The sequence below is a fragment of the Heterodontus francisci genome, chromosome 47, assembly GCF_036365525.1.
Source record: "Heterodontus francisci isolate sHetFra1 chromosome 47, sHetFra1.hap1, whole genome shotgun sequence".
In the NCBI taxonomy this organism is placed as follows: Eukaryota; Metazoa; Chordata; class Chondrichthyes; order Heterodontiformes; family Heterodontidae; genus Heterodontus; species Heterodontus francisci.
Window position 1 is genome coordinate 14,779,802 of NC_090417.1, and position 136,670 is coordinate 14,916,471.

General features: G+C 46.3%; 4 protein-coding genes across 7 annotated transcripts; 2 read left to right on the top strand and 2 right to left on the bottom strand.

Moving 5' to 3' along the window:
• The first annotated feature begins 2,025 nt into the window (after nt 1-2,025).
• Nucleotides 2,026-11,655, top strand: star (steroidogenic acute regulatory protein). Its single transcript, XM_068023371.1, has 7 exons — nt 2,026-2,108; nt 3,510-3,623; nt 5,116-5,243; nt 6,213-6,371; nt 8,074-8,258; nt 9,900-9,993; nt 11,545-11,655. Exons 1-7 carry the CDS (start codon nt 2,045-2,047, stop codon nt 11,653-11,655), a joined length of 855 nt encoding a protein of 284 aa, XP_067879472.1. The 5' UTR covers nt 2,026-2,044.
• Nucleotides 11,656-13,457: 1,802 nt separating this feature from the next.
• ash2l (ash2 like, histone lysine methyltransferase complex subunit) lies at nt 13,458-59,825 on the bottom strand. 4 transcript variants are annotated; one of them, XM_068023274.1, is made up of 18 exons: nt 59,739-59,825; nt 59,067-59,130; nt 57,417-57,565; nt 55,734-55,822; nt 52,866-52,960; nt 49,506-49,601; nt 46,916-47,011; nt 44,594-44,669; nt 42,671-42,688; nt 41,335-41,397; nt 35,463-35,550; nt 34,152-34,369; nt 29,547-29,714; nt 20,775-20,968; nt 19,611-19,703; nt 18,194-18,292; nt 17,296-17,355; nt 13,458-16,428 (listed from the first exon to the last, which is right to left on the bottom strand). In XM_068023274.1, exons 1-18 carry the CDS (start codon nt 59,819-59,821, stop codon nt 16,321-16,323), a joined length of 1,857 nt encoding a protein of 618 aa, XP_067879375.1. In that variant the 5' UTR covers nt 59,822-59,825; the 3' UTR covers nt 13,458-16,320. The 4 variants fall into 4 exon arrangements, with proteins under 4 accessions (XP_067879375.1, XP_067879376.1, XP_067879377.1 ...); XM_068023275.1 differs by lacking the exon at nt 42,671-42,688; XM_068023276.1 differs by lacking the exon at nt 41,335-41,397.
• An 8,432-nt stretch (nt 59,826-68,257) lies between these two features.
• Nucleotides 68,258-74,271, top strand: LOC137357058 (nodal homolog). Its single transcript, XM_068023034.1, has 3 exons — nt 68,258-68,544; nt 70,417-71,213; nt 74,119-74,271. Exons 1-3 carry the CDS (start codon nt 68,298-68,300, stop codon nt 74,269-74,271), a joined length of 1,197 nt encoding a protein of 398 aa, XP_067879135.1. The 5' UTR covers nt 68,258-68,297.
• A 33,382-nt stretch (nt 74,272-107,653) lies between these two features.
• On the bottom strand, nt 107,654-128,814 carry LOC137357192 (eukaryotic translation initiation factor 4E-binding protein 2-like). The gene is made up of 3 exons (XM_068023333.1): nt 128,455-128,814; nt 109,483-109,656; nt 107,654-108,128 (listed from the first exon to the last, which is right to left on the bottom strand). The coding sequence occupies exons 1-3, from the start codon at nt 128,585-128,587 to the stop codon at nt 108,097-108,099; spliced, it is 339 nt and encodes a 112-aa protein (XP_067879434.1). The 5' UTR covers nt 128,588-128,814; the 3' UTR covers nt 107,654-108,096.
• Between the last annotated feature and the right edge of the window lie 7,856 nt (nt 128,815-136,670).

Here is a 136,670-nt window from a genome sequence, read left to right on the forward strand (position 1 = left end):
TTTTGCTTGGATAAGTCAAGGACACGAGTGGAGTAAGATCATGCATCACCTTGTCACATGGCTTCACATTAAGATGTGGAAGATTTACACAGCGATAGGAGCCACGACAGGCCAAGCAAGGGTTATGCAATGTGATTTGTCGCCAGGTTTCTGAAATGTAAAGAGCTGCATTTCCATAGCACCTTTTTCAAACTCAGGACATCCCAAAGCACTTTACATCGAGGCGACAGGACAGAAACAGGCCATTCAGCCCAACAGTTATGCTGCAGGCAGGACTCCTCCTGTCTAACCCTAACTTCATCTCAACCTATCAGCATATCCTTCGTTTCCTTTCTTCCTCATGTGCTGATCTCGCTTCCCCTTAAAGGTTTCAATGCTATTTGTCTCAAGTGTTTCCTGTGGCAGCAAGTTCCATATTCTTGCCACTCTCTGGGTCAAGCCGATGAAATACTCTTTGAAATGTGGTCACTGTTGCTATGTTGGAAACGCTGCAGCCAATTTGCATGCAGCAAGATCCCACAAACTGCGATGTGATCATCAGTTTTTGTGATGTTGATTGAGGAATTAATATTGAACAGGACACTGGGGAGAATTCCCCAGCTCTTCTTCGAATTGGTCCATGGGATCTTTTACGTCCACCTGAGAGGGCAGACAGGACCTCGGTTTAATTTCTCATCCAAGAGTTGTAGATACTGTTTTGTGATCATTATCACTTGCACGTTGGAGAACACGTTGTCAATCCAGTGCCATGACAACTAAATCCAATTAATTGTAGTGCAGGGAATGTCAATCTCCACAGCTGAAGACTCATTTTGCAGGAGTTGAAATTTGCTTTGACGTGAAACTGGGATCTGATCAGAAGTTGAACTATTCCGAACCTATTCCAGTGAGTTTGATTTCTCCTGCCCCACATTCCCCTGTTCCATGGTTTGAAAGAATATTCATACCAGTCGGAGTGAAGATCACATTAAAGCAGTGATCGGTTTCATTGTGTTATCAGCCCAATGCCTTGACACCACATGAGAATCGATATTATAAGGAAAGCCGTTTACACTGTTAAAATAAGGGATGCAGAGTCAACCGGCAAGGGGCATATTTATTCATGATTGGCGATACTACTTTTGGCTGAACAATTTAAGGGACAGCCCTTTGGTTCAGCATTGTCGCATGGACAGGGACCAGTGGAATTGGGCAATGTTCCAAACCACTTCTTTGGTGGCACATATTACGTCCAAGAGCCATCTTACAAGCTGCTCAGAAGAACTTTACAACACTTAGCAATCTTTCTGGGAGCTGCTCTAACTGGATAGTGACAAAGCATGGATTGGCTGGTCTGGCCCATTGGGGATTCGGCAAAAGTCACAATGCTTTAAATTGTAAATTGTCATCTTGGAAAATCCCATAGCTGCACTGACCTGCTTTCCCCTGGAGTTGTAGGTCGTTGTTGGGTTCCTTGCCATTCTCCAGGCTTTCGATGAAGCGACACAACTGCACAATTTGTCCGAAGATTACCAAATGCTGTGGGGAGATTTGAGAGTAGGTGCTTCCCATCTTGGGTTTACCATGAGAACCTATTCAAGAGGGAACTTCCTTGAAATGGAACACCAGGGTGCAAATGAACCAGAGTGTGAAATGTTGAATGCCACAATGTTTGACTGAAGGGTTGTCGATTGCATTGTTCAGCCAGAAGGAGTCTCTAAAGCCATTAGAGCATTGCACCTGTCAGCCTTAGTCTGGGTGGCAAATTGAGGAGGAGGAGGACCAGCTGAATTGCTTATCTTTAATGCTCAACTTACTTAAAAATATGGTTATGTATTCTTTAAGGACTGGCATGAAAATTTGATTGCAGTTTGATGCATTACGCAAGTTAATCTGATGACTATGCCTGGAATTTGAGTGTAGCCGTCAAGGGTGTACTTGACAATGTTCTGGTGACAACCATAAATTTTGGACCTGACATCAATGTGTCCTTCACAGAGTGTATAAAACAGGATAACTGACAGAGGACAGAAGATTCGAGTGGAAAAAGTGATCAAGACACAAGATGATTCCAGCAACTTTCAAGCTCTGTGCAGCAATCTCTTACCAGCATTTCCGAACTCTGACAGGTAATTGGGAACAGTAACTATATCTATTTGTTTAATGGTAGCTGACGAGTAAAACTCTTATGTCTCACTCAATGATGGTCAACCAGTCTGGAAGCAAACAGCAGAATGTGAAAGGAGCTGGGAGGAATGGAGACTTTGAACTGGCTTTTGTGTTTGGATGTTTGAGGAACTCAAAAAACAAGGGATTCTGAAAAATTGTCCTTGCTTTTAAAAACAATGTACATGAATAATAAGAAAGCAGAAGCAGTGGTTGCTGCCCAATTAATTTGACAACTGGATTTACCCATAATTTTCCGCACACCATAGACTGTCTGTGGTATAGAACATTTAGCCTGAACACTGGGAAACCTTCCTGCATTTTAGAAAGTGGGTGTAAGGAGTTCAAGAAGTTTGGACTCTCCCACATCATTTCTTCAAACTGTTTCACTATTTTAATCACTCAAGAACCTCATTCTCCAACCTATTCAAATGTCACTTGGTCGGATCCAGATCCAGGGAGTGAACCGGCAGAAGTGTGTGTCTGCAATTCTCCAAACTCTTGGCCTCAATCATTCCAGTGTGGACATTTGGCAAGTGGAAACTAGGCATTTCCCCCATTGCAAAATAACATTAACTTGCCTTGTGCTGCCTTTAACTTAGACAGTTGAGAGGTGATCAAATCGAGGTCTTTAAAACAATAAAGAGATTCAATAACCGAGAGTGTATTTCCTGGTGGGGGAATTCAGAACGAGGGGGGCACAATCTTACACTTAGATTTAGGCCCTTCAAGAGTGAAATTAGAAAGCACTGCTTTACACAAAGGGTTGTGGAAATCTGGAAGTCTCTCCCTCTAAAGGGGGGCTCAACTGAAATGTTCACAGTTGACAAAGATACTTTTTTTAACGAGGTAATATGGATCAAACTCATATGGAGTTGAGGTACAGATCAGCCCTTTTCAAATAGAATAGTGGAATGGGATTGAGGGGCTGAATGGCCTCCTCCTATACAGAACCAACAGGTTCTGTTATGGTATATTTCGTTCGGTTTTGATTGAACTGTATCAAAGCCGGAAGGGCCAGCATCAAACCTCACCTCACTGGACCACGGACAGGCACATCCTGATTTGGATGTCGAGACATGTGCTGGTTCACCAAAGCAATCCCCAAAATGTTCCCCAGGCTGTATTACAAATATCACAACTTCAAAAAGGATGCTCAAAGTGACGAGAGGAAGCAGCATAACGTTAGCAGGCAGCTATGTTTCTGAGTTTGGATAAGGAGGATGGGCTGTTTGCATACACTGTTGGACAGTGTATGAGAGTATCAGGAGTGGCTGGATGTGTTGCAGTGGTAGTTCTTTTAGACTGTTGGAAGTTCCAAGCTCTGAGCTTAACAATTTAACACTTCTTCTTTTGGTCTCTAGGGTTGAGGCATACAGCAGTGGCAGCTCTGGGACACAAGCTGAATCATCTCAGGCTTCAGAATCAAGGGCTCAGCACATGGGTCAATCAGGTTCGCAGGAGGAGCTCCTTAATCAGTGAGTGTTTTTATATTTTCATATTTTTAATTCATTTGAAGTGTTTAACCGACGAAAACGTTCATAAACATGCAGAAAAACTAGGCAACATGAATAAATTTTTGCAGAATGAACAAGTAAGTGGTAAGTTAATCTCGAGTGTAAGGTCAGAACATAAACATCTTTGATAATGAGTCAATGGGACAGAGGTACAAAGGAATCAAGGGGGCCAGAGACACAAATCATTCAAAATAACAACACAACTTTAGAAGGTCATTGAAAAAAAACAAAGCTCTCAGCTTCATTTCTCGTGAGACAGAATTGAGAAGCAGAGAAGTCATGCTAAGCGCCTCGAAGCTTGGCTCGACCACTCTTGGAGCACTGTAAATAATTCTGGTCTGCATATTATTAAAAAGGTATAGAGGTACTGGAGAAGGAGCAAAAAAAGATTGACAAAGGATGATAACAGAACTGAGGGGTGATGCCTATCAGGAAAGACTGAACAGGCTGAGGTTCTTTTCTCCAGAAAAGAGAAAGCTGAGGGGTGACCTGAAAATGATGAAAGGGTTTGATAGGGTAGATGGAGAGGAGATGTTTCCACCTGCAGGGAAGATCAAAACCAGGGGCCATAACTGTGAGTTTCTCACGAATAAATCCAATAAAGATTCAGCAGAAAGTCCTTTACTCAGGGAGTGATGAGAATGTGAAACTTGTTGTCACAAGTAGTTCTGTTGAATAGTATAGATGCATGCAACGAGAAGCTGGATAGACACATGAAGGAGACAGGAATTGATGGCTATGTTGATAAGGTGAGATGAAGGGGATGGGAGGAAGCTCATGTGAAACATAAGTATATTTTATAGTTGGACCGAATTGTACGTTCTATGTAAATAATCAGAGTGATTTAGCCTACAATCTGGAGTAGAAAAGCTTGCACAATGTTGTAATTTGAGTCATAATCTGGAATGTGTAGATTCAACAGTAATATTTAAAAAGAAAAAAAATGTCGGAGCGTAGGAAAGGAGAAGGGGAGTGGGATGAATTGGATCGCTCTTTCACGATGGGCCTCATGGCCTTCTCCCATGCTCGAAGATTTCCCAGTCACTGTTGCACTCCCATCCCATCTGTTCATTTAGGAAGTTGAGCTGATTAAAATTAGTTCGATCGGTGCCACAAACACTCTCTGGTGCATAATCAGTTCAGGAATCTTTGGAGCTGTGTTTCGTAGTTAGTACTGAACAATAGAGGGAAACGTTTGTAAAGCTTAATGAGCGCTACTGGGGCAATTGCCACTTTGCTGCCCCAATCTTTCATCAGACACTCAGATCTGTCACTAATACCGAGCATTCTTGGACAATCCAAATGACACATTCACTCAGGGTCCCCCAGAGCAGGAAAATGAGGACGGACCATTCTTTTTTTGATTGGGATTCTCAAAGTAAAGGCTGGCCATCTGTTTTGCATCATTTTGTTTCGTTTTTCATCTCTCCTCCCGACCTCACCCCAAAATTAGGTTGTCGGCTTGAAGAGAAGCCGTATTCTGAGGCTGAGATGAGCTACGTGAAGCAAGGTGAGGAAGCACTGCACAAGTCCATCTCCATTCTTCAAGATTCAAGTGGATGGAAGACAGAGATTGAGGCAGTGAGTTCTGTTGTAATATTCTGATTCTGCGAATGTTGAAGACATTATCATGAAAGGAAGAATCAGTCAGAGCACACGTGAGATGTGACCTCTTTTAACTTAGTGAAGTGATACTGAAGTCACCACAAATCAAGGCCCCCCTTGTCTGTAATAAAAAAAAATTGGACAGAATTGTGAAATGCAATAAAAATCCTGACAGCCGAGTTCATAAAAACAAACTTAACTCGGGCAGTGATCATAAGCCAGAGCGGAGATGCTAATGAACTGAAATTCTTCACTCTATTCCACTCTGAATAGTGACAGCCCTGGCTGAAAGGAGTGGAATGTTAAGCTGATAGCTTTAGATGAAGAGTGCTGGGCGGCTCAAGTGGATCCATTAACTCCACCACAAAACAGTTGGGCTGAATGGCCTCATTCTTTGTGCTCTGGATTCAACATAATTTGAGACGACACTGCACTGGTCGTCAGCAAGTCTCCATGCCTAATGGTTTTCAACATGCTAAGCAGTTTCCTCCGGTAACCCCCTGAATCATCACCAAGTAAGCAGAGAGTCGAGTCAAGAGCTATTGCTGTCTGGGTCACTGGCACTCAAAATTCCAAAGTCAGCGTCAAGTATATCAGCAACAATCGTGCATGGTGAACAAGTTACCATGAAGCCATCCCAGCTCTCACAATGAAGGTTAGAGGTGAAGGTCTTAACTTCTTTTTCACACAAAGGGTAGTGGTGATCTGGAACTCTGGCCCAAAAGGTTATGGCTGCCGAAACAACTGCAGCTTCCAAGACTGAGAGAGATTTTTGGGGGGGGGGGGGGGGCGGGGGAAGGGCATCTAAGGATGTGGAACAAAGGCGGGTAAATCGAGTTAAAGGAGTAATTGAATGGTAGAGTCGGCGAGAGGAGATGAATGCCCTCTTCTTGTTGCTATTGTTGTTAATTGTGTGAAGAATTTACCATGTTGCATTTTTAACAGGCGAATGGTGATAAAGTGGTCAGTAAAATGTTTCCAGATATTGGCAAAGTGTTCAAGCTCGAAGTTGTGATGGACAAGCCGTCAGATTTACTCTACAGTGAACTGTTTGACAACGTCGAACAGATGGGAGAGTGGAACCCTAATCTTAAACAAGTGAAGGTATGACACGGCAGGGGCACATTCATCAAACATTTTAAACCAGATTTCCAAACTAGAATTGCACTGAAATAAATATCGCCTTTCATGGCTGTGGGAATACAATTAATTCTCCAATCACCTCCAAAGCAGTCATCCATACAAAGTTTCAAGGCAGTTCAACCCAGGTACCAGAATCAGCAGATGATCTGTGCGTATGATCAGATCTGTGTCCAAGTGGCAAAAATTGAATCACTCGCGCCCAAGTCAAAAATATATAATGGAAATACAAGTGGAATTCATATTCAGGTCATCATTGGAGAAAGTCTTTTCTATCCATCAGTTACGAATGCAGCACAGGTTAAAATTTGGGAGTAAAGAAATAAATGCACACTTGGGTATTGGCCACATTTTAGAGAATGGAGGAACCAGACCTCATGTCCTTTGGAGAAAGAAAGTTGTCATCCTTGCCCAGTCTGGCCTATGTGTGACTGCAGTTCCACACCCATGCAGTTGTCTCTTTGTGCCCTTTGTAGTGGCTTAGCTGGCCACTCAGTTGTGTCAAACCGCGACAAAGAGTTAGGGATGGGTAATGTAGCTTTGCCAGCAATGCCCAGGTCGAGAATGAATGAGAAAAAAAAGGTGGTTTGGCTCATTTGCATTTGGGATTTTTTCTCCTCTCTTTTGACCTTGCTCGGCCTCCCCCGACTGCCTCATCCCAGAAAGAATATTTTGTTAGTGACACCTTTGGACATTGTATTGGGCAATGTTGAAAGCTTCCAGCAAACTGTTTATCCATCGGGTCTTCTGCAAACACTGTAATACAGAACAAGTCCCAGTTTGTCGGCTTCCCCTCAAAGCTGCAGCACTGAGGTCTGGACTGCAAGTTCGTTTGCACAGGAACTGGGTAACTGCACTACAGTAAGGGCACCTTCAGAAAGAATTAAGGGATTTCAGTCAGATGGAGTGACGAGAAAAGCTGGAATTGTTCTCCTTAGACAGAGAAGGATATGGAGAGATTTAATCATGGCATTCAATATCATGAGGGGTTTTAAAAGTAAAATACTGCGGATGCTGGAAATCTGAAATAAAAACAAGAAATGCTGGAAATACTCAGCAGGTCTGGCAGCATCTGTGGAGAGAGAGAAACAGAGTTAACGTTTCGGGTCAGTGACCCTTCTTCAGAACAAGGGTTCTGATAAAGGGTTAACTCTGCTTCTCTCTCCACAGATGCTGCCAGACCTGCTGAGTATTTCCAGCATTTCTTGTTTTTATTTCATGATGGGTTTTGTCAGAGCAGCTCAGGAGAAACTGTTTCCACTGGTCAGAGGTCACAGATTCAGGTAATTGACAAAAGAACAGTGGGGGTAGGGAAAGGGAGATGAGCAGAATTTTTTGTTTTACACAGCAAGTTATTGTGATCTGGAACGCGCTGCCTGAAAGGGCAGTGGAAGCAAATTCATGAGTAACTTTCAAAAGGGAGTCGGATGAACACTTGAAGGGAAAAGTTTGCAGAGCTGCAGGGAAATTGTGGAGCTAATTGGACGGCTCTTTCAAAGAGCTGACACACAGACGATGCATGATTCAATGATTCCAACGATTCTCTCAGGCTGCAGCTTAGCTTTGCTCAAACAAGGCCTGTGACTGAAATCCAAGCTTAATTTTATCCTCTTCGACTCTCCCGAAACATCGTTTAGTGAAAAAAAAAATCATTTGAAATTTTCAGATCCTGAAAAAGATCAACAATGAAACAATGGTTACCCACGAGGTTTCCGCAGATACTGCAGGCAACATTGTCAGCCCAAGGGACTTTGTGACTGTGCGCTACTCCAAGAGACGTGGGTCCACTTGCTTCCTTGCAGGGATGTCCACCCACTGTGACATGATGCCCGAGCAGAATGGTTTTATAAGGTAAGACACTTTTCGAGACTAAAACATCTATCAACTGAGTGATCCCAGGAGATGGGAAAAGGTCGTGAAGAGTTAAAATAATTTTTGATAAATATATTAGACAGACATTAAATATTCCACATCCAGATGCTCATTTACACATCTGGATATTGGGAGCATGTTGTGGTCCCTCCCCTTTCCAATTCAGAATTAAAGGATACAGATATCCCCGCCATCTGCTATTCTGGTCTCCTGCTTTCAATTTGAGGAAGCGTTGCTGTCAGCTCGCTGTATTTATTATTTTGAAGTTGAATTTGCAGCCCCAGAACCCTCTGAGATATCGGCACTCCCGTAGTTCTGGCCTCTTGAGCAAACTGGATTTTAATGGCTCCACCATTGCTCGCTATGCGTTCAGTCGTCTCGGCCCCAAGCTCTGGAATACTCTCCCTACACCACTTCACTTTCCTCCTTTGAAAGCACGCCCTAAAATCTACCTCTTGACCAAGATTTTGGTCATCTGACCTAATACTTCTTTATGTGACTCAGTGTCGTATTTTGTTTTATAATGTCCCTGTGAAGCACTTTGGGTCATTTTATGATGTTAAAGGTGCAATATAAATATAAGTTGTTGTCAGAACCAGTCATTACATTGAGTTGTCACAGGGCTAATCCTTTCCGGAATTTCAGCATCACGCCTTGAAGAGTTCTTCGTAAGGGGCAATTTCATATTTGTGGCCCTTCATTTCATGGATTGTATTTGCAAGCATCTTGTCCCATGAGACACAGGTCACGTCGTGTTATACTCCCGTCATCGCACTGTCAATCTGCTTCTCGTTTCTCCTCCCACTAGACTGGCTGGTAGTACCAGCTTCGGACATGGGTACTGCTTTTATTAGTTTGCCCCATTGCTTACACAATCCAGCCCCCAACTCAGCTTACACCGTGTTACCTACCCTGAGTCACTGTCGTTTCAGCTGACTACCTCCTAATTTGCTCCAAATTCTTTTCACCCATCACCCCTGTGCCTGTTGTCCTATATTAACTCTCCGTCGGGCAAATTCTCAATTTTAACATTCTCATGCTTGTTTTCAAACCCCTGATTGGCCCTTGCCTCCTCCCTCTGGCTGTAATCACCTCCAGCCCCACAACCCTCTCACATCTCTGCACTCCTCCAATTATGACCTTATACATTCCCAGTTACCAATGCTCCACCATTGACAGCCGTGCCTTCTGGTGCCTGGGCCCGAAGCTCTGGATTTTCCTCCCTAAACCTCTCCACCTCACTTTCCTCCTTAAAACCTTACCCCTTCCACCAAGCTCTTGGTCACCCCTCCTAATATCTTCTGATGTGGTTCATGGCCACATTGAGTTTCATAATGCTCCTTTGAAACGCATTGATGTGTTTCACTCCGTTAATGGGACGAATTAAAAGCATTTAGTCAGCTTCAGGCTAGAGAAAGGACAAATACTGATCAGGACACCCGAGCCAAGAAACAATACAGAAGGAAAGCTAACGTCCAAGTTTGTCTTCTCAATGCAGCAATTAGGGATAACGACATGCCTTACACAATCACCACATATTCTGTTGCCACGTGGCTTACATATGCACTTTTGTTACTTTACAACATCCAGTTCAAATTTATTGACTTGTTCTACTTGCAGGGCTGAGAATGGACCTACTTGCATTGTGCTCCGTCCCTCAGCAGATGACCCAAATAAGACCAAGTTCACCTGGCTTCTGAGCGTGGATCTGAAGGCAAGTCAGCTTAGCATAAGAGGTTAACTGCTCTGTGTTTTGATTTAAGTACACATGTGCAAAACTTTGACCTCCCCAAGAATTGAAAAATGGACAGGAGCAAGAGCCAGGCAGCAGGCCGATGGAAAAGAAACTATTTTCTGTGTGACTGCTTAATTAGTCAAGGCAGCCAGACAATTTGCAGCCTCCATCCAGGCTTTTGCGGTTAATAGGCTGACATCTTTAACTGCACGTGAAGTGTTCAGCATTGAACGGTGCATGTGAGGAGGCTCGACTGATGAGTTTAACTTGAAGTGGGGCAAGAGGAGATGCAGGGAAGTAACAATACCAACTTGGAGGATTACATCACAAGGAAAGGTGTTAGCTTGTATTCCCTTGAATATTTGAAGATGAAAGGGTAATCTAATCCAAGTACTATTAAAAGGATTTGCTCAGATATGCACAGAGAAACTGTGGCGGAACAGTGGCGCAGTGGTTAGCACCGCAGCCTCACAGCTCCAGGGACCCGGGTTCGATTCTGGGTACTGCCTGTGCGGAGTTTGCAAGTTCTCCCTGTGACCGCGTGGGTTTTCGCCGGGTGCTCCGGTTTCCTCCCACAGCCAAAGACTTGCAGATGATCGGTAAATTGGCCATTGTAAATGGCCCCTCGTGTAATTCGGTGGTGAGGAATATGGGATTACTGTAGGGTTAGTATAAATGGGTGGTTCTTGGTTGGCACAGACTCGGCGGGCCGAAGGGCCTGTTTCAGTGCTGTATCTCTTTAAAAAAAAAACTATTTACTTAAGAGCAAGGAGACATAATCTTAAAATTACAGCCACAATATGGGGGAAGCAAAAGCAAGACCCTTTTTTCCCCAACAAAGCAAAGTAGAAATCTGGAGCTCCCTATGCAAAAAAATGCTTGGGCAATTGGTGCTTATAAAAGTGTCTGTCAGCTCCCCCTCTTTGCTGAAAATTCTTGGGAACACAGCTTCAAGCATGGTCCAGTGAAGTCGCCCATTCAGACCAAAAGTGTCAAACACTCTTGCTGCAATGGATTTAAAGTTAAAGGCTCTGATCTCATCTTCCTCATTCTGGCACGAGCCGTGGCCAACATTTGCCCATCCCTCATTGCCGAGAAGATAATGGCGATTGACCTTTGTGAACCGCTGCATTCCACGGGGTGAAGGTACAGCCACAGTACTGTTACATCAGGGGTTCCAGTAATTTCACCTTGCGATGAGGAAGGAACGGAGATATAACTCCACGTCCGGATGCTTGGAGGTGATGATGCTCCCATGCACTGGCCCATGGGGTGGTGGAAAAAGTGTCAATTGTAACTTTAGGCAGGGAATTGGCGAAATACTTGAAGGGGAGACATTTGCAGGGCTGTGAGAAAGAGTAGTGGAGTGGAATTAATTGGAAGATTTAGCCCCCTTCTGCACTGTCACATTTTAAAACAACAGGGAAACACTCATACACATACCATCCATTCATCCTGTCTTTTGTCAGTGCGAAGAGCTTTTTCTTCAATAGCTAACCGATTCAATAATATTTTCCTTTGCTATTTTAGGGCTGGTTGCCTAAGTCTCTCATCGACCAAGTTCTTTCCCAAACCCAAGCAGACTTTGCTCAACACCTGCGTTGTCACATGGATTCTAACAGTGCTGCACCTACTTTCTGAAACAGGCGACGTTCATCAATGTTCAAGATTCCAGCTCAAAAGAAACTTTTTTAATGATAAATGTCATCCGGCTCCAAGAAAATTTTGAAATTTGCGACCAGTTGCAACTATCCTCTCGGGCACAGAAAGCAACTTTTAACTTCTGAAATCTTGCACTTTCAAAAATCATTGGTGTTTGATCTGAGACAATATTTAAAGCAGTTGCATATATTATTTTTGTACTGATCCCAAGGGAAGATTGTTAGTGAAATTAAAAGAAATATTTTGGCCCTCCCCGCCAGCTTTCCCAGGTCAGATGCATAAATAGGTTAGAGACAGAATGTTAGCCTCCACCCACCCCGCTTGAGATAAAACTCAAAGCACAGATTCCCCAAAACGTATTTTCCATTAGCCATGTCATCCCCTTGTGGATTGAGTTCAGGTGAGATTGCTCTTTTTCTGGACCCCCATTTGATGCGGACTTGGATCTCATTGGTAACCAAGTTCACACTGACCCAAGCAGTTAAAAACTAGTACAAGTTTTGATCCTTGTGGTCAAGGGAGCATTGAAGGTTCCATCCCGAAGAGGTGAAATGATCCTCTTTTCACACTCTGCCCTGCTGCATTTGTTTATGCAGAATTCCCTTGAATCGAGAGAAATGGTGGCCCCATCATTATCAAGCAAGCCTTGGCAGATCAGCCAAGTCCCTGTGTCCCTGACACAGCCAGACCTTTGTTTGATTAGAGCTGGCTCCTCAGAACCTGGAGACAAACTCTTGTGCTTAATGCATTAGGGTGGGGAGGGGGGAAGCTAAATATTTTAATTTTTTCTCTTTTGCCTCTTTGCCCTTGATCATTACAGGCTGTGCTTCACAAAGGCTGCTGAGGCATCCAGACAGCACTGGGCCAATCGGAGCACAGAAACAAACGTTCTTGGGCTTTGCGCCTCCTCGTTCGCCCTGCAGTGAAGACAAAACTCAAAACGCAAGCTGACTTGTGTGACCAAGAGCAGGTGCAAACCCAGAACAACAGAACTGGTATCTGAGAATGCAATGACTTGCCTCAATTCGACTTGCTCCTTCATTTCTCAGTGCTTGATCTTGCACCAGATGCTGACTGATACACAGCACCTGCCAACAACTTGGTTTTTGCTTTACATCTCCAGTGTTGAAAGGTTCTCTTTTGACTCCTTAATCAGCTATTACAGAAACAACAAGCAAAGACAGGTCAACTGAGTCGAGGTACAGATCAGCCACAATCTAATGAACAGCAGAGCAGGCTTTGGGGACTCAAAGTCTACTCCTGTTCCGAAAAGATTGATGCCCATTATATACTGACTTTAAGAAGCAACGTTTGCAGAGCTATCTCCAGCTGCCTGCAAAGACAGTAGTCCAGATGCAATCCCAATCTCTCTGTTCCACAAGTAGTACAAATCTGGGATGCACAGGTTAACCACTACATTAACAGCTCAAGCAGCCCATTCGGCTCAAGTGGTGTGTGCTTGTGTTCCGACTTGACACTATCCTCTTCCCATCCAGCTTCATCTCACCCGAACAAACAGCGGTTTAAGCTTTATATCAATCCTGTACTTAAGGTATGAAAAATTCCCAATGACAAACAGCACAGCTATGAAATTGATAGGTTACTTGGCCAAAAAGACTTTCTCAGATGGAAGTATGGTACCATTGAGACTTTGCACCATTTGTGTGTATATACATATATATATTTTCCAGTTCGTGTATTTAAAATTAAGTATTTATCACATTCACGTTGCTATTTATTGATGTTAAAGATGTCCAGCAAAAAGTACACTGCAGAGAAAGTGCAGTTCAATTTGTATTTATTACTCATTTTCAATAAATTTCCACATTTAGCACCATGAAAATCCTTCTCAAAACTAGAAACTTTGTTAAGTGTTGCAGAGAAATGTTTACCCACAGGTAGTCTAACAAATGGTGCAAGTTTTCAGCCTGATGGCAGTCTTGCTGAGATGGGGTGTTGCAGAGATGTACAAGACAGTTAAACGGCTAAGTCACAGAAAGACAGCACCAACAGGCTCAAACATGGGAAAGGCAAGTTCAGGGCAACAAGTGTTGTCTCACATGGACGATGCAGCTTACCAAGGGGAGTGGAGGAGATCAGAACACTGGATCAAGATCAAACAGGTTTCAGGTTCATCCAGCAGAATCTTTGACATTTGTTTTCCCAAATGTTCTTCCCTTTCTTTCCTAATGACACTGTAGATTGCTGGGGTTGGGTTCCACAAACAGCCCTCTGCTGCCTTTGCCTTATCCATTCTTCATGTCAGTCTCCCTGCTAAGAGGCTGTGCGCTATTTGGCAATGAGTAATTACTTCTCAGTTGGCTTCAAAGCACAGCCATCCAGCAGATCTCATTTTCCCCCTCTCTATCCCCAACTGTGTCCCAATTACCCAGTAGGCCAAGATCAGCTAATTGAGAGCAGTGCACGAATTAAACCTGGCGATTTCTGTTCTACACCAGGCAATTTAGCTCACCAACTCAACCTCACCAACTCACTCACTTGACTTGCAGCTCCAATTGCAGCACTCCCCGTCTCCTGAACCTCAATGCATCTGTTAGTCATGCCTCATTCAAGCTGCCCTCTCCCCTTCAGCCGACATTTAGCTTGACTGAACGTCAGCTCCCCCATTAAGTCTCCCCTTAACACCTCCAATTCCCCTGGACATGAACCATACCATGAATTTTACCCACCACCACCACCCCCCCATATACCCGGCAAACTGCTTGTTCTCATCAACAAGACACAAACACCTCCGACCTTAAACTGGCTACAGCCTGGACATTCTAGGTTGGACCCAAACAAGGTTACTGACAGCAGCACCATTAACTCGTTCAATCTGATTCGGGCACCTCTTTCTCTTGATTTATAGAACCTTGCCCCAGATTGAAATCAGTCATTATTCTGGGAGATTTGTGTGAAGCATCGATCAGGTCCAACACTGAAATTAGCAAATTGCTAACTGCAAAATGTCACGGTTCTCAGAGCAAGACTGCACCGGTCTGATTTGTTCACAAATTTAAAAAATACATCAATGGGAACACACAAAGTTACTATTCAAGCTTTGGGTCTGAGCATCCTCACTTAATGCCAAAAGACTTGCAGGTTGATAGGTAAATTGGCCATTAGCAATTGCCCCTAGTATAGGTAGGTGGTCGGGAAATATAGGGACAGGTGGGGATGTGGTAGGAATATGGGATTAGTGTAGGATTAGTATAAATGGGTGGTTGATGGTCGGCAGACACGGTAGGCCGAAGGGCCTGTTTCAGTGCTGTATCTGTAAACTAAACTAAACTAATATTGGTCAGGAGAGTTGTGCTGCCAATTTCTCTGCCCCTTTGCACCATCATTCTTCTCAACTCCAATTCATTGATCTTTCCCCCAAACTTTTATTTGGCAAGTATGAAGAATGGATTAGCTGACAGAAAAGCATGGACAACTCCCACACATCTGGGAAACGGCAAGCGGACAGATCCAATTTCAACACAAACTGACATCAAAACAGTTTATTACAACCAGAAAAGAAACTACTTTCCTCAGCAGGACGGAATAAACGGAATTCTACAAATATCCATCCCCAGCCCAATTTAAAAAGTGGGGGCTGCCTTTTGTAGCAAGCAGTAACTCAGCTTCATTGGGCAAATGTCTGTGACAGAAGACACAAAGCCAAACAAGAAAGAGATTTGAAAAAAAAACTTAAATATGGAAATGGTCAGGGAGATGAGTGAAAACCTACAAGCGCATTGATGAACCCAAGAGAAATTGCGGTGACAATTAACAGAGTGAAAGCAGAAACTTGCCAATCTCATGCCTCTTCTCCAAAAATGAGAGCAAATACACAGCACAATTTCATTCACGCATGTAAAATACAGACATCAATTCCAACTTTTATTACAGGAGAATGACATCAAAATACAAAACTTCTTTGAGCACACCCAAATTTGTCCCATGGGGCTTTGTCAGGCTGCTGTCCTGCGACTGTGAATCCACCTTTCTTGCGTAAGCATCCAGTTACATTTGCGGGCCACGGAGACAGACAATGCTTTTGCAGCACACAGTTCTATCGAACGTTGTGCAGCTTCTCAATCACTTGTTGTTTGTTCTGATACAGAATTGAGCTGAAGTTTAGAATTCTCCTTTATTGAGCAGTGAGTGAAGTGGCGTATGCTGGTTAGGATTCCGAGAAGCAGCAACTTCTGTGCCAGTGAGATGCCAAGGTGATCAATTCAAGGCACTTAAAAGCACAGGACCCATTCAATACAGAGAATATGCCACTGGTACTTAACTAGCGTTCAACTTCACAATATGGGAAATGCAACGTCACAAGATGGAAATCATGTGTTACGAGACTTGGGTTGTTGGTAGGAGTAGAGATCAAGTAAAAGAACTGAACTTGGCAACTGTACACCATATGACTTACATGTGTATGGAGATAACTGGCAATGGCAGCAGGTCGTACATTAATGGCCGACTTCCGGGGTTGGCTCACCTCAACCCAAGTCGAGTGAAATTGTTCTGACATGACTCCAAGGTTGGATGAGCCCACATGACAGTCCACGGTTCAAGTATCACTTCAATTAAACATAGCTGCCCACAATCTTTTGAGCTACTTCTCAGGTTCCAGGGTTTGTTTCAGTTAAAAGGGAGTTAGGGCTCCCATGGAGGGCTTCGCCTCCCATCGACTTCTCCTTCGGCGTGGTAAAGTATGTCTGCCAGTGTGTGTTCCACCACAGCATACCAGCCCATGTCACTTATCTGCACATTAAACAAAGACAAAACAGGATACAGTTAAGTGCTGGAAGCTCTGGAAAACTGCAACAGGAGCTTGCAACGTCTTGATGGGTTTTTGGTTCCATTTTAGGGGATGGACTTCCATACACAGTCTACCATAAAAAGTTAGAAGCTGATACCAGCAATAATGTTAAAAGGGAGTATGATAGGTACTTGAGGATAAGGAACTTCGAGGGTTCGTGATGAAGAGAGGGGATTTGGGATGAAGTATGACTCTTATCGAGAGCCAACACACGCACAATGGGCTGAATGGCCTCCTACTCTTCTATAAGTTTATATTGCACAGCTGGTCAAGAGGAGAAAATAACTTGCATGAATACAGTACCTTGCACGATCTCGAAGCATTCCAAAATAAATGGCCAATGACTGTTCAAGTGCAGGTACTGTTGCAATGTCGGAAACATGGCAGCCAAGTTGCACACAGCAAGATCCCACAAACACCAATGAGAGAAATGACCAGATAATCTGCTCCAGTGCTGTGGGTTGAGGGGTAAATATTGGCCTCGATACTGTGAGAGTTCCCCTCCTCCTCTTATCACACCAGAGGATCTTCCACGCCCACCTCGTGGGCAGATGCATCCTCAGTGTTCCATCAGCAGACAATGTAAAGCACTGTTCGAATCTTATTAAAAATTGCTGAGGCTGAAAATCCAAAAACCCTCCCGCAAAACGCTGCAAATCCACAGGGCTGTCAGTGTTGGCGAAGAGAAAAGGCGTGCAGCCCAGGTCACAGAAGTTCATCAATTTCAGCATTCATTCCTGGTTTTAAAACACGTAGTAAACAAAATATTACAAGAACTGAGCAGGTTTACCTTCATTTGCATTACTTACAGGTTTGAATGGAATGTCTTTTGGAGGATACTTGAAATTTGGCCCAAAGTTGATTGATACCTGAAAAAGATCAGACCCAAAAGTGAACTGTAAGCTTCACCTGAAGATGTCTCAATTAGCGGAGTGCCTGCTAAACATTACAGTAGATTCAACAGTCCCTCAGCACAGATTCAGAGCGAGAACTAAATCAAAATTCATTCCAATTCCCCCTTTCTAACATACAGGGTTAATGTTGCTCAAATTCAGCAACTGATTCAACTGAAATTCTTAAACATTGAAACTCAAATCTAACAGCTGGCACAAAAACCTGTTAACCTGCCTACTGAAAACCTATTAATTCCATGTTGCTTTCTTTATGAGTATATTATGTTTCCCTATCACCACTCCCTCCATCTCTTCCAATTTTTCTTCATTGCCCACATCACCAAGCTAGAAATCGGTGACAGACTCCCAAAGGAAGTGTCTATCATACCTCTCATCTTTCATTTAATCCTCTATTTCCAAGCTTCAGAATGAGGTCCTCCCATCCTGCCCAACAGCAATGCAGAGTATAGGTACTGTGCAATACTGCGTCCCCACAGCCTTCCAGCAGCTTTCAACCCAGAGACAATACAAGAGACAGAGGAAACATGAAACAGGTGAAAAAGAACGGAGGACTTCAATCGAAGACAGACACATCAGGCTCCATGCTGGTGAGGACAGAAACTGCAAGGAACTGCCTTGTGCACATGGCTGGTTCCCTGGGTTTTTTGATCACGGTGACTTATCTCACGAACAGATGAAGGAGTGGTGGGACAGAGAAATTGGACCATTATAGATGATCAATGCTAAAATACATTGGTGGGAGAAAGTGGGAAAAATCAGCAACACCTTGTTGAGCTTCCACAGCTGTACTTACTGTGCAGTTCTTGTACAAAGAAATTGCAGGATGATACACACCAGCATACACATCTTCATAGGCAGTTCCCTCACTATCTCCGTTCTTATAAAATATCATCTGATCAATAAAAGAAAAGATGTTTTCGCGAGTTTGCCAAGGCATCAGTTATTCAAAGACCAATGTCTAAGAACTGGACAGAAACCAAGAGTCAATGAAACTCAAGTTCTTGCAATGATCTAGACAGTGAACAATGTATAAACCTTTATTTCTAATGGCACCTTGCACAGTCTCTGGACGTCTCGACAGCCCAGCAAGTACTTTCTTTGAAGTACAGGTTAAATGCCTGCGACCCGACCCGAACCGAACCTGACTGGACCCAACGGGCTCGGGTCAGGTCAGGTCGGGTCGGGCCGGGTCCGGGTTGGACACACAAACTAAGAATTGCATTTTGCTCTGCAACTAAGTGTTATAAGTAAAAGAAAAACCGACCTGAGCTGGGAGTCCAAGACATCAAGGAGGGAAACTCAAGAGTGCGCAGTGAGCGTCTGTATGACGTCATCGTGCTCATGTTGCAGCTTCCTGCAGTTGCAAGGTAAGTAACGGGAACATTCCGATGGTTGGGTCGGGTGTGGGAAAAAAATGGAGGGGCTTGGGCCGGGTCAGGCTCGGGTCCGGGTCGGGTTTTTTTCCCCTGACCTGAGCAGGCCTTTAGTACAGGCGATGTTCCAACATGTGAAATGCGGCAGCCAACATAGGCATAGCAAGATCCCACAAACAGCAATGAAATAATGGCTTTTAATCTGCTTTTAGTGATCTTGGTTGAAGAAGAAATATTGACCGAAGGCACCAGGAGAACTCTATCATATTACAGTAATACCATGGGATCTTTTGTGCGCGCCTGAGGGAGCAGGCATGGCCTCGGTTTAAATTCTCGTCCAAAAGGCAGTGTAGTACCCGTTCAGTACTGAAGTGAGGTGTGAGCCTGATTCTGCATTCCAGTCTCTGGAGTAGGATTTGAACCCATGACCTTCTGACTCAAGAAGCCAGACGACTCCTGACTGAGCCACGACTGACACCTGATCAGAAGTTGCAGCTTTCAGGCTTTGTTCACTCTGAGCCAAAGCCAGGGTGTGACATTACAGTTGGCTTGTGCACAGTTCCAACTCCCAATTTCACTCCTATTGTGGTGCATATGCACGTCCTTGATGAGGACTGGATCATGAGGATTATGGATTAACTTGCTTTTACACCCTCCAGTCCTCAAAAAACAAGGTCACGTGGTCTGCTGACACTGTTCAGGATCTTCTGAGCAACGTGGCAGAACCCGTATCTCAGCACGTGTCTGCGGGAATTGAAGTGAACTGAAACTATGGAAACTGCAGGCCGACTGTAACTGCAGACAGGCAAAGAGAGCACAACCAACTGGAACACTCACCTTGCTACCTGTAGCTGGCTTCAGGCTCTTCTCTGCCTTGTCCACAAAATCTTTCTCCTCAAAGTACAAGTAACTCTTGAATTTAATCAGAGCCTGTTAAAAAAAAAAAAATGACATTAACAGCACATTACCCAAATTCAATCACTTTCTCCCAGGCTCAAGCTCACTTGGACCAGCTCCACACAGTGTACTTGTAAGAAAAGCTGCAAGCATTTAAGGATCTGTTCTCAACAGATAATACAGAGGGCAGACATTTCCACTCATGTGAATACAGTCTGGGTACCACCGAACAGTAGGTTTATAATGAGTATGTGCTCCACTGGTTGTACCATGCTTTGGGGGTACACCAAGATTGTTGTAATGTGGAAACGCAGCAGGCAATTTGCACACAGCAAGCTCCCACAAACGACAAAATGTTCATGACCAAATAATCTGTCGTAGGTTGAAGGATCATATTGACCAGGACACCTGGGCTAACTCCCCTGCTCTTCTTCATAATATTACCATGGGATCTCAAACATCCATGTGACAGGGCAGACGGATCCTCATCTGAAAACTGCACGCCCGCCAGTGCAGCACTCCCTCCGGACTGAGCAGTCAAGACGAGATTTTGTGCTCAAGACTCAGGAGTGGGTTTGAACCCATGACCTTCTGAAGTCAGTGGAGAGTGTTGCCACTGAGCCACAGCTGACACCGAGGCTCCAATAGCACTGGTAGATGCTTGGGAGCAATTCATTGGCTCAGCCTTCAGTGCATAACATACCATCTGGACAGACCAGGTGACTAAACAAACCTGGGGGAAGGCCAATTACAACGGAAAATTGGCGCACTGGAATAAGTTGCGTGCAAGGTGAGAATTCCACCCACAAAATGGTCTTCACAACAGCAGAAACACATAGGACTGGTGAGGCAGTGATCACATTTATGAAACCGTCAAGGAACCAGAACATTTTCTGCTCCAATTTTTCTCCTGTTCATAACCAAAGGCCCTTTTGTTGTCAATTTCCCATCACAACATAGTCAAATAGGGAATGCCCTTAAGATCACAGTTAAATTTCTTGACTACATTGGCAATTTTAATTAATGTACAGATGTTAAAAAACAAAGAGGGATTTTTGTGCCATTTGATATTTTGATCCATCTGCATCAAGTCCTTTCATTTACCTTGTCTTTGTAAGTATCTGGCAGTGCCCGGGCAGCCTCAGTATCCTCTGGAAGGTAGAGGTAAAACCCAAGGACGTCTCCTTGCCCGTAGCCTTTGGCGTAGTGTTTGCCTATCGACTGATGGAACTTGGTCCCTTTCTTACTGCGCCACGAGTAACTGAACTTATCGTAGCCCAAGGGTGCCTGGAGATTGCCTGCAGGTACCCAAGTTTGAAAAGGTTACAATTTGATCACTGAACTTTGCTCTTGACCTCTCCAGCTCCAAATATACCACCTGACAGTTTGCTAAAATCCAAATTCTTGCATTGGCATGAAGACTCAGCATCACATTAATCTCTTCCCAGAAATTCAAAAACTCCAACTTTTTCCAAACCTTTACTCCAAGCTACAAGTTTAACTAAGCACTGCTCACCACTTCTCACGTGAAATCTTGTGTTTGAGGGCTAGGCCCTTTGTGTGTGCTCCTTAATTAAACAGAAAGCACTGACTGTACCAGAGTTAAGCTGGAAGCAGTGTACATTTTGTCAAGAGACGACCACTGCCAAAAACACATGCTGCAGTACCAGTTATCATGGCTTGAGTGAGCAAACTTACTCCAAGACAAAGTACAATACAGATTTAAATTTTATTCAATAAATTTAGCACAGAGTTTAATGAATTCTGCTCACTGGAAAAAAACCTATTGAAGTCCTAGAGTTAGACAGCACAGAAACAGGCCCTTCGGCCCATCGTATCTGTGCCGGCCATCAAGCACCTCTCTATTTTAATCCCATTTTCCAGCACTTGGCACATAGCCTTGTATGTTATGGCATTTTCAGTGCTCATCGAAATACTTCTTAAATGTTGTGAGGGTTCCTGCCTCCACCACCTCTTCAGGTAGTGCATTTCAGATTCCAACCACCCTCTGGGTGAAAAAATGTTTTCTCAAATCCCCTCTAAACCTCCTGCCCCTTACCTTAAATCTATGCCCCCTGGTCATTGACCCCTCCACTAAGGGAAAAAGATTCTTCCAATCTATCCTATCAATGCCCCTCATAATGTTGTAAACCTCAATCAGGTCCACCCTCAGCCTTCTCTGCTCTAAGGAAAACAACCCCAGCCTATCCAGTCTCTCTTCATAACTGAAACGCACCAGCCCAGGCAACATCCTGGTGAATCGCCTCTGCACCCTCTCCAGTGCAATCACATCCTTCCTATTGTGTTGCGACCAGAACTGTACACAGTACTCCAGCTGCGGCCTAACTAGCATTTTATAGAGCTCCATCATAACCTCCCTGTTCTTATATTCTATGCTTCGGCTAATAAAGGCAAGCATCCCATGTGCCTTCCTAACCACCTTATCTACCTGTGCTGCTGCCTTTTGATCTATGGACAAGTACACCAAGGTCCCTCTGACCCTCTGTACTTCCTAAGGTCCTACCATCCATTGTATATTCCCTTGCCTTGTTCTTTCTTTCTTTTGGGCCTCCTTATCTCGAGAGACAATGGATACGCGCCTGGAGGTGGTCAGTGGTTTGTGAAGCAGCGCCTGGAGTGGCTATAAAGGCCAATTCTGGAGTGACAGGCTCTTCCACAGGTGCTGCAGAGAAATTTGTTTGTTGGGGCTGTTGCACAGTTGGCTCTCCCCTTGCGCCTCTGTCTTTTTTCCTGCCAACTACTAAGTCTCTTCGACTCGCCACAATTTAGCCCTGTCTTTATGGCTGCCCGCCAGCTCTGGCGAATGCTGGCAACTGACTCCCACGACTTGTGATCAATGTCACACGATTTCATGTCGCGTTTGCAGACGTCTTTATAACGGAGACATGGACGGCCGGTGGGTCTGATACCAGTGGCGAGCTCGCTGTACAATGTGTCTTTGGGGATCCTGCCATCTTCCATGCGGCTCACATGGCCAAGCCATCTCAAGCGCCGCTGACTCAGTAGTGTGTATAAGCTGGGGGTGTTGGCCGCTTCAAGGACTTCTGTGTTGGAGATATAGTCCTGCCACCTGATGCCAAGTATTCTCCGAAGGCAGCGAAGATGGAATGAATTGAGACGTCGCTCTTGGCTGGCATACGTTGTCCAGGCCTCGCTGCCGTAGAGCAAGGTACTGAGGACACAGGCCTGATACACTCGGACTTTTGTGTTCCGTGTCAGTGCGCCATTTTCCCACACTCTCTTGGCCAGTCTGGACATAGCAGTGGAAGCCTTACCCATGCGCTTGTTGATTTCTGCATCTAGAGACAGGTTACTGGTGATAGTTGAGCCTAGGTAGGTGAACTCTTGAACCACTTCCAGAGCGTGGTCGCCAATATTGATGGATGGAGAATTTCTGACATCCTGCCCCATGATGTTTGTTTTCTTGAGGCTGATGGTTAGGCCAAATTCATTGCAGGCAGACGCAAACCTGTCGATGAGACTCTGCAGGCATTCTTCAGTGTGAGATGTTAAAGCAGCATCGTCAGCAAAGAGGAGTTCTCTGATGAGGACTTTCCGTACTTTGGACTTCGCTCTTAGACGGGCAAGGTTGAACAACCTGCCCCCTGATCTTGTGTGGAGGAAAATTCCTTCTTCAGAGGATTTGAACGCATGTGAAAGCAGCAGGGAGAAGAAAATCCCAAAAAGTGTGGGTGCGAGAACACAGCCCTGTTTCACACCACTCAGGATAGGAAAGGGCTCTGATGAGGAGCCACCATGTTGAATTGTGCCTTTCATATTGTCATGGAATGAGGTGATGATACTTAGTAGCTTTGGTGGACATCCGATCTTTTCTAGTAGTCTGAAGAGACCACGTCTGCTGACGAGGTCAAAGGCTTTGGTGAGATCAATGAAAGCAATGTAGAGGGGCATCTGTTGTTCACGGCATTTCTCCTGTATCTGACGAAGGGAGAACAGCATGTCAATAGTCGATCTCTCTGCACGAAAGCCACACTGTGCCTCAGGGTAGGCGCGCTCGGCCAGCTTCTGGAGCCTGTTCAGAGCGACTCGAGCAAAGACTTTCCCCACTATGCTGAGCAGGGAGATTCCACGGTAGTTGTTGCAGTCACCGCGGTCACCTTTGTTTTTATAGAGGGTGATGATATTGGCATCGCGCATGTCCTGGGGTACTGCTCCCTCGTCCCAGCACAGGCATAGCAGTTCATGTAGTGCTGAGAGTATAGCAGGCTTGGCACTCTTGATTATTTCAGGGGTAATGCTGTCCTTCCCAGGGGCTTTACCGCTGGCTAGGGAATCAATGGCATCACTGAGTTCCGATTTGGTTGGCTGTATGTCCAGCTCATCCATGACTGGTAGAGGCTGGGCTGCATTGAGGGCAGTCTCAGTGACAGCATTCTCCCTGGAGTACAGTTCTAGGTAGTGCTCAACCCAGCGGTCCATCTGTTTGCGTTGGTCAGTGATTATGTCCCCCGATTTAGATTTGAGGGGGGTGATCTTCTTGATGGTTGGCCCAAGAGCTCTCTTCATGCCATCATACATTCCTCTGATGTTTCCGGTGTCTGAGGCCAGCTGAATATGACTGCATAGGTGTTGCCAGTAGTCGTTTGCGCAACGCCTAGCTGTTCTTTGTGCAGTACTTCTGGCTGCTTTAAGTGCTGCGGATGTTAAATCGCTGGGGGCTTTCTTGTAGTTCAAAAGTGCAATGCGCTTAGCGGCTATGACAGGTTCCAGCTCTTCATTATGAGATTGAAACCAGTCTGCATTTCTCTTCGCACTTTTGCCGTAGGTGGTCAAAGCTGACTCATAGATGGCGTCTCTGATGTGGGCCCACTTGGTCTCAGCATCCCCTGTGGGAGTGTTTTGAAGGGCTGTTACAAGTGAATTTAGAAATTTTTGTAACAGCTGTGGGTGAGAAATTCTGCTCGTGTTGATGCGCGGGTGGCCCTTCTGCTTGGAATGATGCAACTTCTTTGGTCTGAGTCTAACCTTGCTGCACACCAGGGAGTGGTCGGTGTCGCAGTCCGCACTGTGGAAGCGGCGTGTGATTTGAACACTGTTTAAGGCGGCTCGCCTTGTGACAATGAGGTCTAGCTGGTGCCAACGACGTGATCTTGGGTGCCTCCATGAAACCTGGTGACAGGGTTTAGTGTGAAAGAACGAGTTGGTGATGCAGAGGTTATGATAGGTACACAACTCAAGCAGTCTCTGCCCGTTCTCATTCATCCTTCCAACGCCATAGCGCCCAAGGCAGGAGGGCCATGAGTCATGGTCGGCCCCAACCCTGGTCCCTCTGACCTTCTGTACTTCCTAAGGTCCTACCATCCATTGTATATTCCCTTGCCTTGTTAGTCCTCCCAAAATGCATCACCTCACACTTCTCAGGATTAAATTCCATTTGACACTGCTCTGCCCATCTTACCAGCCCATCTAAATCGTTCTGTAAGGCTTTCCTCCTCACTATTCACAACACCACCAATTTTCGTATCATCTGCAAACTTACTCATCATATTCCTATATTCACATCTAAATCATTAATGTACAATATACAGGCTTGGGCTGATAAGTTAAAAGTAACATTTGCCCACACAAGTGCCAGGCAATGACCATCTCCAACAAGAGAGAATCTAACCATCTCCCCTTGACATTCAATGGCATTCCCATCGCTGAATCCCCCACTATCAACATCCTCGGGGTTACCATTGACCAGCAACTGAACTGGAGTCGCCATATAAATACTGTGGCTACAAGAGCAGGTCAGAGGCTAGGAATCCCGCAGCGGGTAACTCATCTCCCAACTCCCCAAAGCCTGTCCACCACCTACAAGGCTCAAGTCAGGAGGGTGATGGAATACCCTCCACTTGCCTGGATGGGTGCAGCTCCAACACTCAAAAAGCTCGACACCATCCAGGACAAAACAGCCCGCTCGTTTGGCACCCCATCCTCAAACATTCACTCCCTCCACCACCAACGCACAGTGGCAGCAGTGTTTACCATCTACAAGATGCACTGCAGCAATGCACCAAGGCTCCTCAGACAGCACCTTCCAAACCTGCGACCCCGACCAACTAGAAGGGCAAGGGCAGCAAATGCATGTGAACACCACCACCTGCAAGTTCCCCCCCAAGTCACACACCATCCTGACTTGGAACTATATCGCCACTCCTTCACTGTCGCTGGGTCAAAATCCTGGAACTCCCCTCCCAACAGCACTGTGGGTGTACCTACCCCACATGGACTGCAGCGGTTCAAGAAGGCAGCTTACCACCACCTTCTCAAGGGCAATTCGGGATGGGCAATAAATGCTGGCCTAGCCAGCGACACCCACATCCCATTAATGAATAAAAAAAAATCTACCAACAGCAAGGGTTCCAGCACCCCTGCCTACAGTACACCACTGGTCACAGGCTTCCACTTACAAACACAAACCTCGACCATCACCCTCTGCCTCCTGCCACTCAGCCAATTTTGGATTCAATTTGCCCTCCACCCTGTGGACTCTGACCTTGTAAACCAATCTCCCATGCGGGACCTTATCAAAAGCCTTACTGAAGTCCATGTAGACTACATCAACTGAGTTACCCTCATCCAGACATCTAATCACCTCTTCGAAAAATTCAATCAAGTTTGTTCGACACAATCTCCCCCTGACAAAGCCATGCTGACTATCCCTGATTACTCCCTGCCTCTCCAAGTGGAAATTAATCCTGTCCCTCAGAATTGTTTCCAATAGTTTCCCTACCACTGATGTTAGACTCACCAGCCTGTAATTACCTGGTTTATCCCTGCTTCCCTTCTTGAATAATAGTACATTTGCTGTTCTCCAGTCCTCTGGTACCTCTCCTGTGGCCAGAGAGGATTTGAAAATTTATGTCAGAGCCCCTGCTATCTCTTCCCTTGCCTCACATAACAGCCTGGGATACATCTCATCTGGGCCTGGGGATTTATCCACTTTTAAGGCTGCTAAAGCAGCTAATATTTCCTCCCTGCTGATGCTAATTTGTTCAAGTATATCACAATCCCCCTCCCTGATCTCTACACCTCCATCGTCCTTCTCCATACTGAACACAGATGAAAAGTAATCATTTAAAACCTCACCTATATCCTCCAGCTCCACACATCGATTGCCACATAGGTCCCTAATGGGCTTACTCTATCCCTGGTTATCCTCTTGCCCTTAATAAAATGCCTTGGGATTTTCCTTTATCTTGCCCGCCAGTGTTTTTTCATGGCCCCTCTTCGCTCTCCTAATGACTTTTTTAAGTACCCCCCCCCCCCCCCACACTTTCTTTGCTCCTGTAGTGCCTCCGCTGTTGTCAGCACTCTGAATCTGCCTTAAGCCTCATTTTTTTTCCTGATCCAATCCTCTATATCCCTTGACATCCTGGACTTGTTGGTCCTCCCCTTCACCTTAACGGGTACATGTTGGCTCTGAACTCTCACTATTTCCTCTTTGAATGACTCCCACTGGTCTGATGTAGACTTTCCTACAAGTAGCTGCTCCCAGTCCTCTGGCCAGATCCTGTTGTATCATATTGTATTGTATCATATTGAAATCGACCTTACCCTAATTCAGTAACTTTACTTCCGGTCCATCTTTGTCTTTTTCCATAACTAATCTTACAGATTTATGGTCACTATCCCCAAAATACTCCCCCACTGACACTTCTGCCACTTGTCCGGCTTCATTATGGGCGGCACAGTGGCGCAGTGGTTAGCACCGCAGCCTCACAGCTCCAGGGACCCGGGTTCGATTCCGGGTACTGCCTGTGTGGAGTTTACAAGTTCTCCCTGTGTCTGCGTGGGTTTTCTCCGGGTGCTCCGGTTTCCTCCCACAAGCCAAAAGACTTGCAGGTTGATAGGTAAATTGGCCATTATAAATTGTCACTAGTATAGGTAGGTGGTAGGGAAATATAGGGACAGGTGGGGATGTTTGGCAGGAATGTGGGATTAGTGTAGGATTAGAATAAATGGGTGGTTGATGTTCGGCACAGACTCGGTGGGCCGAAGGGCCTGTTTCAGTGCTGTATCTCTAATCTAATCTAATCATAATCATTCCCGAGGATTAGGTTCAGTACCGCCCCTTCTCTTGTAGGACTTTCTACGTACTGGCTCAAAAAGCTCTGCTGTATGCAATTTAAGAATTCCACCCCCTTTAAGTCTTTTTCACTAAGACTATTTCAGTTGATATTGGGGAAGTTGAAATCCCCCAATACCCTATTATTTTTACACCTCTGAGATTTGCCTACATATCTGTTCCTCTATCTCTCCCTGACTGTTTGGAGGCCTGTAGTGCACTCCCAGCCAAGTGATTGCCCCCTTTTTGTTCTACCCGTATAGTCTCATTTGAGGAACCTTCTAATATATCATCCCTCCTTACTGCAGTAATTGGCTCCTTGATCGGCAGTGCACTACCACCTCCTCTTTTAACCCTTCCTGTCACGCCTGAAGATTCTATACCCTGGAATATTGAGCTACCAGTCCTGCCCCTCCCTCAAGCATGTCTGTGATAGCAATATCACATTCCCGTTAAAGGCCTGCTACCTGATCCGAACCAGACGGGACCCGACAACATGGGTCAGGTTCGGGTCGGGTCTGGCCCCTCTTCCGGGTCTGGCTTTCGGGCTCGGCTCCGGTCGAGTCCGGGTCGTGCTCGGGCCGTCACACACTGTCAGTGCTCTGCTGGTAAGTATTAAAAATAAAAAACTTAGCAGAGCTGGGAGTCTGCCACCCCTGCTCCCACCATTGGTGTTAACACCAGGTATCCTTCTCCACTTGAGCTCAGCAAACAGGCAACCCGGCAAACTGGGCAGCAGCTTTGAAGGCTCTCAAAACAAAGGACACCCCACCGCCAGCCAAACAAGACAAGCGGGGCAGTTTAGATTTCCAATTGCAGTTGACAGAAAGAACAGTGCACTTGCCATTGACTGCAGGGTTGTTAAAAATCACGGTATCAACACCACTGTCTCAGCTTCTTAGTTGGACGTAGGACTGAACTTGTGACAGAAATTACAACAGTCTATTGTGAACTACAGCAAGCAGAATTCATGACCCAAACTACAGCAAGGTCTCCTGATAAAGGCAGGATTATTTCTCACGAGAAATGCACTAAGTGGAGGATAGTTCCAGAACACAAATTACCCAGTAACTTAGGAGAGTGACTGAGGGGGGGTGTGGGAAAGTTCACCAATCATGAATCCGGCTGGGAATTTGCAGCCTTGAAATCTCAAGGTGTCTTTCAAGCAGCACCAGTAACAAAGCTGAATAAGTCACTGGAAATTGGGTGTTCCCAATGAGCCTTATTTTAAGATCTGAAGCACTGAGAGCAATTTCATTTTCTTTATTTGAGGCCATAGTTATTTGGTATTATCACTGTCACTCATGCAGGTACCAACAGGAAAAATTTAGGACAGCAAAAGCCCATCGAGCCTGCCGTACTTTCAATAGCCATAGCATCATGATTGGACACTCCCCTCTGTGCCTCCCCCAAACCATGTAGTCTCCTGGCAGAGATTTAAAATAAGGACAAACTCAAGCCAACAGGGGAAAAAATACTCGGGAAAATTCCTATGCAACGCTCTCAAGTAATAGAAACCAATCCAGATCACATGCATCGATTGTTACCTGTCGAACTGCTTTGCTTCTACATGACGATCTATTCCCCATCATCTCTCGCTTGCCTATTAAACTGCTTTATTTCTTTAAAAAATTGCTTGTATTTGTTGTGGTCAACTGGACCCTCAGTCCAGCCCGCTTATTCCAAGAGACTCAAACTGACCAAGTCCAACAGGACCAGACCCAGCACAGTGTGAAGACTCATGCTCGAGCAGCACTGAGCAGATATATGTCATGCCGTACCTAAAGGCTGTGACCAGCCAAGTCTTGCAGCAGTCTCCGCAGGCATTTCGTCCACTGTGATCTCGAAGTACCAGCCTCCTTTCCGGATCCCGTGAGACGCTCGTACCATTGAGTAACCTTTCTCTCCTGTTACTGTCAGCCGGTCGTCTGAGATCTTCAGCTGAGGGGCTAGAAAAGTTGCAGAGCCAAGAAACACTACGTTGCATGCATTTGCCCAACAATCAAGAATATCAAATTCAGTTAGAAGCTCACTATAGCAACAATATTAGGTGTTTCCGACTTATCAAACCCCGGAGTATCTGGCCTCCCCAACCTTAGATGCTGGATCTTGGTGACCATTTTAGAAAAATTATATTTTCGAATATGGATTCTACGCTAAGCCTGTGGTTTGATATAGAATGCTGTGCCTCCCGATTCTGCACTTCGCCTGCAAATGGTTACAAGTGAACAGGCATCCCTCTCCCCAATCTGGCATTAGCAATTAGAATTATGTTAAGTGCATTATCATCAGCTTGAAAGAGGTAAACAGATAGTACTGCAATATTCCATTTTACTGCAAACTACTTAAGGTCTCGTTACCCTAGAAACAAAGCCTGTGGAATGATTACCCTGAGGTGAAAGATATTAAAGACTTTTTTTAACTCATGGTTTGGACAAAGAACTCAACATTTTATAGGGCATTTCAAAATGAAGTAAATCTTTAGAAGGCCCGTCAATGATCCATCCAAGTGAACCCCTGAAAAAGGCAATCAACTAAGAGACTTGGGAGGCCTCAGTGCAGCAGGCAGTGGAGAGAAACTAAGGGTAGATCTGTGCGAACACTTGTGCAGTTTGATAAGTCAGAAAGACATGAGACACCGAGAAGAAAACAAAAAGAAATAAAGAAAAAATAAAAGCAAAATACTGCAGATGCTGGAAATCGGAGATGAAAACAGCCAGTGCTGGAAATGCTCAGCAGGCCTGGCAGCATCTGTGTAGACAGAAACAGATTTCATGTTTCAGATCGATGACCCTTCATCAGGACTGGCAAAGATTCAAAACGTAATCAGGTTTTGAGCAACTGAAGGGGGTGGTGGACGGAGGGAGGAGGTGGTGACAGGGTGGGGAGGGGGCAGGAGAGATTAAATAACCAAGATGTCAGGGAACAAAGGGGCAAGGGAGTGGTAACAGCCATTGTAAAAGACAAAGCATTTGTCCAGGAAGTGTGTTCATGCAGAATAATGAACAGCTTTGTCTGAAAACAATAACATAAGAAACAGTTTGAGACCGGCACAGGGTTTAAAGAGGACACAATCAAATTGGGGTCAGGGTCTGACATTGTTGGACTCAATGTTGAGTCCAGAAGGTTGCAGAGTGCCTAATCGGAAGATGAGGTGCTGTTGCACAACTTTACTTGGAACTTCACTGGAACACTGCAGCAGGCCAAGGTCAGAAATGTGGGAGTGAGAGCAAGGCAGTGAATTAAAACGGCAAGCAACCGGAAGATGGGGGAATCACACTCGCGGACTGAGCGGAGGAGTTCCGCAAAGTCGTCACCCAATCTCCGTTTGGTCGTGCCAGTGTGGAGGCGACTGCATTGTGAGCCGTCAATACAATATACTAATTTGAAAGATGTACAAGTATATCATTGCTTAACCTGGAAGGAGTGTTTGGGGCCTTGGATGGTGAGGAAAGAGGAAGTAAACGGACAGATGTTACACCTCCTGCGATTGTATAGGAAGATGCCATCGTAAGGGACAAGGTGTCGGGGGTGATGGAGGAATGGACCAAGGTGTAACGGAGGGAATGGTCCCTTCGGAATGCTGACAATGAAGATAGGGGAAGATGGGTTTGGTGGTGCTATCATGCTGGAGGTGGCGGAAATGGCGGAGGCTGGTCCTTTTGACATGGAGGCAGGTGGGGTGAAAAGTGAGGATAAGAGGAATCCTAATGAGGTTCTTGGAGGGAAGGGAAGGGGTTAGTGCAGAATTGCGGGAAATGGGTCAAACGGTCAAGGGCCCTGTCAACCACAGTCGGGGGTGGGGGGGATCCTCAGTTGAGAGAAAAGGAAGACATATCAGAAGTGCGGTTTTGGAAGATTGCATCATCAGAACAGATGGAGAAACTGGGAGAACGGAATGGAATCTTTCCAGAAGGCAGGGCATCAGGAAGTGTGGTCGAGTTGGCTGTGGGAGTCGGAAGGCTTCTGATCAATAGCAGTAGACAGCCTACCCCCATCAATGGAGACAGAGAAGCTGAGGAAGGTAAGGGAAGTGTCGGAGATGGAACACGTGAAAGTGAAAGAAGGGTGGAAATTGCAAGCCAAGTTCATGAGGTTTTCCAGTTCCAGGCAACAGCAGGAAACAGCACCGATACAGTGATCCATTGAAGAGGTAAGGGAGGGGGTCTGAGTAGGACTCAAATATCCCCCACAAAAAGACTGGCATAACGAGGACCCATGCGAGTACCCACAGTAACACCTTTTATTTCAAGGAGGTAAGTGGAGTTGATGAAAAAATTCTTCTATGTGAGAACAAGTTCAGCCAGGCGGAGGAGGGTGGTGGAAGATGGGGATTGGTTGGGTCTCTGTCCAAGGAAGAAACCGAGAGCCCTCAAACCTTGCTGGTGAGGATTGGAGGTGTAGATTGGACGTCCATCAGTGAAGAGGCTGCCGTTAGGGTGAGGAAACTGGAAATTGTCGAAATGATGTAGGGTGTCAGAAGAGTCACGCATTGAAGTGGGAAGAGACTGGACAAGGGGAGAAGAAATACTCAAGATAGGAAGAAATACGTTCAGTGGGGTGACAGCAGACTGCAACCATGGGTCTACCAGGACAGACCTGTTTGTGGATTTTGGGAAGGAGGTAGAAGCAGGCTGTTGGGGTCTGTGGGACTATGAGATTGGAATCTGTAGAGGGAAGATCTCCGGAGGAGATGAGGTCAGTGACAGCCCTGGAGACAGTGATATGATGTTTGGTGGTGCAGTCATGGTCCAGGGGAAGGTAGGAACAAGTGTCTCAGAGTAAGCACTCAGCCTTTGCAAGGTCGAGGTCGATACACCAGACGACGAGTTTAATTACGACGTCAGGGTTAGACCTGAGAGAATGGAGTGCAGCAAGTTCAGAGGGATACAGGTTAGAGTGAGCGAGTGGAGCAGAGAAATTAAGACGTCACCGTTGACAGTTCTCAATGAAAAGGTCAAGATGGGTTAAGAGGCCAGATGGAGGGGTCCAGGTGCAGGGAGAATACTGGAAGCAGGTAAAAGGGTCCGCAGATCAGGGAGCGGACTCTTGGCCAAGGAAGCGAGCCCAGAGCTGAAGGCGATGGAAGAAGAGCTCAACGTCATGCTGAGTGCATAATTCATTGAGGTGGGTGTGTGAGGGGATAAAGCTGAGTCCTTCGTTAAATACAGATCTTTCAGTCTCACAGGGAAGTTCAAGGTCAGAGGATATTGTGAATACATGGCAAGGGGTGAGATTAGGAGGAGGGATGGGGTCAGAGGGAAATGAAGGGAAGAAAGATGTGGAGGAGCACTGGTATCCATCAGTTGCTGGAGCTTGCGTTCCTGTACACCTAAAAGGGAGATAATTTTTTTTCTGTTAAAGCGCCGGCTAAGATGAAGGATGAAAGTGCTGAGCAGGACAGCTTTTCGGGAGGGTGAGTCAGTGCTGCTTGAGTGTGTACATGTTGTGTGGATGTCAGGATGCGGTGAGAACAGCAGTCGAAGCAAGATTCTACGTCTCTGAGATACATCTAAGAAGAAAGAGAGCTGTTCATGCATGCCAGCCATCCTGCCCGATTGGGACTGATACTTGCTACTTGTCACGGTCGTAGCTGTATAACTAGTGTGTTATATTCCCTTTCTAATCAACGCGCCCACTATTTTGGTTTCAATCAATTCTGATTGGTTTCGGTCCAAGGTCAGATCATCAGAAGTAAACACCGAGCCTGGCATGAAACAGGTATTGCCTGGCTGGGTCAGTATCTCGGCAAGGAGGAAACCAGTGCTTCCAATAGCTCCCAAGTTCGACTTCTCCAAGGAGGATTCAAGGCACCTCGAAATTGCATACTTCTTCGGGGAGCCAGTAATGCAGGAACCGCTGTGACTCAAGGACTGCACGTCTACACCCCAAAAGGCACCAAGTTATCTCTGTCTTGCACACTGTGCTTTGCTCCCGATCAACATAACTCCCTACGTCCAGAAGCTAGGAACAAGACCTGGGCTACTAATTAACAGAAAGGCAGCAAAAAACTTCTTGTGGAACAAATGTTTGCAAGTGTTAACTGCAGTAATATGGGGGGGTGGGGGGAAAGGGGCTGCCATATAGCAGGTTAGACAGAGCAATAATCTTCCCCAACATGGTTCTTCCATTCCACAAATGATGATTACTGGAAAGGATGTAGGCAGACAGGCACATTCAAGATCCACCCATTTGGGGAGCAATTTGTGGCAGCACAAAGATCATGACCACTGGTGTCCTCTTGGTGCCCCATTCTCCTCAGGAGGAAGTAGCCACTCTCCCATCCCCTTCAGGGGGTTGCCCACTTCCCCATTAACTCAACTGAAAATCTACGTCAAGAACAAGAGAGCCCCCCACCCCCACAACCACCGACCCAATGTACCAACCTCGATCATGCAGTGCCAGAAGAACCTTTTCGTACAAACAAGCCCTGTAGAGGTCTCCGGGGATGGGTTTACCAGCCCAGCAGTCCAGTTCAAGTTTCTCTGGGTCTGGAGCATGGGGATCAGGCTCGGCCAGGATATACCGATAACCATCCTTGTTGAACGGATGTTCCAGGGGATAGCCATGTGGGGGCAGGCGCTGAGCAGCAAACAGTGGGTCACTGAGGGAAATACAACACAAGGCTTTAAGTTTGCATAAAACCACCTCATTTCCTCTCTAGATCTTTCTCACCCATCAAAAACTCACTGGCCAAAATGCAGGCGCTACCATCAGATGGTGAAACCGAGTTGATGCCATCTGATACTTCCCACCTAATATCTTGGGAAGCGCAATCAGATTTACAACGGAACGTAGGCCACTCACAAACAAATGCTACTGTGGTGCAAATTTTCATCTGTTCCAACATCAGGATTAGTCATTCGAAGGTCTTCGCAACTGTTATGTTGTTGCTCTCCATGGCATCTTTCATGCCAGCAGCTAACTCCACACCCAACAGAGCTCATTTCTGCACTTCATTTGTTAAGAAACTGACATGCTAACAGTGTCCCTCGACTTCATGTGATCCACTCTAGTCCCAGCCGAACACCAGACTGCCCTCTCCAATGGCTGAGTGTAGACACTTGAGCGCCACTGTGGCTTAGCCTGGCATTGTAGTGCTTGAAGCAAAACTATTCTATTCATTCCATAAGTCACTCACGACAAAACGAAGGGTACAGACCTTGCTCTAAAGTGTTAGTGACCCAATAGCTCCCCAAACAGCAAAGATCGGAAACGTGCCACGTGGTGGGACCAACACTCTATCCACCTGCAACCAAGTCTCAGGGCAGGCCTGCATTTATTTGGCACCTTTCAAGACCTCAGAATCCCCCAAAGCACTTAACAGCCACTGAAGAACTTGTTTCCAAATTAGTCACTGTTCTAATATCGGAAAGCTGGACAATGGGGTCATTTGAGTTCAAATGCTGGGAAACATTCATTCCAAAGCCCCAAAGTTTATTATCCCCAACCTCTGTCAGGGAGAAATAAGAACCATGAGTGTTTTTCTGTGCTGGTTCCATTTCAGAAGTTACACCCCACTGTCCAGTCCAACGCTGAACCAAGCCTGCCACAGGGGAACTGCAGAAAATATGCTGACAACCTAATCCATGACCAAGTACACTCTGATTTCAGTGCTAAAACACTCTGCTCCCCCACCACCTCCAACAGCCATCTGGGCCTGGACCAATTCCCCCACCATTCCCAAAGACCCTCACCTCCGGGTCCTCTTCGCAGTACCTCCTGAAGTGCCATCCTGTTTACGCTTAGCTCCTCTTCCTTTCCCGCTCCCTCCGACAGTGCCACCTTGAAAAGAAAACTGAAGATTGTGATCTAGGACTAAACTGTCTGCTCCCAACATCCAGAGCTGAAGAACTGTTCAGGAAAGGGCACAGGATGCAACAGCTTGGTAGTCATTGGGAACAGAGCAGCCTGTAAGCTTTAGTCTACTTGACATGCCCAGGACAGGTGAATAAGGACTGGGGACATGACAAAAAAAAGAAGGAATCATCATTGACAACACCAATTTCAGCACAGCAGCACGAGGTTACTCACTTGGCTTTCCTTCAAGGGTGCTACTGCCAGAATCTCACAGAGAACAAGTCAATAAAATTAGATTTTTGCTGAAAGAGTGTTTAATTTGTGTCAAGGTAAAACCACAGGCAAAATTAAGTATTTTCTGTCTGACCATGGATGTCCAACAGGAAACTCGCTTCAAGCAGTTACCAAGCTGCATGTACGATGGGAATCAATGTGCAGTGTTTAGACAGAATCAATGGATTAATCATGTCTGCTGTTAGCTCTGCTCCCTTGCACCATTGAGCTTAATTATACCAAACTAGGTCTCTTCCCACTCAACAAGCACTCTCACTGTTAATCAACCTTTCTGCTCCCTGTTGCACTGTACCTATAAACCTCCATTATTACTCTTCATTTAACTTATCATTGCAGGAGCTGCATTTTAACATGCAAGTTGAATGGTGCATTTCATAAACCAAATCATGGCAGGTTACAAGGAAACACTGAAAGCCTCGTTAGTCGATGAAAGCTTTCTCAGCTAAAATGCAGAGAAACGTTCAGACAGTTGGAGGGTTCAGATCAAAGGCTGGAGGTCTGCTCCACTGTTGACCATTCAACACGTCTACCATTTACGCTTCAGAATTACACCAACAGAAAGACCCCTGACATTATAAACACGACTCAGCAAGTCAAATTCCTCCATGATGCATTGACACGTCCACCAACACGTTTCAAATAAACAGGTGACTATCTGTGCTCGGACAAGGGAGAGGAGCACTTCAGACCAAATCACTGGTCCCTTAACATTAAAAAGATGTAATTTCACAGTCTGATGCTTCACTGCATAAGCAGGTAACCCCGAGAGTGCAGTCAATCCAATAGTTGCTCTGTGGTGGCATATGCATTGGCTTCTCTTCGTGAACCCACTTGCTATCAGTACTTGAACTACCCAAAATATTTTCTTCTGACCTCCCAGCCCAGTTTAATAACTAACAGCTGACTCTGCAGCTGAAATGTCACAAGACCACTGAGCTTTTGCTCCAACCCATATACCTGGTACCTCTCAGAACTGTTGAGACCAGAGAAAGACACATGCAAGGGGAGCTGTGGCTTTCATGCAGAGTGTTTTTAAAATTCATTTTCAGACGCTGCCCAAATGTTTAGTTCATAGTCGATGTGCAAGTCAAGTCAGATTTCCAAATGCCTGTCACAGTAATTTAATGCTTGGGCATTGGCAGCCAGTTGAAGTGGTTGCCTCTTCTTTAAGTCACTCCCAAATTAATCAAGTATCTGCAGTGGAGACAAGGAGCAGCTTTAATATTCCATTGGCATCTGTGGTAAATTCTGGCAGTAACTGTTTTGCAAAGCAATAAGAATGCAAGTCGGGGTGTAATTGCTTTGGAAGAAATTTTTAAAACTACAGGATTTGAGAAGCACGGAAATTCTTGAAAAGCCAGTAGGAATTCTGCTTTGCTACTACTTGCAGGTGTAATTGTCTTTGCAGCTTTTCTCAAGGGGATGCACAAACGCGCAGAAGGTTGCACAGAAACAGAAACTTCAAAGGTTTGGAACATGAACACAGGACACCCACTGCACAGTTGAGGTTCTACCAGTCTTCAATCACTCAGTTCTCGCACTCAAAAGCCATCATCTGCAATCTATCACTTCGTACATACTGACACCGATTCAAACATGTACAGCTGCAATGGTAACTTTCCTCTCCCCATGTTCTATTTTCACAGCTCTATTTGGCTCCCCTTCCACAATAGGTTCGTGCCACCTACAAATTTATAATGCTCGACAAATATCTCATCCCTCACGTTGTTCAATGACGACTTGCAGCTTAGCAATGTGCATATCTCCTATATGGAGATAAACTCCTGGATTACTCTGTTCGAAGAAGTGTCTCTGAAGTATGGGGCAGAACCAGTGCAGTACTGTAATAACCGTTCAATTTATCTTGTATCTTTAACAGAGAGAAATATTGTTGGGAGCTTCATGAGACACGCATTCAATTTTTAAAAAATGGACAATGAGCCAAAGAAGAATATATTGTATGGGATGACCGTAAGTTCAGTCGGACAGTTGGGTTTTCTGGATGGTCTTAAAAGGAGGAGAGGGAGATGGAGAAGTGGAATTCAGAGAAGAAATTCCAGAGGTTTGGGGTCCAGATGCCTGAAGGCACAGACTCCAATGGTAGGGTGAAGTGGGAGGAATGCACAAGATGCCAGAGTTAAAAGAGTTCAGGGGAAGGGATTCTAGTTCAGGAGAAGGTTTGCAACTTTAAACTTTGTGTCGAGAGAACTAGAAGCGAATGAAAGCTAGCAAAAACAGGGGTGCTGGGTGAATGGTACTTGCTAAGAAATAGGATAGTGGCAGCAAGGTTTTGGATGATCTGAAGCTTCGACAGAGTGGAGGACAGCCAGAAAGCTATTTCAGTAACAGAGTCTCGAAATGACAAATGCATGGATGAGTGTTTCAGCAGCAAATGAGCTCAAGTCGGGACAGAGGCAGGCAACATGACAGAGGGAGAAGCAGAGTCTTTTTAACAGATATGGGGGCAGGGCTGAATTGGTTGCCAGTCTCTTTCAGCTTGAGACAATTGCTGGGCAAGAGGATACTATCAAGTACATGGGTACGGAGTTTGCAGTGGTGCCAAAGACATTGGCTTTTGCTTTGCCCAATGTTTAACTGTTCTACCAAGTCTCGATGTTAGACAAGCAGTTGGATAATACAAGGACTGGGGAAGGAGAGGGGCAAGGAGAATATTTGAAGCTGTGAAAATCAGCTTACAGGTGGACGTTGACCTCATGTCTGAAGAAAATACTGTCAAGGGGGCAGGATGTAGATTCAGAAGAAAAGGAGGCTAAGAATAGATCTCTGCAGTTCTCTTGAGGCGACGGTGCAGAGAGACAAACCATTGCTGCAGATGCACCAGATAGGCTAGAGTGGAACCAAGTGAGGGCAGTGCTACTAAACTGGACAACTGAGCAGTGGTGTTGGAGAAGAACAGTGTACATTAACTGTTTTAATGGTTGAGAAGCTCAAGGAGACCATTTCATTTGTGACTGAGGTCGGGGTATTTTCAGTGCTGTGGCAGAACTGGCAACCCAATTGGAGAGATTGAAACATGAAGTTGCAGGATAGATGGGCGCTGATTTGGTAGGTGACTTTGAAGAGAAAAAGGGTAGTTGGATATGGCGTGATCGTTTAAGAACAGATGGGGAGAGGAAACTTTGTTGATGGTGGGGTCGTCCCTGAAGAGAATGAACAATTTCTAAGATCAGGTAACATGGGGCCCAGGAAAGGAAACTGAGTAGTTTGCAGTTCAGTGGAACGGAGGTTAACATAACAGGACATGGGTTTCTACTGGCACAATAAGCTTGCAAGGAGCATGAGGATAGAAGAGAAGCTAGAGATAGACATGGCTTCAGGGATAGGGAGGCTTGACGTGTCAGGATAGCAATGGGGGAAAACATTCAGGCAAGCGGGTAAACAATATTCAAAACCTTCAGTATAAGTTGTCGACATGCTCCTCACACTTGCAGGTGATGGGTTTAAGGAGGCAGTTGGCAGTAAAGATAAGAAGCCAGGGCCAATGGGATGATCCTCAAGTAGTGGGTTCATGAGGTTTAGCAAGATATGGTGATCGATGGCTAAAGCGATGCACACCAAATCTGCAACATGGGCATCAAAGGGGAAGGGAGAATGTAGAGCAGAGTGATGGCTGCAGAAGTATCATGGTGAATGGTGGGCCAAAGGGTAGCCAGTTGGGAGCTTGAAAATACATTTTAAGAAACAAAAAATTGGGAGGGGGAGGGGGCAGGATTTCTGGCCTCTGCCTTGCTGTTCGAAGTGACTTGGGAGCAAAGTTTCTTTTTGAGACAGAGGCAGAAGGAAGTGGGGTTGGAGAGGGGTTCAGAATGCAGTTGGTGAGTGAAAGTAAGCAGTGGCCTTGGGCATGTGACGAAGGTGAAGGGTGTGGCTGTAAATATGGATAGGGGAGTGAAAATGGAGAGTGAGGGTTAGGGAGGACAGGAAAGCAGTACATCTCCGTGTGGGGTCGGGGCCAGTACAAGTATATAACCCACTTTCAAGTAGTACACAGTTAATCAAGCTAAAACTCCCAAGAGAAAATATAAACCAAGACAGAGAAAAATCAACAATTGTTCTTCACTCCAATTTCCTCCTCGCTACTTAGGTTTTGGAATTCCTACCGCCAGTATGAAGCAAATGCACTGGAAATAAAGGGTCCAATGATGGGTCACTGACCTGAAACATTAACTCTGCTTTCTCTCTCCACAGATGCTGCCAGACCTGCTGAGTATTTCCAGCATTTCTTGTTTTTATTACATTGGAAATAGATAATGCTTCAAGAGTAACTTGAAAAAAAGGCTGAAAATATTCAGATCCGTCTTCACAAGACCACGTTGGGGAGATTCTAGTCTGTGAGGTCAAATCCTTCAAGGTAGGCATTTTTCCCAAGTGCTGGCTATCCAGGACAGATATGTACATGCAACAGCTATGCATAAACACTGTGTAACCAGAGTTCGAATCGACTGTTAGCTGAATTGAATTAAGTAATTTTATTTGCACTAAATTAATCGAGCTTGATTAATTTAGGCATCAGTAATGTACTGATTTTAAAAAAAAAACAAACTAACATGTTTAGGTGTTCTGTTACATTGGAAACACATTTCCAATCCAGCCTCTGCACTACCTGCAAACCCTTCGGCTAATATCAGAACTAGTATCCATGAATCACACGTAAATTATACCCTTCATTTGATAAATACAGAAATGCACTCAAAGAGACAGGGCGAGATCATAACTTCATACCAAATGTTACATCAACTGTCACATGGATTTAACTACGTCACCCTTATCAAGCACAGTTTTACAAATGTCAACGTAGAAGACAGACTGCAGAACAAATATTTCAAACAGAAACGTTGACAAGAGGAATCTACCATGAACATACACTGTACTAAATACCCTGTGCAGCAACAACGTGTAGCAAGTCAATCGATGCACAATACTGTACCTACAGTGTCTGCATATGGGAAGATCAGTGCTGAAAAGACTGAAGGAGGGTGCTTTCAATCAGGACGGGTCGAAGAGTTTTTGCTCAACTTTTGAGTTAAATCTGAGACACGTGGTGGATCGAAATCAAGCCTAATGTCGCGAGGATTTGATGCAGGGCTGATACCAACTACATGACTGTACAAGCCCCAGTGGACGATCTCCTCCTGTCAGTCTGACCGCCCAAATCTCCAAGAGCTAAAGATGGTGGTCGAATCATTTTCGATTTGGAAGTTGTTTAGGACACTCAGCTATAAACTTCATCTCATCAGTTGCAACTCTTAACTTCAATTTTGTCCAACAGTGTCTGCAGAACAGGATACTGTCCCCCTTCCAATCTCGGTTACATTTGCAAGTGGAGATGACAAGGCTGTCACCTACACCACATTGCTGAAGCCATCTCCTCCGCAACCCCCCCATCCCCCCCTCCGTCATCCACAGCCACCCCCACCTCTCCCCAGGCAGTTAGAGCGGAAATTGTTAACTCACCTTGCGCGGGGTCACGGGCCCGGCCCCCAGTCCCGTCACTGCATGCTGCACCATTGGGCCGCCCTGCAAACACAAATTGTGAAGCCACTATTCTCACCTGAGAGCCTGTAGTGTTCAGTTCGCAGCACCCAGCCAGTGCCCAAAATACCCTGGGACTTGCTGGCTTCACACGGGAGTGCTTCTATTACAGAGACAACAACCTTTCAATACAGACTCTGTGTGAGTAAATAGCAGGAGCTCCACTGAGGAATCACAGTATGGGTAGGTGCCTTCACACCAACACTTTGTGTCTGCTCTACTCACATCACCAACTCGTGCCAGGCGATAAGCCCGAAAGACAGTGGCTGCCCTCCAGTCCCAACCCAAGAAACCGGGCCTGACTTGAAAGTCTATATGACCAATATCAGCAGCTCTTGGACCACAGCGGGCATCGCTCTTAGTCAATATTTCCACTTTGCTGCTGGGATCAGAAACAAAGACCCTCTTGCAACACGCTAGAGCAGATAATTCAGCAGAACCTGGGGGATGGAAAATCACAATCCCACACCAGATTGCCCACTAACCCACCAAATGGACAGGTAGGAGAAAGAAGCAAGAATCACTGGGGGAAGGGATAAAGTAAAGACTGCCATCCAGAAAGGAAGTGGAATGCACTCAATAGAGGGAGGAAGGATGTTGCACGGAGAAGTGGACAGTTTGAAACTTTAAACATGGCACCAGAGCCTGAATTGGGGGTCGGGTTCGTGTTAACTCAGCTGGGCTATGCTCTACATTGCAGCTGGACGGTGGTCAAAATCATAGCCAAACCAACCTTCCCTCCCTATCACAACCACTGGGTGTAACTTAGATTTTTAATGCACTCGTGTATACAGCTTTCATAATGCTCACAACCTGAAGCTCAACACAGCAAATTTAAGATCATCTCCATCACCACCACCAACCACTCAAAATTGCAGTTTAACTGGATCATCTGATCTGAACTGTTCAATGCTCAAAATGTATAAGAGGAACATGAACAGGAACTTCACGCCCATTTAAACTTTTTGCCGATAAATTGCTGCCCTAATTCCAAACTAAAATGAAAACAGAAGATGGCTTGCTTCATGCCAGCATGTGCAAGCATTTCAATCTTAGTTTGTGTCTTGTGATTCTAGTTAGGCTGAATGTAAATAGTATTCTTCCTCCCCTGCACAAATGCTGTGTTTTTCCCAGTTCAGATCAGAGGAAATAGCAAAATTCTTTTCGAAAAGGCACTGCACATTGCTAGAAGAAGCAGCGTTTTAAGCCAGGTACAAAATACTTAAGTTTCAGAACTTGGTATGACACAAACTTTCACCTCCAAATGAAGGTCCACCTGGAAGAGAGGTCAAAGCATGCATTTGTATAGTCCAAGAACAACACAAGCAACAACTATGCACTCTGATGCATAGCTCTTATTGATCTAGTTTCATGAAGATCACTTAACACATTCAAGTTACACATGCATGTTGCTACTCCACCAGTGGACAGCACTGCCCCGTGTCCCCCCCCCCCCCCTCAACTTTCCACCGCTCGCAAGCATACTGGTAGACCCAGGCACCTAGCACCCCCTTCCCTCTGCATCTTCACAAATTATAGGGTGGGGAAAGTAACTGCAGCTGGTAAAGCCGACCTCGAGCGAGGCATGCAGACAGGCACCTCAGATGCCCAAAGCCTTGCAGTTGGCCCAAAGTACTACTTGGCTCTTGGGAGAGTTCGCTGGGGGAGTGACCTTTCATCACTTGACCACTCCATCCATGGGCAAGGCTGGTTGTACAGCAAAATTTTTGGGACAATATTTACAAAGACATTTCCATTTAAGGAATGTCCAGTTAAATAGACAAAGAGCTAAGTTTTCTCAAGGACATATGACGAACCATTCTAGACTTGAGTCTCAGCAGAAAATACTTGAAATGCCCAACACCACACAGAAAGTGTATTTTTGGAAGCATGCCTGTCCAACTTTGATCGGAACTCTTGAGAACAACAGATGACTTTAGACTTATGGTTCCCAAAGCTCCCCAACAGTGGGAGCTTTCCTCACCTCATGCTGAGTCTGTTGTAGACTAATTGCAATGATCAACAACTCCATTGACATTGCATCGTGAATACAAGAATGATAGAAGAACTCGAAGACCTTGGCCTTTTTTACATTTAACAAAGTTCCCAACTCGCTACATTTTATTTTGAAAACAATAACCAGGAAATAATCTACACTTGCATGAGGAATGGGGCAAAGTTGGACTATGGGGTGGTTTCATGCCTCAGATTTCCATGTAATGGATCTGAACTGGAAGGTAGGGAACTTGGGCGATTGCATGTTATATCGTGGGAATGCATGGCAAGGTGATGGACTGGATGGAATGCTACATCCATTTGGAGCAGACGACTGATGAACAAGGAAATCTTTTCTTAAAAAAACAAAATGCTTGAAAACCAACTGATGGTATGGTGAATCAATCAGCAGGGATCTTGACTGAGCGTACACTGGTTAGCTTCTGTAACTCGCCACACAGAGATACTGCTTCAACCTATGCTCATTCCTCAGGATGCTTCCAGATCCCTGGCATTCTACATCCCACGAGGACTGAATGGAACCGGGAGTTCCACCTTCAACATCGGGACTGACCACTGTGTGCTAACAATCTCCGAACACCTGATCCATTTGAGGACATCTTTGTAAAAACACAGCAACTCATGAAGACATTAAGTACACTGACTACACATTACCAATGCCTATTTAAATTTTATATTTTTTAACCAACTTTTGCTCGTTTGTCCCCTGCTCATTAGTTGTAAAGGCTCTTTCCTCGTATGGGGCGAACACTTGCAGACAGTTAGGGAGTCTTTGACAACACCCAGGACAGCAAATCACACTAACACATAGGGTCTAGATAACAGGTGGCTTCTGTAAATACATGAAAAAAATATCTTTTTTCAAATTGCTTTCTCTATAACTGAGCATAAAGACGATTAGTGCCAGTTACACAAAAGTGCAAACAAATCACCCTCCCATGGGTTTTACACATTCCTCTATCTGATTGGCTATATTTGGTTTACAACCATGTTTTTTAAAAAAAGGTCACACGTACTAAGTGACAGTTGGTTGAAGATTTGTCGCAGTGTAACAAACTGACGGACAAATCTAATTAAACACAACAAAGCCAGAAGATGCATTCATGCCAATGATGGACTAGAAACTCAAATCGAGACCAGCTCTGTACTGAAGTCATCAACATACCATTGAGGTTGCCTCCCGGGGTCAAGGAGCCACCTTGTTTCTGTGTGTCATACGCTGGGCCAATGTTCGAAAGATCCTGCAAGAGAGAGAGTTCCAAGCAGCAAGCCAGTTTCAGTAGAGCAGTGCACATCACTTCAACAGCTAAAGCATCCAACTGTGCTGGCATAGGCATGATGGACTTTATGGTCTCCTGCTGAACTCTAAGACTCTATACAACCGTACTCAGCAGACTGCAAGGCTCAATTTTAAACTGTTTAAAGCACATGGTAAATTTCACTTGGCATAGTTTTAATCCTGCATTGGAAGAATGCTGATGGGACAACAAACCCCTTTTATTAATGTATTTATGTACCAAAGGACAAAACAAATGTTTAACCAAAATTTTATCAAGAGCCTTTAACTTCGAAAAAATTTTGGTCCATAAGGCAGGTTTTAAGGAGCATCTTAAAAGAGGCGGAAAGATTTAGGAAAGGAATTCCAAGCTTAGGGCTGAGATGGCTGAAGTCACAGCCGCCAATGGTGGGACGAAGGGTAGTGGGGGGGATGCAGAGTTTTCAGAGTGTTTTAGGGCTGGAGGAGGTTGCACATTAAGTGAAGAGCGAGGCACTGGAGGGATCTGAACACAAGGATGAGAATTTTAAAATTGAGGGGCAGGTCAGCAAACCTCGGGGTGATGGGCGAGCAGGACTTGGTATGAGTTAGGATATGGACGGCAGAGTTTTGGATGACGTTAATTTTATTGAGGGTAGAAGACAGGAGGAGAGCCTTGGAATGGTCAAAGAAGAGGGAGTCAAGCACAAATGAGGGTTTCAGTAGCAGGTAAGCTGAGACGGGGTGGAGTAAGGCAATATTACAGAGGTGGGAAGAGGCGGTCTTTGATGGGGTCGGAAGCTAATTTCCTGGCGAAATCAGATGCACAGGTTGCAAAATGGTCCGGATCAGCCGGAGACAGTGACTGGGATGGGCGGAGGTGTGGAATCGGTTAGTGGAGAGTGAAGGGTATTCCTAACAGGGAACGAAGACACAAACAATGCTCTGTAACACAACTGCTCACAAAGAAATCATTACTATTACATTGCTCCTTTTATTCCCCAGGCCTCACCCCCCCACCATTAATCTTTACATCTAATACTTGAATGCATAGTGCTTTTTGTCAGAGGAAAGAAGCAACTTAATTATTATAATTTTTAAAGCAACTTCCTTAAGCAGTGCCACTATAGTTCAAGCATTTATCACCTGCACTTCAGAAAATTTCTGACTGCAATAGTTTGAAAAACTATGGGGCAACTAAAGCATACTCCAAGCATATACCAACATGCAAGATACTTATCTATCCATCAACTTAAAAACAAACCCACCAAGCATTCGCACCTGTTGAAGACAAAACATGAAAAAGACATGTCCGAGACTTTGAATCTTACGACAGTCTGTCTAGCTTTTCTCATTAAAAAAAGTCTGTTGATGTTTTAAGCAAATATTTCATGTTGAGGATTATCCTCACAAACTTGCTGCCCAGTATTTAAGTTTAATACCTGTCAACTCCTGCCAGCTATGGCGCCCAGCACTGATTGTGTTATGAAACACAGAGGTGCTTAACAATAGGAGCAGAAGTCGCCCATGCGGCCCCTTGAGGCTGCTCCACCATTTAGATCATGGCTGCAGTTCCATTTAAACTCCATTTTCCCACCCTATCCCTCGGTCCACGTGGTACTCAAAAATCTATTGATCTCAGTCTTGAATATACTCAACAACTGAACATCCACAGCTCTCTGTGGCAGAGAATTCCAAAGATTCACAACTCTGAGTGAAGAAAATTAATTCTTTCAGTCTGAAATGGCCGACCCCTTATCCTGTGACTATTAACACCTAGCTCTAAACTTCTTTCGAGATTGGGTAAACAGCTCTCAGCATTCACCCCATCAAGCCCACTAAGAATTTGATTAGTTTCAAGGAGAAAACCTCTCATTCTTTCAAACTCCAGAGAATATAAACAAATTCCAATCAATCTCTCTTCGGATAAACTTCTCATTCCAGAAACCAAACTAGCAATTCTCGTTACCTGCCACAGTGCTGGATGCCATCAGACATCCATCAGTAATCTCTCGAGTACTAGAAACAATTGTGTATTGCCCCCAAGATAAAAGTTTAAAGCCACTCCAACAAAGAGTAGCTGGGCTCAGCAGTGCAATATCTTAGTTGAGCTCATGTTTGGTGGCCAGTGCACAAACTCTGCTCTGATAACTGGCACTGCTTTGCTGGTGTCTTCACTCTGTCAGCGTGCAATTGCATCTCTTAGCTCCTTGCAGGCAGTAGGATTCTTACCTGGTCCAGCAGTCCAAACTTGGGGTACTCTTCCTGTGGGTCTTTGCTGCCAGGATCTGGGTTCTCCTTCACCAAAAACACATCCCGTTCTTTGGTCTGAAATTTCAGAGACATCCAAAATTGGTCACAGGCTCCACAAGTTAGCCCAAACACAACAACTGAATAATTAAAACAAAAGCTTTTGCACCTCGTCATGACAGCTGCCTTCAAACATACCAACGGTTGCTTGTTCTGCTACTGACAGACTCTGGTTATTCAGTGTGGCTCCTCTCCCCAGATGCTCAGAACCCATGTGGTGAGTCTTTGAAGGTTGTGCCAATCACCACAAAGGGGATTTTAGCACATTGTTAGCACATTGCGAGCAAGGAATTTGCCATGATACGCACTTAGTGCATCCTACACTCCACTATTTGCAGCTGGACCTTCAACCATCTGGATTTTCCGCCCCCACCATCCCCAAACTTGTCCTCCTCTAACACGCTCCTTAAAATTTACTCTGACCAAGTTTTTAGTCACCCCTCCTAACCTCTCTTACTTTGCTTTGGTGTCATCTTTTAGCCTGACTATGCTTCTGTAAAGCACCCTGCAATGTTTTACGGCATTAAAAGTCAAAGATAAATTCAAGCTGTGTATGCACAGGGCAGCAATTCAGTACTAACAGTGTCCATCTCTGCGTACATACAGACAAACATAGTGATGGTTAGCACAATACCAAGAACACTTCTGCCATTGAATTTGCCAGGATAAAAAGGATCTCAAGAGCTCCAGCAAAGACATTACACACCAGGATAACTGACCCATCCACTCATGGCTGAAAACGAGACTCAGCAATGACTTCAGCTGGAGTCTTACAGTTAGGGGATCCAAATAGGATTTCATGCTGTCGGGGAGTAAACGCATACTCCCTCCTTGGACCGGCAATGCTGTACAACGTTTGAGAACTGAAATGTAGCCAGCGCTCAGAAAACGTGGGCAAAAAACGAGCAAGTGCTGAATGAAGAATAGAAATGGTCAGTTCAGCAGGCTTTTCCAAACCAGCGACAGCACACGCCCAAAAGGCTGTGGGGTAAATTTTCAGTTTGATTACCATGACAGAGTGTGCATCACCTGCCCACCAACTGTAGATCCTCCCCATTTCTATTTCACTGAACTCAACGGGGGAGGGGTCAACAGTGTGCAAAGTTACTGTCCAGATGGTGAGGGTGAAAATCACCACTTGTTTGGACACGTGACAAAAAAAGTAACTATTCATTTTAGAAGTCAGCACAGTCTCACTCCATACTTTTGCTACACCTGTTCTTTTATTTATTTTTTATTTTTAGAGATACAGCACTGAAACAGGCCCATCGGCCCACCGAGTGTGTGCCGACCATCAACCATCCATTTATACCAATCCTACATGAATTTCATATTCCCTACCACATCCCCTCCATTCTCCGACCTGCACTAGGGGCAATTTACAATGGCCAATTTACCTATCAACCTGCAAGTCTTCGGCTGTGGGAGGAAACCGGAGCACCCGGCGGAAACCCACGCAGACACAGGGAGGACTTGCAAACTCCGCACAGGCAGTACCCAGAATTGAACCCGGGTCGCTGGAGCTGTGAGGCTGCGGTGCTAACCACTGCGCTATTGTTCCTCAACAATCAATTCAAATCTTAATTTTGAGCTGCAGGGCAGTTAAGTACAACATTTTTTCTCTCTCTCTAGTTTCTGCTCCATCAGTCTCCGAGGGCTATTCGTGGATAACTAGATTCACATCCAGGAACTCCAAGAGGCTTTCCTCTTTGCGTCAGACAGCACACTGCATTGCTGGGATGGGGCAAACAGGGTGGACAGTATGCAAAGGCACACTATTGTACAGCCCAAAGCTCTGGCTTCACTTAAATTGAGTCCATTCCTCGAGCGTATGAAAAGAAATGCATTTCTAAAGCACATTTTACAAGCACACGTCCCAAAGTGATTGACAGCCAATGAAACACTCACGTAATCACTGTTGTAATGTAGGACAGGCAGCAGCCAATTTGCACACAGCAAGCTCCCACGAACAGCAATGTGATAACAACAGGATCATCTGATTTAATGGTGTTAGTTAACAGATAAATATGAACCAGGACAACAGGGACATCTCCCCCATACTTGAAAATCAAGAGGGCAGACGGGGCCTCGGTTTAATACTTCTTCAGAAAGACGCTACCTCCTGTCAGTGCAGCACTCCCTCAGTATGGCACTCGAGCGGAATGCTTTGACAGCCTGTTTTCTGGGACATAATATCATTTCAGCAAAGTGCCCTCTCGGCAGTGCTGAGCTCAGAAGGACAAAGCTATGCTGCTGGGCAGCGTCATGACTCAAATGGAAATAACACGAGAAATTCCGAAGATTCAACACAACTGAGATCGCAGTGGCAACAGACTATGGTTCTCAGGTCAGAAATATGTCTTAACTTTTATTTGCAGCACAGATCAACTGCCCGACAGAAGTAACTTGCAGGAAAAACGGACAGTTTTTCAGTGGAGTGTCACTGTTGCTGTAGTTATAAAAAAAAATAAACTACAGCGGAAATTTTAATCCCATTCCATGGGAGACTCACCATCGTCTTCACAATATTGTTTGGCCAAGTGATTTTGCTCGGTCGTTGTCGAGTAGTCAAACATTCCCAGTATTTGTCAATGAAAGGTATAATATCCTGAAAAGTAATCACAAGGAGAGATGCAAGATCACAGGCTCAAAATGAATCACATACCACTCATCCTACACCATGCAAGAAAGCAAAATGAAAAACATGAAACATTCCATTTCAAAATCCATGCAGATCTGAGGATTTATAGTTTTACTGGCACACAACTCACTTCCCTGCCCGAGTCAGATACTGTGTCCCACATGATCTGGAAGGCAACCTGCCTGTGCAAGTTGATCAGGCCCCATGTGGGCCAAAGGTGCAGTGAGTTAACATGTCACAATGGCAGGCCAGGAAGAGAGCATGCAAGGAGCAGGTCCTGCCCCTTCCTCCCCCTCTGCCACCCCATCAGCCTCTTAAATGAAAGGGGACCATTTTCAATTCGTAGTGGTCATTTTTAGACAATGCGACAGAATGTACTCTGGGTGGGGGACTTCAATCACCAAGAGTGGCTCGGTAGCACCACTCCCGACCGAGCTGGCAGAGTCCCAAATGACATAGCTGCTGGACTGGGTCTGCGGTAGGTGGTGAGGGAACCAACAAGGGGGAAAAATATACTTGACCTCGTCCCCACCAATCTGCCTGCCGCAGATGCATCGGTCCATGACAGTATTGGTAGGAGTGACCACCACACAGTCCTTGTGGAGACAAAGTCCTGCCTTCACACTGAGGATACCGTCCATCATGTTGTGTGGCACTACCAGCGTGCCAAATGGGATAGATTTCAAACAGATCTAGCAACTCAAAACTGGGCATCCATGAGGCACTGTGGGCCATCAGCAGCAGAATTGTACTCAACCACAATCTGTAACCTCATGGCCCGGCACATCCCCCACTCTACCATTACCATCAAGCTGGGGGACCAACACTGGTTCAAAAAAAGACTGCAGGAAGGCATTCCAGGAACAGCACCCAAAATGAGGTGTCAACCTGGTGAAGCTACAACACAGGACAACTTGCATGCTGAACAGGAAAAGCAGTGTGCAACAGGCAAGGCGAAGTGATCCCACAACCAATGGACCAGTTCTAAGCTCTGCAGTCTTGCACATCCAGTGGTGAATGGTGGAGGCTCCACAAATATCCCCATCCTCAGCAAAGGGGGAGTCCAGCACATCAGTACAAAAGACAAGGCTGAAACATTTTAATCCATCTTCAGCCAGAAGTGCCGAGTGGATGATCCATCTCAGCCTCCTCCTGATATCCCCAGGATCAGAGATGCCAGTCTTCAGCCAATTCAATTCGTGCCACATGACATACAGAAACGGCTGAAGGCATTGGATACTGCAAAGGCGATGGGCCCTGACAACATTCCGGCAATAGTAGTGAAGACCTGTGCTCCAGAACTTGCTGTGCCTCTAGCCAAGCTGTTCCAGTACAGCTACAACACTGGCATCTACCTAGCAACGTGAAAAAAGCAGGACAAGTCCAACTTGGCCAATTACAGCCCTATCCGTCTACTCCCGATCACCAGCGTAGTGATGAAGGGAGTCGTCAACAGTGCTATAAAGCAGCACTTTCCCACGAACAGCCTGCTCACCAATGCTCAGTTTGGGTTCCACCAGGGCAACTCTGATCCTGACCTCATTACCGCCTTGGTCCAAACATGGACAAAAGAGCTGAACTCAAGGGGTGAGATGAAAGTGACTGCCCTTGACGTCAAGCCAGCATTTGACCAAGTGTGGCATCAAGGAGCCCTAGCAAAACTGGAGTCAATGGGAATCAGGGGGAAAACTCTCTGTTGGTTGGACTTTCACCTATCACAAAAGAAGACAGTTGTGGTCTTTGGAGGTCAATTATCTCAGTGCCGGGACATCACTGCAGGAGTTCCTCAGGGTTGTGTCCTGGGCCCAAGCATCTACAGCTGCTTCATCAATGACCATCCTTCAATCATAAGGTCAGAAGTTGGGATGTTCGCGGATGAAAGCACAATGTTCAGCACCATTTATGACTCTTCAGATACTGAAGCAGTCCGTGTAGAAATGCAGCAAGACCTGGAGAATATCCAGGCTTGGGCTGATAAGTGGCAAGTAACATTCGTGCCACACAAGTGCCAGGCAATGACCATCTCCAACAAGAGAGAATCTAATCTCCCCTTAACGTTCAATGGCATTATGATTGCTGAATCCCCAACTATCAACATTCTGGGGGTCACCTTTGACCAGAAACTGCACTGGATCAGCCACATAAACGCTGTGTCGACAAGAACAGGTCAGAGACTGGGAATTCTGCGGTGAGTAACTCACCTCCTGACTCCCCAAAGTCTGTCCACCATCTACAAGGCACAAGTCAGGAGTGTGATGGAACACTCTCCACTTGCCTGGATGGGTGCAGCTCCAACACTCAAGAAGCTCGACACCATCCAGGACAAAGCAGCCCGCTTGATTGGCACCCCGTCCACAAACATTCACTCCTTCCACCACCGACACACAGTGGCAGCAGTGTGTACCATCTACAAGATGCACTGCAGCAACGCACCAAGGCTCCTTAGACAGCACCTTCCAAACCCGCGACCTCTACCAACTAGAAGGACAAGGGCAGCAAATGCATGGGAACACCACCACCTGCAAGTTCCCCTCCAAGTCACACATCATCCTGACTTGGAAATATATCGCCGTTCCTTCACTGTAACTGGGTCAAAATCCTGGAACTCCCTTCCTAACAGCACTGTGGGTGTACCTACCCCACACGGACTGCAGCGGTTCAGGAAGGCAGCTCACCACCACCTTCTCAAGGGCAATTAGGGATGGGTAATAAATGTTGGCACAGCCAGCGATCCCCATATCCCCTGAACTAATAAAAAAAGTATCTTCTGTGCCTCAAAAGTTTCATCAGCTTTTAAATTATCAGATACCTGTAATGCTCGACAATACTTCTCTTGCTAGTCCACATTCAGGTCAACACCCCAAATGCTTCGAGATGCAGCCAGAAACACCCAGTCCTCCCATCTCCATGGACAGAGGATTGAAATTAAACCAGCAATCATTTGTAAGGAGGCAGCAAACAGATAACATTGCAACACAATGACTTCATTTCAAAAGCGTCACTCCTTGTCCAACTCCGTGATTTAGATTCTGGCTTTGGGGAGCGTGACCAGGTTCGTTTTGCCCATTAGTGCTGCAGGGGTAGCACACTTGGGAGAAACATGTGTAAATTCTTCCCAGCTGGGCACCTAGATTATTGGAGCATAACAACAGGAGAAGGCCATTTAGCCCCTCGGAGCTGGATATTTGGGATTAACTCTGCAAGCATTGACACAAGGCTTCCACACCGTACCTTATCCTTTGAAAACATGGTTTTGGGATGCTCGTCCTGGGTCCGGGAGCGCCAGGTCAGGTTCGCAAGGCCTGTCAGGCACATTTCCTTCAAATCTGCAGGGCAGGAAAAAAAAAGGGCAATTCTAGATTTTTGATCTCTCAGGAAATCAAGGGATATGGCGAGCAGGCGGGAAAGTGGAGCTGAAGCCCAAGATCAGCCGTGGTCATATTGTATGGCACAGCCGGCTCAACCAGCCGCATGATCTCCACCTGCTCCTATTTCTTTTGTTCTTGTATAGTGCCTTTCCTGACCTTATGATGTCCCTTCACTTCAATGACGTACTTCGAAAGTGTAGCCACGGCTGTAATGCATCAAACAGCAGCCAATTTGTAGACAGCAAGCTCTCACAGACAGATAATCTGGTTCAGTGATGGTGGTTGAGGGGCAAATGGTGGCCAGGACACCACAGAAAACTCCCCTGCACTTCTTGGCAATAGTGATAAGGTATCTTGTACGCCCACAGAACCAGATAGAAGGGACCTCGGTTTAACGTCTCGTCCAAAAGACGACAATGCTGACAGTGCAGCGCACTCTCAGTACTTTCAACTCTGAAATGAGATCCTGGATGGATGAGAGCTTTACTGTGAACAGATATTCTGTGTAGCACATTCTCTGAAGTCATGCATATCCACAGGGCTTTGCTGCATTGATCATTATCCTTGGGTCGTAAAAGTGGCAAGTGAGATAGTTCATGCATTGGTTTTAATTTTCCAAAATTCCCTAAATTCGGGAATTCTGCACTGTCAGCATTGTCGTCTTTTGGACGAGACGTTAAACCGAGGTCCCTTCTATCTGGTTCGGTGGGCGTACAAGATACCTTATCACTATTGCCAAGAAGTGCAGGGGAGTTTTCTGTGGTGTCCTGGCCACTATTTGCCCCTCAACCACCATCACTGAACCAGATTATCTGTCTGTGAGAGCTTGCTGTCTACAAATTGGCTGCTGTTTGATGCATTACAGCCGTGGCTACACTTTCCATTAGATTGGAAAATAGACAATCTAACTCCTTTACTCAAAAGGGAGGGAGACACAGAGCAGGAAAGTACAGGCCAGTTAGCTTAACATGTCTCTGAGGGAAAATGTAAGAAGCTATTATTGAAGATGTTATAGCAGAGCATTTAGAAAAATTCAAGGTAATCAGGCAGAGTTAACATGATTTTGTGAAAGGGAAATTATGTTTAACCATTTTATTGGAGTTCTTTGAAGTAGCAAAATGTGCTGTGTAGAAAAGGGAACTGGTAGATGTACTGTACTTAGGTTTCCAGAAGGCATTTGACAAGGTGCCACATCAAAGGTTATTGCAGAAAATAAAAGCTCATGGTGTAGGGGGTAACATATTGTCATGGATAGAAGATTGGTTAGCTAACAGGAAACAGAAAGCAGGCATAAATGTATCATTTTCTGGTTGGCCAGATGTAACGAGTGGTGTGCCACAGGGGTCTGTGCTGGGGCCTCAACTTTTTACAATTATATAAATGACTTGGATGAAGGGACCAAAGGTATGGTTGCTAAATTTGCTGATGACACAAAGATAAGTAGGAAAGTAAGTTCTGAAATGGACATAAGGAAGCTACAAAGGGATATCGATAGGTTTAGCGAGTGGGCAAAGATCTGACAAATGGAATGCAATGTGGGAAAATGTGAAATTGTCCATTTTGCCAGGAAGAATAAAAAAAGCAGCGTATTATCTAAATGGTGAGAGATTGCAGAACTAGGGGTCACTGTCGAAAAATAAGGGGGCGCCCATTTCAGACAGAGAACAGGAGAATTTTTTTCTCTCAGAGGGTTGAGTCTTTGAAACTGTCTTCCACAAAAGGTGGTGGAAGCAGAATCTTTGAATATTTTTAAGGCAGAGGTAGATAGATTCTTGATAAGCAAGGGGGGGGTCAAAGGTTATCGGGGGTAGGTGGGAAGAGTCATAGAGATACATCACTGAAACAGGCCCTTCGGCCCACCGAGTCTGTGCCGACCAACAGCCACCCATTTATACTAATCCTACATGAATCCCATATCCCCTACCACATCCCCACCATTCTCCTACCACCGACCTACACTCGGGGCAATTTACAATGGCCAATTTACCTATCAACCTCCAAGTCTTTGGCTGCGGGAGGAAACCGGAGCACCCGGTGGAAACCCACACAGTCACAGGGAGAACTTGCAAACTCCACACAGGCAGTACCCAGAAGCGAACCCGGGTCGCTGGAGCTGTGAGGCTGCGGTACTAACTGCTGCCCCAACGTGGAATGAGGTTACAAATCAGATCAGCCATGATCTTGTTGAATGTCAGAGCAGGCTTGAGGGGTCGAGTGGCCTATTCCTGCTCTGACCTCATTTGTTCCTATGTCCTGAGCAAATCCCCGACCTGAAATTTTCACCTCTCTTACTAGTCCTTTCAGAGGAATCACTGGCTGATTAATTCCTCAGTTAGTGCATTCAGCACTCCTTACCTACCAGCAAGCTCTCAGATTCAACCACTGCTGTTCCCTAATGTGTGGAGAGCTGGCACTAAGATCTGTCTCAATTATCCCCTCCAAACTCTCAAGTGGACACAGAAGAGTTTGTCGGGTTCAAAGGGTTAAATTATGAATACAGACTGTATTACTTCCAGTATAATATAGAAGAGGATCCAGTTGAGGTGTTTTCATGTGTAACTGTCCAAGAGAGCTCCAGATGTGACTCCGGGATACACGTTCATCAAATAAAATATAGAATCGCCACTAACCTTCACAATACAAAGTTATGATCTCTCATCACAACGTTTTTACTGAAGACATTCTCATCGACAATTAAATTCAGGGGGCTTTGCATGGTTAGGAATCTTACTTGCTTGTTTTCGGAGAAAGTAGGTGTTCCCGCTGTGGTGACACATGTTGCAGTGAAAAATATAGTTGGTCATAAATGGAAGGCATGAGCTGAAAACAAGAAGGCCAGCGATCAGAACTCGATACATCCCACAAATTCAACCCTACCATTTCCAAATAAACTTGCAGTCCTGACTTCAGTTCAAATGATTAAGAAGCTCTCGAGAGTGCAGAGGTTGTGTGAGTGGAGTGTTCAGCGCACATCCCACTGCAGCAACTCGGAAATTTAATAGTTAATAAAACCGGATCCACAGCAATGTGGTTGACTCTTAACTGCCCTCTGAAAGGGGCACTCAGCTAAATTCAAGAAGGTGGCTCACCACCACTTCCTCAAGGGCAATAAGGAATGGGTAATAAACGCTGGCATTACTGGTGATGGCCACATCCAGTGAACGAACAATAAAACTTGTGAGTCTACAATGCTAGCAACACCCACATCGTGCGAATGAATTGAAAAATATCGAAGCTCCAGAGATAATCTGAGTCACCCTCTCACGCCCGTGATTACAGGCGGAGGGTAGGAACAGAATGTTGTTCTGAAGGAGGAGGAAGAAGAAATGAATTCACCAGTTGGGGTTCCTGTGCTGATCACAACCCAGAGCAAGGCACCAGCCAGGAACAGGAAATGGCACCATCCAGTGGTGAAACAGTTTGCCTCCAAGTGCTGTCAGCAGTCAGGCCTCAACAATGACACCAGCTAAGTGGGGTACCAAAGGTCGTCAGCACTTCCACTCCCTTCGCCAAACCCCCACAACCTTCCTGCAGCAATCAGCACCTTCCAGATAAGGGGGAGAAAGAGCACCTGCCAACTTGAACCACAATGTGAACTCCTGTTCTCCTCTCCCACCCTGCAATTCAAGCATTGAGTTACAGCGTGACCTGGTCCATGCTGGTCTTTGTGCTGCACCAGGGTCTCCTCCCACCGTTCCAGCTTATTTTGCTATTTCTTTCTCCCACCTGTGCTCTGCTGAAATGCATCTACGCTCTTCACCTCAACTTCTCCCTGTGTTAACAAGTTCCACATACTCACCACTGTCTGAAGAAAGAAGCGTCTCCTGAATTCTCTTCTCAATTTATTATTGACTAACTTATATTTATGGCCCCCAAGCTTTCCCTTCTCCACTTGAGGAAGGATTTTCCCCATGTCTACCCTATCAAACCCTTTCAATACTGTGAAGAGATCCATTAAGTCACCCTTCAGCCTTGTCTTTCTGCAGCAGGGAGCCCCAGCCTGTTTGATCTTCCTGGATAAGTATCACCTCAGCTCCTGCATCAACCTTGTGAACCTTTTTTGCAACTTCTGCAATGTCTCTACATCCCTTTTGCAATACAGGAGACCACAAGTGTGTACAGTACCCCAAGCGTGGTCGAACCATGGTTCAATACAAGTTTAAAAATGACTGCCTTGCTTTTCAATTCCAATGCTTTCGGCAAGACATTAAGGAGAAATATTAACCTCACTCACCCAGCTGCAAAGGGTCAGGCTGATGAAGGTTTAGGTTAAAATTGGCCCACAAGTTTCACCATATTTGACGTGAATACTTGAATATAATGTATCGTCTTAAATCCAGCCCTCTCAGACTGAATTCCAGCACGTAAACTAACCGTGGTGACCAATGCACAGCACAAGTTTCAAATGACATACGTTGTATCAAGCCCAAATGTGTCTGCTGAGAACCATTTGACACAGATCCCACACTGGAGCTCCACTCCACCGAGGTGCCTTACAGATTCTTCCTCCATTGCCCCAACCTGCTGAGCATCAGTGGCTTCAGTGCTGTCGCCAGACGCCTCCTGGAAAAACAAGACAATTCAGTGATCGGAGACGGAAAAAAGCAGCAACACGTCATCAACTGATGCACTCGTCCTGTGATGGCAGGTCAGGGAGAGAAATGGTCAAAGCAACAGCAAAAATGCACAGAGTGTACCAGGTTCACATACTTTATCAAACAGATAAATCACAGAGAAGGAGCAGGTTCGATCCCCACGCCATGCCAAGGGCAGCTGCTTATGGTGAGCTCGTGAGGAAGGCAGGAAAGCAAAGCCCAGCCACAGACAGCACACTGCCCTTGTTCTGCCAGATGGTAGAGGTCGTGTATTTGGAAGGTGCTATCAAAGGAGCCTGTGAATAAACACCTTGAACACCCACCTTCCAAGCAGTGTGATACAAAACACACAGGACAGCAAAATGCTGCAATTGGAATAAACCTTCAAGGCAGTAGTATAGCAATGTGACTCAGGATCTCTCACCCGATTTCTGCCCATTCCTCTCCTGCAGGCACTGACTCTCTGCTGAGGTACAGTTCGGAGGATGCCTTGGATCTCCATCAATTGGCTATTGAGTGTGATCCAACAATGAAGTTGCAGCAAAGAAGCGCAGTACCATCCAGGACAAAGCAGCCCGCTTGATTGGCACCCCATCTACAAACATTCACTCCCTTCACCACCGACACACAGTGGCAGCAGTGTGTACCATCTACAAGATGCACTGCAGCAACTCACCAAGGCTCCTCAGACAGCACCTTACAAACCCGCGACCTCTACTCCAGAAAAGGACAAGGGCAGCAGATGCATGAGAACACCACCACCTACAAGTTCCACTCCAAGTCACACATCAAACCAATTTGGCAATGTTTTGCCCTTCCTTCAGCTGGGTGTAAATCCTGGAACTGCCTCCCCAATAGCACTATGAGAGTACCTGGAGCACATGGACTGCAGCCGTTCAAGGAAGCTTATTCCCACCTCTCGAGGGTAATCAGGGACAGACAATAAATGACAGCCTTGCCAGCTACGTCCTTTTACTGAGAATGAAATTAACAACAGCTGAGAGTTAAACCTTCCTTTTAAATCCATCACAGCAGCAGGAGTGTGGAAGCTTTCTGACTGAGTGGGTTACTTTGCATGTCAGCCAAAACAAGGCTGCCCTCACGTGCTGGCCACTCACCAAAATTTTCAACCGGGCTTCAGGAGAGTGAACACGAGCGAGTTCCCCATCCCGACCCAGGATGCAGCAAATCAAAAACCACCTCAGCTGCTGACTCCCAACACAGCAGGGCTTGAACAAAGGGATAAAAACAAAACACTGCGGATGCTCGAAATCTGAAATAAAAACAAGAAATGCTGCAAATACTCAGCAGTTCCGGCAGCATCTGTGGAGAAAGAAGCAGAGTTGATGTTTCAGGTCAGAACTGATGAAGGATCACAGACATGAAACGTTAACTCTGCTTCTCTCTCCACAGATGCTGCTTGAACAAAGGGGCTCCTCCAGTCTCACAACGACCGAAGCAATACTCACAATATCTTTCCCACCAGAGGATTCCGTCTCCATTGTAACAACTAAATCAGGAATTGTGGAGTCACTGAAATAAAACAAAGGGGTCAATATTGAGCACTGTGCACTGATCCCAGGATAGCTGGTAGTCTCCAATTGAAGGAGGGGGGGGGGGGGGGCGCCGAAGGAGAGGGGGGGGAGAAGAGTGGAGGAGTGGGGGGAGGGGTGAGGAGGAAGGGTGGGGTGAGGGGTGGGGAGAGGGGGGGAGAAGAGTGGGGGAGTGGGGGGAGGGGTGAGGAGGAAGGGGAGGGGTGAGGAGGAAGGGGAGGGGTGAGGGGTGGGGAGGGGAGAGTGGGGGGGGGGAGTGGGGTAGGGGAGAGGGGAGGGGGGGGAGGGGAGAGAGGGGAGAGAGGGGGGAGGGGAGAGGGGGGAGGGGGGAGGGGGAGAGGGGGAGAGGGGGGAGGGGGGGAGGGGAGAGGGGAGGAGGGGGGGAGGGGAGAGAGGGGGAGGGGGGGGAGGGGGGGGAGGGGGGGGAGGGGGGGAGGGGGGGAGGGGAGGGGAGGGGGGGGAGGGGGGGAGGGGGGGGAGGGGGAGGGGGAGGGGGAGTGGGGGGGGGGGGAGTGCGGGGGGGAGAGGGGAGACAGAGTTCCCAGCGGCCAGCCGGAGCCTCTCCTCCTGCTCCTCTGTTTGTCCCACCTGCCGCCTCCCGCTCCCTCCGCTCCGGCCGCTCCCGGACTCTCTCCTCCTCCTCCTCCCGCCGCCGCCGCCGCCGCCGCCATCTTGCTGCCCACTGCCGCTCTCGCGAGAACAACGAGCACGCTCCGGTGGCCCCGCCCCGCCCCGCCCCGCCCCTTAAAGTCCCCGCAGAGTCGGCGGACAGAAATCCTGCTCACTAGTGGCTGCAGCTGCAACTACAGCTGCCCTCTCAGTCCTCCATTCAAGCATCAGACCAGGTCCTGGGGGAAATCATTTGCGGAAGTTACCTTCAACATGCCCCTTAAAGACCATAAAAGGTCAACCAAGTGCACAGTCTGATCCCACTGGACATTGGCACTGATGGCTGTTTGTGTGCTGGTTCCTGTTCACAACTTGTTCATTCTGACTTCCCCTGCATGGTGAGGTGGCAGCAGGGGCACCATGCCAGTGACACTGCCCTCATTGAAGCATCTCTCCCTCATGCAACCCACTTAAATTGGGGTTTATTACGAAGGAATTCCACCCCCACACCCCAGCCACATCACTGCTTGCCACCTACACGCCTCTCGACATGCTGCGACTTTATCCTCAAGAATAATTCCAAACAGGAATTTAATGTGCTCCAAAATGTAATGTCCTTCCTCAAATCCAGAAAGTCTTGGGAGTGAAATTTGACTTGGGACAGAAGCACAAAACATGTGGTATCACATTGGACTCCCATTTTATACAATATCCTGCCCAATATTCAGTACCATTAACTCCATTGCAATCGAATGTAAGGCAGGGCTTACAACTTTAATATACTAAACCTGCCAATGTGTTGTCAGGAGCGATTATTAATTAGAAATTCATACTGAGCCATGTAAGGAAATATGAGGACAGGCGACCAAAAGCTTGGCTAAAGAGGTTTTAAGCAGCATCTCAAAGGAGGAGAGAGAGATGGAGAGGTTTAGGAAGAGAATTCTCGAACTTAGGGCCTCAGCAGCTGAAGGCATGGGCACCAATGGTGGATTGATTAAAATCAGGGATGCACAAGAGGTCGATACAACCTCTTTCAGGCATTTTTGGACCACTGGTCAATGTAGGTCAGCGATGGTTAAACAGGGCGCGCTGAGAGTTCGGATCTGGAAGACAAAAAGCATTGGGTGTGGGAATAGTGACCAGAGGATAGAGTCGACAAAGTCCTGTTAAAGAGGAGTTTTCAGCATTAGGATCAGTATAAATGCCCCCTTTGCTGAGACCTGCCAGGCTGTTTGCATGTTAGTTTCTGGGGACATGACTTTGCAGTCTGTACCAAACAGTTTTCTGACAGCACTTTTCATGATTTAAATCTTCCTTGTTGCTGTTAACAGTGTCTGACAAAATGACAAACCGTAGCAGCCATGTCTCTTCAGGATTGCAGTGTGTTTTTTCTGTGTTCAGTTCCGATGACAGCCAAAATCAAATACCCATGCCAGGTGTGAACTGCATCTCTTTCTTGATGGGATTGCTGCTCCCACTGTTTACCAGATGGTGGCAACGTTTCACCAGGATTTAAAGGAAGGACTTGGATTTTTATAGCACCTTTCACCCACTTCAATCTGCCCCAAAGCTGAAGACGTACTTCTGAAGTGGAGTCACTGTGTATTTGTGTGTGTGTGTATGTGTGCACATGTATGTCAGTACGTTCCTGTGTGTGCATATATCAATGTATAGGTTTGTGTGAAAACACAGTAGTAACCATAGAAAAATTACATCACAGAAGGAGGCCATTCAGCCCATCGTGTCTGCGCCGGCAATATGAGGACAGGAATGGACGCTCGGCCACCCCAGCGCAACCCACTGCCTGAGTTCCCACTTGGTCGAGGACCATTGGCCACACACAAACATACCATAATGACGGGAATCAATAACAACAACCCGAATTGCTATATCACCTTTCATGCAATAAAATGTGCCCAGGTGCTTCACAGGAGTGTTAGCAAAGGATATTTAACACCGAGCCACTGACAACAACAACAGCGGAGATGGTGGCTTCGTGGTCAGTTCACTGGACTAGTAATGCAGAGGCCCAGGCTAATGCCCTGGGGACACGGGTTCAAATCCCACCACGGCAGCTGGTGTCATTTAGATTCAATTCATTAAAAATCTGGAATTGAAATGTTCCTCTCAGTAATGACGTCATGAAACGATCATTGATTGTTGTTAAAACCCATCTGGTTCACAAATGTCCTTTCGGGAAGGAAATCTGCCGTCTTTACCTGGTCTGGCCCACATGTGACTCCAGACCCACAGCAATGTGGTTGACTTAAAATTGCCCTCTGAAATGGCCAAGCAAGCCATTCAGTTGTCAGGGGGCAATTAGGGATGGGCAATAAATGCTGGCCTTGCCAGCAATGCCCACATCCCTTGAAAGAATTAAAAAAACAAAGGCAACAACAACTTATGTTTATATAGTGCCTTCAACATAATAAAGCATCCCAAGGTGCTTCACAGTAGCAGAACAAAACAAAACAGAAGGAGATATCAGAGCAGGTGACCAAAAGGTCAAAGAGCTCGGTTCAAACGAGCGTCTTAAAGGAGGAAAGTGAAGTGGAGAAACGGACAGGTTTCGGTAGGGAATTCCCGAGCTTCAAACGCAAGCCATCGTAAGCACGGCTGCCAATTGTGGAACGATTAAAATCAGGGATGTTCAAGAGGCCAGAATCAGAAGAGCGCAGATATGTGGGAGAGTTGTGGGGCTGGAGGAGATTACAGAGATAGGGAGAGGAGAGGCCACGGAGGGATTTGAAAACAAGGATGTGAGTTTTTAAATCAAGACGTTGCTTGACCGGGAGTCAATGTCGGTCAGTGAGCTCAGGGGTGATCGGGGAACCCAACTTGGTTCAAGTTAAGACACAGGCTTCAGAGTTTTGGATGACCTCAGGTTTAGGGAGGGTAGAATGTGGGAGACCAGCCAGGAGTGCATTGGAATAGTCAAGTCTAGAGGTAACTGAGGCAGGAATGAGGGTTCCAGCAGCAGATGAGCTGAGACAGGGTGAAGTCAGGCGATGTTATGGAGGTGGAAATAGGCGGTCTGAATGATGGTACGAATGTGAGGTCGGAAGCTCATCTCGGGGTCAAATATGACACCAAGGTTGCGAACAGACTGACTTCATCTCAGACTGTTGCCAGGGATCAAGCTGATAACTTGGGAATGGAGTATGGAGCAGGGAGTGAAATGCACGGCTTCAGTCTTCCCAATATTTAATTGGAGGAAAGGAGATATTCGGGCAGATGACTAAAAGCATGGTCAAAGAGGTCTGTTTCAACGAGGAGAGGTGGAGAGGCAGAGAGTTTGAGGACTGAATTCCAGAGGTTAGCACCCAGGCAGCTGCAAGCACAGCCACCAACGGTGAGTAAAACCAGGGATGGGCAGGAGGCCAGAAATGGAGGAGCACAGAGATCTGAGAAGGTTGTAAAGGTCAAGGAGATTACAGAGCTAGGGAGGGTTGAGTCAATGGAAAAATGTTAACACAAGGGTGAGATTTTTACATCTGAGGCATTGCTAAAGAGAGGGCCAGTGTCGGTCAGCGAGCACAGGAAGGTGGTGATTTTCGATATGGGCAGCAGAGTTTTGGATGAACTGAAGTTTGTAGAGTGTAGAAGGTGGGATATAGTCAGCAGTGCCTTGGAATAGTCAAGTCTGGCAGTGGCATGGATGAGAGTTTTTCCAGCAGATGAGCTGATGTAGGGGTGCAGACGGACCTATTGCAGAGATGAAAGTAGGGGGTCTTTGTGATGGAGAGGATATGGGGTTGGAAGCTCAGTTCGGGATCAATTAGGATGCCAGGGTTGTGAACAGTCTGGTTCAGCCTCAGACAGTTGATTTGGAGAGGGATGGAGTTGGTAGCTAGGGAACGGAGTCTGGCGGAGATTGAAAACAACTGCTTCAGTTTTCTCAATACTTATTTCTCGGAAACGTCTGTTCACCCAGTACTGGATGTCGGATAAACAGCGTGACATATCAGAGGCAGTGGACAGAGCGGGTGGTGAGGTAGGACTCGGTGCTATCAGCACACATGTGGAAACTGATGCTGTGTTTTTGGATGATGTTGCTGAGTGGCAGCATGGAGTTGAGAAATAGGAGGGGGCCAAGGGTAGATCCTTGGGGGTCTGAGGAAAGGGAGATTGGAGATGAGGCAGGAGTTTGCAAGGACAGAGTGTTGTTTTTTTGAGGAGGGGAATGGTACATTGGAATGGGAGGGGAACGGCACCAGAGCAGAAGGAAACATGAACTATTAGATGGGTGAATAGAGGGCCGAGAGAGCAGTTGTGCTTACGGACACGATGAGATCGGGCAGGGCACGAGGAGGAGATCAGACATTCCCTCCAGCCTGCCCCACATCATGACTGGACATTTCATACCCTACCCCCATTTCCACCCCCACAGCTATGTAATGTCCTGGGAGAAGCAAAGTCCCAGGGTCAATGAGGGAAAAATATTGTGGAAAATTCTTCTCTCACACACTCAACTGATGGAAAGCATTCCCTCCAGGAGATGACAATGGGCAAATATGCTGGTTGTCCGTTCATCCACTTACATGCTATATGACAGGATCCTTACTCCCTCTTCAAGGCACAGAGTCAGCAGTCATCACAAGAGCTGACAATGTATTCTTAGAGGCTTGCTATCCTCTAGGAAAAGGAGAACTGCCGAATATCCCATCATTAAACGCATGGTCTTCTAAGCCCTCCTTTCCCTCTCAACTCCCAGATTTTTTCAAACTAAGGACCAAAACTGTTCAACAAAAATAAACAAAAGTTATAACTTCTTTTACAAAACACCCATGGGTTATTTTCCCCTGACAATAAGGTCTGACAAATTCATCTTTCATTCTTGGAGCCTCCAGGGAAATCAGAACCATGAAAAAAAATCCAATCACAGTGTTAAATGAACTCTGAAAAGGGTCAGTCAAATACATGCTTTTTACTTTGTTCCAAGTGTCACAATCTAACCAATGCAGCAGAACCTCAAAGACATCAGCACTTTGGATCCAGGAGGTAAGCATAGCACTGTCATTTTTCTGACACTGACATTGTCCATTTTCCAATGACTCAATCCTAACTTCAATGTGTTAATGACTGTTGACACATTAAACCACACAGCACACCTTGATTCCTGTGACCACACAACACTTTCAGCTTTAAAATGTGGGCAATGTTACATTTGTGATGTATGTGCCCATACTAGTTTTTAGAATCTAGACTAATTAAACTTCGTTGCCATTGAGTCCAAAACGAGGGGCAATAAACACTGGGTAATTACTTCTTTCCTCAGAGAGTGCTGAGAGTGTGGAACTCACTACCACAGGGAGTGGTTGAGGTGAATAGCATTGATGGATTTAAGGGGAAGCTGGAGAAATACATTAGCAAGTAAGGAATGGAAGGATATCTTGAGATGAAAAACGGTGGGAGGAGGCTCGTGTCATGGGATTAGCATCCTTGAAAGTTGATAAATCACCAGGGCCAGATGAAATATATGCTGGGTTGTTAAAAGAAAGCAAGAGAGGAAATAGCAGAGGGTCTGACCATCATTTTCCAGTCCTCACTGGATACAGGTGTGGTGCCGGAGGATTGGAGAATTGATAATGTTGTACCTCTGTTTAAAAAAGGGAGCGAAGGATAGACTGAATAATTACAGGCCAGTCAGTCTAACCTCAGTTGTGGGCAAATTATTGGAATCTATTCCGAGAGACAGGATAAACTGTCACTCAGAAAGGCACAGGTTCATCAAGGATGGACTTATTAAGGGAAGATCTTGTTTGACCAACTTGATCGAATTGTTTGAAGAAGTAACAAGGAAGATAGTTGAGGGTAGTGCAGTTAATGTGGTCTACATGGATTTTAGCAAGGCTTTTGACAAGTTCCCCCATGACAGACTGGTTAAAAAAATAAAATCCCATGGGATCCAGGGAAATGCAGCAAGGTGGATACAAAATTGGCTCAGTGGCAGGAAACAAAGGGTAATTGTTGACGGCCAGTTTAGCGACTGGAGGGCTGTTTCCAGTGGCGTTCCGCAGGGCTCAGTACTGGGTCCACTGCTTTACATGGTGTATATTAACGTAAATGTAGGGGGCATGATCAAGATGTTTGCTGATGACACAAAGATTGGTTGTGTGGTAGATAGCGAGGAGGATAAGTGTAGGCTGCAGGAAGATATTGATGGTCTGGTCAGATGGGCAGAAAAGTGACAAATGGAATTCAGTTTGGAGAAGTGTGAGGTGATGCATTTGGGGAGGTCAAACAAGGTATAGGAATACATGATTAATGGGAAAATACTGAGAAGTGTCGAGGAAGTGAAGGACCTTGGAGTGAATGTCCACCAATCCTTGAAGGTAGCAGGACAGGTCAACAAGGTGGTTAAGAAGGCATATGGAAGGAATCCTTTCCTTTATTAGCCAAGGTATAGAATATAAGAGCAGGGAGGTTATGCTGGAACTGGAAAACTCATTGGTTAGGCCACAACATGAGTACTGTGTGCACTTCTGGTCACCTCATTACAGAAAGGAGGTAATTGCACTAGAGAGGTTACAGAGGAGATTTATGAGGATGTTGTCAGGACTGGAAAAATGCAGCAATGAGGAAAGATTGGATCGGCTGGGGTTGTTCTCCTTGGAACAGAGAAGGCTGAGGGGAGATCTGATTGAAATGTATAAAATTGTGAGGGGCCTGGATAGAGTGGAGGTGAAGGGCCTGCTCACCTTAGCAGAGAGGTCAGTGACGAGGGGGCATAGATTTAAAGTGATTGGTGGAAAAATTAGAGGGGAGATGAGGAAAAACCTTTTCACCAAGAGGCTGGTGGGGGTCTGGAACTCACTGCCTGAAAAGGGAGTTGAGGCAGAAACCCTCAACTCATTCAAAAGGAGTCTGGATATGCACCTTAAGTGCCAGAATCTACAGGGCTACGGACTAAATGGCCTCTTACTGTGCCTTAAACTTTCTATGATTCTATGGAGCATGCACAGTACGGACCAGTTGGGCCGAATGGCCTGTTTCTGCGCTGTCTGTTGGATGTAATCTTGGCAAGCCCGTGTGGCGCGAGTGGTGAGGGTGTTTTTTTTTGACGAGCACTGACTGCTGAATCAACATCACTGAGGCAGATGAGTGAAGGAAGAGAGAGGGGCCTTGAGCACCTTTCAAACAGAGTCTGAATGAATGGGAGAGTCCACACTCTGTGACTGAGGGAGCAGGGGAATCTGATCACAAGACAATTGGAGAATGCAGCTGACATCAACCAAGTGAAGTGCCTGGTATTTGCGCCATTAGCAGTTCGTTTGAGTTTCAAAGGAACCGGCAGGTCACACCTTACTTAGGTGAAAGGAAGCTCCAATCTTTGTCTGTGTTGGGACATTCAATCCACTCTGGAGACTTTACTAGTTTAACTTCCAATTGTTTTCACCTCTTTCCCCCCTCTGATTGCAGCTTTGGAGCTGGATTCTTCAGATCAAAGTTTCCATTTTCACACCCAGCATCATTCCTTGTCCGTTTTAGTTTTGTGTGTGTTCAACATTCCCTGAAAGTCCCCAGGTCCCCGGGTCAGACAGCAGCATGGGCGGGCAGGTCTTACTTTGGGACAGATCGGGTGTCGGGCGCGGCTTTTTGTTTTTGAAATGGTGATCCGGTCTAGGGGGAAAAGCTGACCTGATCATCGCCAAACATGAGTGACTGTTTGAGAAGGGGATGAGCCTGTTAATTCCCAGATCGCCCCTCCGTCACCCACCCTCTTTCCAGTATTCCGGATGAAAGAGCTAAGATTCCTCAGAGATCGTGCGATCTCAAAGCCTCCACAAAACCTTCCTCAGTTTATCTCCATCCAATTCAAATCAAACTCTTCAATCTGAGTGATTCATGTGACAACTCCCCCCCCCCCCCCCCCCCCCCCCACTCCTCAATCTCACCCAGACTTCACTCTGAAAGTTTATCATCGCAAAGAGAAATCTATCCCTTCAAACCGTTGCTCGCAATGGGGTTTAAGATCGACTTGAAAAGGACTTGATCGACTCAGGAGATTTCGTTGTGCTGTCCTGGTTTCAGAAGAGATTTGGAGAGGAGAAAGAAGCTCCACTCCGTTTTGTTCCTTGCTGATTTGACGTTTCATGTGTGGGGGCAGGACCTCTCCCAGGTTTGATTTCTCCCCCTGATGAGAAAGAGATATTTTGCATATTAATTGGGAGAGAAAGAGGAGGAAGCTGGGAGGTTAAAAGAAGACAAGAGTGCTGATAACAAGCGTGTTATTGCAGGGAGTGAGGGGGCGTCAATGGGAGATTCTTCTCGGGACACTGAACTTGTGTGTATTTGAGGTGAAGGAAATGAGGTCTGTGGGGATGAGGAGGGACTGAAGAGGCGGGGAGATGAAAGCCTTGCGGCTTGTCTATTTAAGTAGCAGCTGCTCTGTGTGCCCATTCAGTTTGTGCACATTACTGCCTCTCGGACAGGACAGGACAGGACAGAGGACAGAGGGCAGAGGACAAGACTCAGGGAGGCAATCCACTGCAGATGGCGGCTGCCTTTCACCTTCGTCTTTCAGCCAGGGTCCCGATGCTGCTGTTCTTGGCCTCGGTCTTCGCTGCAGCCAGTTGCGAGAGGAGCCCCCACGCCCTGCGCCACTCGCTGGGAAGAGCACAGGAAGATCTCAGCAGGCAGAGGGCATGGAGCCCCGGGAACAGGCACGGATACATGATGCAGCTGTACAAGGCGGTGACAGGGAGAGCAGGCAGAGCCATCTCCAGACCAGAGCAGACCGCTGTCCAGCAGGCCGAGGAGGTGGTCAGCCTGCAAGCCAGAGGTAAGAGGAGAGAGAGGCTTCATTCCTCTCCTGCACTCGCTCTTCTCATTCCAAACTTTTCCTTTTGGGCTCCAGTCCCCACTCCATCTCTCTGCTGACAATGTCCTTTCCCCCATTTCTGTGCATCCAGGCTCCCTGTCAAAGCTTTCCCCCAAAAAGACTGCATGCAAAGGTTGCAGGCACAGCGAATCAGAGAGTGGGTCCAGCCATTCGGCCCCTCCCAGCCGAGCTGTGCATAGACTGGCTCGGTGCACGTCATCAGAACTCACCCTCGCCTCAGAGAAAACTGTTGGCATTTATACAGCGCCTTTCACTCCCTCAGACTCCCCCAAAGCACACTACTGCCAATGTAGTACTTCTTGACCATGCGCGAAACTGGCAGCCAAACTGCGCACAGCAAGATCCCACAAAGAACAAAATGTGACAATGAGCAGATATTCTGTTTTTCGTGGGGAGCTGCTTGAGGAGTAAATTTCAGGGAGAATTCCCCTGTTCTTTATCCAATCGTGCCATGGGATCTTTTCTGTCCGCCCCACAGGGTGGACACCACCTTGCTTTAAAGTCTTATCTGAAAGACGGCACCTCCGGCAGTGCAGCACTGCCACCACCCCCGCGCACTGCACCAGATGGTCTGCCGAGATTCTGGAATCGCCAGTATAAACCAGATCCTACCAACTCCTTTCCAAGACTGTTGAGGAAGACTTTTAACTGTCAGAATGACAGCAGTGCTGATGATAGGAATAGAAGGAGACCATTCAGCCCCTCCAGCCTGTTCTATCATTGTATTAGATCATGGCTGATCTGTATCTGGATTCCACCAACCTGCCTTGGTTCTGTAACCCTTGATACCCTCGCCTAACGACAATCTATTGATCTCAGTCTTAAGATCCAATTGTTCCAAAATCCACAGCCTTTTGGGACACAGATACTGGATTCCTCTTCCCCTTTGTGTGAACAAACACTTCCGGATTTCAATGGGAGGTGGCCTGGCTCTAATTTTAGGTTTATGTCCCTTTGATCTTGATTTCCCCACCAGAGGAAATAATTTCTCCGTATCTACCTTCTCGTAACATTTGAAAAACCTCAATTCAATCATCCCTCAGCCTTCTCAACTCAAGGGAGTACAAGCCAACTTTGTGTAAGTTGTCCACACCATTTAAGTCCTGAAACCTCAGGCAGAAGTTTGAAAAATATGACCAATTTCTAGTCCATTGGTGTTTCTCCTGAATGGTTCTCTGCACTTCCTCACCATTTCATTGATTTATATTTGGATGACTGACAGTGGGTGAAAAACCACAGAGGACGTAAAAGAACTGTCCATTTGCCCCTCTGTAAACTCAATTTCAACTTCTTTTCTTCTCTTCCTCCATCATTGGGTTTTGTGCACATCAGGCAAACTTTGATCCCTTGTCCAAGTTCAGACGTGAACTTTGACACTGAATGTTGGCCATCCATATGGCCATCAATTGAGGTGGGGGAGGGGCATCACGGTGGAGGCTGGGAGGAACAGATAACTTTGGAACTAAGGATCCAAAGCTCTCCACCAGTAGGGGGCTGGTGGTGGGGGGGGGGGGGTTTCTGTTGTAGGCAAATTGCTAGAGATTGATTTGTCAATGGCCCCATTTTTGTTGTGTCAATCATGCAACTGGCAGGATAGTAGAAGGTGAACTAAATGGAGTTTTGTCTTTTTTGGACAATCACTATGTTGTCGAGGATATTTGAGGATAAGGAACTTACAGGGTTATGGACAAAAAGCAAGGGTATGGGACTAAGCGCAACTGCTTTTTCAAAGAGCGAGCACATGCATGTAGGGCCGAATAGCCTCCTCCTGCATTGGAAGTATCTCTAACTCCAGAACTCTACTTCTTTCAGGTTGGAATCAGAGTGGAAACAGTTGGATTATTGATTTCGACATGAGCTCCATTGCTGACCGAAATATCGTGCAGTTTGCAGAGATCAGAATCCGACTGCCCCCATTCTCCGCATGTCACAACGCCACGGTTGTCATCAACCATAGCCACAGCTACAAATGCGATGGCAACAGGACGTGTCACGATTGTTTGCCTCTCGGCTCCTTCACCGCAAACCCTTCCACCGCCAGATCGAGCTGGAAGGTCTTCAACATCACCGGCCTCCTAAACAGCTGGCTGAGCCAGGAGTCACCCCTGCGTGAGGTTCCCGGGAGGCAGGACCTTCGGCAACCTCCCTCTGAAGTCTGCCAGGAAAGCGAGGAGCGCCAGCTGCGCCTGCAGGACAAGTTCGCAAAACTGGCAGCAACGGGCAGCCGGAGCCAGCCTTCTCTCGGGAGCACCGAGCAGATGATGATGGTGGTGTTCTTCAAAAAGAACGGGACGAAAGCAGGAGGGACTTCCTCTACACTACTGAGAACTGTGGAACGCTCAAAGTTCCGACCGGCTGCCAGGGGCAGCGAGGATGCCAACAGCAAGAGGCAGAAAAGGAACAGGAAGGAAAGACTGAACATGGGGAACAGCACTTCAGCCAAAGACCAGTCCTTGTGTCGGCGGCTGGACATGGAGGTGAACTTTGAGCACATCGGCTGGGGAGAATGGGTCATTTATCCCAAAACCTTCAATGCCTACAGATGTGGTGGAGAATGCCCATCACCTGTGGATGAGACTTTCATGCCAACCAACCATGCATACATGCAGGTGAGAAGTAAGAGATACCCTCACTTTCCTTTGAAAGCATTTCTTCTGGAATATTTAACAAGGAGGTCTGTTTTAGGGGTCATTGTGACTTCGAACGACAAGGCAAAATAGACACAATCTGATCAGCTGCCTGTTATGTATCTGTCCCAATGTGTCGAATCCAATATCGCCTACAGTGCATTAACACCCAAAGTTAAAATGAACCCTTTTAAATATTCAGTTCAGTCACTGTAAAACTGAAATTGATATCATTGGATTAACACTTCACACATATCAGAAAATAACTTTGAAACGTTTTTAAATGCAAGTTAAAGATGAACTTCTCTGTCTCTCTCTCTCTCTCTCTCCCTCGCTTCCCCGCATTCCCTCTTCTTCATGTTTCTCTTAGTATTTTGATGTTTTACATTAACTTTGCTAATAGCAAATATCCCCCACAGGTACTCATATAATCTATATACTCAAAGCTCTATTTCTGAGGCTCCCACATTCCCTGTAGGGGTGGAATCAACTTTGCAAAATCTCAATTCAAAAGCCATCCAGGTCTAGATCTCTGGAGACTGACAGCCTGGACAAGATCATTCCCATTGCCTCCCAAAGGGTTCCAAACCAAACCTGCCTTATTCTGACTCTCTTAAACTCTCCCCCGAAAACCTTCTGCCTTTTTCTTTCTTTCTTCCTCTCCCCTCATCGTATAATGATGGACCTCTCCAAAGCCAATCTAATTGTCCTTTCACACATGTCACCCTCAGCCCCTCACAATACCATGAGTTCAAACACTTGCTGTGGTTGCAGAGTTTTGACAGGTGAGATTGAGGGGCTATCTCACACTGCTATCACTGAATGTTCCTGCATTCAAAGCATGGTGGTGTGTACAAAGCTAACTGTTTGAGGGACAAGATTTCACCATGTTGGTGAGGACGCAGGCTTGCTGCCAGTGCAGAGTGCAAATTTGGACTAATGCTGCCATAGTCCTCCAACCAAACCTCCAGTAACAACCCACCAATGGGCAAGAGCAGTCTTCACTTTGGTCCTTAGATTGATAATTCATTCAGGTCCTATAGGGAAGGAAACCCTCCACTCTTACCTGGTCTGGCGCCTACGTGACTCCAGTCCAGCAGCAATGTGCTTGACTCTTCACTGACCCCAGGAGTGGCCAAATCACTCGGTTGTATCGAACTGCTACCAGCAGTTCAAGGAGAAGACTCACCACCATCAAGAAGGGCAATAAATGCCAGCCTTGCCAGGGATGCCCGCATCCCGGGAATGAATGATAAAAAAGTTTTGCTCCAATGTGGGAGCTTGTTTTGCTGAGAGTTGCAACTCTGGGCTGTCCTTTTATGATACTTTATCTGCTACCATTTGCTGCCTGATATTGCTTCACTGATTCGCTATCCATTGACTGCAAAGGTTCCAACCGATGCTGCAAGCACCAGAAGAAAAGTCAAGCATGAATGAGGCCATTCAGCCCATTAACGTCCCTAGAGCTCCCATCAGAATATCTGGTCCCATTGCAAACATTCCCAGACTATTCCAAACATTCACCACTCTTCCAATGACAAACTCCTCCCTATTCGGCATATTCAAACATTTCCCCACTGATTTGATTGGAAGTCTGCCAGTCATGTGCTCCAGATGTGTTCACACTCAGACCGTTTTGGCACGGAGGATCGACGATTCTGTTTTTCCAATCTGTGAGCTGAAGTTGTCCGTGTCAATAGCCCAACAGACAGACACTAGTCTCCCAGAATCACAATATCAAAGTAACGTAAATTTGAATGAATATCCTGAGTCTATCCTATCTATCCCATTTCAGATTTTAGCATCTTCATGGAGGTCTGCACAGCAGCAATACTGCCTCTTCCCCAATCTTAGACCCTGCACCACTGAAGCCCTTGTACTGAAAAGCCTTTCTCACCTCTGGACTTGGCTACTCCAATGCTCTCCTGGCTACTGTCCTATCCCTCAACTTCCATCAGCTCACACCTTGTCCAAAACTCGTATCTTGTGCCACATATGATCTTGCTCGCTCTTTGCTTGCTGTCCTACATTGTCCCCCAGTGCATTGAATTTTAAATTATTTTCAAATCTCTCTATGGCCTGGCCCTATCCTGTTTCAACAATCTTCTGTAGCCCGACATTTTTCAAAACACTCTAATCCTCTCGTTCCGCTCTTTTGTACTTCGCTGCCATGCCTTTGCCCCAACATGGGTCTCCAGCTGCTTGGGTCCCTGCACTGGGTTTCCATTCCTGAATCTGTCCCCCAATTCACAGCCCTCTCTCCACCTTTAATGAGCTCCTCAAACCCCGTCTGATTTTGGACACATCTCCCAATCTCCCCTTCCCCTGCTCGCTATCCCCATCACTCATTTACCTGTCAATCATAGAATAGTGCAGAATTGAAGGAGGCCGTTCGGCCTGTCATGCCTGTGCTGGCTCTTTGAAAGAACTATCCAATTATTTCTGCTCCCCTGCTCCTTCCCCAATGCCCTGCTCATGTTTTCCTTTTCAAGTATTGACCTAATACCTTTTCAAAAGTTACGATTGAATCTGCTTCCACCGCCCTTTCAGGCAACGCATTCCAGATCAGAACAACTGGCTGTGTAAACAAATTCTCCTCGCCTTCCCTCTGATTCTTCTGCTAATTTTTTCAAGTCTGTGTTCTCTGGTTACTGATCAATGGAAACAATTTCCCTCTATCTACTCTTCCCAAAACCCTTCACAATTTTGAACATCTCAGTTAAATCTTCCTGTAACCTTCTCTGCTCCAAGGAGTTTCTTTATGGGATTTTCTTTATTTCTTCATTAAAGATGTTGTGAAAAGTTATGTTGTCACTGCTAACTTTTCCTTTCGAGGATCTACCCTCGCTGCTTGAGTAACTTGATCTGATCTCTCTCTCTCTTGCAGAGTTTGCTGAAATCCTTCCATCCCGAACGTGTGCCTTGCACATCCTGTGTGCCAGTCAAGATGAGCCCCTTGTCCATGTTGTACTACAAAGACTGGGAGGTGGTACTGAGCCATCACAAGGACATGATTGTGGAGGAATGTGGGTGTCACTGACCAAAAACCATCAAAGCCCCAGAGAGGAAACACTTTGATGACTTTTCTGTTCAAAAATATTGTGTAAAGTAAATAATTAAATGCAATATATAGAATATAAAATTATATATTTTTGTACAAATGTTGAATAAAGGTGACAAGGAACTGTCTTTACTGTGCTGAGTGAATTGCTGTTCGTCGATAAATCAGGCGATGAGCATGGATCGTAAGGAGCTGTGGGAGGCCATTCAGCCCCTCAGTCCTGTTCCACAATTTGATGAGGTCGTGAATGATCCGTACCTCAACTCCATTAACCTGCCGTTGTTCCCTATCACAGTATAGAATTCGAGCACAGACAGAGTCTCAGGCCATATTTGTAGGGGAAATGTTTGCAAGGCTATGGGAAAAGAGTGAGACTAATTGGATAGCTCTTTCAAAGAGCTGGCACAGGTACGATGGGCCAAATGGCCACCTTCTTTGCTGGACTTCTGTACTTTTTTTCCCCCTGAGCTAATTTAAACCATTCTGCTGCTGGGAATTCTCCTCTTTCAGTTTGTCGATGAACATGTTAAACATCAGATTAAAATCGACTGTGTTTGGATTTGCGTAGGATTTTAACATTGGGTAAAACTGTCCTCTTGGTAAAAAAAAATTCCCTCTGGATTCTCACTCCACGATGGTGCTGAGATTGATGCTAAAACAAATCGAGCTGGAACCCGTCTCACTCCCAGTTTTCTTATTTCTCAATTGGAAGAATACTTAAATGACTGCCTTGGTTGCTTTTAAACAACTTGTGCACTTGCTCAGGAGCTGCTATCTTATCTGTGCTAATGATCCTGTGGCAGTGAGTGTGCGCAAACATACAACTGTCAAATGCAAAACAACTGCCAGCTGAAGATTTCATAAATTGTTCCTTCAAAACACGCACGTTTGCGCTCACACACTCACCTACACCCACAGACACACTCACTTACCACATACAGACTCACAATCAGTCACACACACACACCACACCCATACACACACATGCCACACAACTTACACACACAGAAACACACATACACTCACTCATAAACTCACTACACACAGCACATACACACATACAGACACACTCACTCACACACACACACCACATCCTGATGCACACACACCACATCGACACACAGAAACACTCACACACCACACGTACCGCACACTCACACACACAGACCTTGGACAAGTCATTGAGCAACACCATATTTCGATTCCACAGGTGGTGGGGAGCTCACATCTACTGTGGCCAGAACATTATGGCAGTTGTTGTGCTCAACACACTGGCAGCAAATGGTTTATCTTTGCTGATGGCCCCTTGGCTCTCTGGTGAAGTCAAAGCCTGAACAAGCAGAGCCAGTGAAGCCGTAGGCTAGTGCAGTTTCCTGGCCCATTGGATCCTGCTGGCTCAGTAAGTAGCTGCAAACCATAAGGTGCGATGTCTGTGATCTCAGGCAGGCAGCAGGCAGGGCACCACAGGCTAGTGAGGTGGGGAGGCTGCGAAATCAGCCAAGCTTCCCATCAGGTGAGAATATCATGACGGTGATGCCAACCATGGCTGAACAGCCTGCTGATAGTCACTGCCTGCGCTGGCACATGAAGGGCTCTTGATTGCTGGGCCGAAGGGGTTGGGGAGAGTTGTTCAGTGGGACTCAGTGACTTGAGTAAATGAGAATTTAGAGCAAGTCATTCCTCTGCTATGAAGACCCTCCTCTGTGCACTTGTCACCTCCAGGGTCGACTATTTAAACACTCTCCTGGCCAGCCTCCCAACTTCCACCCTCCATAAACTTCAGCACATCCAAAACTCAGCTGCCGTATCCTGTCTCACACAAAGTCCCAGTCACCAGCATCCGAATGTTCACTGTCCACCTTCAGCTTCTGGCCCCTAATGTCTCAAGTTTAAAATTCTCATTGCAACAGAGACTACACTGCAAGAAAAATATTTGACTGGCTATGAAGTGGTTTGGGACACCAAGGGCTTGTGAAAGGTGTTATATAGATGCAAGTCCTTTCTCACATTGTTTCGCTCCCCACCCCCAACTCTTTATCTCTCTGATTCTGGCTCCAGGTACATCCCTTCTCCTCTTTTCACCCCTCCATTGGTGTCTGTGCATTCAGCTATCAAGACCTCATGCCCTGCAATTCATTCCCGAAACATCTCCACCTCTCCTTTAAAACCCACCTCCATGACTGAGTCACCCCTCTTGACATCTCCTGCCTTGACTTCAATGTTCATTTTTCTTTGTCCACCTCCGAGGAGTAGCCTCGAACTATTATTCCCAACATTTAAGGAGTCTGACGCAAGTTGCTGTTATTTCTGCAAAGGCTTTCGAAGGCAAGCACAAAAGTGCTACTTTTACAGCTCGAAGTTGCTAATCCATGAGTTTACAGGGTGCCCATTGAACGGGAGCTGGTATACGCTCTACAAATAACATTTCCTCAGATGAAACAAGTGGTGACTTGCTTTACGATCAGTGTCTGCTCCTGCCAGTTGCTCGAAGAGGTCAGTGTAATGGTGATGATCCTGACTATTGCTGTTTCAGAGGTCATGCCCTTTTCCTCCCTCTATCTGTCTGGCTGTCTGGGAACACGTGTTTATTTACCTTGCACAACAGGAATCCCAAAAAAATTGACCAAACTGAATGTCTGAAAAAAAAGGCCAAGACAGCAATTCACAGAACTGTGTTGAGATAAATGATGTAGTGGGGAAAATATTTAGTACCATTGTGTCTGTTCAAAAGTGTATTTCTGCAGCACTGTTCATGATCTCCGGATGCCCGAAAGTATTTTCCAACCAATGAAGTAGTTTTTGCAAGTGTCATCACTGTTGTAATGTAGGAAACTGGGCAGTCAATTTGCACTCCGCAATCAGACAATGACTGGATAATCTGTTCCAGTGATGCTGGTTGGGAGATAAATATTGAACAGGACACGTGGGCGGGGGGCAGAACTCCCCTGCTCTTCTTCAAAATACTGCCACGGGATCTTTTACATCCACCTGAGAGGGCTGACGGGGCCTTGAGTTAACGCCCTCATCTGAAAGACGGCACCTCCGATCGTTCAAAGGAGCTCCAATGCAGCAGTAATTGGGAGGTGGTCGGCGCGGAGTGCAATACTCAGCACTGTGTCAGCGAGGCAGTACCAAAGGGGAGACAGCTGTGGGAACAAACGGCCCTGCAGGTGGGTCAAAGATGCTTTTGCATTGCCCTGTTGCCTCCCCAGAACAATGTGCAACGTCAGAGTACTGGGATCCGTTGGGTGTACGCTGTCGTGTTGTGGTGAGTGAATGTGTTGGGGGGAAGGTGTCTCCCTGCACATTTAAGCAGAGTTTTTAATCACTGCATTCTCCTCTTGCAGTTTTGCTGGGTGGTACCTGGAAGTATGTGATGTGCAGATTCCCAGAGGGAAAGAGTGCAAGAGTCCCATGCCATTGTTTCAGGAATGGCAGGACTCAGTGCATCCCAGCTTGGATTTCTCAGCAGTACATGGAATGTAACTACTTCCCCCTATTGCCAGCTAATGCAACTTTGGTCCCACTTACCACTGCAGGCGAGCACACACTCAGAGCTGGACATGACAGTCAGTCAACAACAAAAACAACTTGCATTTATATAGCGCCTTTAATATCATAAAAACATTTCAAGGTGCTTCACAAGATCATAATAACATATCTGATACCAATCCACATAAGGCGATATTAAGACAGGTGACCATAAACTTGGTCAAAGGGGCAGGTTTTAGGGAGCATATCAAAGGAGGAGAGCGAGAGAGAGAGAGAGAGAGAGAGATGGTGGGGTTTAGGGAGGGAATTCCAGAGCTTCGGGCCCAGGCAGCTGAAGGCACGGCCGCCAATGGTGCAGTGATGAAAATTTGGAAGTGCAAGAGGCCAGAATTGCAGCAGTGCAGAGATCTTGGAGGGTTGTACGGCTGGAGGAGATGATAGAGGTAGGGAGGGGCGAGGCCATGGAGGGATCTGAAAAGAAGGGTGAGGATTTAAAATCGAGGCTGTGCTAGACCAGGAGCTGAATTGGGCCTCTCATCACATTGCAACACTCTGTCTGAGTCAGTTCAAACCCAGGTCCCAGGGTGAAAGGGCAGCATCCAACACAGTTAACTTGCATCAGACAACTGGGAGCGCAGGAGATAACGATCATCTGTTAGTGATGGGCAAGGGAGAAGGGATCAATGTGGCTCTCTCTTTCTCTCTCAATGACAGTAGCCCACAGGGAGCTAATGCTTCCAGTCGGCTGCCTCTGTCTGTGCCCATGCATGCGTGGTCAGGTAAGCATGTTTCAGGAATGCTGCACAAAGACAGCTGCGCAGGCCCCACTCAGCTGAGCATCTGGGACTGTCTGAAATACACATCCATCCCACAGAGAGATGATGATTGGTGTGGGAATTACAAGAGGACCATTACCCCAGAAGGAAGGCACGTGGTCCTCACAGGGTGTCACTGAGGTGAGGTGAGGGGAGGGGGCGGGGGATGTGGGAGTTGAAGAGGGAGCTTTACTCTGCAAATTAACCTTGCTGAACCTATCTCTGTAACCTCCTCCAGCCCAACAACCCTCCAGGATCACTGCGTTCCTCCAATTCTGGCCTCTTGCACATCCTCGATTTTAGTCACTCCACCACTGCCGTCAGCTGCCTCAGCCCTGTGCTCTGGAATTTCCTCCCAAAACCTCTCCGCCTTTCGATGTCTTTTTCCTCCTTTAAGGCACTGCCTAAAACCTGCCTCTTTGACCAAGCGTTTGGTCACTTGTCCAAATTTTTGGCTCGGTGTCAGATTTTTATTGTTCAAGTTCCTGTGAAGCAGCTTGAAACATGAAAAGTGTGAGATAAATACAAGTTGCGTCTATTGCTGTTGCTGATTCTGACCTGAGAGAGCTCGACCAATGTCCCTGCTTGTTCTGAAAATGCGAATGTCCCGGGGACAGATCAGATGCAGGATCAATCCCTGACACTGAAAATCTGCAAGTGACGTGTTGCCCAATTGGTTCCTTTCCACCTGGGGAGAGGGAGCTGTGGTTTTATCTGGGTGTGCGTAGATGTGTCTGTGTGTGCCGAGACACGTCTGTGTAGGCAGGTGTGTGCGCGGATGTGTGGGTGCGTGCACGTCTGTGATTGCTCACGTGTGAGTGTGTGTGAATGTAAGTGTGCATGCGTGTGTGCGTGTGAGAGAAATAGTCAGCGGCTGATGAGATGCTTGTCTCTCCTGTTTCAAAACTTCTGCTCACAGACCTCAGAAATAGCTCACTTGTTGCATTCATCACCATGGTGGCAACTCGTCATCCAATCAGGAATGGCTCTGTTATCTAAGGAGTCCTCCGACAATCAGTGAGGACACACTTCGTTCCGACTGAGGGAGGAGGAGTGCACTCTTTATTCTAGTCCCATTTCTCTACAGGCCACAACATATGATTTTAAAATTTTCCCACTCATTGATACTGTCAATCTGACACTCTATGTTTCCCAGAATAGAACACACGAACCAGTTTAATGAATAACAAAATTATCAGTTTATTATAAAACAAATCTTAACTAGTATCGAAGTAAAGCATAAACACACAGATTGAAATTTTAAAGTTCCCTTTTTACCTTAGTCCCTTCACACTCACAGACACACACACTCACATATACTCCAATTAACCGAAAAAAAGGGATTTTTATAAATTTAGAGCTCTGTTACAGACAAAAAAAACTTGGGCAGATTACTTGCTCATTTGTGAAGGAGACAGCAGATGAGATATGTTGTTCCAAGACTGGCATACAGTCTAACGTCTTAGTGCACGTAAACAGGTCACGAGGACCTGCCAGAACAGCTTTTATCAGGCGGCTTTGAAAGTTTCGCAGGCTTTCTTCAAAGACAGAAAACGAGATGAATTGACACAGTGAACTTCTCAGGGTCCTTCAGAGATATTGGAAAGTGAGATGGGTTGTGCTCTTCTCTCCTTTTTACGCTTCTTCAGCAGACTCGACTTTATCTCCACTTACTCCAGAAGGTAAAACACACACACTGACCCACAACCAAAAGGCTTGTGAGTATTTCTGCCCATCCCAGGCACGCTCTGCTGCGACTGGGCTTGTCCAATCAAGGGAACACTTGTCACTTCTCTGCCCCTGTTACCAGGGTTTCTGTTCTATCTTTAACTTGAGTCCTGTGACAACCAGTAACATTGTTGCCACCAGTTCCTTCAGTGCCTCCTTGATGGCTTCCTTTAAAAAAAAACTGGTCCAACATTTATTCAGTTCAACTATAAAATACTTTAAAAATATTGAAACAAAAAAAAACAATCACTTTCATAACAACTTACATATCGCCTTCCATAGCTTTGGGATGTCGTAAAGCAAAGGAATACTTTTTGAAGTGTAATCACCGTTGCAATGCAGGAAACACAGCAGCCAATCTGCACACAGATCCCACAAACAGGAACAAGATATTGGCCAGAGTATGAGTCACTCATTTAATTTAAGGATAAATATTGGCCCAGGGTATCAGGGAGAACTGTCTTGCTCTTCTTCCAATGGTGTGGTGGATCTTTCAATACATTCGGGGGCCTGTTTAACAATTCATCTGAAAGACGGCACCTCTGGGAGAGCAGCACTCCCTCAGCAGTGCCGACAATTCTGGCTTCATTTCTGGCTGGTTCTGGAAGGCAGAAGAATTACCTTCAGCTTGGTGCAGTTGCTAACACTCTTGTGGAGTCAGCTCTGATCCAGGAGTCCTGCGTATATCTAGTTGGACACTTCAGCACAGCAATGAGGGGAGAGAGAGCTGCTCATCGGGAGCTTAGACAGAGGCTCCATTCGCCTATAGAAGGTACAGGTAATTTGGGATGAAGTTGAAGAATGAGCAGTGAAGTTCTCCCCGGTGTCCTGGCCAATTTTCCTCCCTAAATCAGAATAGAACATCTTGTCCTTTGCCTCATTTGCAGATTGCCCATGGACTCATGGTCCTTGCCAGGCTCCAGTCCAAGAGCAGTGGGTGGGGTGAAGAGACAATGTTGTCTGACAACAAAACCTTGATTCAAATGGAACAAGGATTTTTTCAGCCAGGTAATAGGTGTCTTTGAGAATAGGCAGAACAGAGACCAAGACAGCAGACTCAGTGAGATGTTAATGCTCCTGCAGTGTTTTCCTGTCGTCAAGTAGCTAAATAAATGTGACTTATTGTTGTTTGGAATAAAATTTCCTCCCACAACTCGCTTTTCTGAGATTCAGGTTTTCAAAACAATCTCCTGCCTTTCAACCCCTCCCCATTACACGTGCCTCATCACCCCCTCCCATTCACCTCTCCCCTTCTCTCCACCCTTTCGCCCCCTCCCCTTCACCCTCTCCTCTTCACCCCCTCCCTTTCACCCCATCACACCCTCCCATACATCCCCTCACCAACTCCACACACTCCCACGCGCACGCACGCACGCACGCACAGAGGCTTCACAAAATTTACAATGATGTGCAAAGATATAGAACTGGAGAGCTTTGTAGCACTGAAGCAGGCTATTCGCCTATTTTGTCTATGCCTGCTCTCCCCATAGCCCTGTATCAATCCCAAACTAATCCCACTGCCCTGCTCTCTCCCCTTAGACCTGTATCAATCCCAAACTAATCACACTGGCCCCGCTCTCTCCCCTTAGACCTGGATCAATCCCAAACTAATCCCACTGCCCCGCTCTCTCCCCATAGCCCTGTATCAATCCCAAACTAATCCCACTGCCCTGCTCTCTCCCCTTAGACCTGTATCAATCCCAAACTAATCTCACTGGCCCGCTCTCTCCCCTTAGACCTGGATCAATCCCAAACTAATCCCACTGCCCCGCTCTCTCCCCATAGACCTGTATCAATCCCAAACTAATCCCACTGCCCCGCTCTCTCCCCAAAGATCAGTATTAATCCCAAACTAATCCCACTGCCCCGCTCTCTCCCCATAGCCCTGTATCAATCCCAAACTAATCCCACTGCCCTGCTCTCTCCCCATAGACCTGCATCAATCCCAAACTAATCCCACTGCCCCACTCTCTCCCCATAAACCTGTATCAATCCCAAACTAATCCCACTGCCCCTCTCTCTCCCCTTAGACCTGTATCAATCCCAAACTAATCCCACTGCCCCGCTCTCTCCCCTTAGACCTGTATCAATCCCAAACAAATCCCACTGCCCCACACTCTCCCCAAAGACCTGTATCAATCCCAAACTAATCCCACTGCCCCGCTCTCTCCCCTTAGACCTGTATCAATCCCAAACTAATCCCACTGCTCCACACTCTCCCCAAAGACCTGTATCAATCCCAAACTAATCCCACTGCCCTGCTCTCTCCCCATAGCCCTGTATCAATCCCAAACTAATCCCACTGGCCCACACTCTCCCCATAGACCTGTATCAATCCCAAACTAATCCCACTGCCCCGCTCTCGCCCCTTAGACTTGTATCAATCCCAAACATATTCCCACTGCCCCGCTCTCTCCCCATAGCCCTGTATCAATCCCAAACTAATCCCACTGCCCCGCTCTCTCCCCATAGATCAGTATTAATCCCAAACTAATCCCACTGCCCCGCTCTCTCCCCTTAGACCTGGATCAATCCCAAACTAATCCCACTGCCCCGCTCTCTCCCCATAGCCCTGTATCAATCCCAAACTAATCCCACTGCCCCGCTCTCTCCCCATAGATCAGTATTAATCCCAAACAAATCCCACTGCCCCGCTCTCTCCCCATAGCCCTGTATCAATCCCAAACTAATCCCACTGCCCTGCTCTCTCCCCATAGACCTGCATCAATCCCAAACTAATCCCACTGCCCCACTCTCTCCCCATAGACCTGTATCAATCCCAAGCTAATCCCACTGCCCCTCTCTCTCCCCTTAGACCTGTATCAATCCCAAAATAATCCCACTGCCCCGCTCTCTCCCCTTAGACCTGTATCAATCCCAAACAAATCCCACTGCCCCACACTCTCCCCAAAGACCTGTATCAATACCAAACTAATCCCACTGCCCCGCTCTCTCCCCTGAGACCTGTATCAATCCCAAACTAATCCCACTGCCCCGCTCTCTCCCCATAGCCCTGTATCAATCCCAAACTAATCCCACTGCACCGCTCTCTCCCCTTAGACCTGTATCAATCCCAAACTAATCCCACTGCCCCACACTCTCCCCAAAGACCTGTATCAATCCCAAACTAATCCCACTGCCCCACACTCTCCCCAAAGACCTGTATCAATCCCAAACTAATCCCACTGCACCACACTCTCCCGAAAGACCTGTATCAATCCCAAACTAATCCCACTGCCCTGCTCTCCCCCCATAGATCTGTATCAATCCCAAACGAATCCCACTGCCCCGCTCTCTCCCCATAGCCCTGTATCAATCCCAAACTAATCCCACTGCACCGCTCTCTCCCCTTAGACCTGTATCAATCCCAAACTAATCCCACTGCCCCACACTCTCCCCAAAGACCTGTATCAATCCCAAACTAATCCCACTGCCCTGCTCTCTCCCCATAGCCCTGTATCAATCCCAAACTAATCCCACTGCCCCACACTCTCCCCAAAGACCTGTATCAATCCCAAACTAATCCCACTGCCCTGCTCTCTCCCCATAGCCCTGTATCAATCCCAAACTAATCCCACTGCCCCACACTCTCCCCAAAGACCTGTATCAATCCCAAACTAATCCCACTGCCCTGCTCTCCCCCCATAGCCCTGTATCAATCCCAAACTAATCCCACTGCCCTGCTCTCTCCCCATAGTCCTGTATCAATCCCAAACTAATCCCACTGCCCCACACTCTCCCCATAGACCTGTAACAATACCAAACTAATCCCACTGCCCCGCTCTCTCCCCTTAGACCTGTATCAATCTCAAACTAATCCCACTGCCCCGCTCTCTCCCCTTAGACCTGTATCAATCCCAAACTAATCCCACTGCCCCACACTCTCCCCAAAGACCTGTATCAATCCCAAACTAATCCCACTGCCCCACACTCTCCCCAAAGACCTGTATCAATCCCAAACTAATCCCACTGCACCACACTCTCCCGAAAGACCTGTATCAATCCCAAACTAATCCCACTGCCCTGCTCTCCCCCCATAGATCTGTATCAATCCCAAACGAATCCCACTGCCCCGCTCTCTCCCCATAGCCCTGTATCAATCCCAAACTAATCCCACTGCACCGCTCTCTCCCCTTAGACCTGTATCAATCCCAAACTAATCCCACTGCCCCACACTCTCCCCAAAGACCTGTATCAATCCCAAACTAATCCCACTGCCCTGCTCTCTCCCCATAGCCCTGTATCAATCCCAAACTAATCCCACTGCCCCACACTCTCCCCAAAGACCTGTATCAATCCCAAACTAATCCCACTGCCCTGCTCTCTCCCCATAGCCCTGTATCAATCCCAAACTAATCCCACTGCCCCACACTCTCCCCAAAGACCTGTATCAATCCCAAACTAATCCCACTGCCCTGCTCTCTCCCCATAGCCCTGTATCAATCCCAAACTAATCCCACTGCCCCACACTCTCCCCAAAGACCTGTATCAATCCCAAACTAATCCCACTGCCCTGCTCTCTCCCCATAGCCCTGTATCAATCCCAAACTAATCCCACTGCCCCACACTCTCCCCAAAGACCTGTATCAATCCCAAACTAATCCCACTGCCCTGCTCTCTCCCCATAGACCTGCATCAATCCCAAACTAATCCCACTGCCCCACTCTCTCCCCATAGACCTGTATCAATCCCAAGCTAATCCCACTGCCCCTCTCTCTCCCCTTAGACCTGTATCAATCCCAAAATAATCCCACTGCCCCGCTCTCTCCCCTTAGACCTGTATCAATCCCAAACAAATCCCACTGCCCCACACTCTCCCCAAAGACCTGTATCAATACCAAACTAATCCCACTGCCCCGCTCTCTCCCCTGAGACCTGTATCAATCCCAAACTAATCCCACTGCCCCGCTCTCTCCCCATAGCCCTGTATCAATCCCAAACTAATCCCACTGCACCGCTCTCTCCCCTTAGACCTGTATCAATCCCAAACTAATCCCACTGCCCCACACTCTCCCCAAAGACCTGTATCAATCCCAAACTAATCCCACTGCCCCACACTCTCCCCAAAGACCTGTATCAATCCCAAACTAATCCCACTGCACCACACTCTCCCGAAAGACCTGTATCAATCCCAAACTAATCCCACTGCCCTGCTCTCCCCCCATAGATCTGTATCAATCCCAAACGAATCCCACTGCCCCGCTCTCTCCCCATAGCCCTGTATCAATCCCAAACTAATCCCACTGCACCGCTCTCTCCCCTTAGACCTGTATCAATCCCAAACTAATCCCACTGCCCCACACTCTCCCCAAAGACCTGTATCAATCCCAAACTAATCCCACTGCCCTGCTCTCTCCCCATAGCCCTGTATCAATCCCAAACTAATCCCACTGCCCCACACTCTCCCCAAAGACCTGTATCAATCCCAAACTAATCCCACTGCCCTGCTCTCTCCCCATAGCCCTGTATCAATCCCAAACTAATCCCACTGCCCCACACTCTCCCCAAAGACCTGTATCAATCCCAAACTAATCCCACTGCCCTGCTCTCCCCCCATAGCCCTGTATCAATCCCAAACTAATCCCACTGCCCTGCTCTCTCCCCATAGTCCTGTATCAATCCCAAACTAATCCCACTGCCCCACACTCTCCCCATAGACCTGTAACAATACCAAACTAATCCCACTGCCCCGCTCTCTCCCCTTAGACCTGTATCAATCTCAAACTAATCCCACTGCCCCGCTCTCTCCCCTTAGACCTGTATCAATCCCAAACTAATCCCACTGCCCCACACTCTCCCCAAAGACCTGTATCAATCCCAAACTAATCCCACTGCCCCACACTCTCCCCAAAGACCTGTATCAATCCCAAACTAATCCCACTGCACCACACTCTCCCGAAAGACCTGTATCAATCCCAAACTAATCCCACTGCCCTGCTCTCCCCCCATAGATCTGTATCAATCCCAAACGAATCCCACTGCCCCGCTCTCTCCCCATAGCCCTGTATCAATCCCAAACTAATCCCACTGCACCGCTCTCTCCCCTTAGACCTGTATCAATCCCAAACTAATCCCACTGCCCCACACTCTCCCCAAAGACCTGTATCAATCCCAAACTAATCCCACTGCCCTGCTCTCTCCCCATAGCCCTGTATCAATCCCAAACTAATCCCACTGCCCCACACTCTCCCCAAAGACCTGTATCAATCCCAAACTAATCCCACTGCCCTGCTCTCCCCCCATAGCCCTGTATCAATCCCAAACTAATCCCACTGCCCCACACTCTCCCCAAAGACCTGTATCAATCCCAAACTAATCCCACTGCCCTGCTCTCCCCCCATAGCCCTGTATCAATCCCAAACTAATCCCACTGCCCTGCTCTCTCCCCATAGTCCTGTATCAATCCCAAACTAATCCCACTGCCCCACACTCTCCCCATAGACCTGTAACAATACCAAACTAATCCCACTGCCCCGCTCTCTCCCCTTAGACCTGTATCAATCTCAAACTAATCCCACTGCCCCGCTCTCTCCCCTTAGACCTGTATCAATCCCAAACTAATCCCACTGCCCCACACTCTCCCCAAAGACCTGTATCAATCCCAAACTAATCCCACTGCCCCACACTCTCCCCAAAGACCTGTATCAATCCCAAACTAATCCCACTGCACCACACTCTCCCGAAAGACCTGTATCAATCCCAAACTAATCCCACTGCCCTGCTCTCCCCCCATAGATCTGTATCAATCCCAAACGAATCCCACTGCCCCGCTCTCTCCCCATAGCCCTGTATCAATCCCAAACTAATCCCACTGCACCGCTCTCTCCCCTTAGACCTGTATCAATCCCAAACTAATCCCACTGCCCCACACTCTCCCCAAAGACCTGTATCAATCCCAAACTAATCCCACTGCCCTGCTCTCTCCCCATAGCCCTGTATCAATCCCAAACTAATCCCACTGCCCCACACTCTCCCCAAAGACCTGTATCAATCCCAAACTAATCCCACTGCCCTGCTCTCTCCCCATAGCCCTGTATCAATCCCAAACTAATCCCACTGCCCCACACTCTCCCCAAAGACCTGTATCAATCCCAAACTAATCCCACTGCCCTGCTCTCCCCCCATAGCCCTGTATCAATCCCAAACTAATCCCACTGCCCTGCTCTCTCCCCATAGTCCTGTATCAATCCCAAACTAATCCCACTGCCCCACACTCTCCCCATAGACCTGTAACAATACCAAACTAATCCCACTGCCCCGCTCTCTCCCCTTAGACCTGTATCAATCTCAAACTAATCCCACTGCCCCGCTCTCTCCCCTTAGACCTGTATCAATCCCAAACTAATCCCACTGCCCCACCCTCTCCCCATAGACCTGTATCAATTCCAAACTAATCCCACTGCCCCGCTCTCTCCCCATAGACCTGTATCAATCCCAAACTAATCCCAATGCCCCGCTCTCTCCCCATAGACCTGTATCAATCCCAAACTAATCCCACTGCCCCACTCTCTCCCCATCAATCAGTATCAATTCCAAACTAATCCCACTGCCCCACTCTCTCCCCTTAGACCTGTATCAATCCCAAACTAATCCCTCTGCCCCGCTCTCTCCCCTTAGACCTGTATCAATCCCAAACTAATCCCTCTGCCCCGCTCTCTCCCCTTAGACCTGTATCAATCCCAAACTAATCCCACTGCCCCACTCTCTCCCCATAGATCAGTACTAATCCCAAACTAATCCCACTGCCCCACTCTCTCCCCATAGATCAGTACTAATCCCAAACTAATCCCAATGCCCCGCTCTCTCCCCAAAGCCCTGTATCAATCCCAAACTAATCCCAATGCCCCGCTCTCTCCCCTTAGACCTGTATCAATTCCAAACTAATCTCACTGCCCCACTCTCTCCCCTTAGACCTGTATCAATCCCAAACTAATCCCTCTGCCCCGCTCTCTCCCCATAGATCTGTATCAATCCCAAACTAATCCAACTGCCCCGCTCTCTCCCCATAGATCAGTATTAATCCCAAACTAATCCCACTGCGCCGCTCTCTCCCCTTAGACCTGTATCAATCCCAAACTAATCCCACTGCCCCCGCTCTCTCCCCTTAGACCTGGATCAATTCCAAACTAATCCCACTGCCCCGCTCTCTCCCCATAGATCTGTATCAATCCCAAACTAATCCAACTGCCCCGCTCTCTCCCCATAGATCAGTATTAATCCCAAACTAATCCCACTGCGCCGCTCTCTCCCCTTAGACCTGTATCAATCCCAAACTAATCCCACTGCCCCGCTCTCTCCCCTTAGACCTGGATCAATCCCAAACTAATCACACTGCCCCGCTCTCTCCCCTTAGACCTGTATCAATCCCAAGCTAATCCAACTGCCCCGCTCTCTCCCCATAGATCAGTATTAATCCCAAACTAATCCCACTGCGCCGCTCTCTCCCCTTAGACCTGTATCAATCCCAAACTAATCCCACTGCCCCCGCTCTCTCCCCTTAGACCTGTATCAATTCCAAACTAATCCCACTGCCCCGCTCTCTCCCCATAGATCTGTATCAATCCCAAACTAATCCCACTGCGCCGCTCTCTCCCCTTAGACCTGTATCAATCCCAAACTAATCCCACTGCCCCCGCTCTCTCCCCTTAGACCTGGATCAATCCCAAACTAATCCCACTGCGCCGCTCTCTCCCCTTAGACCTGGATCAATCCCAAACTAATCCCACTGCCCCCGCTCTCTCCCCTTAGACCTGGATCAATCCCAAACTAATCCCACTGCGCCGCTCTCTCCCCTTAGACCTGTATCAATCCCAAACTAATCCCACTGCCCCGCTCTCTCCCCTTAGACCTGTATCAATCCCAAACTAATCCCACTGCCCCGCTCTCTCCCCTTAGACCTGTATCAATCCCAAACTAATCCCACTGCCCCACACTCTCCCCATAGGCCTGTATCAATCCCAAACTAATCCCACTGCCCCACTCTCTCCCCATAGCCCTGTATCAATCCCAAACTAATCCCACTGCCCTGCTCTCTCCCCATAGCCCTGTATCAATCCCAAACTAATCCCACTGCCCCACACTCTCCCCATAGCCCTGTATCAATACCAAACTAATCCCACTGCCCCGCTCTCTCCCCTTAGACTTGTATCAATCTCAAACTAATCCCACTGCCCCACACTCTCCCCAAAGACCTGTATCAATCCCAAACTAATCCCACTGCGTCGCTCTCTCCCCTTAGACCTATATCAATCCCAAACTAATCCCACTGCCCCACACTCTCCCCATAGACCTGTATCAATTCCAAACTAATCCCACTGCCCCGCTCTCTCCCCATAGACCTGTATCAATTCCAAACTGATCCCAGTGCCCCGCTCTCTCCCCTTAGACCTGTATCAATCCCAAACTAATCCCACTGCCCCACACTCTCCCCATAGACCTGTATCAATCCCAAACTAATCCCACTGCCCTGCTCTCTCCCCATAGCCCTGTATCAATTCCAAACTAATCCCACTGCCCCACTCTCTCCCCATAGACCTGTATCAAACCCAAACTAATCCCACAGCCCTGCTCTCTCCCCTTAGACCAGCATCAATCCCAAACTAATCCTACTGCCCTGCTCTCTCCCCATAGATCTGTATCAATCCCAAACTAATCCCACTGCCCTGCTCTCTCCCCTTAGACCTGTATCAATCTCAAACTAATCCCACTGCCCCACTCTCTCCCCATAGACCTGTATCAATCCCAAACTAATCCCACTGCCCCACTCTCTCCCCATAGACCTGTATCAATCCCAAACTAATCCCACTGCCCTGCTCTCTCCCCATAGACCTGCATCAATCCCAAACTAATCCCACTGCCCCGCTCTCTCCCCATAGATCTGTATCAATCCCAAAGTAATCCCACTGCGCCACTCTCTCCCCTTAGACCTGTATCAATCCCAAACTAATCCCACTGCCCCCGCTCTCTCCCCATAGCACTGTATCAATCCCAAACTAATCCCACTGCCCCGCTCTCTCCCCATAGCCCTGTATCAATCCCAAACTAATCCCACTGCCCCGCTCTGTCCCCATAGATCTGTATCAATCCCAAACTAATCTCACTGCCCCGCTTTCTCCCCATAGCCCTGTATCAATCCCAAACTAATCCCACTGCCCCGCTCTCTCCCCTTAGACCTGTATCAATCCCAAACTAATCCCACTGCCCCGCTCTCTCCCCATAGATCTGTATCAATCCCAAACTAATCCCACTGCCCCACTCTCTCCCCATAGCCCTGTATCAATCCCAAACTAATCCCACTGCCCCCGCTCTCTCCCCATAGCCCTGTATCAATCCCAAACTAATCCCACTGCCCCCGCTCTCTCCCCTTAGATCTGTATCAATCCCAAACTAATCCCACTGCCCCCGCTCTCTCCCCATAGCCCTGTATCAATCCCAAACTAATCCCACTGCCCCCGCTCTCTCCCCATAGCCCTGTATCAATCCCAAACTCATCCCACTGCCCCGTTCTCTCCCCATGGCCCTGTATTTTTCACTGCTTCAAATATTATTCCATTTTCCCTGTATCTAGTCTTTCTGTTTCAGCCATGCCTGATGGCAAGGATTCCCTACTCTGACCACTCTACAACAGGGGCATTTCTCTCGCCTTGTTCCTCATTCACTCCGTGACAGTTTTAACTTGGTGGCCACTGCATCAGTGACTCCCCACCCAGAGGAAATCATCTTTCATTGTTCACCATCTTGGAATGCTTCATCATCCTCTGTGCTCCCACGCAATCACTCCTCATATCTCAAGTCAGTTTTCCTATCACTGTCACTATCATGAGTTTGTTTATGAGGAAGAGGCTATGATTTTATGACACAAAGGGAATATTCTCCCAGTCTTTCCAGAATTTGCCTTTGTTGATGGATATGTATACACTTCTCAGCTCTAAATAGGGCGCTTGCTTCAGTCTGCTCACCCTCGTGTCCTCACAGGCCTCACTGATCCATCAGATAAAAGACTTGGGTGCACCCTTTCTACAGTTTTCAAACCCTTGCAACGATGGACAGAATATTGTTTCAAGCTCAACTCCTCAATTGCAGCAACAAAAGTATTCGAGCAGTCAGCACCAGTATAAACATCCCTCTCTGCTCTCCTCTGAAGCCAGACACCTATTTGTTTGTTCAGACTAATGAAGATTAGTTCAATCCACATCAGTCTCGGCAGGAGAAGTTGGCACTTGCCCTCTGAGTGTTTCCCGCCTGCATCTGTTTTTGTTACAAGATCAGCAACAACATTTTAAGCCCTCGTATGTGCCTTTGTCACCTCCAGGCTTGGCTATTCCAACACTCTCCTGGCCCAGCCCCCTACCATCCATCCTCCATAAACTACAGCTCATTCAAATCTCTGCTGTGCATGTCCCGACTTGCACCAATCACTCACTCACTCCCTCACTCCCTCACTCACTCACTCACTCCCACCGTGCTTGCAGAACTTGCATTGCCGGAAAAGCCTCAAATTTAAAATTCTCATCCGCGCCAAAAGAGACAAAAAAAAGACTTGCATTTGTGTAGCGCCTTTCACAAGCACAGGATGTCCCAAAGCGTTTTACAGCCAATGAAGCACTTTTTGAAGTGTAGTCTCTGTTGTGATGTCGGAAATGCGGCAGCCAATTTGCGCACAGCAAGCTCCCACAAACAGCAGTGTGATAATAATCAGTTCATCTGTTTTTTTTTGTGATTAAAGCAAAATACTGCAGATGCTGGAAATCTGAAATAAAAACAGAAGATGCTGGAAATACTCAGCTGGTCTGGCGCTATCTGTGGAGAGAGGGAGAGACAGAGTTAATGTTTCAGATCAGTGACCCTTTTTTTGTGAGGTTGAGTGGGGGAGTAATATTGGCCCAGGACACCTGGTCTTATTCAAAATAGTGACATGGCATCTTTTACGTGCAGTCAAGTGTTCAAGTCCCTTGGTTTAACCTCTCATCCAAAAAATGGGTACCTCTGATGGTGCAGCACTCCCTCAGTACTGCAGTGAAGTGTCAGCCTGGATTTTGTGCTCAGGTTGCAGTGGTGACAGTGCTGCTCACTGAGCCTCAGCTGACATCTCAATGAGGTCGCCTCGAAGTTGCATTGGTCTTTGTGTCTATTCTTGGCACGTGGATGACAAAGACCAAACCCTGTTCATTTCCTATCGCAGAAAATCGCAATCTTAAGTAATGAATACCTGGCTCCAGAACTCTCTCTGGCCCCACAATGGGATTTGTCTTGAAATGAAATCCCACTTGCCCAGATATTTGGTGTAAGAGCTCATCTCAGTACATGAGGGGGTCATTTGATCCATTGGCAACTGTTTTCAGAAAGAGCTATCCAATTGGTCCCACCCCCCTGCTCTTTCCCCATAGTCCTGCAAAGGTTGAGCTCTGTAAACATACATCCAATTGCCTTTTTGAAAGTTACGACTGAATCTGCTTCCACTGCCCTTTCAGACAGTGCATTCCAAATTGTAACAACTTGCTGTGCAACAAAAAAATTCTCACCTTCCAATCTGCCAAATAACTTAAATCCGTGTCTCTCTGGTTCCTGACCCTCTTGCCAGTGGAAACATTTTGCCCCTGCCTACTCTATCAAAAACCTTCATAATTCTGAACGTGTCTTACGAAATCGCACCCCGTGGGGTTATTTTTCATTCTGAATTGGTTCCATTCTCTCCCACAGCATGCATCCCAGAGGGGGATGATCACATGCTCCATTTGTGTCTTCTTTGTGAAGACCTCCTATTATGAATGAGCAGTTGTGACACATTCGGTGAACGTTCAGTGATTGGCACCCAGCAGTTCATCACCAGGAGAGAATGTAACAACACGTGATACATTTGAAAACAAACACACTGTTGTATGTCAGTTGTTGGTTTGAAACGGGCACCTCATACTGTTAAATCTTAGTTATACTGCTGGCTCTGCATTGCTCTCTGGTCAGGGAAATTGGTGCGAACTGGCACACGTTGAGCTCAACCCAAGAGGATGCAAATAACAGCAGCATTTAAAAAACAAAATTCTCATCAGGGTAAGTTATTAGTGCCGGGAAATAATACCCGATATCTTAGACCAGGTATCGCACACAGAGATACAAAGTCAAGCTCTGTCTCCTGTTAACTAACTTTCAGGTTGGTGCTGTTGACAGCATCAATGTGCCATTCTTTCCATTGCCCTCCTCGGGCACATTAACAGTATGTCCACACTCCCTGGGATCTGGATTCTGCCTGCTATTCCTCATTTCATCGAGCATCCAAACAGCCAGCAGGTGACAAAATTGAACATGCTGATCCCTTGAATTAAACAGGTCTCATTTGAGTGTTAATAGAGTCGGTGATGCTCATTATAGTTTTGCATTGAAGGGCTGTGTTTTCGCCCAGTAGGGGACTTGCCCCTGGACAAAGATTCAGTCCAGAAGGAAAGAGTGGGAACTGATGTTTGGACTGAACTATGAATTGACAATAAAACAGTTGTGGATCAGAGACTGTCCTCGGCTTCCTCATTTTGGTGAATGGCCATCTGCCTGTTTAACACAGGCACAGGAAGCTTTCATGCCATCAGTGTGGGCTGGGTCTGAATACAGATCCTGAAGTAACAGGCCTGTATCTAACCACTACACCCACATCATTCCTCAATTGGTTACATCTGCCCATTAAAACAAAGCCCTGCATTTGGACAGCGCCTTTCACAACCACCGGCCAATGAAGTACTTTGGAAGTGAAATCACTGTTGTAATGTAGGAAAAGCAGCAGCCAATCTGCGCACAGCAAGATCCCACAAACAGCAATGTGATAATGACCAGATAATCAGTTTCTTAGTAGTGTCGTTTAAGGAACACTGAGGATAACTGCCCTGCTTTTCTTTGAAGCAGTGCCAAGGGATCTTTTACATCCACTGGAGAGAGAGTTCGGTTTCACGTCTCGTCTGAAAGATGACACATCTGACGGAGCAGCGCGCCTTCAGTACTACACTGGGTGTGTCAGCCGAGCCTGTTGTGCTCAAGCCCCGGGCGTCAACCCAAAATAGTTTGCTTGAGAAGTGTGCTGTCAAGTGAGCCACACTGATACCCATGTGAGTCTTTCTGTCGTACTGAGCAAACGATGGGCCGAAAGGCCTGTTTTTCTGTGCTGTATAAGTTGATGACTCATGCAGCTATCGCACAATACTTTCCTTAACACTCCAAGTGAAGAATGAAAATTTTGTAAAGTTCGCTTCGCACCAGTTTTGCACGGTAATCTGGGAGGACCCACTCGAGGCTGGGTCACTCATTGCTTGACACATTGTGATGTACTGTCAGTTGAACAGCTTCACTCCGGACTCACACCACAGTCTTAGCATCTCAAGGAAGTAAGTGTGCAGCATCTGTGCAAAAGCTGCAACATCAGCTGGGCTATGTGAGAGGCATCTGTTTGAATCACAGTGGTTGAACAACAGAGAAATAGAAATAAAAAGGGCAATTTAACTGGACTAATGTGAACTCCAATATGAAAGCAAGAAGCACTTTGGAAACCTCAGTGTCAGCCCATCCCCAACCAGTACGGAGGGAACATGTTCAGTCAGCCTGGTTCAGGCTGATTACCTCCAATCAACATCTTCAAAAGATCAGTGAATAAACAAATGTCTGTCTGCTTCCCAGAGCAGCAAGAAGCTGAAATGATCACATCGCAGGCTGGTAAAGAAAAACAGTCTACTCAAATCAACCATTCAGGCAGCAAACAAGTACAGCAGCTTTTGGCTCATTTCAACCAGTATCTTGGACCAGCACACTATCTCAGAACTTCTATATGAAGTGCGATAAGCCATCTTGTTCTCTCTTTCATTGACAATTTATATCCGGTCATTACAGGAATTATTGATATTTAATCACCTGCATTGACATTAATCTGTTAATTACTGAAGGTTCTGACAATGAGCCTGAGAAATGAGGCCTCACTGGACACTTTTCAATTGTCAGTCGAGCATGAGTGTGACACTAAACAGGAGAAGCCTATGTGCAATATTTTCCTTGTCCTGCTCTGAATGTGCAAAACACATTGCTTTGTCAATGGGCAGGTCTTTTTGGCAAGTCTCTTGTGATGCTATTTAGATTAGATTAGAGATACAGCACTGAAACAGGCCCTTCGGCCCACCGAGTCTATGCCGAACATCAACCACCCATTTATACTAATCCTACACTAATCCCATATTCCTACCAAACATCCCCACCTGTCCCTATATTTCCCTACCACCTACCTATACTAGTGACAATTTATAATGGCCAATTTACCTATCAACCTGCAAGTCTTTTGGCTTGTGGGAGGAAACCGGAGCACCCGGAGAAAACCCACGCAGACACAGGGAGAACTTGCAAACTCCACACAGGCAGTACCCGGAATTGAACCCGGGTCCCTGGAGCTGTGAGGCTGCAGTGCGCGCCACTGCGCCACTGTCCCCATCACATCAGGATTTAAGTGTGTGTGTCATGCCAGATTAACTTTTATAATAAATCCTTGCTTATTTTGTAGCTTCTGCACGAGTGTTCCAGCCAGTGGAAACCAAAGTTTGCAATCTTGACGTTTTCTGGTGTTATCCAATAACTAACAGGACAGAGTTGGTGGGTTTAACAGAATAAAGATAACCAGCATTCGGGTCTGGGGGAGAATCCCCGTACATGTATGCATCGGAAGCACCAGGCAAAGTCGAGCTGAGTCCATCTCTTGGGTGGATGTAAATATTCCCTGACAGTATTGAAAGAAAAGCAGGGAAATTATCCCTGGTGTCATGGGTGAAATTTCCCTCAACCAATACAACACGAAGCTGATTATCTGGTCATTATAACCTTGCTGTTTGTGGGAGCTTTCTGTACGCAAATTGGCTGCCACGTTTCCCATATCGCAACACTGACTATACTTGAAAAGTACTTCATTGACTGTGAAACACTTTGGGATGTTTTTAGTGTAACTCAGAGTTACTAGTCCTTCACTCGAAAGCAAGGTTGCAGAGCAATTTGACATTAGGTTGACAAGCAGTTGCCAAGGTAATAACTCCCAGGTCTTTACTTTCATGGACATGCAATCTACCACTGTCATTGCCACTGTGATCAATGCAAGATCCTTTTGAGAAAGGAATGAAGAAAGGAGGAGAGAAAGAAGGCAGTCACCAGCAGAGGGCAGCTAGACTTCAATCTTCAGTGGAAACCTTGGCAGTCATTCTGTGCAAATATCAGTACAGAGCAAGAGAACCTGCCTTTCGAAATCACCAAGTGCTTCTCGGCAAAAGACATGCTGTTTCTCACACGCCTTCCGGGAATTGTTCTTGCCATGTTGCCAGGAATGGCTGCAGCAACTTCAGCTGTGTTTGACAAAGAACTTGAATTTCATTGTGAATTGCCATGTTCTTCAGGATACCCCAAAGCACTTCGCACCCGATGACTATTTCTTGAAGTGCGATCATTGCTGTGATACAGACAAACGTGGCAGCCGATTTGCACACAGCAGGATCCCACACACGGCAAAATGAGATGAAGGACCGGTTATTAAAGCCCAGTGCTATCGTTTTCCCAACAAAACTCAGCAACCTTTGAGCCAAGCCTATCTGTGAGAAGTGGCTATAGGAAAGGAGTACCGTCTCCTTGGTGCTCCCAATGCTCACAAGCCCCATGGCAATCTCAACAATCAGATAGCCTTTCCTTTGCGCTAAGCCATTGCATCTGAAAGTCCATTTAGCCAGTGAGGAGGCGAAGTGCTGGAAGATCAATGCACTGTTGATATCAGATGAAAAGCACGCTGCAGTTATCCAAGGGGCGGGGCAGGGGGGCCTTGATTTTTTCACATATATGCCACTGCTGAAAACTCCCTGCATTGTACACGGGCAGGAGGAAGAAGCTCTGAGCTCAGATTTGTTTTATATAACATATCAGGTACAATCCGCAAAGCTTGCATTTATGTCATGTCTTGCTTGGTCAACATTTATCCAATAACTTAGACCAATGACAGCAGGGTGAATGTTGAATCATAGCAACAACAACAAGTTGCACTTTTATACCATCCTTCATGTAGTAAAACATCCTGAGGTGCTTCACAGGAGTGTAACAGGAGAAAATGTGACACGAGCTAAAGTAGCAGATATTGGAAAGGTGACCATCAGCTGGGTCAAAGTGATAGGCTTGAACAGCATCTTAAAGGAAGAGTGGCTAACAGGCTTAGGGAGGGAATTCCAGAGTTTCGGGCCCAGGCAGCTGAAGGCACAGCCACCAACGGTGCAGTGAAGGAAGTGGGGGATGCGCAAGAGGGCTGAGTTGGAAGAGGGTGGAAGGAGGTTTGAGAGATAGGGAGGGGTGAGACCGTGGAGGAATTTGAATATGAGAATAGGAATATTTAAATAGAGGTGTTGGTGCACTGGCAGCCATCTGGTGAAAGGAATTTGGTGGGAGTTTGGATACAGGCAGCAGATTCTTGGATGAGCCCGAGCTTAAGAAGGATGGAAGATGGGAGGCTGGTCAGAAAAGGATTCGATTGGTTGGTATTGGAGGTAACAAAAGCAGGGAGGAGAGTTTGAGCAGTGTATGGGCTGGGGCAGGGGTGCAGATGGATGATATTACAGAACTCGCAGTAGGTGGCCTTTGTCAGCTGTGGGTGGGATTGTCCTTCAGATGTCCCAAAGTACTTTGCAGCCAAGGAGCAACATTTGAAGTGTCATTACTGCTGCAGTGTCACCACATAGAAAAAGACACTTTTTCGAGAGCAAATTCCACAAACAGCAATGCAAAGTTAATTGTTTTGGCAGTGGTGGTTGAGACATGAAGATTGACCGGGGCACCAGGAGAACTCCCTGCTCTTCTTTAAAAAGTATCACTGGATCTTTCAAATGAATCTGAACAGGCATTCAGGACCTCAGTAGATCCAAATGCGAACAGAGGTTCTCTGTGCAATACCTCTGACAACTATATTTTCAACTGAAGAAGTGTCACTGACCTGAAACGTTAACTCTGCTTCTCTCTCCACAGATGCTGCCCGACCTGCTGAGTATTTCCAACATTTCTTGTTTTTATTTCAGATTTCCAGCATCCGCAGTATTTTGCTTTTATTACATTTTCAACTGCTTGCAATATTACATATTTTATGCAACACACCCCAGCAGTTCACTGTTGAACAGCATCGACACTTCAAGTCTGGTTGCAAAGCACATTGGGACGTTCTGAGGTTCTGAAATGTGCTAAATAAATGCAAGCACTTATTGTGTAACCACAGTTCTGTTCCTCCCGTGCCTGCTGTCTTGTACACTGCGGGCTGCTTTTGTGTGATGTTTTTAGTTAATTAATGCATCGACCACGCAGAGACCCAGTATCATCTTTCAAGTGCAACTTCCAAATACACACACACCAAATCTGTGCAGTGACTTCAAACATTCATACAGATCCTTAAATACCCATTTCAAACAAATTAATTCAACACGCGGTTTCTCTGAAGTCGCAAGCCAGAAATATTTCACAGTGCTGATGGGAATGCAGTGCCAGGATTGTTCAGTCGTTACTGTGTGTCAACAGTCTCATCAAGCTGCTTCTGTCTGATCACTGCAGTTTCGAATCGTTCAGAAACTTAACAGGAAATGTCGCAGTGGATTTACAGCCTGCCTCTTTCTGACAAAGGCACACTTCAAAAGAAGGTTGGAGTCGTGCCTAGCACAAAAAAAATGGTTGTGGTTGTTCGATGCCAATTATCTCAGCCCCAGGACATCACTGCAGGAGTTCCTCAGGATAGTGTCCTCAGCCCAACCATCTTCAGCTGCTTCATCAATGACCTTTCCTCCATCATTATGTATAGGTAATGTACAGGGCATTGGTGAGACCACATCTGGAGTACTGTGCACACTTTTGGTCTCCTTGCTTAAGAAAGGATAAAATTGCATTCGAAGCAGTTCTGAGAAGGTTCACTCAACTGATTCCTGGGATGAAGGAGTTATCTGCTGAGGAAAGGTTGAACAGGTTAGGCCTATCCCATTGGAGTTTCGAAGAATGAGAGATGATCTTCTTGAAACATCTCAGATCCTGAGGGGATTTGACAGGGTGGATGTGGAAAGGATGTTTCCCCGTATGGGCGAGACTAGAACTAAGGGACACAGTTTAAGAATAAGGGGTCTCCCATTTAAGACGGAGATGAGGAGAAATTTTTCTCTCAGAGGGTCATTAGTCTGTAGAATTCTCTTCTCCAGAGATCAGTGGAGGCTGGGTCATTGAATATATTCAAAGCTGAGTTTGATAGATCCCTGATAGACAAGGGAGTCAAGTATTTTGGGGGGAAGACGGGAAAGTGGAGTTGAAGCCATATTCAGATCAGCCATGATCTTATCAAATGGCGGAGCGGGCTTGAGGGGCCGAATGGCCGACTCCTGCTCCTGATTCGTATGTTCGCTGATAACTGTACGATGTTCAGTACCATTCGAACTCTTCAGATACTGAAGGAGCCCGTGTCCATATGCAGCAAGACCTGGATAATATTCAGACCTGGGCTGATAAGTGTGAACTGGCAGACAAGTGCCAGGCAATGACGTTCTCCATCAAGAGAGAATCTAACCACATTTCCATCACATGCAATGGCACTATCATCACTGAAACCCCCACTATCAACATCCTGGAGGTTATCATTGACCAGAAACTGAACTGGACCAGCCATATAAATACCGTGGTTGCAAATGGAGGTCAGAGGCTGGGAATTCTGCAGTGACTAACTCACCTCCTGACTCCCTGCTCCAACAACACTCAGGAAGCTCAACACCATCCAGGATAAAGCAGCCCACTTGATCGGCACCCCATCCAGCACTGGCACAGAGTGGCAGCAGTGTGTACCATCTATAAGGTGCACTGCAGCAACTGGCCAAGCCTCCTTCGACAGCACCTTCCAAACCCTCGACCTCTACCACCTAGAAGGACAAGGGCAGCAGATGCATGGGAACACCACCACCTGCAAGTTCCCCTTCAAGCCACACACCATCCTGACTTGGAACTATATCGCCGTTCCTTCACTGTCGCTGGGTCAAACTCCTGGAACTCCCTTCCTAACAGCACTGTGGGTGGACCTACACCCCAAGGACTGCAGCAGTTCAAGAAGGCAGCTCACCACCACCTTTTCAAGGGCAATTAGGGATGGGCAATAAATGTTGGTCTTGCCACCAATGCCCACCTCCCACGAAACAAATTTAAAAATGTGCCAGAATCAGGATTAATTGGTTGCAACTTTATTCTTAAAGATCTGAATCTATCGAGATAATCTTGAATTGGGACTTTCCATAGCTTGAAACCAATTGAATGCTGCATTAGAAGATGCCACAGGTGGTGAGTTTACAAGTTGGGGCAAAAGATTCCTCCAGTCGAGTGCGAAAAATTATTTTTAGTTTGCAAAGCAATGTTCTCCCTACTTCAAGGCAATAATTTCTGCTGGTTTCCACAGATGTCAAGGACTTTCCAGTATCTCATTTAATTGCCCATTTATTCCTGTGTGAGCAAACATTGATGGGCTATCCAACTGCATATGGCATCACATCAAAACGTGATCCTCCAGCTGTGATTTCCGTAGGTATTTGTGTATGCCTGCACATCTGGCACTTTCTGAATGTCTCTCTTTCTCTCCCACAACCCACAATCTCTCTCTCAATCCACCACTGTCCTGAATCCAGCACCTTTACCCAAAACCTCAGCTATGTCCAGAAATGATCTCATCTACCTCCTACAGACAGTGGGACAGAACAGGGGCTGAGAGGAAGGAATGCGGTTGAGGTATGAGCTTGGTAATACTTGTACCAACAGGCTTTCTGGTCTTGCTGTTGTAGCATAGTGGATCTGGAATCACAGCCTGTGCTCGGTACTGGTACAAGCAGATGGTGATGCAACATCAGTTGGTTAAGTAAATGATGGGTGAGGAACACAAGGAGCTACACCAAGGAGGGTGGACAGCAAGAGACATGGGACACGCCTTGCCTTGAGGCTCCGTAGACAACAGATGGACAGCTTGCAGGGCTGGACCAGTAATGGGATAGGCCCAATCATCGTAGAATGGTTACAGCACAGAAGGAGGCCATTCAGCCCGTCGTGTCTGTGCTGCTATCCAAGAGCAACTTCCCTCCCCCGCCTTCGCCCCGTAACACATTCTTCTTTTTCAGATCACAATCCAATTCCCTCTGAAATGACTCGATTGAACCTGTCTCCACCTCACTCTCAGGCAGTGCATTCCAGATCCTAACCATTCGCTGAATGACATTTTTTTTCCTCATGTCGCTTTTGTTTCTTTTGCCAATGACCTTAAATCTGTGCCCTCTTGTTCTCGATCTCTCCACCAAGGCGAACAGTTTTGCCCTATCTACTCTGTCCAGGCCCCTCATGATTTTGAACACGTCTATCAAATCTCCTCTTCTCCAAGGAAAACAGTCTCAACTTCTCCAGTTTATCCACGTAACTGAAGTTCCTCATCCCTGAAACCATTGTCCTGAATCTTTTCTGCACTCTCTCTAATGCCTTCACATCTTTCCTAAAGTGCGGCTCCCAGAACTGGACACAATACTCCAGCTAAGGCCGAACCATTGTTCTATACAAGTTTAGCATCTTTGCTTTTGTACTCGATGCCTCAATGAATAAAGCCGAGGATACTACATGCTTTATTAACTGCACTCTCAAACTCTCCTGCCACCTTCAATAATTTATGCACATTTACACCCAAGTCCCTCTGCTCCTGCACCCCCTTTAGAATTGTACCCTTTATTTTATATTGTCTCTGTGTTCTTCCTACCAAAATGAATGACTTCACATTTCTCTGCATTAAATTTCATCTACCTCCTGTCTGCCCATTCCACCAACTTGTCTATGTCCTTTTGAATTTTTGCTCAATCCTCCTCACATTACACAATGTTTCCAAGCTGCGTATCATCTGCAAATTTTGACATTGTGCCCCGTATACCAGGGTCTAGGTAATTAATATATGTCGGGAAGAACAAGGGTCCGAGCACCGATCCTTGGGGAATGCCACTCCACACCTTCCTCCAGTCCGAAAATCATCCATTAACCATGGCTCTGTTTCCTGTAACTCAGCCAATTTTGTAACCAAGTTGCTCCCTTCCCTTTTATTCCTTGAGAGAGAACTTTGCTCACAAGTCTGTTGTGTGGCACTTTATCAAACGCTTTTTGGAAGTCCGCGTACATCACAACAACAGCATTACCCTGATCAGCTTTCGCTGTTCTCATCGGAAGACAGGAACACAGGAACAGGAGTAGGCCATTCAGCCCATTGAGCCTGCTCTGCCATTCAATATGAACAATGCCTTTTTCCCACACTATCCCCATATCCCATTATTTCATTGGTATTTAGAAATCTGTCAATCTCTGCTTTAAACATATCGGAATATTATTGTATCAACAATCTCTGGCAAGTTAGCTAAACAAGACTTGCCTTTCACAAATCTGTGCTGGCTTTCCCTAATTAACCCGCAGATGCCCAAGTGAGTAGTAATTTTGTCACAATTTATCTGGAGGTTTTCGGAAGCTTCTCCATCGCTGAGGTTAAACTCACTGGTCTGTAGTTACTGGGCTTATCTTTACACACTTACTTGAACAAGAGTGTAACATTTGCAATTCTTCAGTCCTCTGGCACCACCCCCAATTCGAAAGAAGACTGAAAAATTATGGCTCGTGTCTCTATTTCCACTCTCACTTCCCTCAGTATCCTTGGATGCATTGCATCCTATCCTGGAGCCTCATCAACTTGTAAGTACAGCTCGCCTATCCAATACCTCCTCCTTCTCAATTTGAAACACTTCAGGTGTCTGAATTACCTCCTCTTTCACCAGGGCCTGCACAGCATCTTCTTCCTTAGTAAAGACAGATGCAAAGTATTCATTTAATACTTCAACCTTTCACCCTGCCTCCATGCATAAATCCCCTTTTAGGTCCCTAATCGGCCCCACTACTCCTTTTACTTTTAATATGCCGATTAAAGACTTGTGGATTCCCCTTTATACCAGATTCCAGTCTGTTTTCATATTCTCTTTGCTTCTCTTATTTACCTTTTCACTTCTCCTCTAAACCTTCTATATTCCACCTGGTTGTTGGTTCCATCTTCTATGTGACATCTGTCATAAGCACACTTTTTCTTAATCTCTGTCTCTTTCGGCATCCAGGGAGCTCTGCGTTTGTTTACCCAACCTTTCCCCTTTGCAGAAATATACCTTGGATGTGCCCGAACTATCTTTTCTTTAAAGGCAGCCCATTGTTCAGTTCCCATTTTGCCTGCCAACCTTTGATTCCAATTTATTTGGATCAGATCCATTCTTAACCCATTGAAGTTGGCTTTCCCCCAGTTCATTATTCTTACTCTGGTTTGTTCTTTTGTCCTTATCCACAGCCAATCTAAACCTTATGATACAATGATTACTGTCGCCTAAATGTTCTCCGACACTTGATCCACTAGGCGCACCTCATCCCCACGAACTAGTGCCACTTTTTTGAGTAGACGAGAAACATACTGTAGAACATTCTGCTGAAAACACTCTCAGAACTCTTGCCCCTCTCTGCCCTTTATGCTATTACTATCCCAGACTATATTTGGAGAATTAAAGCCCCTCATTATAACCACTCTGTAATTCTTGCTCCTCTCTGTAATTCCCTTGAAAATTTGTTCCTCTAAATCTTTCCCTCCAGTTGAAGGTCTATTGAAAACATCCAGCAATATAATTGCACCGTTTTTTGTTCCTCAGCTGTCGCCAAATAGGTTTTGTTCTTGACCCCTCAGAGATATCCTCTCCCTCCAGTACTGTAATGTTCTCCTTCAGCAAAACCGCCACCCCTCCCTCTCTCCTTCATTTCCCATCTTTCCTGAACACCTTGTATCCAGGAATATTTAGTGCACAGTCCTGCCCTTCTTAGAGCCAGGTCTCCGTTATCGCCACAACATCATACTTCCATGTGGCTCTCTGTGTCTCCGCTCACCAACCTTATTTACCACATTCCATTCATTCACATACTTGCACAGTAAACCTAAATTAGACTTTATTACTTGTTCTCTTACTCTGCCCCCCAATACTTTACTATTTCCTACTCTAGTACAATCTGTCTGTCCCAATTCTTTGTGTTCCTCTCTTGTACTATCTCCTGGTTCCTATGCCATTGCCAAGTTAGTTTCAAACCTCCCCAATAGCACGAGCAAATTGCCCTGCAAGGAAATTTGTCCCAGCTCTGTTCAGGTGCAACCTGTCCGACCTGTATGGGTCCCATGTCCTCCAGGAATGGTCACAATTTGGCAGGAATCTAAAGCCCTCTCTCCTGTACCACCTTTTCAGCCACGCATTCATCTGCTCGATCCTCCTATTTCTATACTCATTTGTACATGGTATGGGGAGTCATCTGGAGATTACTACTTTTGAGGTCCTGTTTGCTAATTTCTTGCCTAGCTCCCTAAATTTTGACTGCAGGACCATATCCCTCTTCCTTTGCAAGTGGCAGCTACCAATGTGGTCCACAACCACTATTCATCCTCCCCCCTCAGGGTGCTCTGCAGCTGTTCAGTGACATCCTTGACCCTGGCACCAGGGAGGCAACACACCATCCTGGACTCACATTTGAGGCTGCAGAAACACCTATTTCGCAAACTTTCGAATCACCTCTCACTCTGTGGCTAGCAACATGACCAGCATAGACAAATGAAATATCTTTCAACTTTTCACTACTCTATTAATAGAGTAGATATTAATTCTATTGTTCTTGCCTTTTCCTCCGAACCTAAGACTGTATGTCATGTTACAAACAGAATTTTGAGATTCTCACTTCCCTGTCAGTATAACTAGCTTTCCTTTTAAATATTAGCTCCTTTTTTTTTTGAGGATATCAGTCCATGGCTTGCACACTTGCTTTAGGATTTATGTTTTTTAAGCACATCTGTTCAAAATTTGTACTTGGTGTCTTTGGGCATCAGAAATTGGCACACGTGTTTTGGGCCTTGGAAGTAAGGTCACCTGCACACTTTCAGAAAACTTATTTGTCATTTACTCAGCTAACACGTAAATGAGGGAGTAAAAGGCCAAACTTGCTGACACACACACAGCATTTAAAACTAGGTTCCCAGCAACACACACATATCTCAAGCTGATGCTAACAAATCTGTGTATTCCAATTCAATGAGAATTGGAACTAGACAATCCTGCAGCCTTCCACTTCCTCATCCAAGTCATTTATAAAAATCACAAAGAGCAGAGGTCCCAGAACAGATCCTTGTGGAACACCACTGGTCACCGAGCTCCATGCTGAATACTTTCCATCTACTACCACCCTCTGACTTCTATGGGCCAGCCAATTTTCTATCCAGACAGCCAACTTTCCCTGAATCCCACGCGTCCTTACTTTCTGAATGAGCCTACCATGGGGAACCTTATCAAACGCCATTCAGTGAGACCTTTGATTAACAGGAATCCATGATTGATGTTTGCGGAGGAGCGTTCCAAACTTCTACCACGCAGTGGGTGTTGAAATGTTTCCGACTTTCACTCCTGAAAGGCCTGCTTTTTCATCAGATCATGCCCCCAAGTCGTAGACTCCGCAACCAGTGGGAATAATTTTATGTCTACCCTATTTGTTCCCCTTACTATCTTAAAAATTTCAATCCAAATCACCTTCTAAATTGACAGAATACACCCGTCAATCTCTTCTCGTAATTTAATCAACGGAATCCAGATGCAGCTGTTCGGCAGGTGGGTGTCATTGGCCCTGGGAGAATTATCCCTCAGATTTACCTCTCCCTCCAAGTCAATGTCTCACTTTCAATTGAAACCTTTCTAAGACAGCTGGGCAGAGATCTGGAACACAGGAAATGAGAGGATCCAGTGCTGCACCATTCACAGCACTTCCAGTCAGTAGCTACCTCCAGACAGACAGATTTCCGGCACACGACAGTGAATTTATGGAACACTGTTTCAGCTAAACGCAGCACCTCATTGTGGTCATACTATTGACTGCCAAATGCAGTGGCAGCAACAGTAATCTGCTGTGCTTCAGGAAGGCGGCTATCTGCTTTGCCCTTGTGCAGAAAGGATAAAGGACAATGGGAAAGACCTTCTATGAGTCCAGTCACTTTCATCATATACATGGTATACTGACATGATTTAGTACTGCACCAACAGTGACAGGGAAATCACTGTTACTTCGCACTTCAGTGTCAAGCACACAAACATTGTTGTAAGAAAGTAATACTTTTATCTCAGAGCCCACAGACACAAGTCACCCATCTCTTTCTGAAAATTGAACACAAGAAAACATCCTGCTCAGGTTTGGAAGTGGAGGTGTGCGTATTCGCGTATCCTTCTTTACGTACAGTGTGGCCAACTTTTAACGTGTCACTGGCATCATGGTTGAGTTCTGTCCAATTCAACAAAGCAGGGAGTGAACCAGCGCGCTCTGCATTCAGCTTCTGAACTGTGAAGGGAGTGTTTATTTTGCAGCAGCACTATGTACATTTGGACTCTAATCATGAAGATATCAACCTGCTGAAAGTTTCATATTTCTCTCCAACTCATATCGATTTAGTACAGGAAGCAGAACTGCAACAAATATTACTGGAGGAATTTTGATCTGATAAAAGTACATGGAACACTTGCAGAATGGAGCTCAGGAGAGATATCTCAAGTAGTTCATGTAATGAATCATTTTGAATTATTTGGTTAACACAATTATTTTTGGTTTTGTGGCAGCATTCCCAATTGAGTCAGAAGGTACCGAAGTCGAAACCCATTCCAGACGGTCCCAGCGACCAAAGACTGGCTCTAAATTCTGGGATGATGTTCAATGAAATGCTGAAGTCCGGTGGGTTTGTGTGGCCCAATCTCATCCGTAAAACCCTCCCACCATTACAGGACTAGCCATCCTATTGGCTGGACTAAAGACGGCTCTGAAAGAAGCATTGACATCACTCAGACTGTGGATCCTTCCACTACTTCACACTATTCTCTCCTAGGAAAGGATATGATTATACAGAAAACAAACATAAACCCTGGCATGACTTTGAAAATGGACCAGATTTGGTCAGATCACTCCCACACTTCAAAGCTCATCTCAGAGACATCAACAAAGGTCAGGAAGAGACATTCACTGGACAGCAAAGTGTTTGTCAGCTCATTATGTCAAGGAAGAAAGCCAGTTTTACCTCCAATCCACACCCGATTTGGCCAAATTAGTGTGTTGCTTTCTTCATGTGTACAATGGGTTGGAGTTTTACACTAGAAATGCACTTGACTGGCAAACTGTGATGTGAGAGACATATTGGGAAAGTTGTGAATAGTTTGAGGCAAGACAAGAACTTCAGATGACTTTAATTTCACTTTATTTTGTTGGTTTTATCTCTCTCTCTCTTTCTCTCCCTTCCCTTCCACCAAGAATTACATCTCCAAAAGGTTAACCTTTCGGCTTGATTACCAAAGGCTTACAAATTTGAAACCAGATTAAACAGATCAAGAACCCGAGAGATGCCCCCTCTTTACAATGCCCATCACCGACTTGAACAGTAGATGCTCTACCACGCACAACACGTGGCACTTACACTTTTCACAGCATTTGCAGAACGTGTCATTGTCTGTAGCAGGAGAGAAGTGGATGGATTCCGTCAATGGCAGGAAATGTTTGCATATTTATTATGTTTTTTTAAGCAGAGCTGGTGGCTTGGAGAAGACACATGGGCTTAACGATAAGCCCAGCTGGCGAGGTCCCAGAGCCAAAGTTCCTCACTCTGGAGGAAATCAGGTGGTGTGCCTTAAATGTCCATCTCAAATTGGGCATCATCTCCTGTTAAGGCAAAACAAAAAGGTCTTCAGTGACGTTCAAGCAACCAACAGATGATGGTGGTTTCCCTGGCCCCCCACTCCCTCCATTCCCACACCTCCCCCACATCATCTATTCAGGAGAGGCTCACTTATGCCAGGGTAATACTTCCACAAGCTTCCAACACTTTTACAATTTTGTGTTCTTCACATGTTAGCCGCAAGGATAAATCTGGCAGCCCATTCGACTGGGAATAAGGCTCAACAAGCAGTCAGATCCTGCATGCACACACTTTAGTGCACGATAATGATGATTGTGAGCCTCAATGATTATCCACCACCCAGCCCCACCAAAGCCACCCCTCATTAACCCAGCAACAATGAAGCGAAATGTGGTGTCCCAATGGTTTCTTGGATAGGATCAGCCCATTCAGCACAAGCAGAGAATCCAGCCTGGGACCTATTAGCTCATTTGGCTCTGTATTACACTGGCTGGTCCCAAGACTCACTCAGCCAGTGGATGAGTTTGAGTGAGAGCTTCAAAATACAGAGTACATTTTCAACGGCAGGCAATTTTTTCAATATATTCTGTCCATATAAGTGTACAGGATTAATTCCAAACTGTGATAAAATCTTGTGTTAGGACATACCAATTAATGCCCTGGGTCTAAAAACAGAGTACAAAACAGATTTCTATCCAGGATCTTTGTCCCACCCCCTACAAATACACACAATTCCCAACCTCAGTCATGCTGAAGGTGTTGGGAGGCAGCTGCTTCCATCCAAGGTCTTCGAGACTGAATCATCCATTGATGACGAACATGCATCTCTCAGCAGTCCGTTTCACATCAGCACAGGCAGTGATTTAGAGGCAACACAGCTGACAACCATCTTGATTGTAAACAGATTGAGAATAGGTACGCAATGAGCTTGAACAAGTTCAAACTGCTCATATAATCAAAGCAAAATACTGCGGATGCTGGAAATATGAAATAAAAACAAGAAATGCTGGAAATACTCAGCGGGTCTGGCAGCATCTGTGGAGAGAGAAGCAGAGTTAATGTTTCAGGTCAGGTCAGGTCAGTTCTGAAGAAGTGTCACTGACCTGAAACGTTAACTCTGCTTCTCTCTCCACAGATGCTGCCAGACCCACTGAGTATTTCCAGCATTTCTTGTTTTTATTTCAGATTGCTTATGCCAACAGCGATAGAGCTGATGACACCAGCCGTTCACCCTTGTGTTACACAACTCAAAGTGGTGTATTGCTTCTCAATCTACAACGGTAGTGCTGAGTTAAGTGGATAACACAAACTATCCCCTTTACACCCGAGTGTGCCCGTCCCTTAAAACCTTCCGACACTCTGGCTCCCTTTACTTACCACCAGCTGCCTTCTCATTATGGCTATTCACATGGTTCGCTGCCGGCTTCACCTTCTCTGTTGTATTTGGACTTGTGACACCCGGAATGTTTGGAAGGTCACGCGGAGGAGTCCTGGCAACAGGGGAATTGCGGCATTCCATGAGGAATTTGCGGTCATAAATAATGCGGGTGCCTGCAACAACGAAACAATGCACTAGTCAGGTCAACAGGGAGAGAGTGTTGTTCTTTACACCTGTGCAAGTGTTACAGACTTTGGTCATGTTTGGCCAGGCTGTGTTGGGAAGACAGTGGCTGTTTTAATTCTTTTCTGTCCACTGGAAACCGGAGTGCTGCAGGCTGGATCCCTGGCCTGTGCTGTCATCACTGGGAAGGCAGTGGCTGAATTCCCTGTCGACACTGCCTTAGTTAATTTGCTGCTTTCTTTCTGGCTTCCACTGCCAAGCCTTTCAATTTTGGCTAACATCTTGGTTCAACAAGCAACTGTCATGGGAACCTTATCCTAGATTACCCGACCATTTTTAGCAAAACAACACACAAAGGAGAACCAAGAGCACGTCAGCTATCTGAAAGACAAGCCTGGTCAATTCAGCCCTTCCAACTGACTTTGGTATCCTGTTTCCAACCAAGTCACAGGAATTGAGCTGGTAGTTTCGTTTTGCAGCTTTTCACAAAGACGGACATGCTTTGTCTCACACACATCTGCTTCCTTTCCCAGCCTTAATCAGTGTTGCTAGCTGCAGACAAAGAGCCTTTTAAAAAAATTTATTCAGGAGAGGTGGGCGTCACTGGCAAGGCCAGCATTTATTCCGTTCCAGGATTTTGGCGCAGCAATGAAGGAATGGTGATATAGTTCCAAGTCAGGATGGTGTGCGGCTTGGAGGGGAACTTGCAGGTGGCAGTGTTCCCATGTACCTGATACCCTTGTCCTTTTAGGTGGTGCAGGTCACAGGTTTGGAAGGTGTTGTTGAAGGAGCCTTGCCGGGTTGCTGCAGTGCATCTTATGGATGGTACACACTGCAGTCCGGTGCACTCGTGATGGAGGGAGTCAAGGTTTAAGGGCTGGGGTGCCAATCAACAGGCTGCTTTGCCCTGGAGTTTCCAGAATGTTGTTGGAGCTGCACTCATCCAGTTAAGTGGAGAGTACTCCGTCACACTCCTGACTTGTGCCTTGTAGATGGTGGACACGCATTGGGGAGTCAGGAGGTGAGTTACTCACTGCAGAACTCCCAGCCTCAATCTGCTCTTGCAGGCACAATATTTAATGTGGCAATCCTGTTAATTTTCTGGTCAATGGTGGCCACCAGCATGTTGCTGATGGGGGATTAGACAACAGTAAAGGAGGTGGTTAGACTCTCCCGTTAGATGGTCATTGCTTGGCACCTGTGTGGCACCAATGATACTTGCCATTTCGTAGCCCGAGCCTCAATGTTGTCCAGGTCTGAATGCATGTAGGCACTTTCGTCCTCAAGTTTTTTTACCAACATGTGCATGACCTCTCTCTCTCTCACACAACCCATCTGCTTCCTTCCAAGCCTTAATCTATGTTACCAGCTGCAGACACAAACTGTATTAGCTCCTGGCTATACTCTCAGTAAAATGTGAAAAGTAATATTCTGCCTATGGTAATGTTACATGATCAAGTCTTTTTTGCAGCATCACAATTTCTATGGTCTGACCTTATGGAGCCCACTTGTGGATACTGAAAACTGGAAGTGAACTCAAGTATGAGTTTAAATTTAGACTTCGACGCAAGATTCAGAAATACTTTCAGCTGCAGGACCGAAGAGAACTCTGATGCTCAACAAATGTTCAGTGAAGTGTGCATGGAGGTGACTGCACACGATACATTTTTCTGTGAAAATTATAGCAGAGGATCAGGAAGCGGGACAGTGAGTATCTGTTCACTGCAGGCCTCAATACTGTCCCGAAGTTGGCTTTGCCAGATTTCTCCCATCTCCTGCATGCAGCAACTTATGCTGGGGTACGGTTCCTGTGTTTTACATGGGGGCCGATAGCGCGCAGAATGGGAGGGGGCAGGGATGCAAAATGGAACATCTCAACCAATCCAATCATCGGAACGTTTTTGGAGCATCAGTTAGGATGCAGACCATTGACTGACTGTCAACACGGAAGACAGGGAACTTCAATGCCAGGGAGTGAAGTGGGATCAGACAACCCACTTGCAGCGCCTTTGTCCACAGTCCCTGATGAGGTATGTTTTCCCGACAATAATGCAGTGAGCCAAGAGCTACTGGAAAACTGGGCACCCATTCAAGCCCCTGTTGAACCAACAAACATGAACTCAAGGTTACCAGAAACATTATCCACTTACAGATAATATACAAAGACATAACGTGACCACATCTGGCCATGCAGAAATATTCCTCCCAACAAGGAGACTGACATCCTAAATGAAGTACACAGATTCCAAAAGGCTTCACGGTGAATTTAGCAGAGATTCACCATTTTTCATGTTGTCAGTGCTGCATAACTGGAGCTCCTGATCATATTTATCCCACAAAGAAGTCAGAAAGGGAAGGTTTATTGTGTGACTATCAGCATTTGGAAGATAATGACCTTGACTATGAGCACAAGACAAAACTAACTGGACCCTGGACAAAAAGAGCACAAAATATGAGAAAATGTCAAGGATGAATCACAAGCCAACAATTGATGAAAGATCCCATCTTTAACATGATTAACATTGTACGTTTCACATTCTGTCTGTGGAGAAAGACCTCGCATATACTCTAATATACAGTGCTCCCTGTAATGTGCAATAAAATATATTGTTTTTAATTAGTGGTAATCTCAACAAGATACACCCTACAGATCGGACAGAACCAGGGATGATTAAGGTCAAGATATCGGTGTCCCGCCAATCACTGGTGCAATGCCCTTGCTATATCATCACATGAAATAAGGGGTGAGATAAACAGTTCCTTGAAAAAGCAAAATACTGCAGATGCTAGAATTTTGAAATAAAAACATGATACTGGAAATACTTTCAGGTCAGGCAGCCATCTGTGGAGAGAGTGACAAAGTTAACAGTTCAGGTCAATGACCTTTTACCAGTTGCTAAGTTGTTCTTGTCTCCACTCAAGATTATCCCTGGAAGGCCTCCAGCATGCAGCTGCCCCTGAAGGTGTACAGGAAGAAAAGTTTGAGAATAGGTCTTCACAATGATGCTGGGTACAGTGGGAAACAAAGAGGTGAAGGATAATAATGAAAATTACACTCGTCTGAATGAAAATTAACACTTACTCAAGTATATGTGGGCAATGAGGGAGGCAAGGGAACAAAAAGTTTACCAACAGACCGATTTACCAAAACATCTTAACGTTTTTCTTCACTGGTAATCAGTTATAAAGCATTTCCAAACTTGTAAATCCATCTTGGTGAACAACTAACTGACGATCTGCTTTTACTTTTAAAACACACTTTGAGATGTGGTTTTATTGGTTTGGTGGACACCAAAATTCACATGATAACATGTCGAGAGCCAAACTAGAATAGCTCCAACTGCAGTTAAATCGTTCATCTACTCTGCAGTTTGAATGCCATGATACCAAGAATTTTTACAAGTGCAGGATGCAAAAGTTGTCCTCGAATTTGGATTTTATTGTTGCTGGCACGAATGCAGAAACTCTCATTACTCTTAGCACCATAACTTCTTTATTCAACAGGTCGGCTCCGTAATCTGTAGCTCAGCAATGAGTGTCAAATGATGAACTGCTGTTAACTGGAACAGGAGGCACATTTGGATTTCCCCATCTGTAGCAAGATACAGGGGTCACTCGAAGCCTGTTTTTTCAACACACCTGTTCACAAGCAACCTCTTGTGCTGGGGTCCCAATAGCTCAAATAGTTAGATGCAGCCATTCTGCGTTCGGTCTGTTAACAACACCAACGTGGAATTTAAGCTGATAGGCTGTTTCCTAATTCTCAAACACCATTCTGCTCCAAATGGAAACAAGATGCAGGCATGCTGACAGAAACGCTGAACTAATCAACGCTTTTGGACTTGTGGGAGCATGTGAACTTGGTGTGAATTGTGCCAAATGATTACATTTTGAAGGGATGAAGTAAATCTTGATATTAAATCATGCTTTTAAGTACCTTGAACTGTGTCTTCTTGTTCTAGCGGGTGATGCGATGACTCAGCTACACTGCTGAGACCAATTATCCTGCTGCACAATGGTATAATTTCTGATGACATTATATTTGTCATAACAAGTTCAGGACACAAGTCCATTACCTCAATTAATCCTCAGCTTATACCAATTGCTGCCATGTTTTGAGGAGAGACTCTTAACAAAGTGAATATTCTGAACTATGTGTCTTCACGAATACACCTTCAAGAGTGCCACTGGCAGGAACCGGGTACAGATCAGACCATGTGTTCAAGGAAGATGACATCCAAGGGAAGACGAGCAAGAAAAATACACGTTTGCTTCTGCTGAATTTCTCTTCAGCCACTCTTTAAGGAATTAACAGGGGCTACAGTCCAATTGTTCAAACGAGGCAGTAACTAAGAATTGCACAAGATTCTGTCAATTGAGGTGTATTGAAGGATGAATTCTAACCGATCTGAAAGGTAAATCAACAAGTAACTGTACTAACTGCCCAGCCCCAGAAATGTTTCATAGTTTCACCACAGTTGACAACCAACTGTATTGAGGTCAGATCTGTTGCTGCTGGGCCAAGTGATGTGAACAGCTGTTTGCAAACACATCATTCAGCACCTCACTGAAAGTCAAGTGGTTGTACAGTCTGAATCTGACCACTTTTCAGCTTCAGTTCACACACGTAAATCTGCAGCACCAGTTGCTGTGTTGCGAACATGAGAGGAAACTCTGACCCATCTTTAACCCACTCCTCAACCTAGCACATGGGGGCCAACTTAAGCCTTGCAGCCTTTCCAGTCTGTATGGTACAGCTCCTCACTGAACGAAGGGAGGAGTACCCCTCGACAATGCCCCAAAATAAATTAAGATACAGGACAATAAATGTTCACTGTTTTGTTTTTGCTTAATGTAGAATGGAATCCAAAGTAAAAGTTGTTCCACAAGATACGTTCTCGTCCCAATGTTCAGATTTCAAAATGCACTTCAACAACTGTGGGAACAGAATCTTCGAGAACAGAATAATATGGGGACATTTAAGGTGAAGTAATTAATCAATCATGTACTACGAACAAACTAACCTCAGAGCTGCAGAGACAGCTTATCAGAATTGACTTCATAGCTTCAGGGCTGCACAGACAGCTTATCAGTAGAAGTAGACGAACAAGCAAAAACTAACAGGACAGCTGCAAGCTGCTTCATAGTCGCCTATTGTATAGCAATCAGCCTAACAGTCCAAGGAGATAGGGGGATGAGAAACTGCTGGAGGGGAAGGTGACAAGGCAGTACCCCAATCAGACCATGACACCAAGAAACTGCAGAGTTTGTAAACCAATTGGGAAGATAAAGGGGGTGTCACTGATTTGTATGAAGAACTATAAGAAAGGCTTAATTTCCCTGCTCAGGGAGGAGAGGAGAGGAGAGAAGAGCCCAGGTGTTGTTGTTGTTTGCTTTGCTGATGATGTAACCAAGAAGTACTGCAATAAAGTTTCTTAAAGCTACAGTCGGACTTCGTCTCTCTTTGTGTAACTAATGGGATCCAACAACAACTTTCTTTTAAACTTCAACTACGACTAAGAACTAACCCACAGGCATCAAGCTCTGCACAGGATCTCAGTACACGAACCATCTGACTCCTGGCATTCATCATTACTGTGACAACATGGAAACATTTTCATCAACTGCTCTTTAGGTCTTAATAATATGGTGATGGCGGAGGAAGGAAAAGAGCGAGACATAATTCACAAAGCAATCATGGGTAACCGTAGCTTGAAATGGCTGCACTCAAGATACAATTCCCCACATCATCAGTTATTAACACTATGGGTTGCTAAAACACACGAGGAACAATGATGGAACCTTGGTTAGGCCACACTTGTGCACAGTTCTGGTTTTTACCAGAAGGATCCAGCGCACTGGACAAGGTGCACCAAAGATTGTTAAGAATGATAGCAGAACCAAGAAGTGATGACACTCTACAAAGACTGAACAGGCTGGGACAACAAGACTCACAGGTCATAGAGTCATTTATGGTACACAAAGTAACCAGGCCTGCAAGTTTATTTCCTTCAAGTGCCCATCACATTTCCTTTGAAAGCCATTGATTGTCTCCGCTTCCACCACCCTCGTGGATAGCGAGTTCCAGATTATTACCACTCACTGCATAAAAAAGTTCCTCCTCACATTCCCCCTGCATCTCTCTTGCCCAAAACCTTCAATGTGTGCCCCCGAGACCGTGTACAGTTAAAGGGAACAGTTTTTCCTTGTCTAACTTATCGAAGCCTGTCGTAATCTTCTACACCTCTATTAAATCTCCCCTCAATCTCCTTTGCTCCAAGGAGAACACCGGCTTTCCCAACCTAACCTCGTCACTAAATTCCCCATCCCTGAAACCACTCTGGTAAATCTCCTCTGCACCCTCTCAGGGACCCTCACATCCTTCCTGAAGTGTGATGACCAGAACTAGGTGCAATACTCCAGTTGGGGCTAACTCGTGCTTTATAAAGGTCGAGTGATAAAGTGAAATGGTTGGATTTATCTGAACAGGGAACAAATAGCAATAAGGACAAACTAAGATTCCACTTGACCAAGAGGCTCAACATGGCTGATCATCTTGCAGTCTCTCGCACTTGGGACAGAAAAGCAGACGATGCAATTTACCTCAGGTCTGTACTCAATAGACACAACACTAAATTAGCCATGATGCCTCTTGGTCATTTCTGCCCAACAACTCCTGTAACTAAGTGCAACGAATGCGCTCAATATCAGGCTCAGTGAGATGCCTCCAGCATCAAATAGCCTGCCAACACTGTTAGATGGCAACAGAAGTGTAATCTGTGACACAGTTGGCAGCATCCTCGCTTCTGACTCAGAAGGTTATGGGCTCGTGTCCCACCCCAGAGACTTGCGCACAAAATCAAGGTTGACACTCGTATGCTGCACTACCTCTTTCAGATGAGATGCTTGCCTGAAGGCCAGCCTGCCCTTTCAGGTGGATGTAAAAGATCTCACGACATTATTTCAAAAGAAGGGCAGGGTTTTCTCCCAATACTTATCACTCAACCAACATTACCAACAAAGATAATCTGGTCATTCACATCGCTGTTTGTTGTCAGCTTGCTGTGTGCAAATTTGCTGTCACATTTCCAACATTACAACAGTCGGCACACTTCAAAATAGCTTCATTGGCTTTGGCGTGCTTTGGGACAATTCGAGGTCGAGAAAGGAGATATATAAATCCAAGTCTTTTGGACTCCCATTTGAAGAAAACCCATGTCGTTAACATACTGGATGCCAAGCATGAAGCAGTATCTTCAGGCCCCGAAATTCAAAAAATGCACTGCAAATAAAGATCAGATAACATGACCAGTGACACCTGCAGTCAGCAAGGTGTTGCAGGATACTACACATGTTCTCCTGTATGTACTAGCTGAATTCCTGGACTGCCTGGAAGGCAGATTCACAATCTGTGGTTGAATATTAACAGCAGCCAATACCAGGAAGCAATCTGAAATCATAGTTCTGACTCAGAGGAAAGGCGGGAGGGGGACAGGTGTTCATTGAAATATTGGCTGACCACTTGTCTAAGTTTCAATCCAAGTTTCTCTGTATCATCCAATATCTTTATTCACTGTTTTTGGCAAGCTGGACCATTTCTCAACAAGTCAATAACTTATGGTCAAGGGCTGCATAGTCAAGCAATACCTTGATCAAAGGCTCACTCAAAGGCTCATCATAATTGCCAGGGAGTGTGATGGGACTCAGATCTGTGCTCGGAATCACGGTGAACTGTAAATTTTAATCATGTCACTGCATATTTCTGTCTAGTGGAGACAGTGTACTGCTCCACAGGAAGAAAAACAGAACTATTGACTCAAAAACTATTTAGATTACTTCTGATTTAATAATGCCCTTCGTGCACTTTTTTTTGTTCAAGTATTTGTTCCCAAGATGTGAAGACAGCACATGTAGCTCCCTTTCCTTGTTACCTTGACAATAACTGCTGGGTCAAAATGCTGGAACTCCCTTCCGAACAGCACTGTGGGTCTACCTACCTCACATGGACTGCAGCAGTTCAAGAAGGCAGCTCATCACCACCTTCTCAATGACAATTAGGGATGGGCAATAAATGCTGGCCTAGCCAGCGACACCCACAGCCCACAAAGAACAAAAAAACTCAGCAGATGCCATGAGCAATCAAGCACACTATGAGATTACAATCACATGCAGACCAGAGAGGGCTGGGTGGTGCTGTCCTTCCCTCCCCTTAAGGGCAGCATTCAAACTGCTGAGTTATTTTCAAAAACTGGCAGCTTTCACACTCATTTTTTCGAATTGTGCTCACAAACTGCTGTATTTCTTCAGTTCAATTTCACAATTTGCCATAGTGGGACTCAGACTCAAACACTGCTAGGTTTCTGGTCAAATGCCAGAGCCACGACACGAACATATGTAGACTGAGCGAGACAAATCTCCCAACGGGGTGGCATAGTGGCGCAGTGGTTAGCACCGCAGCCGGAGTTTGCAAGTTCTCCCTGTGTCTGCGTGGGTTTCCTCCGGGTGCTCAGGTTTCCTCCCACATGCCAAAGACTTGCTGGTTGATAGGTTAATTGGCCATTATAAATTGCCCCTAGTATAGGTAGGTGGTAGGGAAATATAGGGACAAGTGGGGATGTGGTAGGGATATGGGATTAGTGTCAGATTAGTATGAATGGGTGGTTGATGGTCGGCACAGACTTGGTGGACCGAAGGGCCTGTTTCAGTGCTGTATCTCTAAACTAAACTAAAAAACTAAAAGTACTGCTTCATTCTAATTTACTGGGAAGCTGCAGTTTGCTCCAGCTAGGTCACAATCCCACCGTCAGTCAGGGATAGCCAAGCACACATGGAGCAACAAGTCTGCAGGAAGGAAACCTATAAAGAAACTGCAACCTGCATTATCAATTCCATTGGATAAAACCCTCTCAACCAGTGAATTAGATTACTGCCTTAAAAGCAATTGCAGAAAAATGGACATTCAGATAGACTCATACAACACAAAAGCTGCTATCTGGAACTTGATGCTTTGGATAGCTCTTTCAGAGAGCCAGCACATCAGTGCCACTCACCTCCTCTTTCCCCGTAGCCCTGGAAATTTTTTCTTCAAAGTATTTACCCAATTACCTTTTCAAGTTACTACTGAAACAGATTCCACCACATCTACATACATTCTAGATCATAACAACTCACTGTGTAAAATAATGTCTCCACATCTCACCAACCGCTCCCCCCCCCCCCCGGAACTACCAATGCAAGTCAAATCTTGATCAGTCGTCTTCTCAAAACATGCTCCTCGTCACAGGTTGTGGCACAATACACTTCACTGTGGTGCAACAACTTTCAGGTTATTGTGAAATTGTCTGGAAGAAGGGCTGTGGCAACTTGTCTTCCCTCCATGACGAGAACTGCCTCGCCTCAAACAGTCTTGCAACACACTTTGCCCAAGCTCCCTTCTAACTCATGCACACACTGCTCTCTCACATGCACACACTGGCATTTTGGCAGAAGACAAAGGCACTTTATAATCTGGGAGCCCTTCACTCAGTGCTCGGAGCTGTGGATAAGAGTTACTGAGGAGGGTATGAAAGCTTCCTGTACACACTTCCAGTGCTCAGCGGGAGCTTTCTCCTTACCTACAGAATCACTTCAGCCACTCTTACAGTGTAGACATGAGCCACCAGATCCTCAACCTCAACATAAACCTCATGCTGGTAAGGACAAGACTCAAGATGAGGTTCAAAGTTTTGCAAATTGGCATTCTGCCACCTCCCCGTTGCTGAACTGGCAATACAACGTGTATCTGAGCCATGGAGTCCAGATTTTGGAGGTTTGTTTCCTCGTCTGTTTTGTGTTAGCTCATCTTAGTTGGCCCCTGTTAGGGAGATGAAAGCTACACAGATTTCCCGACCCCGATTGCTATTCTTTATTGGAAAGTGTGTGGCCATCATGAGAGGGCAGAAGTTGTTTTATTTGTGATCCCTGTTGCAGAAAACCTGCTGAATCTTGCTGCTTGTACTGATGTATAAGGAATGGCTGTTTGGGAGAGGAGTCAGAGGACAACTGGTGCACTTGAATGGGTCATCTTTTGAGAGAAAGGATGAAAATTGAATGGCCATTAAAAAGTAAATCTTTTGGTGACTTTGTGTCACACTATTGTGATGTGTGAACACATTTTGTCTCCTACAATACTGTGATAGAATGAATATAGGATCTGAAATAATTATGCATTTTTCAGCCGGTGCTGTTATATTTTGTCTCCCAATGGTCCTGTAGAGCAGAGGAGCAGAGATTTTTGGACAGGAGAAGATGTGTTGATGGAAAGGGGCAGGTCATGCCTCACAAGCCTTATTGAATTCTTTGAAGATGTGACAAAACACATTGATGAAGGAAGAGCAGTGGATGTGGTATATATGGATTTTAGCAAGGCGTTTGATAAGGTTCCCCATGGTAGGCTCATTCAGAAAGTAAGGAGGCATGGGATTCAGGGAAAGTTGGCTGTCTGGATACAGAATTGGCTGGCCCATAGAAGTCAGAGGGTGGTAGTAGATGGAAAGTATTCAGCATGGAGCTCGGTGACCAGTGGTGTTCCACAAGGATCTGTTCTGGGACCTCTGCTCTTTGTAATTTTTATAAATGACTTGGATGAGGAAGTGGAAGGCTGGGTTAGCAAGTTTGACGATGACACGAAGGTTGCTGGAGTTGTGGATAGTGTGGAAGGCTGTTGTAGGTTGCAACGGGATACTGACAGGATGCAGAGCTGGGCTGAGAAGTGACAGATGGAGTTCAACCTGGAAAAGTGTGAAGTGACTCATTTTGGAAGGTCGAATTTGAATGCAGAATACAGGCTTAAAGACAGGATTCTTGGTAGTGTGGAGGAACAGAGGGATCTTGGGGTCCATGTCCATAGATCCCTCAAAGTTGCCACCCAAGTTGATAGGGTTGTTAAGAAGACGTATGGTGTGTTGGCTTTCATTAACAGGGGGATTGAGTTTAAGAGCCGCGAGGTTATGCTGCAGCTCTATAAGGCCCTGGTTCGACCACACTTGGAATATTGTGTTCAGTTCTGGTCGCCTCATTATAGGAAGGATGTGGAAGCTTTAGAGAGGATGCAGAGGAAATTTACCAGGATGCTGCCTGGACTGGAGGGCATGTCTTATGAAGAAAGGTTGAGGGAGATAGGGCTTTTCTCATTGGAGCGAAGAAGGATGAGAGGTGACTTGATAGAGGGGTACAAGATGATGAGAGGCATAGATAGAGTGGATAGTCAGAGACTTTTTCCCAGGGTGGAAAGGGCTATCACCAGGGGGCATAATTTTAAGGTGATTGGAGGAAGGTTTCGGGGAGATGTCAGAGGTAGGTTCTTTACACAGAGAGTGGTGGGTGCGTGGAATGCGCTGCCAGTGGTGGTAGTAGAAGCAGATACATTAGGGACATTTAAGCGACTCTTGGATAGGTACATGGATGATAGTAGAATGAAGGGTAGGTAGTTAGTTTGATCTTAGAGTAGGTTAAAGGTTCGGCACAACATCGTGGGCTGAAGGGCCTGTACTGTGCTGTACTGTTCTATGTTCTAATACATACTTAATGACACGGTTCTGAAGAGTGCAGGAACAGAGGGACCTGGGGGTGCAGTTGCATAGATGTTTGAAGGTGGCAGCACATCGTCAGAGAGTTATTATTAATGCATGTGGGGTCATGGGCTTCATAAATAGAGGCACGGAGAACAAAAGCAGCGAAGCTATGCTGTACTTTTACAAAGCTCTGTTTTGGTCTGTATCCATTGGAGTTTAAAAGAATGAGGGGTGATCTTATTGAAAGATAGAAGATCCTGAGGGGACTTGATAGGGTGGATGTTCAAAGGACGTTCGTTTGCCCTTGTGAGAAAGACAAGAACGAGGGGCCAAAGTTTAAAATAAGGGGTCGCCCATTTGAGACGGAGATGAGGAAAAGATTTTCTCTCAGAAAGTTGAGAGTTTTTGGAACTCTCTTCCCAGAGAATGGTGGCAGCTGTGTCAGTGAATATTTTTAATGCAGAGGTAGAGAGATTCTTGACTAACAAGGGGGTCAAAGGGTATCGTGAGTAGGCGGGAAAGTGGAGTTCACGCCACAATCAGATCAACCATGATTTTATTCCATGGCAGAGCAGGCCAGAAGGTCTACTCCGGCTCCTAATTCGTTTCTTCATGTGTCCCACACTTTACAAAGGATGTGAGGGTCCTTTACCAGAACGGTTCCAGAGATGGGGGATTTTCGTTACAAGGTTGGGTTGGAAGACTTGGGGTTATTCTCCTTGGAGCAAAGGAGATTGAGGAGAGATTTCATAGAGGTATACAAGATTGTGATATGTTTCGATTAGTTAGACAAGGAAAAACTGTTCCCATTAACAAATGGTACAAGGACTAGGGGACAGTGATTGAAAGATTTGGGCAAAGGATGCAGGAGGAATATGAGAAAGAACTTTTTTTACGCAGGAGTAGGGTAGGCGGTGGCATAGTGGTATTATCACCAGTAACTCAGAGACCGAGGGTATTGCTCTGGGGACATGGGTTCGAATCCCACCACAGCAGAAGGTGGAATTTGAATTTAATTAATAAATCTGGATTTAAAAGCTAGTCTAATGATGGCCATGAAACCACTGTCGATTGTTGTAAAAAACCATCACTAACGTCCTTCAGGGAAAGAAATCTGCTGGCCTTCATGTGACTCCAGACCCACAGCAATGTGACTGACTCTTACATGCCCTCTGAAATGGCCTAGCAAGCCACTCAGTTGTATCTAACCGCTACGAAGTCAATAAAAATGAATGAAACTGGACGGACCACCTGCATCGACCGAGGCACCGGAAACGACAATGGCAAACCCAGCCCCGTCGACCCTACAAAGTCCTCCTTACTAACATCTGGGGGCTTGTGCCAAAGTTGGGAGAGCTGTCCCACAGACTAGTCAAGCAACAGCCTGATATAGTCATACTCACGGAATCAACCTTACAGACGATGTCCCAGACACTGCAATCACTATCCTTGGGTATGTCCTGTCCCACCGGCAGGACACACCCAGCAGAGGTGGCGGGACAGCGGTCTACAGTAGGGAGGGAGTTGCCTTGGGAGTCCTCAACATCGACTCCGGACCCCATGAAGTCTCATGGCATCAGGTCAAACATGGGCAAGGTAACCTCCTACTGATTACCACCTACCGACCTCCCTCAGCTGATGACTCAATACCCCTCCATGTTGAGCACAACTTGGAGGAAGCACTGAGGGTGGCGAGGGCACAAAATGTACTCTGGGTGGGGGACTTCAATGTCCATCACCAAGAGTGGCTCGGTAGCACCACTACTGACTGAGCTGGCCGAGTCCGAAAGGACATAGCTGCTAGACTGGGTCTGCAGCAGGTGGTGGGGGAACCAATACAAGGGAAAAACATATTTGACCTTGTCCTCACCAAACTGCCTGCCACACATGCTTCTGTCGATGACTGTATTGGTAAGAGTGACCACCACACAGTCTTTGTGGAGACGAAGTCCCACCTTCACATTGAGGATACCCTCCATCGTGTTGTGTGGCACGATCACTGTGCTAAATGGGATAGATTTCGAACAGATCTAGCAATGCAAAACTGGGCATCCATGAGGCGCTGTGGGCCATCAGCAGCAGCAGAATTGTACTCAACCACAATCTGTAACCTCATGGCCCGGCATGTCCCCCACTCTACCATTACCATCAAACCAGGAGACTAACCCTGGTTCAATGAAGAGTGCAGGAGGGCATGCCAGGAGCAGCACCAGGCATACCTCAAAATGAGGTGTCAACCTGGTGAAGCGACAACCCAGGACTACTTGCATGCCAAACTGCATAAGCAGCATGCAATAGACAGAGCTAAGCGATCCCATAACCAACGGATCAGATCTAAGCTCTGCAGTCCTGCCACATCCAGTCGTGAATGGCGGTGGACAATTAAACAACTAACTGGTGGAGGTGGCTCCACAAATATCCCCATCCTCAATGATGGGGGAGCCCAGCACGTCAGTGCAAAAGATAAGGCAGAATCTTCAGCCAGAAGTGCCGATTTGATGATCCATCTCAGCCCCCTCCTGAAGTCCCCAGCATTACAGATGCCAGACTTCAGCCAATTCGATTCACTCCACATGAAATCAATAAACGACTGAAGGCACTGAATACTGCAAAGGCTATGGGCCCTGACAATATTCAGGCAATAGTACTGAAGAGCTGTACTCCAGAACCTGCCGCAACCCTAGCCAAGCTGTTCCAGTATAGCACAACACTGGCACCTTCCCAGCAATGTGGAAAATGGCCCAGGTATGTCCTGTACACAAAAAGCAGGACAAGTCCAACCCGGCCAATTACCGCCCCATCAGTCTACTCTCAATCATCAGTAAATTGATGGAAGGTGTCATCAACAGTGCCATCAAGCAGCACTTTCTTCGCAATAACCTGCTCAGTGATGCTCAGTTTGGGTTCCACCAGGGCCACTCAGCTCCTGACCTCATTACAGCCTTGGTTCAAACATGGACAGAAGAGCTGAATTCAAGAGGTGAGGTGAGAGTGACTGCCCTTGACATCAAGGCAGCATTTGACTGATTATGTCATCAAGGAGCCTGAGCAAAACTGGACTCAATGGGAATCAGGGGGAAAACACTCTGCTGGTTGGAGTCATACCTAGCGCAAAGGAAGATGGCTGTGGTTGTTGGCTCCAGGACATCACTGCAGGAGTTCCTCAGGGTAGTGTCCCAGGCCAAACATCTTCAGCTGCTTCATCAATGACCTTCCTTCAATCATAAGGTCAGAAGTGGGGATGTTCACTGATGATTGCACAATGTTCAGCACCATTCGCAACTCCTCAAATACTGAAACAGTCCGTGTAGAAATGCAGCAAGACCTGGACAATATCCAGGCTTGGACTGAAAAGTGGCAAGTAACATTTGCGCCACACAAGTGCCAGGCAATGACCATCTCCAACAAGAGAGAATCAAACCATCTCCCCTTGACATTCAACAGCATTACCATCGCTGAATCCCCCACTATCAACATCCTAGGGGCTACTATTGACCAGAAACTGAACTGGAGTAGCCATATAAATACCGTGGCTACAAGAGCAGGTCAGAGGCTAGGAATCCTGCGGCGAGTAACTCACCTCCTGACTCCCCAAAGCCTGTCCACCATCTACAAGGCACAAGTCAGGAGTGTGATGGGATACTCTCCACTTGCCTGGATGGGTGCAGCTCCAACAATACTCAAGAAGCTCGACACCATCCAGGACAAAGCAGCCCACTTGATTGGCACCCCATCTACAAATATTCACTCCCTCCACCACCGACGCACAGTGGCAGCAGTGTGTACCATCTACAAGATGCACTGCAGCAACGCACCAAGGCTCCTTTGACAGCACCTTCCAAACCTGCGACCTCTAGCACCTCGAAGGACAAGGGCAGCAGATGCGTGGGATCACCTCCTGTCCAAGTCACACACCATCCTGACTTATTTATTTATTTCGAGATACAGCACTGAAACAGGACCTTCGGCCCACCGAGTCTGTGCCGACCAACAACCACCCATTTATACTAACTCTACAGTAATCCCACATTCCTTACTACCTACCTACACTAGGGGCAATTTACAATGGACAATTTGCCTATCACCTGCAGTCTTTGGAGCACCTGGCGAAAACCCACACGGTCACAGGGAGAACTTGCAAACTCCACACAGGCAGTACCCAGAATTGAACCCGGGTCCCTGGAGCTGTGAGGCTGCGGTGCTAACCACTGCACCACTGTGCCGCCCTTCATTGCAGAGAATTCACTTGGATGTTTCCTCTCCACAGTGAAAAGTCTGGTCATGCAGCCTGGGAAAGGACATAGGAACTGTATCATCGTTCCTTCACTGTCACTGGGTCAAAATACTGGAACTGGCTTCCTAACAGCACTGTGGGTGTACCTACCCCAAATGGACTGCAGCGGTTCAAGAAGGCAGCTCACCACCAGCTTCTCAAGGGCAATTAGAGATGGGCAATAAATGCTGGCATAGCCAGTGATGCCCACATCCCACGAATGAATAAAAAAAAGCAAGTGGTAATGACCTGGAACTCGCTGCCCACAAGGGTGGTGGAAGCGGAAACGATCAATGACTTCAAAAGGAAGTTGGCTGGCCACCTGAGAGAAGTAGACTTGCAGGGCCACGGGGATCGAGCTTGGAAGTGGGCCTGCCTGCATAGCTCCGTAGAGAGCAGGCATGGTCTCAATGGGGCAAATGGCTTCCTTCTGTGACATAAATGACTTTCTCTCTCTTTCCAGGACTCCTAAAATTTGCCCATCCTCTCTGCAGATAGCAGGCCAGAGCACTAACTGAAAAGGGACAGGGGAAACTAAAGATGGGAGTATCAAAAGTAGAACAGAGAGGAAAAAATAAACCACGTTGCTGCACACTGGGATTCCAACACACTACAGTGACTAGTAGCACAGCACCTTCTAACTTGTAAGCTGTACCTCATCTTATTCAGGCTGCCAAAGGTATTTGACTCATATTTGAATGTTTCATGTTCCGAGGAAGGGAACAAACTGAATGCAAAGATATCTTCGAGCAAGACTGGCCTGCACTGTTGTCACCTGTTTCAAATGTGCAGTCTCCAGATTAGCAGACTTTGAAATGTTCAGAACACAGCAATTACTCCTCAGGAAGGTGCCTGCTATGACTCGAGCAAAACATCCAGGCCAACACTGCAGTGCCAATCGGAAGGCAGTGCTGCACTGTCAGAGGTGCTGCCTTTCGGATGAAATGTTAAACTGGGGCCTATCTGTGCTTTCAGTTGGACAAAATAGCTCCCACGACCATGATTTTGAATAAGAGCATGGGCAATTCTCCTCAGGGTCTTAGTCAATATTTATCCCTCAACCAACATTACCATAATAGGCTGTCAAGTTACTATCACATTGCTGTTTGTGGGAGTTTACTGTGCACAAATCTGCTGCTGTGTTTCCTACATTACAACAGTGACTACACTTCAAAAAGCACTTTATTGGCTATCAAGTGTTTGGAACATCCTGAGCTACTGAAAGGTACGAGATAAAAACAAGTATTTCTTTCTTTCACAAAAGCAACTGCAATATCTTTGCGTAACCATGCTGCAATGAAGCCAAGTTACGTTCTCATGCCCCTGCAGACTGATGCACCACTGTTCCTCAAACACCAACAAGCACTGCAAGGAGAGGCTGAAAAACCCTAAAGTGAGGATTTTTGAAATAAATTTCAAATTGTTTGGCTCAGCAAAGATCTGGTGGGTACTCGTAGGAACAATATGTTCCAGATTAGATTCTTCGTTTATGCCGAGTTAGCCAAAACATAGTTGGGCAGAGACAACTGGCACGGGCTCCTCGGACTTGAAGAGGGATAGTTTAATAAGTGCGCCAGAATTTCCATATCTGACCTCTTGTGCTGAAAAGCACGTGAATGGAATTTTTCAGGTGAGCTCAGGCTCGGCTGACTGATTTGTACAAAAACATCAGCTTGCACAGGGAGCAGCACCCATTTCTTTCAGGCAGAGAATTGAAAATAAACATGTTATCGTGAAAAAGAGCAACACAATTACAATTACAAAGGTACAATGGCCAATATTGCAAGCAACTGGACCCAGATGATTAAAAAGTTGATCAGAGGCTCCTGAATGACCATTTTTGATGAGTGCAGTGAATGAAGTGAGACTAAAACCTCCCCACTTACATAATGACAGGATGCAAAACCATTCAGCAAGCTTGGCGGGGTTCAAATACCAGTTATTACAACAACCAAAGCCACAGACTGAATGAAGCTGTACTTCACAGAAGTAGACATTGGTCTGGCAGCAGCTGTGAAAGGACATGGCTAAAATGACAGCATTTATCACCGCTGCTTCACATCAGGTCAGTTTTCAGCATTGGCCTCAACGCTCTGCTTCCCTATGCTCGATCCCAATCAGAACCATTGGAACAGAAGTGAAAGCAATAATTTCAATCTGCAGTGAGTGAAAACAACCGGATGTGGAATTCAAATGGCACTCATATCTGCCTTCATCGTTCGAAACGCCGAAACAGTTTGAATAAAATTGATAAAATATGTCAGACAACTGAGAAGGAGGAAGAAAATTTCATAATAGTGGATCTCTATTCTGCTGCAGAGACGTGCAGACGTGAGAGCTCATCATCTCATGTCATGTCGAAGGGACAAAGAACCTATCCTTCACAAAGTGACAAGAAAATCTAAACCTTTCTGCAAATATGCAGAAAAATAAGTTACTTTGAGGTTATAATCCAAGCTCAGGCTTCAGGTTATTACAAAGTTGATCTTGTGTCTTGTGATCAATACCACTTGGCTGGTGGGTTGCATTTTTAAAATTACGTCATCAAAAGTTGTTATTCTCCCAAATGTCACACGATTTTTGACATGGCTTGAAAAATAAGATTAATTTTGTGCGCTTCGTGCTTTGAAAAGCAAATTTTTTTTTTTTTGCAATATCAAACCACTGTTCTAACTTCATGCACCACATTGCTTGTGGGATTCTCCACCCTGACACCATTCACAACTGCACCAATAATAAACTGGATTGCATCATGTCGCTCCAGACCAGCACAGCAGCGACACAGGGGTCCATGCAACTGACACCCTGCCTGCAATGGGGAAGGAGAGGATGCAGAGAGGGGAGGGGGATCAGTGGGGGGAGGGGAGGGGGATCAGAGGGGAGGGGGATCAGTGGGGGAGGGGAGGGGGATCAGTGGGGGAAATGGGGAGGTGTGCAGCGCCTATGTTCCGCCATGGCCTTACCTCCTGGAGTGGTGCTGAACAGGGTGCCCCCGGGGGTGGTGCTGTAGTCGTGCGGCAGCTGGCCCGAGTCGCTGACGATCACCCTGCGGGTGGGAATGGTGCGGCTCTCGGTTTTGTGAGCTGGGACGGACATCCTGTCAGTGCCTCAGCCGCTCAGCCAGCAGGAAAGCCGGGCCCAGATCTCTCTCTCTCTCTCTCTCTCTCCTTCCCTTCCCTCACTCACTCACTCTCCCCGGCCCAGCCTGACCTCACTCAGCCCGCAGGCCCGCGCACACACACACACACACACAGCCAGGCCCCAGCCACCGGCCACCAACAACATCCGCTCACCGGCCTCCCCACACGCGTCATCTTCGGAGACCCGCCGGAAACAGCCGAGCGGCTTCGGGGAGACCGCTCGCCACCCGACCAATCACCGAGTCGCGCGTCATCTTCGGAGATCCGCCGGAAACAGCCGAACGGCTTCGGGGAGACCGCTCGCCACCCGACCAATCACCGAGTCGCGCGACATCCTCGGAGCTCCGCCGGAAACAGCCGAGCGGCTTCGGGGAGACCGCTCGCCACCCGACCAATCACCGAGTCGCGCGTCATCTTCGGAGATCTGCCGGAAACAGCCGAGCGGCTTCGTCTTTCGTCTCGTGTCGGCCCTGCGGCTGCGCAGTCTCTGCTCCCCTTGCCTCTGCTGCTGTTCTGACAGACACAGATTGAATCCAAATCCAATCTCTCTCCATCAACTGTATCTTCATCAGTTTTATTATTTAGTCAGTTTTCCCTTTCATGTTCAATGGACTCTAACTGTTGGGGGATGAATTGCTTTAACAGCTAACTATTGAAGAATCTGATAAAATGCCACACAACAAAGTCTGGAATAAAAGGGACGAAAGCAACATGGATACGAAAGTGGCTGAGTGATAGGAAACAAAGAGTAGTGGTTAATGGATGCTTTTTGGGCTGGAGGAAGGTTTGTAGTGGAGTTCCCCAGGGATCTGTGCTGGGACCCTCGCTTTTCCTGATATATATTAATGATCTGGACCTTGGTGCACAGGGCACAATTTCAAAGTTTGCAGATGATGGGAAACTTGTAAGCATTGTGAACTGTGAGGATAGTGTAGAACTTCAAAAGGACATCGACAAGTTGGTGGAATGGGCAGACAGGTGGCAGATGAAGTTCAATGCAGAAAAATGTAAGGTGATTCACTTTGATAGGAAGAACTTTTAGTTTAGAGATACAGCACTGAAACAGGCCCTTCGGCCCACCGAGTCTGTGCCGACCATCAACCACCCATTTATACTAATCCTGCATTAATCCCATATTCCTACCACATCCCCACCTGTCCCTATATTTCCCTACCGCCTACCTACACTAGGGGCAATTTATAAGGGCCAATTTACCTATCAACCTGCAAGTCTTTGGCATGTGGGAGGAAACCAGAGCACCCAGAGGAAACCCACGCAGACACAGGGAGAACTTGCAAACTCCACACAGGCAGCACCCAGAATTGATCCCGGGTCGCTGGAGCTGTGAGGCTGCGGTGCTAACCACTACGCCACTGTGCCGCCCTAACTTGGAGAGACAATATAGAATAAAGGATACAATTCTGAAGGAGGTGCAGGAGCAGAGGGACCTGGGTGTGTATGTGCAAAAATGATTGAAGGTGGCACAATCACAAAGAATCACACAATCACAAGAGTTGTTACAAGAGCATGCAGCTTATCGTGTTCACACCGGCTCTCCGGAAGAGCAATTCACCTTGTCTCATTCCCGCCGACTTCTCCCCATAACCTTGCACATTCGTCCTTTTCATATAACTGTCTGATTCCCTTTTGAATGCTTCAATTGAACCTGCCTCCACCACACTCTCAGGCAGCGCATTCCAGACCTTAACCACTCGCTGCGTGAAAAAGTTTTTCCTCATGGCGCTTTTGCTTCTCTTAGCAAATACTTAAAATCTGTGCCCTCTCGTTCTGAATCCTGTCCCGAGTGTGAACAGTTTCTCCCTGTCCACTCTGTCCAGACCACTCATGATTTTAAATACCTCGATCAAATCTCCTCAGCCTTCTCTTCTCTGAGGAAAACAGTCCTAACTTCTCCAATCTATCTTCCGAACTGAAATTCCTCATCCCTGGAACCATTCTCGCGAATCTTTTCTGTACTCTCTCCAATGCCCTCAAGCCTCCCCCAAGTGCAGTGCCCAGAATTGGACACAATACTCCAGCTGAGGCCCAAGTAGTGTCTTGTACAAGTTCAACATAATTTCTTTGCTCTTGTACTCGATGCCCCAATTAATAAAGCCCAGGATACTGTCTGCTTTATTAACTGTGCTCTCAATCGGTCCTGCCACCTTCAATGACTTATGCACATATACACCATGCCCTCTGCTTTACACCCACTTTAGAATTGTATCCTTTATTCTATATTGTCTCTCCAGGTTCTTCCGACCAATATGAATCACTTCACATTTCTCCACACTGAACGTCAACCACTACCTACAGCGCTGGAGAAAAAGGATGTCCCAGAGGGGTCGAGGACAGGATCAATTTGGCTCAAGCTCAGGAACAAAAAAGGTGCAGTTACATTGCTCAGTGTTGTCTACAGGCTCGCAACTAGTGGGAAGGACATGGGGAACAAATTTGCAAGGAAATTATAGAGAGATGCAAAAATTTTAGGGTACTTATAATAGGGTCCTTTCATTATCCAAACATTGATAGTAGTGGTGTAAAGGGCAGTGAGAGGCAAGAATTCCTACAGAGTGTTCAGAAATATTCTCTACAGCAGTATGTTGTGACAGAAAGGTGACACTGCTCGACCTTGTTCTTGGCAATGAGGTGGGCCAAGTGGATCATGTGTCAGTCGGAGAACATTTAGGGGACAGTGATCATTGTATCATAGGGTTGAGGATGACTATGGAAAAGGACAAAGAACAATCCAGAGTAAGAATATGTAACTGGGGGAAAGCCAACTTCAATAGGGTAAGAATGGAGCTGGGGTGAATAAATTGGAGTCAATAAATTGGCAGGAAAAACGGGAGCTGAACAATGGGCTACCTTCAAAGAAGAGATAGTTCAGGCACAGTCAAGGTGTGTTCCTTCGAAGGGGAAAGGTGGGGCAAACAAATCCAAAGCTCCTTGGATGATAAAAGAGGTAGAGATGAAGATAAAGAAGAAAAGGTGTGCTTATGACAGATGCCAGGTAGAAAATGTTATTGAGAACCAGGCTGAATATAGAGGGTCCAATGGGGAAGTGAAAAAGCAAATAAGAGAAACAAAGAGAGAGCATGAAAAGAGACTGGCAGCTAACATTAAAGGGAATCCCAAAGTTTCTATAAACATATAAATAATAACAGGCTGTTAAAAGGAGTGGGGCCAATTAGGGATATAAAGGAGATTTATGTGTGGAGGCAGAGGGCAAAGCTGAGCTATTAAATGAACATTAAATGAGTTGTATGTCTTTTACAAGCAAGAAGATGCAACCCAGGCAATGGTGAAAAAGGACGTAATTGAGACATGAGAAGGGTTTAAAATTGATAAGGAGGACATATTCGATAGGCTGTCTGTACTTAAAAGTGGATAAAACACCAGGGTCGGATGAGATGCATCCAAGGATACTGAGGGAAGTGAGGGTGGAAATCGCAGAGGCACTGGCCATAATTTTTCAGTCTTCCTTAGACTCAGGGATGGTGCCAGAGGACTGGAGAATTGCAAACGTTGCACCCTTCAAAAAAGGGTGTAAAGATAAGCCCAGCAACTACAGGCCAGTCAGTTTAACTGCGGTGGTGGGGAAACTTCCAGAAAGAATAATTCAGGACATAATTACGAGTCACATGGACAAATGCGGGTCAAAGAAAGACAGCATGCATGGATTTCCTGTGGGAAAATCATGTTTAACTAACTTGCTGGAGTTTTTTGAGGAGTGAACAGAGAGGGTTGATGAAGGCAATGCAGTTGATGTGTTGCACATAGACTTTCAAAAGGTGTTTGCTGCAATACCGCACGACAGACTTGTGAGCAAATTGGCAGGACAGGTTGAGAGAGAGGTTACTATAGCAAACAGCATCCTCGGCTTCATTAATAGGGGCATAGAGTACAAAAGCAAAGAAGTAATGTTAAAATATCTAGAACACTGGTTTGGCCTCGATTGGAGTACTGTGTCCAGTTCTGGGCACCACACTTTAGGAAAGTTGTGAAGGCATTAGAGAGAGTGTGGAAAAGATTCACGAGAATGGTTCCAGGGATGAGGAACTTCAGTTACATGGATAGACTGGAGAAGTTGGGACTGTTTTCCTTGGAGAAGAGAAGGCTGAGAGGAGATTTGATCGAGGTGTTCAAAATCACGAGGAGGTCTGGACATAGTAGATGGGGAGAAACTGTTCCCATTGGTGGAGGGATAGAGAACGAGATGGCACTGAATTAAGGTAATTAGCAAAAGAAGCCAAAGTGACATGAGGAAAAACCTTTTCATGTAGCGAGTGGTTCGGATCTGGAATGTACTGCCTGAGAGTGAAGTGGAGGCAGGTTCAATCGAGGCTTTCAAGCGGGACATGGATTGTTATCTGAAAAGGAAGAATGTGCAGGGTTACGGGGAGAAGGAGGGGGAGTGGCACTCGCTGAATTGATCCTTCCGAGAGCCGGCGCAGGCACGATGGGCCGAATGGCCTCCTTCTCTACTGCAACAATTCTGCGATTATTGGTGATAAATTGCATTAATGGCTAATTACTGGGTATAAACTGTGTTAACCACGACTTGTGGTAAATTGCTTCAACTATTAACTACTGGAAGATTTAGATTGCACTGTCTGGTTGGGGGGTAGCTGCAGAGCCAGTCGTCACCTTCAAAAGGGAATTGGAGAAAAACTTGAAGGAGGAAGAAATATAGGCATGTGGAAAACAGTTGGGAGTGGGACTAACAGGTTGGCTCTTTGAAAGAACCAACACAGACTTGATGGGCTGAAAGGCCTCCTACTGTGCTGTCCTGTTCCATGAACCACATGGTTTGATGTGGTACAGATCCAGACAGATGTTCAAGGACTAGGATAGATTCTGCTTCCTGTTGAGTTTGCTGATCACAGCTTGTAGCTTTGTTCCCGAAATGCTCCCCGACTGAAACTTAGACCACCTGGTCGGACTCATTCCCCAATACCAGGTCCAGGACGGCCCCATCCCTAGTTGGACTATCTGCATATTGTATCAAGAAGCCCTCCTGGATGCTCCTCACAAATTCTGCCCCATCCAAGCCTCGAGCACTAAGTGAATCCCAGTCAATATAGGGGAAGTTAAAATCACCCACCACGACAACCCTGTTAACTTTACATCTTTCCAAAATCTGTCTACATATCTGCTCCTCTACCTCCCGCTTGCTGTTGGGAAAGGGTTGGCCCACTCAAGGACAGAGGAGGGAATCTATGTGTGGAGACAGAGGAAATGGGCGAGGTACTAAATGAGTACTTTGCAACAGTATTCACCAAAGAGAAGGACTTGGTGGATGATGAGTCTCGGGAAGGGAGTGTAGATAGTCTCAGTCATCTCATTATCAAAAAGGAGGAGGTGTTGGGTGTCTTGCAAAGCATTAAGGTAGATAAGTCCCCAGGGTCTGATGGGATCTACCCCAGAATACTGAGGGAGGCAAGGGAAGAAATTGCTGGGGCCTTGACAGAAATCTTTGTATCCTCATTGGCGACAGGTGAGATCCCAGAGGACTGGAGAATAGCCAATGTTGTTCCTTTGTTTAAGAAAGGTGGTAAGGATAATCCAGGAAATTATAGGCCGGTGAGCTTTACGTCAGTGGTAGGGAAATTATTAGACAGGATTCTTCGGGACAGGATTTACTCCCATTTGGAAACAAATGGACTTATTAGCGAGAGGCAGCATGGTTTTGTGAAGGGGAGGTCGTGTCTCACTAATTTGATTGAGTTTTTGGAGGAAGTGACGAAGATGATGAAGGAAGGGCAGTGGATGTTGTCTATATGGACTTCAGTAAAGCCTTTGACAAGGTCCCGCATGGCAGACTGGTGCAAAAAGTGAAGTCACACGGGATCAGAGGTGAGCTGGCAAGATGGATACAGAACTGGCTCGGTCATAGAAGACAGAGGGTAGCAGTGGAAGGGTGCTTTTCTGAATGGAGGGCTGTGACTAGTGGTGTTCCGCAGGGATCAGTGCTGGGACCTTTGCTGTTTGTAGTATATATAAACGATTTGGAGGAAAATGTAGCTGGTCTGATTAGTAAGTTTGCGGACGACACAAAGGTTGGTGGAGTTGCGGATAGTGATGAGGATTGTCAGAGAATACAGCAGGATATAGATCGGTTGGAGACTTGGGCGGAGAAATGGCAGATGGAGTTTAATCCGGACAAATGTGAGGTAATGCATTTTGGAAGATCTAATACAGGTGGGAAGTATACAGTAAATGGCAGAACCCTTAGAAGTATTGACAGGCAGAGAGATCTGGGCGTACAGGTCCACAGTTCACTGAAAGTGGCAACGCAGGTGGATAAGGTAGTCAAGAAGGCATACGGCATGCTTGCCTTCATCGGTCGGGGCATAGAGTATAAAAATTGGCAAGTCATGTTGCAGCTGTACAGAACTTTAGTTAGGCCACACTTAGAATATTGCGTGCAATTCTGGTCGCCACACTACCAGAAGGACGTGGAGTCTCTGGAGAGGGTACAGAAGAGGTTTACCAGGATGTTGCCTGGTCTGGAGTGCATTAGCTATGAGGAGAGGTTGGAAAAACTCGGATTGTTTTCACTGGAACGACGGAGGTGGAGGGGCGACATGATAGAGGTTTAAAAGTTATGAGAGGCATGGACAGAGTGGAGAGTTAGAAGTTTTTTCCCAGGGTGGAAGAGTCAGTTACTGGGGGACATCGGTTTAAGGTGTGAGGGGCAAAGTTTAGAGGGGATGTGCGAGGCAAGTTTTTTACACAGAGGGTGGTGAGTGCCTGGAACTTGCTGCCGGGGGAGGTGGTGGAAGCAGGTACGATAGCGACGTTTAAGAGGCATCTTGACAAATACATGAATAGGAAGGGAATAGAGAGATATGGGCCCCGGAAGTGCAGAAGGTGTTAGTTTAGGCAGGCATCAAGATCGGCGCAGGCTTGGAGGGCCGAATGGCCTGTTCCTGTGCTGTACTGTTCTTTGTTCTTCATCAGTGGTAAGGAAACTGCTGGAAAAAATTCTGGATGACAGGATTAATCTCCACTTGGAGAGGCAGGGATTAATCAGGGATAGTCAGCATGGCTTTGTCAGGGGAGATCATGCCGAACAATCGTGATTGAATTTTTCGAGGAGGTGACTAGGTGTGCAGATGAGGGTAAAGCAGTTGATGTAGTCTACATGGACTTCAGTAAGGCTTTTGATAAGGTCCCGCATGGGAGATTGGTTCAGAAGGTAAGAGCCCAAGGGATCCAGGGTAATTTTGCAAATTGGATCCATAATTAACTTAGTGGCAGGAGGCAGAGGGTGATGGTCGAGGGCTGTTTTTGCGAGTGGAAGCCTGTTACCAGTGGTGTATCATAGGGATCGGTGCTGGGACCCTTGCTGTTTGTAGTGTACATTCATGATTTAGACGTGAATATAGGAGGTATGATCAGTAAGTTCGCAGATGATTTGAAAATTGGTGGTGTCGTAAATAGTGAGGAGGAAAGCCTTAGATTACAGGACAATATAGGTGGGCTGGTAAGATGGGCGGAGCTGTGGCAAATGGAATTTAATCCTGAGAAGTGTGAGGGGATGCATTTCGGGAGGACTAACAAGGCAAGGGAATGTACAATGGATGTTAGGACACTAGGAAGTACAGAGAGTCAGCGGGACCTTGGTGTACTTGTCCATAGATCACTGAAGGCAGCAGCACAGGTAGATAAGGTGGTTCGGAAGGCATATGGGATACTTGCCTTTATTAGCCGAGGCATAGAATATAAGAGCAGGGATGGAGCTGTAGAAAACGCTAGTTAGGCCACAGCTGGAGTACTGTGTACAGTTCTGGGCACCACACTATACGAAGGATGTGATTACACTGGAGAGGGTGCAGAGGAGATTCACCAGGATGTTGTCTGGGCTGGAGCATTTCAGCTATGAAGAGAGACTGAATAGGTGAGGGTTGTTTTCCTTAGTGCAGAGAACGCTGAGGGGAGACCTGATTGAGGTATACAAAATTATGAGGGACATTGATAGGTTAGATGGGAAGAAACTTTTTCCCTTAGCGGAGGGATCAATAACCAGGGGG

Bases quoted from the DNA above. Each gene is read 5' to 3' on its own strand.
- star (XM_068023371.1), top strand. From the start codon at position 2,045: ATGATTCCAGCAACTTTCAAGCTCTGTGCAGCAATCTCTTACCAGCAT. The intron at 8,259-9,899 runs GTAAGACACTTT...TTCTACTTGCAG, and splicing joins GAGCAGAATGGTTTTATAAG to GGCTGAGAATGGACCTACTT. The intron at 9,994-11,544 runs GCAAGTCAGCTT...TTGCTATTTTAG, and splicing joins TTCTGAGCGTGGATCTGAAG to GGCTGGTTGCCTAAGTCTCT.
- ash2l (XM_068023274.1), bottom strand. From the start codon at position 59,821: ATGGCGGCGGCGGCGGCGGCGGCGGGAGGAGGAGGAGGAGAGAGTCCG. The intron at 34,370-35,462 runs GTGAGGGTCTTT...TATTTCCCTCAG, and splicing joins ACTGCGAAGAGGACCCGGAG to TGACCCACTGTTTGCTGCTC. The intron at 17,356-18,193 runs GTAAGTACAGCT...GATCTTTTTCAG, and splicing joins CTTTGTACAAGAACTGCACA to GTATCAATCAACTTTGGGCC.
- LOC137357058 (XM_068023034.1), top strand. From the start codon at position 68,298: ATGCTGCTGTTCTTGGCCTCGGTCTTCGCTGCAGCCAGTTGCGAGAGG. The intron at 68,545-70,416 runs GTAAGAGGAGAG...TACTTCTTTCAG, and splicing joins GGTCAGCCTGCAAGCCAGAG to GTTGGAATCAGAGTGGAAAC. The intron at 71,214-74,118 runs GTGAGAAGTAAG...TCTCTCTTGCAG, and splicing joins CCAACCATGCATACATGCAG to AGTTTGCTGAAATCCTTCCA.
- LOC137357192 (XM_068023333.1), bottom strand. From the start codon at position 128,587: ATGTCCGTCCCAGCTCACAAAACCGAGAGCCGCACCATTCCCACCCGC. The intron at 109,657-128,454 runs GTAAGGCCATGG...TCGTTGTTGCAG, and splicing joins GTTCAGCACCACTCCAGGAG to GCACCCGCATTATTTATGAC. The intron at 108,129-109,482 runs GTAAGTAAAGGG...TTGCCTTAACAG, and splicing joins TAATGAGAAGGCAGCTGGTG to GAGATGATGCCCAATTTGAG.